This window comes from Lemur catta, chromosome 16, assembly GCF_020740605.2.
Source record: "Lemur catta isolate mLemCat1 chromosome 16, mLemCat1.pri, whole genome shotgun sequence".
In the NCBI taxonomy this organism is placed as follows: Eukaryota; Metazoa; Chordata; class Mammalia; order Primates; family Lemuridae; genus Lemur; species Lemur catta.
The window spans coordinates 21,258,682-21,402,860 of NC_059143.1; positions in this window are offsets into that span (position 1 = coordinate 21,258,682).

Genomic DNA, 144,179 nt, shown 5'->3' on the forward strand with positions numbered 1-144,179 from the left:
TAATCAATAAGCACCATGTATTTTAACCACTTAATACTTTGGTTAGCTAGCTGCTATGCTATCTTTTCATTGTCACTGCCTTACATCCATTCTTTCTTATTTTTTAATTTGGAATATAGTAAGAGTAAACTACCATTCTTCTCTCTACTGTGGTTATCATGAAACCATCTCTCATATTACTTATAAGAGAAAAAAATTTTCTTCACAGAAAAAAAATATTTTGTTGTTTTTAAAATTACATATTCGTCATAAAAATACTAAGAAAATACAAGGATAAAAGCAAAAATAGCCCCAAACCTCACAACCAAAATGGCTTCAAACTACACATGCTTTTAAAAATATGAATACTTTTTCATCTTTTTATTATTGTTTGCTCCCTGTGGCCAGTCGAGCCCTCTAAACATGCACAAAATGGAAACATATTAAAATCCTCCTATTTTTATTTTTTGACTTTCATGTATGCTCATAAAATCAATTGCATTATGTAGACACATCTATAAGGCATGTGTCATTATTTCATATCCCCATTGATTCTTTATATAGAGTCTATCAACATTTGAAACTCAAAATCAATTGATGTAAACATACCCCATTTTCTGTAATAAAGGAATACAATTCCATTGTATTCATGTTCCCAAATTTTTTTTTTTTTTTTTTGGAGACAGAGTCTTGCTCTGTTGCCCAGGCTAGAGCACAGTGGCATTAGCCTAGCTCACAGCAACCTCCAACTCCTGCGCTCAAGCAATCCTCCTGCCTCAGCCTCCCGAGTAGCTGGGACTACAGGTATGTGCCACCATGCCCAGCTAATTTTTTTCTATATATATTTTTAGTTGTCCATATAATTTCTTTCTATTTTTTTAGTAGAGAGAGGGTCTCGCTCTTGCTCAGGCTTGTCTCGAACTCCTGAGCTCAAATGATCCACCTGCCTCAGCCTCCCAGAGTGCTAGGATTACAGGCGTGAGCCACCGCACCTGGCCCCCAAATGTGTTAAACTCTTTCCTATTTATAAATATTTATGTTCTTTTTTAGGCTACTGTGCTTTTTAATAGTATTTATGAATAAAAAGTATGTGTATATATTAGTGTATATCTCCTTAAAAATCATTGTATATGCTTCAGGGAAAATTTTAAAATCCTTAGGCTTAATACAAATAAGACCCTCATAACATTGCATTTTCTGATTTCTCTATTTTCTCTCACTATTCCATATTTAATAAGTGATTTAACAAAACTGTTCTATGGGTGGTTCTGTAATTAAGAGCCTTCTCCACACAAACATAACTTTGCTGGAACTGTTTTGGCATGCATTAACTCTCAGGCTTCTACATTGATTTAGTCTTTATAGACAGACAGAGGCTCTAGATATTGTATCCCAGGCCCCAGCTTTGTGGCTAGAATCTTGTCATCATCCAACAATTTGTGAATGGATAAAAGAATAAACATTATTTGGGTACATAAATAAAATTTCCAGGGTGTATTTATATGTTTAACATTACAGAACCTTTCAAACTGGACTATCCTTAGAAAGCATACTGTCCCTGGAATATGCTACTCAAAGCATATTCTCCAACTGGTACTGGTCTTTTAAGTCTAGTGAAGACTGCAGAGATAGTTTTCTGTCTTCAAATTAGATAGTTTACTATTTCTTTTTGACTAAGATTCTGAGACTCAGAGTGATTTTTGCTAATAGCCTATGGAAGGCTACATAAGAGAGGACTTAAATAAACATACATGTACACACATGTGTGTGAGTATTCACCTATTGCATATGCCAAGATCTCCACTATCTATGTCTAAATAGAAAGGTTGATGCACCTTGGATCTCGAGTGGATTTTACTTGGAGATAATTCAGTCATGCGTGATATAACAGGATGCTGATTACATTTTATAATAGGTAACCCACACTGAGAGGCTATATACTTCAAGAAGTTAAGATTAAAATGAGAACTTTTATTATGATTATTATTATTGGTATTGTTATTATTATTTACTTGGGGAACAAGTTTCAAACCTATTTTTATTACTATTTTGAAAAATTCTTCTCTATTGGTTTTCAGCATTCAGAGTGAATAAAATTCTCCTTTATATTTTGATTTATCTAAAGCAGCTGTTTTCAAACATTTTTGTCTTGGGTCTCCCTTTATACTCTTAAAAATTATTAAGGACCCGAAGGGCTTTAGGTAATATGGATAACATCTATCAATAATTATCATATTAGAAATTCAATTGTTAAAACATTTTATTTTTAATTTCATTAAATTAATAATGATAATCCTATGATATGGTAATATACATAAAAAATGTTGTGGAATGTAATATTTTTTTTCCTGAAACTAACAAACAAACAAAAAGAAAGTGAGAAATGTGTCATTGTTTTCATGTTTATTGATCCTTTTAACAGATGGCAACTGGATTTTCATCTGCTCAATAGTTGACAGATATAATTTTAATCCTTATTTCTGCAATCAGTCTGTTGAGATATGTTGTTTTTGCCTTTTTTTTTTTAAGTACATGAAGAAAATGTAGCCTTAAACAGATATTTGGCTGGAGAAGAGTATTTTATGAGTCTTTTCAAATAATTGTGTATATTCACTGATACTACGCCAAAACTTGACAAGTAGTAGTTTCTTAATGTCGGCCTTATGGAATCTGAAACCATTTAAGTGAAATTTTTTGTGCCCTATGATATCAAAATCCATTGGCCCATCTTGCACTTTGAATGGATACTTTATCCAGGCACAATTTGGGATGATGGAGCCAGCTTTCTCAAAGTTGAAGTGGAAGTTAGAGTGAACAACCTTCCAACTTTGCTTGGTATTGTAACGTATTAGCATTGAAAGTTCCACATGCTAGAAAATCCTCCAGCCCCTGGCAAACAAGAACAGCTGGCCACCATGGAGTTACAAATATTTGGGTGCACTAGAAAGAACTGTGCCACACTGGCAGAGTTGAAAACATCAGTTTGAACTCAAATTCAGCTTAATACAGCTCCAGATGCATAGATACAGAAATATCTCTATATCTCTATTGGCGTACGTATATGTGTGTGTGAGTGTGTGTATACAAACATTTGTATATATACATACATTTACTAGCTCTATCCGCCCTGGGGGAGGGACTAGGAGTGACTCCCCAACAGCAATGAGCATGCCCAGAGCCCTGGTATGAATTTCTAAATACCATTTTCCAATAAAGAAATCAGAGTTATGATTCTATGGCTGGGACAGGAAAGATTAAATGACACTGTTCCCAGAAAGCAAGAAAGTACTCAAAAAACAAAAGGGTTGAGGCACCTCAAAGAGACATGGGAGCCAACCTGAAAAGAGTTCCAATGGCCAAAACTAGGACACTTTGAGCCACAAAGTAAGTAAAGTGTTTTGGGGTTATGATCTAAAGTGTGACATCAATAAACATAAGTCCACACCAATATAATAAATTATTAAATTAATAGGGCAGGGGGGTTCAAATAATTATTTAACTGCTTCCCTTTCCAGGAGGGGTAGCAGCACTTAGTGGCAGGTTTCCATATGAAAAAATGTAGGGAGGGAGAGAAAAGTAACTGTATAGAGTGGAGCTATTTTAACCAAGTGATCCATTTAAACATCATCAGTGATGAATCGTGTTTATTGCATATATCCCCTTTGAAATGATGTGATAAAAAGGGTACTTCAACTCTGTGTTATTCTACAAGACCCATAGCCCCATTCTAGTTATAAAAAAATCAGAAACAAACAAAATTGAGGATATCGAACAAAATATTTGACCAGTAATCCTCAAAACCATCAAGGCCATAAAAAAATAGGGAGAAACAATGATTCTGGATTGTATCTTGGAATAGTTAGAAAACTAGTGATATCCAAATAAATTCTGGAGTTTAGTTGATGATAAGGTACACTGTTGTTTGACCAATTTTGACAAATATATCATGGTAATATAAACTGTTGACATTGGGGAGAATTGGGTAAAATATATAGAAACTCTCTGCTATTGCTGCAATATTTGAAAAAATCTAAAATTATTGTAAAATAAAAAAGCTTATTAAATACAAGCGTATCTTTTATGCAAGCAAGATTCTTATTTTGCAAGGCAACTTGTTTTGTATGCATATATAATATGATATTAGGATTCACAAGTGATTGAATTTTAAGAATCACTAGTAAAATAAATTGAATAATGGCTAGGCATACAGAGCCTGTTTCTGCTATTATGTAAAATTAGGCTTTAAACTTTATCTGTAGTGGCTTCTATTTTTTTATTTGTAAAAATGTGAAAATATAAAGATTAGTGGTTTTCTAAGGCCCTTTTTAGTTTATTCATTTTATGAAACACAATAGTGATTACAAGTGTTTGGTCTTTTTATAATAAGCACTAAATCATTATTAAAATTAATTGCATACATATAGTTTAATATGTGCATAATGCACTTATTTCCAATTATGTAGGAAATAAAAACATTTACATTGTTGTCTTATAGCACATAAATAATTTTCAGTCATGGGACAATGCACTAAATATAATTATGGGACAGTGGTGGCTTATGTGTATCAGAAAATTAAAATGTGTGCCTGAGTTGATATCTCTATGTTGTTTCTTAGAAAAATATATTGTGAATATTTTAATTATTTTCTAGAGAACTGTCAGATAAGCAAGCAACTCAAACGCTATGTGACAGCTTAGAGATTTCTTTATAAGGTAAAGCTAACAAATTTTTGACTATTTTGTTTCCCCAATAAAGTTAATTTCATTCTGGACTGAATCTGGATAGTGTGTAGATGTGAGAGAGGGAGAGGGAGAGAGTAAACTAAAAATAAAAGATTCAATCTTACTGAAACAGGTAAACTTATCTGAACATTTATTCCATGTATACCTGATACTGCCTGATCATATATGATTCTTTTATATGGAAGCAGACATTTAGGTATATTTTATTAATACAGTGAACACATTTGGAGAAACAGACTCTTGTGCCACTTCTGAGTATGAAAGGAAATCTGAAGAATGCATTTTTGATATCTATCTATTAAAAATTCCCATGAAATGTTGATTGTTTATAGGGATAACAGAATATTTAAAATCAGAGCTTCCTTAGATCTCAGAATTAACAAGTTCTTTTTGCAAGCTCTTTCTCTCTTACACCTTGCAGAAATAACGATTCACTTAAGGTTCTTCTTTCAGTTTTTCATGTAAAATCACCCATTTGCAGTTGGAAAAAACTCAAAATTCCTCTTTCTGTAGGCTCTATATAAAATCAAGAATGGATTAGTAATGGAGAATACATTTATATCGACATGATATTTATGTAAAAAACAAAGAACTCAGTTGCAAATTCAGAAACAAGTTTCTCTCTAAAGAAACAGATTCTAGGATTGGATCTGGAACCATGTCCCCTACCTCTTTAGCCCTGTCTTAGCAATTTCTTTGCTGATGTCTCCTCATTTTCTTGGTTTCTGCTCAATGGAATGGTTCATGGCTCAGTCATTAAAGTGAAAATAGATGTGTGTTCATCTCCTTTCACTCCCTAAGTAATTTCAGCCAAACTCCAAAATGAACAAAAGAAGAGGATGAGACGAGGTTGTGAGGGATCAAAAATGACCTATTGGGTATAATCTTCACTATTCTGGGAAGAGTACATTAAAAGCTCTGACTTCACCACTATACAATTCATCCATGTAACAAAAAAACACTTGTACCCCCTAAATCTATTGAAATCATAATAATAAAATAACAAAAAATAAAAGTCGAATCTAAAGAAGGATAGTCTCAAATTTTTATCTCTCATTGGGTCATTTTCTTATGAACTCCATACACAAATACCCCAACTGCCTACTTGAAATCTCCATTTGGATATGTAATAGACATTTGAAGTTAATATGTCCAAAACCAAACTTCTCATTGTCCCTCCAAAACTTACTTTACCTGCAGTTTTTCCTATTCTGGTGGATGTCAGCCATCATTTAAAGTGCCCAGATAAAAAAAAAAAAATGGTGTTGTCCTTGACTCACTTCTTTCTTCCATTCCTCATACCTAATATGGCAGCAAATTCTCTTGGCTTTGCCTTCAAAATATATCCAGACTCCAATCACTTTTCTCTACCTCCAGTTTTACCACCCCATCCCAACTCACTGTCTGGGTTATTGCAATGGTTTCCACTCTCATTCTCTTTCAGTTGACACTCAATGAAGCCTCTCAGTCAGATCATGTTTCTCCTTTTCTCTAAACCTCAGAATCAAAGTGAAAGTCAGTGAAAAGGACTATAAGCCCCATAGAACCAAGCCCTTCATAGCCTCATCTTCTGCTACTTCCTTTGTTGGCTAGTGAGTTCCAGCCACATTAACCTCTTCCCTATTACTCAAAAAACACAATTCCCCCACAGATTTCCAATCTCCCAAGTTAATTTCATAAGTACAATTAATAATTTCAATTTTCACCTAACTTACTTGACTTCCCCTTTGGTAGGTCTTTCCCCATATCAAAATTAAATTTCAAATTACTTTCTAACAATTTATTGCTCAAACACATGTGACATTCTCTCACTTCCTGGCACTTACTTGTCTCTCCTCTAGAACAGTCTCCCCACAATATCTTCACAGTTTTCTTAGCTCTTCATTCATTAAACATCACTTTCTCTAAGAGGCCTTCCTTGACTGCCCTACACAAAATTGCAACACTCTCCACATTATGCTTTTCTGCTTTTTTTTTTCTATAGCAATTAATCACAGTGCAAAATAGCATACATTTTACTGATTTTGTTTGTTAATTTATCTTATTCTCGTAAGAATATAATTTTTTTCCAGCAAATAGGGATTATTATTTGTTTATTCACTGCTTTATCATCAGTATCTAAAATGGTCTCCATCACATAATAAAAATGCAGCAAATACGTAATGAATACATATGTTGACTGAATCCAAGGGTGTTGATTTTGGAGGGATGAAGGGATTAGAACATGTAAAGAGAGTATTCTATGAGATAGAATACTGGAAATATTGCTCAGTTGATTATCACAGTTAGCCTGTTACAATCATAGAGAGATCAGTAAAACAAAGTTGGGGACTGGGCTATTTCAAACCATTCAATTTTTACTTCTAAGGCCAAATTCTCAGGAAAACATTACTGGAGAATTTCTTTTCTCATTTTATGAAAACATGCATGTCTTTGAGAAACCTAGATATCCTATTTCATATTAATTGTCTAATTTAGTATTCAGGTTGGATCACAACGTTTTCTGGAAAATGGGTCAAAAAGGATAAATTAGTGTCATTACTAATAAGAATTCTTAGCTAAATAGCAGTTTTTATTTAGGCCCACTAATTAAAGCTCCTTGATGTGATATTATGTTGCCTCTTTCTCTTGCCTTGTTCCTTTGCTAATTACCCTTAATCTATTATTGATCACTGAAAATTCCTCCCTAAACTTCCTATCTCCTACTCCTAAATCAATTTCTCAAATCCAATCAATAATCATGTTTTCAGATAGTTTCCTTTATTTCTACATTGCTAAGTCTTTCCTCAAATTAAAATTAAATTTTAAATGACCTTGTAAAAACTTGCAGACAAATGAATACATCTCACTGTATCATTTCAAGGTATTGAAAATGAGTCGGGTAGATTCGTTTCCTCTGGTTAACTTTTCAAGAATATAGAGTATAAAGCATTCACTCTTGTTTAAAACAATCTTCATTTTAATATTTTGTCTTCTATAATGTATTTTATGTTGAATCTAATGGGACGAGTAAATGGCATTTTCTATCAATAGGGCTTGATGAAAAATTTACATGAAAGAAGAGCTGTTAAAAAGACAATGGAAATATATATTAATTCAATGTAATCTTGTGCAAATACTCAAATCTTTTGATTGGCATATACAGCTATCAGTTAATTTTAGAAATATTTATAGGCACATGTACAAATATGTATTATCTCTGTTAATCAAAAGAAAATCAGTACATCATGAATGAGTCACAGTTAACAGTAAACTCTACATGAAAAAATTGCTACCATTTAATACCGTATTATTAACAATATTTATATTAACACTGATGCTTTATTATTTCATTGTCTTTATTTATTTTCTCCCATTTGAATCCTTAACTAGCCATAGAAAGAGAAAATTGAAAGCTGCTTAGAAACATTTTAGCATAATGCCTTCATTTATAGTTGAAACAAAGAAATTGAGAAAAGTGATATTTACTCCCTTAGGTGAAAATTATTTTTAGTAGCAGAAATGTCTAGAAATATATGTTCTTACTGTTATCCAATATTGTGTTTTCTATGCCATACAGACCCTGTAACTTGCCTTCTAGCACACAAATGGAGAGTCTATGGGTTCACCTTCTTTCCCCTCTAATCAATATATATTCTGTAACATTTAAAATATTTTGCATAGTACATTGTCATTGTACAATCTATTGTATGTCTGCAACATTATACCAATGTCTGTCCAGCACACATCATGGCTAATGTCAAATGTAAATATTACTCATACTAAAGAATTATCAAAATTTTATACAAAAAACTTGTAGAATTGCACAGTGCTTCATATCTTGCTCACGTTAGAGGCAGAATTACAATAGCACAAGTTAAATATTAATATCAATTTTTTGCATATCCTAAAGTCATTTTGAGAAATTAGTACTTTATTTTAAAAGTAAAAAGAGTAAAATTAAAACATAATTGCTTTTTTTGAGGGGGGAATGGGGTCTCACTCTTTCTCCCAGGCTGGAGTGCAGGGGCACAATCATAGCTCATTGCAGCCTTGGACGTCGAGTCCGGAGCTATCCTCCTTCCTCAGCACCCCCAGTAGCTGGGACTACAGGTGTGAGCCACCACACCCAGCTAATTTTTAAACATTTTTAAAGCAAGCTATGTTGCCCAGAGTGATATCAAACTCCAGGCCTTAAGCAATCCTCTTGCCTCAGCCTCCCAAGTCTCTAGGATTACAGGCTTAGGCAAACATAATTACAGTAAAATAACTGAGTTGTATTTTAGTTAACAATTTAAAATGTCATTTTAGCAATATCAGAAATATTTTAAATTGCTACACTTACTCTGTAAAATAAGAAATGTGTGAAAAATGTATATCATTCTAAATAAAATTTTCAGAGATAGGTAAATGCAATAATACACAAATAAAAGATTTTAAGCAAAAAATATTTGTTGATACAAAATGTTCCATTCCAAAAATATATGGAATAGATCTTGAATTCTCTATAAACATTGTGTTTCACTATAACCTTTGCATGAACTCTGTGAGATAATTATAGTCTAAGTAGTATACAAATGGAAAAATTATATCCCTCAAGTAAATTTGCTGTCATAATAAAATGTCTTCCAAACTCAAATTTTATAATGTTTGTCTCAATTTATCTATTTTTCCATTTACCTGAAAGAAATAGTCACAGGTGATTATTCATTCTTTGAATCTTCTGCCTCAAAAATTAATGGATGCTCTGCATTTTAAAGGAATAGACTAGGTTGTGCTTCAAAACTATGGAAAAGAAATATGTCAGAGGCAACCTTGTCAAGTGTTAGCATATACAATCTTTTGTTCTTATGGGCATTGCTATACAGTAATATGTCCCAGTGCTTTCTGAAGGATGGTGTATATGTTACTATGCTATTCCTGCCTTACAGATATTTAAGCACTTATGCAAGACTATCCCTATGGTCAAGGAACTGATTAATATAATGATTATTTCTTGGGTTGGCATTATATATTTATTTTACACAAAATACTATTACATATGTAATGAATTAAAAATTACAATGCAAAACATATAAAGTCGTTAAAAAAAATCACACTTCTTCCCCCATTCTCCATCTGCAACCCCACATTGCCAGGCCACCCACTGTTACTAGCTTTCTTCCAAAATTTTTTTCTGGCAAATACTATTCTTTTCCCTTTAGTCATGTATTATATAAACTCTACTTCTCCTTTATTTGTCATGTAACAGTATTTATTGAAGTCAATTATCATTTTTAATAGGTGTGTAGAATTTCAGCTTATATAGTAGATTTACTAATTATTAGATAGTTCCCTACAGATGGGATTTTAGAGTTTAATTTTCCTCCATTTGATTCTGTGTCAGCGTTTGTGACTTGCTTCTATGGAGTAGAATGGGGGGAGGTGACTCTGTGACTCCTGAGACTAGATAAGGAGCAGCAATACAGTTTCCTTCTCTCATCTCTCTGATCTCTCTCCTCTCTCCCTTTTCCTCTCTTGTTTTCTCTTGCTTTTGCTCTCCATTTGCCTTTGGGTCCCTGGAATCACATTTAGGAAGAAAATGTACTAGAAAAATTTAAAGAAATAAGAATTTTTAGATCCAATATCTAGGGCAAGAAGAATTTATTCTTGAGCAATTTACATCAATACTTTTAGGGTGTTGTGCTTGTCAAATATTACTTATGTGTGATTTCTTCTTTCTGAAAAGTTTTATTGTGTTAAAAAGGCTAACTATAGATTTATTGCCAGAATTCATTTAGGAGAAAAGATGGAATTTTTTAAAAGAGAAAGATAAGCATAACTTCTGATTTACTTAGAAAGAACTTGAATATAATGTTTAAACAAATACTTGAAACAGAAGAGGGAGTGATCACAAACAAGGATTGGTTAGTTTAAAAAATTTGAAGTTTAAGATGAAAAGGTGAATGAAATTTGTTAACCAATAACCTTTCAGAAAAGAGATTATAGGCCAAGTAGCTCTAATTATTGTTATTTACAATGCTAGCTTTGAAACCAGGCGCACTTGAAGAACACTCAGAATTTCTTGAATATATTATACTCATTATTGTGAAAATGACAATTAAGTACTCCTTCCCATAAGCACCTAATATAGTGTAGTCCTGTTTGGTAAAACATTTTATGCTTAAAAGAAAAAGAATAGTGTTTTTTTTAGCAAACGTTATTAAACAAGTAAAAACATTAAGAAAAAGGAAAACAAATGGCCACAATATGTGGACAACTTTACTTTGAAGGATGACTTTTTATCTTCTTTGGGAGCAGAAATGCTTTTTCAGTGGCCAGTTACAATTCTCCTGCCTCCCTTGGAATTGTTCCTGCTCATTTAAACTACATGCTTGATACCTTTTTCAACTTACCTGAAGGGTACTTCTGTTGCAAAGCGATGCACTAAGGCAAAATCAATCTTCCTAATGGTGAGGTGACTGAGCCACCTCAGTTGGCGTTACAGGTTATTTAGCATAAACATATGTGTTCTCATTGAGTCATCTTTCCTGAAAACACAATGACTCACCAGTGAAATAAGTTTTGTCTATAAATCAGAAACTAATTTCTCTAGAGTACTCTCTATATGCGTTGTTGTAAGACTACACAAATGTCACTCATAAAATAAAATTATGCATAGAGAATACACACAGTAATTTATATAATTTTTTTTTCCTTAACAGCGTATTACAAAATCTTTCTTATAATCCCAAATAGCCTTGAGTATTTTTCTTCCTCATAAGACAACTTAAACAACATATAAAATTCATTCTATTGACATGAATATGACTATCTTAGAATTATGAAATAATTTATAATTCATATTTTTTATTATTAGTCTGTTGTTTAAATTTAGGTGTACCTAAAGCCAAGATTGTAGATTCTGGACAACCGCTGGCAGAAATCTATAATCTTAGCTTTATTTACTTAAAGGTCATTCTACTTAATGGTCTCCATAAACTACACAGTTAATTCCACCTACTAATTAAACTACACAGTTAATGTCTATCTAGTCTCACAAATTTATTGTAATTGACAGAGAAACAGAAAATTGGGCAAAAATGTGAATGGCTCAGTGAAAATGTGCACATAATACCGGACATTAATCCATATTCACAGTCTTGTTAACTTGATCAGTGTCATGATTTTCAATCTTGAAAAACTATAATCACAAGAATAACAGGTAACACAGTTATAATAATAAATATCACACACATTACCTTAACTAGCTTAGCTATTTCCATTAAATATCTTTTTGAATTTGACAAATTATTTTGCAATCTTAGCATAAAACTTTTTTCTGCCTATTATCTTTGCATTCCTATAGTTAATGTACAGGAAAATCTTTAAAAGAACTCCCTGGAAATGGATGTCTCTTATAAGTTTATATATAAATCAATGTACATATATACACATCTGAGATGAATCAATTTTGTAAATATAAAATTATGAAATGTTAGCATAAAATGATGAAAATATATTTAATAATGTATACTATAACAATACATTCACTTACATTAAGTTATAAAAAGAAGATAAGCTGGGCACAGTGGCTTTATCAATAGTCTTTCTCATTTAATTAATAATGATGTAATGTTTTGTTAAAATTGTGCTATCTATGTAGTATAAAATGCATGGTATTATTAGTTAAATATGTACAAATATGCTATTTTGATTTCGGGAAATATTAAGTAATAGTCATTGCTCCTAAAAAATTAAAGACAACTGACAAATCCACTAAAATTCTCTTCATTTTATGATCAAATTTTTCCTATACCTTCAATAAAAGATAAAATGTGTACTGCTAAAACTAATTGGTTCAGCAGTTAGCATGTGATTCTATTTTTAGTTAACAGTAGGTAGAAAATGTCTAACATTTATAAGATGAAAGAAAATGAGGATTAACTATAATTACAATCCATATTTTATGATATGGTTTGATCAAATACATTTTAACTGTCTTATTAACTAATGCTCAGAGATTCTTTAGGAAAGTATGCGAAAAGTTATTGGCAGGTTTTATTCATCACAAAATGAAAAAACAATGAGTTGTCCTTGATAATATTCCAGTGACAATTAACTATAGTATCATTAAAATGTTTTACTTTCTAACTAATTATGGCCCTAGGGATGAGAGTAACTAAAAAAAATATTGCTTACATTGGAATATGTGCAAAGGGCTATAGTTTGATACTCAGTATTTCTTACTAGTGTTCTTTTTGATTTATTCTCAGAATACTCTTCCACATAAAAATTCATTCTTTGACAATCACGGGACGTGGCAGACGTACACTTGGTAAATGAAAATAACAATCAGTCTCCCACACAACATATCGCATACATCTTATTTTAAATGATTCTCACATAGGTCCTAATCCATAAGGATATGCTTCACCATTCACAGAAATGTGTAAAGACAGTGAAATATAGAAACCCTACAAAGATTTTAAATACCTTCATTAATTTAAAAAATCAAAATTTCCTTTTGGTTTTTTGCTATAGAGTTTTACCTCCATAAACAATGAGCCCCTTAATTTTTAGGTGCATATATTTATATAAGGATGCATGTAACAGCCCAAATAAAATAGTAAGGAAACATATCTGTTAAGATGATCCATCTTCACTCCGCCTCACTTAACCAACTGTTCTCAGTTATTCTTAGGTATATGATTCTATTCTAGTTTTCCGTAGGAAAATATAAAAGTAGCCAACACTCAAACAATTATAATTTTCTAACTTTATTTAAGATTATATAGTGGTCCAGTTCAGTCTGTGTTCACGGAATTATTGGTCCTTGATTTAACATCTGACTTCTAGATGACACTGTTTGTCTGACTTAAATATCATTTAGGGAAAAAAAAAAAGTTTTCCTTACCATTAGAATAAATATCCTATCTTCTGCTTGCTGTTTCAGGTTCATTTACCAAATAAGAGTATTTTCTGACTTTTCTAACCTCTTTGATATAGCATATACTGTCTAACAAGGGTGATATAATAAATCGCCACGTGAAAGATAAAGAATGCAAGGTAAGGCCAAGAGTGTCACCATATTGAAGGCCTAAGGCTATATGTACATTTTCCCCAATTATTACCTATTATATTTGACCTTCTAGAATTATTGTTTTAGGTTTTCTTGAAATTATTTCCAGATCCATGTTATATACCTAAAAATTCCTAGTCGCCTCTGTGAATTTAACTATTTTTTTCATTTAACTAATATGGAATCTTAATACTAGTAATAATTCTCTTTAGTGAAATGCTATTTATATAAACACCTCTCTTCTCTGTCCTGAAGTGATTTTTCTATGGTACAATTTCCTTAAAATATTAAAATGATGTCTGCTTAGAATTCCCACATGGCAATGTTTTCTTCACTCTACAGTGTTATACTAGATTTTCTATCAAATAATATTATTTATTTTTTTCAATTCTACTAAGACAGGTAATTGATTTGTTAGTGACTTGTGCATATTTGGAAACATTCATGAATTCCTATTGGGTAGAACACTCAAAATGGTATTTAATAGTGTTTTAAGAAAATGGTAATTTATAGAGATGACCCAGACTAGATTTTATCTAGTGATAAAATTATCGCAGTTTTATCCTTGATTATTTTTGAAATCCTCAGGTGTTAGTCATTTGATTTTAGCAATTTATTTATACTACTCACAGAGATTTAGGAAAAATATCTATTTTCCAGGAAAGCTTTTAAGTGTCTTATATGATGTAAGCTTTATAGAAAATTGTGATTTGACATGAAGTGTGCAATAAATTTTCCATAAGGAAATATATTTATTCTCAGTACTTGAAAAATAATGCAAAATATTACATTGAAGGCACTTACTTAAAGTATTTAGTTATAAATATTACAATAAAATAATTTCCCAATTGTTATTTGTAGTTACTCTAAGTTTAGATTTTCAAAAGAAGCAAAATAAAATATTTGCTACTTGAATTGCCTTTTATCACAAAGACCAAAGCATTGCATAAATTAAATTAAAATTTCATTAGTCAAATCGGTGGAATTATAAGTAATAGAATATAAAAATCAGCCTAAAAAAGTATACATATCTGATTTTGTGGGTAGAATGTAACGTAAGAATAGTTCAGTCAAAGCTATTTTTTCATCTTCTGAAGATGCACAAGGGGATGTGACATAAAAAAATCTATCCTCTCATTCTATTTTTCACTCTATTTTAGGATGTAATATGACACCACATTAGATGTCAGGGAGCACAGAGTTATATTTCCCTCCTCCTCACCTCTTATTTTACAGATATGTGTATATACATGGGTTAGTATAAACACACATGTCCCCTTGCTCTGCCCACTGAAGCAATGTCTAGAAGTAATGCCACTCCAGTATCAAAAAATACCCCTAGTGCCCGGGTCATGATTTCTAAAACCATTCTCCAGTGAAAAAAAAAAAAAAATAGAGAAACTTGAATAGCTAGTTCTAGGACTGGGACAAAATATAGACAAGATGAGCCTGGAGCATCTTTTAATGACAGAGAGTAAGAAGTTCTCAACCAAAACACAACCTGAGTGTGCAATATGTGGGAACTTTCTATTTTTAAGTTATTTGAATATTTCTTACTTTTTTAATGAAGAAGAATGCAGTGGATGTAGAAAGCAGAATTTGGATTTCAGAAATAGAAGGTAAAGATCATCAGGAATTGCAGGTATATACAAGACGTAGATTAGAAAAAGTATAACTTGAGTTTTCTAGCTTGGGCTAAAATATGAATTGTGCTGCTACATTTCACATGTGACTGAGCTATCCAAATAGAGATATTGAATACAGAATTTCTGCTAGATATATGAATTTAAAACTCCTATACAATGAGATATGTAGAGAATTTAGAGTAAGACTAAGTAAATTCTACAATTTGATGCCTAAATAGATCCTGCTAAGAAAACTGAGAAGAACAGGTAAAAGGCATAATGGAAAACCCAATAGTTTACTGTCTCAGAAGGAAAGATAAAAGAATGTCATAAAGAGGAACTACTTAACAGTAGCAACTGCTAGTAAGAATTCAAGTAAATGACAGACTGAAAAAAATTGCTCACTGGATTAAGGTACAAGTTGCTGACTGGGAACATCAAAGAGCCTTTTTGGTAGAATAATAGTGGAATGGTGGGATTATCAACCAGATAGGCTAATGGTGAGAATGGTTGACCTTAACCTTCTCTTGAAGGTCTCAAACTCCCCCCACTTTTTCACATGTTATACACAAGCAATTGCACTGAAAAGACAGCAGTAAAACTGAATTGAGATAACACAGGATTAGAGGAAAGATTTACCTAAAGTTCGCTAAGCATTCTTTGTATAAAAAGGTCTAAAGAGACAGGATAATCTCTTAGGGTTATATTTACATCTATGGCCTCAATCATTATCTATATTTTAATGACACACTGATAATGTTTATAATTCATCTACTCTTTTGAGCTTTGACTCACCTATATGTCTTACTGATATGGCTAACTTAACATGTCTGAATAATGATAAAATGAAAACTATATTTACTGCTATGCATTGCTTGTTTATAGAAAACACCAAATTGGCATTAAGCTTCTATTACCTTTAAGCTTCATGAGTACTCAGTAGCGATAACATTTCCATTTTACAGATGAAAAAAAATGAGGCATGAAGAGATGAATTACCTTGCCCAAGATCCTAGAGCTAGTAAGTGTTTTAACTAGAAGTCCTACATGCCTACCTTCAAAACTCTCACTAGTTTGATGGTGCCATACCTATATTCTACAGTAGACGACATCAGTTTATTATCACCAAAGTTTTACTTTCTCCTCCATTCCATATTTCTGTTAATAACAGCTTCCTTAACCCAGTCAGTTAAGCCTGAAAAACAGCCAAGGTCATTCTTTGATATTGTAAAACTGACTGCTCAAAAATCATGGTTACTATTTCTCTCAAATATCTGACTATTCTATTTTCTTCACCTTACCCCAAGTCACTGACAAATTTGAGGTTATATTTTCTTTTTCCTGAATTATATCAATAGTCTCCCTATTGGTTTCTCTGTCTTTAATATCCCCCACATACCTGATGCATTTTCATAGAAATAAGTGAAATAGGTGTCTGTGGTTCCCCTGGTGTATCCAAGCGAAATTTCTCCATGGTTTTCAGAGAAGTAATTGATATCTCATAGCCCTACACAGAAGGTTTTCTATCATCTGGTCCCTGCATAATATCCCTGTATTATGTTTTACCATTGCTACCAGGGCATATTTTCTTTAGCCACAGGGAACTATTTTAAGTTCCACAAACATGCTGTGTTTTTCCATATGTCTAGCACATTGCTAATTCTTTTGCATTGGCCTGAAATACCTTTTTTCCCCTTTCCATTTGTCTGCCTGCATAGATTTTATTTTTCTTTAAAAACTCAAGGGTTATCCTAGAATTTTTTTTCTGCCACTCCTATGTTCATTTTATGTCAAATTGGCTGTGGCAGTTTCTCAGACTTTCCTTGTTTTTGATGATCTTGAAAGCTTTGAGAAGTGCTGGTCAGGTATTTTGTAGAAGAGCTTTCTTTTGGGATTTATCTGATACTGTAATCATGATTACACAGGGCTTATGTTTTTATTAGGGGGAATGAGGAAGACCACAGTGGTGAGTGCCATTCTCATCACATCATATCAAAAGGTGTACTCTCACCTTCAGCACTGCATTTACAAACAGTTCATAGCACAATTTTAACTTTTTATTGATATCATTATTGTCTCATTTTGTTCTTTTAATTATGAATTCCTGTGGATAGGTTCTCTTAACATATAGTAACTGCTGAACTAATAGTCACTTTCCTTAATGAAAATTATTTTAGAAAGTTTTAAAAAGTGTTCCTGATATTATGAGAAATTGGAAGTTAAATAATAAATAAATTATTAAAGACAAATTATCAGAAGTGGATGTGTTTTCCAGAAAAGTATATATAATTTGAATTTGATTACACAACACAAAGGAAATATGAAAAGAATAATAAACTAATTATCAAAAAGGAGATGATAGAGATAATTTTAGCAGCCATATCATATAGTGGTGATTGATCAAGGGTTCAAAGACTTTTACTGTTTTAATGAATTTTGAGGACATTATTATAATCTAAGTTGCCTTGTTGTCATAAAAACTTATGTTTACATTTTGTTGTATGTTTCAAACTAATTATCTAATAAGTAGTCTTGGTGTTAAAATAAACAATATATTTATTCTAAAAATACTTCTGCTTGAGTCTAGAGTAAATCAATAATCCAATTGAACTGTTTTCTATTAATATTTTAAAATCTATAATTAGTGAATTTGGGGGAAAAAAGCCAAAGGGATAGGAAACAGAAAATGAGAAGTTAGAAATGAGAACTAAAAGACAACTAGGATGAGCATAAAACCCACTTCAGTAAGGAGAATACTCAAACATATAAGTGAGATAACAATCACTAAAAGAAACTAGTTATTCAATATAAAATGGAAGTAAAGAGTAAGTATCATGAGATTGCTGGGCAGGTTAATTTTAATTTCAAGTCAGAAGTGTTTTCAGGACTACACATGCTATGATGAAAGGCTCTGGTGTTCCCATTGGCTAGGAACAAGGAAAATACCCTGACTAGCTTCGGAGTGAAAATCTAAAAAGAAACATATTCAAAATGAACCAAAAATTTATGCCACATAGTAGTATCTTACTAAGTGATATACACATGTAAAGATGATAACTGTCTTGCATTTCCCTGATGATTAGAGATTTTGAACATTTTTTCATATGTTTGTTAGCCATTTTTATATCTTCTTTTGAAAAATTTCTATTCATGTCCTTTGCCCACTTTTTGATAGGGTTGTTCAATTTTTTCTTACTGATTTTCCTGAGTTCTAAATAGATTCTTGTTATCAGTCCTTTATCTGATGTGTAGTCAAACCACAATGAGATATCACTTAACTCCAGTGAGAATGGCCTTCATCAAAAAGTCCCAAAACAATACATGTTGGCGTGGATGTGGAGAGACAGGAACACTCATACATTGCTGGTGGGACTGTAAACTAGTGCAACCCCTGTGGAAAACCATACGGAGATACCTTAAACAGATTCAAGTAGACCTACCATTCAATCCAGCAATCCCATTATTAGACATCTACCCAGAAGAACAAAAGTCATTCTATAAAAAAGACACCTGCATCCGAATGTTTATAGCAGCACAATTCATAATTGCAAAGATGTGGAAACAACCCAAATGTCCATCAATTCATGAATGGATTAGCAAAATGTGGTATATGTATACCATGGAATATTACTCAGCTATAGGAAATAACGGTGATATGGCATCTCTTTGGTTTTCCTGGAGAGAGTTGGAACCCACTCTATTAAGTGAAGTATCCCAAGAATGGAAAAATAAGCACCACATGTACTCACCAGCAAACTGGTTTCCCTGATCATCACCTAAATGCACATTTGGGAATAACACCAATTGGGTATTGGACAGAAGTGGGGGTTGGGGGGAAGGGATGGGTGTATACCTACTTGATGAGTGCGATGCGCACTGTCTGGGGAATGGACACGCTTGAAGTTGACTGGGGGTATGGGGGTGTGGGGAGGGGATGGGTGCATACCTACGTGATGAGTGCAATGTATACTGTCTAGGGAATGGACACGCTTGAAGCTCAGACTCGGGGGGAGGGAGGGACATGGGCAAAAAAAAACAGATGATAACTGTCAGTACTCACACTCTCACTCTTCATTTTATAATAAACTGCCTCACGTTTTACCAAGGTACACAACCAGTTTGTATGAAAGGAACAGAAATCTTGGTTACCTCTTGGTTCAGAGCAGCTTAGCTACCCAGACCTCCCTTTTTCCTCTCGTTAGTTTTGTGGGAGAGAAAGATAAAATTGTTTTGTCTGAGCTGTTAAGTTGCAGGTCTTTTTGTTGCAACAGTAGTTGATGCACTAATTAATACACAATGCAGCCCAGCATGGTGGCTCATGACTGCAATCCTAGCACTCTGGGAGGCCCAGGCTGGAGGGCTGCTTGAGCTCAGGAGTTTGAGACCAGCTTGAGCAAGGGGGAGACCCCATCTCTCCTAAAAATACAAAAAAAAAAAAAAAAATAGCCAGGCAACTAAAAATAGAAACAAAAAATTAGCTGGGCTCCTTGTCTCTTTCCTGTGCTGAAAAAAAGAAAGAAAGAAAAACAAACAAAACAAAAAAACAATTAGCCAGGTGTGGTGGCACATGCCTGTAGTCCCAGCTACTTGGGAGGCTGAGGCAGGAAGAGGATCGCTTCAGCCCTGGAGTTTGAGGTTGCTGTGAGCTAGGCTGATGCCAGGGCACTCTAGCCTGGGTGATAGAGTGAGACTATGTCTGAAAAAGAAAAAAAAAAAAAATGCACAACGCAAATGTTGATTTGGGTGTGGCTGTATAGACTAACAGGATAACTTTCATAATCGATGGCTGCCTGCTTAATTGAAAATGTGAAATTCTTGCCACCTAGGAATTTACAAAATAGCAGTGTGGGGATTTGTCTTTGGTTATTGTGAAAAAAAGAGAAAAAGCTTCTTAACTCTAATGGAAGTTAGTTGCAATGGTAGATATAAGGTAACTGTCATAGTCTTCTTTTAGGGAAACAAACAAACAAATAAACAAACAGAATCAGACTAGAAAATAATTCTTTTGCCCAAACCTTTCAGTGCCTGTCATCTAGTGGGAATTTGGAAGGGCACAGGCTCTGCTACCTCAATGACAACATCATTCTCCAGCTTGGGTAATGCTTCCTTTCTCTAACCTTCTATTTTGTTCATAATTTTAACAAGTTACTATATCATTTGATGGCAGGCACCTAAAGATATCAAAGAGTATCTTAAGAGATTTCTCATGAGATACATTTTATAGACTTAAAAAGATTTACTAATTCAGGAAAAACAAAGAACAAACAAGCAGCAGCAGGCTTTTGAGGTATAATGTTTCAGGTGGTAAACAATTATTTTCATGATACTATAATACTGATCAAAATATGCCTTGAAAAAATTTTAAATAGAACAATCTTGAAAGAGTAAAATTCAAAAAAAATTATCTTCTGTGCAATAGAAACTTGATGTAAGTAGATATTGAATTTATTATTATTTTTTATACTCCTTGGTGTTATCTGCCAGTTCCTTTCTTAAGTGAGATATTTAGCAAAGGACATTTGCCTTTTTGTGCCTTCAAATAATGGACCAGTGTCCTATGATAGGAATGCATTACTTTCTGATGTTATTTGATTTTGCTGAAAAAAAACAGAATGCTAAAGAAAAACTTTGCTCAATTGTGAAATTTAAATTTTAACAGAGGTTTAGTATCTTTCCTGTCAGATGAGTTAGTAATAATATCCAATGATCAAATCAATAAGGAAATTTAATATATAGAAATCTTGACATTATTTTATTTCATTAAAAAATTTTCTGTTCATGTCTTTTGCCCACTTTTTAATGGGGTGGTTTGATTTTTTTTCTTGTTGATTTTTCTGAGTTCTATACATATTCTAGTTACCAGCCTTTTATCGGATATGTAGCATATGAATATTTTCTCCCATTCTGTAGGTTGTCTATTTGCTCTAGTGATAGTTTCCTTGGCTGTGCATAAGTTTTTAATTTGAAACTTTTCAAAAGAAGACAGACTAATGGCCAAGAAACATATGAAAAAATGCTCAATATCTCTAATCATCAGGGAAATGCAAATCAAAACCACAATGAGGTATCACTTAACTACAGTGAGACTTTATCAAAAAGTCCCAAACAACAAATGGATGTCGAGAGATAGGAACATTCATATACTACTGGTGGGACTGAAAACTAGTACAACCTCTATGGAAAGTAGTATGGCGATACGTCCAAGAACTAACAGTAGAACTGCCATTTGATCCAGCAATCCTACTACTGTACATCTACCCAAAGGAACAAAAGACATTCTATAAAAAAGACATCTGCACTGGAATGTTTATAGCAGCACAATTCACAATTGCAAAGACATGGAAACAACCCAAGGGCCCATCAATCCATGAGTGGTTTAATAAAATGTGGTATATGTATCCCATGAAGTACTACTCAGCCACAAAAAACAATGGTGAACTAGTACCTCTTGTATTATCCTGGATAGAACTGGAACCCATTCTATTAAGTGAAGTATGACAAGAATGGAAAAATAAGCACTACATGTACTCACCATCAAATTGTTATTAACTGATCAACACTTATGTGCATATATGGTACTAACATTCATTGGGTGTTGGGCAGGTAGCAGGTAGGAGAAGGAGATGGGTATATTCACACCTAGTGGTAGCGGTGTGCACTGTCTGGGGGATGGGCACGCTTGTAGCTCTGACATGGGCAGGGCAAAGTTAATATATGTAACCTAAACATTTGTACCCTTGTAATATTCTGAAATAAATGATAATAATAATTTTCTTAATAATAAAATAGAGTAATATAATTGGAAAAATGGGTTGTTTTTATGAAAACTAAAATGGGTGCTTCAGAGATATTTATTCCGTAAGGGTCCCTGGCTTAAAATTGTTTTTTCTTTTGAATTAGACGTAGGTATGGCGGCTTTAAAAGATTGGGGAGACAAGGAATATAAAAATCAGGACAGATCCTCACATAAATTGCTTAGCAAAGGTCTTTAAGGATCCATTTCCCTTTGAAGGTATTATAACTAGAGATTGTAAACGATGCATTTCAGAGCATGATTTATGAAAGGAAGATAATGCAGAATCCTAATAGTCCATATCAAAGAAATCAGTGGTGCCTTGCCTCCTTCCCCTCCACAGATAAAATATTGGCAAATACATGTTCATATTTATGTATCTTACATTAAAATGACATTTTAGAATTTTAAAAAATTAAAAAATAAAAAAACAAAAGTAAAAAAGCTCTTTTAGAAATAAATAAATTTCTTCACATAGATTCACCAAAGAAACTATGGTATATTACTCATGCAACACAGAAATTGTTTATAGAATACTGAAATAAAAAGTGGAAAAAGAGTTTGGGAAATGTGTGTGAAGAAATAAAAATATGACGACAGCCCCAGTTTTTTTAAAGGATAAGATTAAAACAGTAAAATGTAATGTTTTGATGATGTATAACTTTATTTATATACATATATATACAAAAATATAATATAAAAAAGTAAATATCCCAGGTAGCACTGATACTGATGGTCAGTGGAATCTGCTTTGAGTAAGAAGATTTAAAGTTATGTTTCTCAACTCTCTACATGGTGTTAGAATCATCTCAAGAACTTCGAATAAACACTGATTCCTGGAACCACATTCAAATATTCTGATTCAGTTGATACAGGATGGATTTCACACATTGATTTATTATAAAAGCTCCTTTTGCTGATTTTAATGTGTAACTGGTTTGAGAAATAAGGCTCTTGAATAATTTGGAATAATCTATTATAAATACATTTGAGTGAGTGGGTATGTGTGTATATGTGCATGTGTGTGCCAGTTTGCAGCTGTTGTTTTTACTTTTCCATTTGGGCTGCTGGGCTGTTTGAATAAATCCTAATGGTGACAGCTGTCCAGCAATTAGGAGTCTCCATCTTACTTATAAAATAATCTTACTAGAAAACAATCTTGTTTTTTTAATCTCCCTATAATCAGCTGTTAAAATTTCCATAATTAATTCCATGCTATGCAGTTTTTAAATTGGCAGATAATTATGTGAAGGCACTACAAGAAAGAAGGCAAATCATATTTGAAAGTAGATTTTTCCCCCAGAAAACCAGATTTCAATTAAATAAATAAAACCTGTTTTCAATGTTCAGTAAATTATCTTTCATGTAAGTTATATTTCTTCTTGGACCAGTTCTGTGACCACAGTATGCATAAAAAACTTTATTCTGTAATCTTTGCCAAATAAATGTATATACTCATTGCTTTTTGGAAAGTATAAATTGAGAAATATTAAAAAAAATTGGTGTCTTTTCTCCAAACTAGATCACATATCTCTTCTTTTATTCTATGCCTATAAAAATGTTTCATTGTGCAAATTCCTTAAGATTAGTGAAGTGTTCACTTAAACACAAGGAAAAAATATTTAGTGATAATAATGTTTACAAATTAAATTTATCCAATTTAGTTAATCATCAATAACCAATTACCAGGATATTTACGAGAATTGATTTGCATAACTGCATATTATATGAAAAGGATAGGTACCTGAATAGTGGTATGTTTTTATTTCACTAGATTTCCTGTAGTTATTTTATTTTGACTGCCACTCAGAAGAAGTTATGATATCCTTATCACTGTTCCCAAGAAGGATGGCTAGTGAGGAGTGAAGGATTTTGGAAGAAAACAAGTTTTACCTGGCCTTCAAGCACAGGAGAAGTTCACTGCTTGGTAGCATAAAGCATGTTCCCTACAGAAGGGCAAGAGCGCTTTGAAAATATTCATATATTAGGGAATTCTTACAGGGTGGCTTAATATTTAATTCTTTTAAAATATTAAATAAGACATATGTCTTATTGACTGACACCAATAAAACAAATAATTATTCTCTGGCTTCTTCACTTTTTACACAGCCTAACATTGCTCAATATTTGAATTTTAGCACACTGATTTTAACCTTACATTTGTAGAACAATTCTTTTTTCATATGCCCGAACACAACTAGGCACATCATATTTATGATGAGGACCCAAATGGTTTTTCTTTTAACCAGGTATGTTGCTTCAAAGAGAAAGGTGTTCTGTGCCTCGTTGTAAGTTCTGGAGCCAATATGATTGGCAGTAATGACGTCAGTCATAATTTCATGACCTCATTTAAACAACATTAAACAGCAAGGTGGCACAATTTGTTATTACGTCTTTGCAAGTATTTCATATTTCATGCATTGTCTTATTGTAAGTTTGTTTTTGAGAAAAAGTGCATACAAATTTCAAAAGGACTTATACTTAAAAACAGTGTGTTACTTAATGACAGTAGTTAGCAATTATTTCTTATTTTCACTTTTCCTAAAAGAAAAATATCCCATGTTAAAGTCCTTCAGCTTTAAAATGATCAAAGTTCTCCTGTAACAATTATTAAAATAAATAAACAAAAATCTTAAAATAAAACTAACAAAAGTTTTCCTAAGTACAAAACCAAGCCAAAAAAAGGTCTCGATCCACTAAGAGAATTTCATAAACCATAGTTTACCTGAAAGGAGTGTCTTTCAAATTTAGTTTTACCAGATGTGGTGGATATATAGACAGACCTCAGCACAGATAGAGTTGTATGCAATTTTTTGAACTCCCTGCTTTAATTTTAACCATAGTTCACTTACTCAAATTCAAACATACATGGTGATGAAATAGAATCCACTCTATTTTTAGAAAGTAAATCATATACACATTTAAGTTTAAAATTGATAATTAGTTATTTGCAAACACCATAAACCTAAATTTAGTACACCAAATACCATGAAACTGTAGAAAAAAGACACTCTCTAGAGATGTTGTGAGGTATTCTATTCTCATTTTCCTTCTTAAAGTGGTGTTTATAAATAAACACTGAGAGCTGGGAGATGTTTGAAGACCTAGGATGCGTTCAAAGAGAGAAGGACTTAGAAAGTCATAATTAGTAGTAATTAAGATCTAAAACCTGGAGCTGCTGACAATGACTCTTAGCATTGTAAGGAGATGCATTACTAATTGAAGATTCTGAAGACATTAATATTATCGGAGTTGTTAATAAGCTTTATATGCACCTTCCCAATGGAGGCTGGCAGGAAAGTCTTACCATTGACTGGAACAGAATGAGTAGCCCTGGAAAGAGAATTTCAGTCTGTGTACCAATTCTTATTTATTGACAGAACTCCAAGAGGTTCTATGTGGAGACATACTTAAAAGTTTCATATAATCTTAGTCCAGAAATGAGTGCTCCAACTGAACTGTAATCTTTGTCGTAAGTTTGGGCCAGAGGAAAGATAAGAAATATTTCGCCAGTCCTGGATGTCTTCTTTTTCGGTGAAACTTGATCAGCAAGGCAGAATTAAATATGTAAGTTCTAAAAGTAATGAAATTAGATGTTGGTGTAATATGAATATATAAGTATAATGTCCATGTAAATATATATAAATATGTATATATCAATATTTTTAATTAGTGAGTTTCTACTGATAACTGGTAAAGTTAATGGTCAAAAAATCTGTATAGGTTGTAAAAAATTAAAAGGATCTTGAATTATAGCCATTAATTTGTGTTTAGAATCATATAAATCTGGTTGAGGAAAAGGGGTACAGTAGTAACTACAGCTTTAGGGATTTTATACAGTGGGGAAAATACATTGACAAGACTCAATCTTGCCAATTTTTTCAATAATCACTTCCACATGCTCTAATAGACCTTCAACAAGTCACTTATATTTTCTGTGTCTTAATCTCCTCATCTGTAAAATGAAGTTTCATGTGATATCTGTTGTTCCTAGGGTTAAATGAGTGATATAATGGAAAATCCTTGAACTGAGAGTCAGATAATCTTGTTTTTGTACTTGCTCTATACCCACATAGTTGAATCTTTTAGGTAATTAACTTTGCATATCTGGCTTAGCTAATCATTGTTATTATCATCCTCCTCCTCCTCATCATCAAGTTTAGGATATATTGTGTACTTTTTGTATACCAGACAATGTTTAAAGTACTTTAAGAGTATTAACTTTTTTTATCCTCATAACAGGCCTAGAGGGCATATAAATATAAAGTGAAGTATATTTAAACTATAAATATTTATAGTTCTGTGATCCTGACTTGATTATACCCAAATGGCACAAGGCTTCCCTCATAGAGACAAATCAAGCAATCAAATTAAAATACAGAGAGTGAAAAGCAAGATTATAATCACATACTACCAAAATAATTATTCAATTAAATATAAAAGCATTGGGTATTTGTCATTCCAAGTTAAATACCAATGTCTGTCTTCCTTATTTATTTTCTGCACTATATTGACCAATTGTTCTAAACTAACCTTAAATTTTGTTTCAGATATAAGTAATATTGAATCTCTGTTGGAATTCCAAATTCATTTCATATTTATCACTTCTGAGTTTCCAATACATTATTTTGCACAGAAATGATAAGATGCTGTATACTGCTGAGATGAATATAGTGCTATGCATATGAGTTTATAAAAATTAGATAGATTATAAAAATGTTAGAAGAGGATAAATAAGTTTCAAAACAGAACAACAAAATCAGTGGTGTTTAGCTAACCATTCTCTAGAACCTGGCAGCAAAACAGCTTCCTTACAGAGCACTTTAGAAAAACCAAACCAAGGAGGGATTGGGAGATGCTGGTCAAAGGGCACAAATTTCAATTAGATCAGATGAGTACATTCAAGAGAGATCTATGCACATCATGGTGACTAGAGTTAATAACAATATACTGTATACTTGAAAATTGCTAAGAGAATAGATTTGAAAGTGTTCTTACCTCAAAAAAATAAGTATGTGACATAAAACATATATTAATTAGCTTTAGTCATTCAACAATGTATACATACATCAAAACATGTTGTATACCACAAATATATATAATTTTTGTTATTAAAAAATAATAAAAAAGAAAATCCAAACCCAAAAAAAGATATTTTCAAGGTAGATTTTTAATAATAAATAAACTAGAGTTAGCTATTCAATCCTTCTTTTTCAAAAGGATTCTTTCAAGGTGACTGTTCTAAAGTTTCAAAGTTTCTGAAATGAAAAGTTCTTTAGTATATTTATCAGCCTATATACATAGATAACTTATTGGAATATATATAATTTATTGGTATATATTATATTATATTATATATAATTTATTGCATACATATGTCTGAAAATAATCACAATTTGAAATTAATGTAAGTTTTAAGTACATTTAGAAAAGTAAGAATCAAAATGTCTTAAAAGAAAACAATATTTACATATGTATAATACAATATAAGTAATATAATAATTGATTAAGAAGGAAAATGTAAAAGTGAAGATAGTTTGTTCCCTTCTTTAGTGTATTTTATATCTTGGAGATAAAACATTTTACCTTAAAGCTAGTGTACAAGGAGAGAAAAAGAAGTAGGAATCCGCAGTATTCTCACAGTGCAGTTAGTGCCACCTACTAAATTCTACCCTTGTCTCTCTAAGATTGGAGGAAAAGGAGTAGAGACAATAGTGGCTGTGGGGAGTATCGACCAACAGGCCCCCATGTTCAATCATTGCACACCATGGCCCAAGTGTCTTGAGTGGGCAGCTTTTTTTTTCTTTTCTCTTTTTTTTTGAGATGAAATCTTGCTCTGCCACCTGGGCTATGGTGTCAACCTAGCTCACAGCAACCTCAAACTCCTGGTCTCAAGCAATTCCCCTGCCTCAGCCTCCTGAGTAGCTAGGATTACAGGCCCACCACCTTGCCTGGCTAATTTTTCTATTTTTAATAGAGATGGGAGGGGTCTCTCTCTTGCTCAGGCTGGTCTCGAACTCCTGAGCTCAAGGGATCCTCCCGCCTCAGCCTCCCAGAGTGCTAGGATTATAGGCATGAGCCACCGCACCCGGCCTGCTTCTGCAGCTTCTTTAAGGACCAATGAAAATATTTGAAAGAGAAAAATATGTTGTGTCCAAAATAAAAAAAAAAAAAGCCCACAAAATTGAAAGCAATGAATGTTTATCTACAAAATAGGAACATGTGTCAATTTTTCTTCACTACAAGTCAACTCTTATGTACAAATTTTTTCAATGCGAGCCCAGGGCATGTTTAATAGGTTTAATATCATATAATAATAAAATGAAATTTCTAGGATGTATAAGAGGCTTACAATGGCTTTGACTACATGTACCAGTGACATAGAGTCCTGTGTAACTATGGAAACTTTTTGGACATTTTCTGCATCATTTGGCAAATCACCAGATAGCAAGGGGAAGCCTAACAGAGCTTACAGGTAGAAATTATTGTAGGAGCTATAGCATCTTGAGATGGTTTGTTTGAAACTTTAATTCCTTTTTATTGAATTTTGCTGTAAAGTGAGGTCAGCCTATCCAGTGCTCTACACTCTTGGAACCTGTTTTGACAGGAGGTTCTTAGTAATTACTACAATTATGGTACCCCAATTTACACCTCTCACTTCAAAGTCATTTCTACTTATTAAAGCTATACCAGAGGAAAAGTCACAGGGACTACTTTAGGGAATTAAAAATTAAAAACTTGAGAAAATTCATGAAGTTACTACTAATGCACTATGTAAATAATACCGTGAAAATATTGGACAGTATTATGTAAATTATTTTTAAGATGATAAATTTTAATATAAAGCAAATGCATATATGGTGTCCCTCATTGTCCCCAAGAGAACTATAAAAATAATATTTTAGCCAATGAAAATGGACTATCTTAAAAATGATTAGTCAATAATGTATTTATAGTAATTAATATAATAATTGAGATATAAATCTTATTTAAAATCACATATACAGGCACACATTTTATTATATGCATGTGTGGTATATATGTGAAAATCTTGCTTATTCTGTCAAATTCAAGGAATAATTTTATTTACATTTTTGTCTTTATTTTTAGAGCTGTGTTTTGACTATAACACAGTTGTCTAGACCATATCATCTTTACTTTCATTTAGTTTTTGAGCTCTTGTATTTTTAGAATCTATAAATGTTATTATCACTGAAAATTTTATCCCAAACCACTAGTATCTATTTTAATATTATGTTTAGTTTTTAATATCTATGATTATTAGTATTATCCTGAATGCCAACATGAAGTCTTGAAAGTAGGGCAGATTACTATTATCTCCCTATATTAATAAGTGTTCCAGGGCCCTTTAACTAGTAACAAATAAGTAGAACTTACAATGGGAAAATGCCATATTTTTACAAATATAAAAATATAACTTTGAGTAAATAAAAGCTGTAATTTTTCAATATATATTAGAAGAAAGCCTCTATCTTTACCAAGGGAAATAAATGACATGAGATAATAGAAAGGCATACTTGGTGGTCGAATGCTTTTAAGCTTCACATATAGTTAAATTCCAATCAAGTGAAATCCTAAAGATTTTGCTTCAGAATAGTATATAATTTGTTTCAAGAAAAAATATTACTATTGTAGAAATGTACAATAGATTAACAGTGTTCTATCAATGCAGTCCTAAGCATTGTCTGGCAAAATCTCTGAAAACTACATGCTACCATTGCAACATGCACTTTTGATTATTGTTGAATCTCTAGGGTATTTCATACAAATCTGTAGAAATAGAACTTAAGTTATAGAAAACTTTTTCCTGTTACAATAATACAAATGATTCTTGCCTGTACAATGCAAATTATTATATTTGGTAAAGATAGTTTAACATGTTATTGGATATTAACCAGTTGTGCATCTTTTACAAAATTCATTTCAGCATTCCTGATTATGTGTGTGTATATATATTTTAATTTTCATTTGAACTTGTTGTAACATCTTACTCCTTTCTTTATTAAGTAATGAGCTACATAAAATCTTTGATATATATAAACTATATTTGCATGAAGGTCATGATTTTACCTGTTTTTAAATTATAATCAAACAATTCGGGGATGTCCAGGAGGCAGACATTGACATAGTGAAAATACAAAACATTTCCATCACCAAAAAATCCTTCATGTTGTCCTTCAATACCAGCACCCAACACTCAATTTCTTTAAAAATAAATTATATTTTTTATATTTGAGGTTTACAAAATAATGGCATGGGATAACTTTAGATAGTAAAATGGCTACTATAGTGAAGCAAATTAACATATCTGTCATTTCACATAGTTATTTTTTTGTTACAGGAGCACAAAAATCCCAAATACAATTCAGTTTTATTAACTGTAGTCCTCATATGCTACATTATATGTGTTTATTTTTTAGCTATTTTAAGGCATGTAAAAGGAATGCTCATGACTTAAGCAGATGTGATATTTCAATTGGTATGGAGTTCTAGTTATGCAAGATAAAATTCTAGAGATTTGCTAAACAATATAGTGCCTATAGTTAACAATACTATAATGTGCATTTAAAACTTTAAGAATGTGTTAAAATTATCAAAGTTTTTCAGATTGGATGAGCTTCCTGATTAAGTCTCTGCCTTGTTTGTAGGCTGCCTACAAAGCAATAATTTTGTCTTACCAGAGTAATTTTCTGTATTTATATTAACTTTATCACATTCTTGCTTATCAAAAAATACGAGGATTAAAGTTTCATCACATGTAAAAGATCTAAAATTCTTTACACAGATGCTCTATTTTTCTGCGTTAAAAGATCTTATTATTACTTTGATTAAATAAGTATTGTTTCCCAGGCACCTATAATACTATTTTAAGTACACTTTTTTGACAACATTTTTAAAAATTTTACCATCTCAAAATTGTATCTTACATTTAGAAAAACTAAAATAGCATTTTCATGATATCTTTTATAGCTAAAATAGGAACCCCGGAAAATTACAAACATTTATTCTCTCATCATCTAAAAAGAGATACATGAGAAATAATTAAATTTGTTTGACATACTTCCTATTGTTTTGAATTAGTTCATCATGATTGTAAGAGACACATGGACAGGCTCTGTAAATCAGTACAGAAAATCAATTTTTTCTAAGTTAAGTTTCTATAAGTAAAATGTTATTAATATAAATATTTCAGATACTATAAACTTTATGAGAATGTTCTAGGATATTTATCAATTTCCTTCATGTCCATAACATGTTTTTACCTTCAGGGGAAAAATTGATCACCTCCTTCTGAAGTAGCTATTTTATCCTCCTACAATTTGATATTATTGCTTACTATAATAAACTGTATGTAATCAATCACTTTTGTCATCTCACGGTTGTTTTTGTTTTATTCTGATGTTTGCCTGTACAATCTGCTGTAAGCTACAGTCCAGAGTTGGTATCTTCAACAAAGTAGGACAATATCAGAATATCATGGAAAGGCATAAAAAAAGGATTTTAAACAGTTAATCTTTCAAATGCTATACTCTTGTGACTGACATCATGTAGACAAATTTTAGCCTGTGGTAGTGGATAGAATGAGTATTTTCAGAACTGCTTTAAGGTGGAAAATAGTCAGCTTCATGAAAGCAGACCGTGAACACAAGATCCATTTGGACAATAAATATTTATGCTAGGACAACATTAAAATAAGATATTTTATTGTGCTTTTTAAAAATACTGTTGGACATTATTTTAGTAATATATATATTTGTGGATATATAAAAACTTAAATGTATTAAACTCAAGATTTATAAGTGAAATATTTTGAAACTTTTACTGAATCTCATTACTTTTTGTGACATTATTATTTAGATAGGTTCAATAAGGAACTGTTTTCTCTTTTACCAAAATCTAATTAGAAAAATTGACTTTGCAACAAGGCCATATCTGGGGTATCATATTTGATAAGGATTAGTATTTAATCAGGTATGAAAAATCACTATTAAGTAAAAAGGATTGACTTTACATAGGAGCTAATACCTAGAAAACCCTCTCAGGAAAACTAGTCTAGTACATGGCTTATAGGGTGCCAGCTTCATAAGTGGTAAGAAAAACCACTTTCTGAGGACAAGAAACCTCAGCAAATTTTGAGGACCTTAAAAAAGAGGGTGAATTCACCCATATTCATAGATGCTGCTAGTAAAATTTTATGGAAACAGTTGCTTGATCTTGGTTGCCTAGCCTTAGAATAACAAGTAATAGAGGATTTTAAAAGTCCAACCAAGATGCTTTAGGCAAGCTTCCAGAGAAAAGCTAATTTTATGGCCTTAGTGTTTGTTCAAAACTGTGTGGTTCTGTATTTGCGAAGCAAACTTATGGAGGACTAATTAAAAAAAGTCTTATTGCAACTATGTAAATAATCAGGTTAATCGAGGCATTTATCAAGGCGACTTCAATTATAATCAATATCCTTAGAGAGATATTTGCTATTGCATCTAGGAAAACAATAGGATTCTATAACAAAGGAGCATTCAGAGCTGAGAAAGAACAATTTAAAATAGGTAAAGTTACTGAAGTTAAGTTTAACTTAACTGAATTTAATTGAAGTAAAGTTTTTAAACTTTACTTTTTTATTTAAAAACTATTTTTATTTTTAATTATTACAGATACATAATAGTTGTACATATGTATAAGGTGAAATTTTGATACATGCATGCATGTACAATGGTCAAATCAGGATAATTGGGGTATTGGTCACTTCAAGCACTTATCATTTCTTTGTGTTAGGAACATTCCATTTCTACTCTATCAGTTATTTTGAAATATGCAATAAAGTATTGTTAACTATAGTCACCCTATTATGCTACCCAACACTAGATCTTATTCCTTCTGTCTAACTGTATTTTTGTACCCATTAACTATGCCCTATTTATCCCATCCTTCCCACTACTCTTCCCAGGCTCTTTTAACCATAATTCTACCCTCTATCTTCATGAGTCCAGTTCTTTTTATAGCTCCTACATAATAGTGAGAATACGTGATGTTTGTTTTTCTGTGCCTGACTTATTTCACTTAGCATAATGTCTTCCAGTTCCATCCATACTGTTGTAATTGGAAAAGTTTTATTCTTTTTTTATGGCTGATATTTCATTGTGTATATGTACCAATGAAGTTAAGTTTTTAAAGATATCCTTTAATGTTTAGTAACAATTACAACAGAAATGAAATTGAAGAGTATATTTAAATGATGGGCAGTCACTCCAGAAAATGAATAAAAATAATACCTCCAAAATCCACACCTATGTAATATTTTATCACTCCTGGGATAATGAGAGAAACCTAAATATTTCCAGAAAAAAAGGTAAATAAACATTAAAACATGTCACCTAAAAAAGATTGAAAATTAGAAAGCCATCAAACTTCATAAAAGAAACACTGAAAGTTAGAAGTGAATGGATCAAAAGTCTGAAGGGGAAAAAAAGTTCTAAAATAGAATTCTAAATATAAAGTAACAATTAAGTGTGTGGGCTGAATAAAGAATTTTTTCATGTGTATGTTCACAAAACTTTTACTTCCCATGAATTATTTTCAGAGGCTATTGGAGGAAGTGTTTCATCAAAAATAAGAAGGTATTTAAATAATATGAAATAAAAGATAGGAAGATATGAGTTACAGTAAACAGACTAACAACAAAAAAGAGACAAATAGAAATTCCAGGATGATGGTGTGTTTTGTTTGGAGGAACAGGCATAGGCAATAAGACAGTAACAGTTTTATTATTTCTAAGAGGAAACCAAAAGATGAGATATAAGACAGGAAAACCAAGAAGTCACATACACACAAGCTTTAGATTTTCACATGGTAATAAAAAAGAACAAGAACCTACCAATTTTCTGAAAATGGTTGCCTTGAGAGAATGGAAAACAGCCTTTCAGAAGGGTTGAGCAGAGAGCTAGTAGTATCATACGGTATTTAAAACATTATACAAGTATTATTGTGCTAAACAAGATAAAATTGAAAAAATAACCAGGCCTCAAAATTCTTGCAATAACAGAAAACTCTTAGAAAGCATAATGAGAAAAGAGCAATGAAGTATCCAAAAGAGTAATGAGAAAAGAATATAATCTAGAGAAAAATAAGAAATAGATGAGAACTATACAAAAAGACACTGAATTTCATTAGCAATAAAGATAGATGAGTAATAGATTTTGAATTTTCTGAAGCGCTTATCATTTGGGAAGGCATATAAATTGATAGAGCTACTGCAGAAGTCAGAAATGACATTTCACTTCCTATAACTGTATTCACGGTCATAATCAGAAAAGTGTTCAAAGAGTATATAGAAGAATATTAATCTCTACTTGATTTTTATATTATAAGGGGGGAACAGCCTAAATATCTATCATTTAAATGAGTGAAAACACTGGAAAAGCCTTTAGAAAATGATCTGGAAGCTAGAAGCAGTCAACAGATGCAGGCTACTGTCATTACTGTCATTACAATTAAAGAACTATATTATAATCTAATAATGAAATAAATTACAGTAATATGAATGGATAATGTTTATTTATACTTATCAAAATGGAGGTCTATCCATAACCTATTGAGTGACTACAGTTTAAAAAGATCATCTATGATTCCATACTATATAGCTTATTTGTATGTGCATGTCTATGTGTGTGTTTACAAACATATTGGTGAAAATTGTTACAATAGGAGATATTTGGTTACTTTTACATTCCCTCTTGATTGTTTTTCAAATTCCTCAAAGTTTTCCATGGATGATATTTTAGCATCTTAAGGAAGATAATCAAAGTGGGTGGAGGAGTGGCCATGCAAAAATTAAAAAGGTAGTGAATAATTTCCAAAACCAAAAAGATTTACAAGAAATTGCAACTGACTTAATAATTTTCCTCAACCAAGAAAGTTCAAGTCAATTTAAGAAGACTATTCTAATTTTAGGGAGATTCAGCCCACATCGATTGAAGCAAGAGAGAAAGAGTTACTGACATGTAAATGAATAGTTTGAGTAGATCACTGGATAATTTTTTTTTTCCAATTTCATGTTGCTTTTAACTATTTTATGTGTATTTGAATGATTTGCATTTTACTCTTAAATTATTTGTTTTCCTTTACCTAAATTTCAAAAATTGTGATGTGGCATATGTTTTAACTTCCTTTCTAAAAGGATAAGGACTTAGTATTTTATACTAATTGTGTTCTTTTTACTTTTCTTGGCCTAGAAGTTGACATAAGGAGAAAACAGGTAGTATATCATTTGCTAATATGTTGCCTGAATAATTTCTAGGCATGGGGTTCATGTATATCACAGTTTTCTAGCAAAAGGAGAGAACAGTTAGTGCAGATTAAAACAAAAACAGCCTTGACTCCAGGAGGGAAAAACAAAAGGGGAATCTGAGTAAATAAATAAAATACACAAATAAATAAATTAAAGTGACATCCTTGAACAACTTGGGACCACATTACACAACACAATATGAAGAAAAAATGAATTTGAAATTCAATGAAAACCAAGAATGTACCAAAAAGGTGCAGTGCAAAATTGTTTCAACTTTACCCTTTGCTATTTTTTTCTTTTTTTTTCCTTTTTATTTATTTATTTGTATAAATTTAAGAAGTATAAGTGCACTTTTGTTGCATGGATGTATTACGTAATAGTGAATTCTTGGCTTTTAAGGTAACTATTACCTGAATATCTGAATAGTATACATTGTATCCATTAGTAATTTCTCATCCTCCTCCTTCAACCCTTATGGGAATCCAATGGCTGTTACTCCACATTCTATGTCCGTATGTACACATTATTTAATGGTTATTATATTTTGTTAGCTGTAAACTTATAATTTTCAATTATAAGTGAGATGAATTAAGATTGTTTCACTTAAGATAATGCAGTTCCATCCATGTTGCCGCAAAAGACAAGATTTCATTCTTTTTTATATCTGTGTGTATACATACCACATTTTCTAAGTGATAGAATGTTTTTTAAAATTTGAAGAATTCATTTGATTGAATCCAGAATTACACATGTGCATGTATAGTGCTTATGTGCAAATCAATTTTAATGATGGTTGGTTATTTTTCAGAGATATAAATACATTAAAATCAATTTTAATTAATAATATTTAGTATTTGGGGTTTCCAAATATTTTCTTTTGTATAGCTTAATCTTGCTTGTTTCTAATTTTTTAAAAATTTACTGGTAATAACAAATGCAAAATTCTTAGAATAATTGTAAAGAGACAAATTTTACAGAACAAAGTAAAATTACTTTTATCTACATTATTCCTCATATGATAACATTTAACTCCCATTGTTGATCTCAGCAGGATTCCTTATCATACCAAAAATAAGAAACACTTGAATTACCAATGGAGGATGACAGACAAAATTAATTCTCGTACATCTACAAAAGAGACAATAGGGATATTTTGCTGTCATTTGAAATACTATGTGGAAGTATGTTTATACACATGATATTTTAGAATTGTGTTTCTATAGAATACATTCACAATATACAGGATAAAATAGCAGGTTTTAAAACACATGGTACACCCTTCGCAATTATATATATAATTATATAATATATATGTACAAATACACATTTTAATTAATGTACACATTAAATAATGTCATGTTTTGAAAAGACTAAGTCTACAAATCAATGTGCTTAAAACTGGTGTATCTGGGTTTTAGCATGAATAATAGCTATTTTTTACTCATTTTTAATTACATAATGTTAAAATAATAAGCACAAATAATCTTGTAAATTTTTCAGAAACAAGAAAAATCATGTAACTGACTGATATTTGTAGAACACAAAACACAAATAAGTAATCAATTCAAAGTTAAGTAGCATTGGTGATGTTTTTGATTGTATCAATTGAGTCTCCATGACTCTATTGCAATTTGATGATTTCAGTTTCTCCTGTAATGTAATGACTATTACTTTTGGCAGTTTGATAATGCTCAACCCTTTCATTCCATGTCCGCTGAAAACTCCCATCACATTATATGTCTTCTACTACAATCTTGAGACCATCTGGTACTATTACCAAATATCTAATCAAAGTCTAATTGCTAAATTACTCTTTTATCATTTAAGCAGACCTTAAATTTTCAGTGGCTGGGAAAAAAGGGGATGAAAGGCAAGTAATGGAAGGAGTATTTAGAAACAGAATAGAAGTTATACAGAGTATAATAATAATTTTAACATAACTCAATTTGTCATTGCTACTGTCAATTCACAGTCTTCAGAAATTTAGAAGAATTGCTTTTCCACATTGTACATTTCTCTGAAAATCCAAAAACTAAAGATTTTGAAAGTTTCACTATGTATATAAAGCACTTGGACTCCTTGTTAAAAATAAAAATGGGCTGGGCACGGTGGCTCACGCCTGTAATCCTAGCACTCTGGGAGGCCAAGGCGTGTGGATCGCTCGACGTCAGGAGTTCAAGACCAGCCTGAGCAACAGTGAGACCCCGTCTCTACTAAAAATAGAAAGAAATCATATGAACAGCTAAAAATATATATAGAAAAATTAGCCAAGCATGGTGGCGCATGCCTGTAGTCCCAGCTACTCGGGAGGCTGAGGCAGTAGGATCACTTGAGCCCAGGAGCCTGAGGTTGCTGTGAGCTAGGCTGATGCCACGACACTCTAGCCCGGGCAACACAGTGAGACTCTGTCTCAAAAAAAAAAAATTAGCCGGGCATGGTGGCACATGCCTGTAGTCCCAGCTACTCAGGAGGCTGAGGCAGTAGGATCGCTTAAGCCTAGGAGTTTGAGTTTGCTGTGAGCTAGGCTGATGCCACAGCACTCACTCTAGCCAGGCAACAGAGTGAGACTCTGTCTCAAAAATAAATAAATAAATAAATAAAAATAAAAATGAAGCATCTTTACCCTGGACATTGTGTTTATTTATATCTGCAGTACCTGAATTTTTAAAAACAATTAATTAAAGTAATTTTGATGTGGCTGACTACATTAAGGATACAGTGCTTCACCATTGTGTTGTCAATGATAGGCAGAATAAAGAATGGTGAGAGAGCCTGATGTGGCATGTTGTGCCTGTCCTCCCAAATACTCTGAAGGTTGAGGGAAGAGGATTATGTGAGGCCAGGAGTTTGAGAACAACTGGGCAACATAGCAAGACCCCTCTTTTAAAAAGTGTGAGAAAAGTGAACTGTTTCCCTAAAATGTTTGTTTGGAAACAAGCTTTCTTTCTCCTTTCTTTCTCCTGTTTGCATGGTTTGCAAAATACTACTGATACTTACTATTATTTTTAAGTGAGTTGAAAAATTACAAGTCACTAAAATGAGTAATTTTTTTCACAAGATTTTTATCCAGTAAGTTAGCTTTGATTATACTCCCAAATTGTTTTCCATGATTTATACTTTCATGATCATTTTCTTCTTTAAAATAATCCATTTATGAACAGTTGTTTTCAAGTTTGAGAATGCAAGAAGCACATTAATTTTATGCCAGGAAGATTTCATAGGAAGAATATGGAAAATGTAATATTTTCCCATCAGCCTTGATTGTCAAAATAAGTTTAGTAAGGCTGAATATTTGTTCTTCAGTGTCATTTAAATGTGGGTACTTAAGTCACACAAAAAAGTGGTTATAATGTTGGCAATGAACATAGCAATTATTCAGAGTTTAAAAAAAGCCTGAGAGTGATTTGCCACGAAAGTATTTCAAAACTTTATGGGCGAAAAAAATCCCTGCAATTTAAGAGTACTCTTTTAACAGAAAGGTGTATTTATTTAGATTTAAAAAAATCATAACCTTTGACTAATGATTTGTTAGTGACTGTCTTAGCACAGGTGTTCAGGTTTTCTGTATAAACGATTTGTCAAGGGTAATTGGTGGGTTACGTTACTTTTAAAAAAGGTAGTTATTTCATCTGTGAATGAAAGAAGAGGTATGTGTGGGTAGTTTTATAGTCCTCTAAGTATGTTAGGTAAAAAAAAAAAAAAAAAGATGCCATCCATAGATTCCACAATTGTCTTGTATATTTATAACTGTAATTTTAAATAAAACAGGTGATATTGTTTTATTTTGCAGTTGTTTTATGAGAAAATTGCCTTAGGATTTTAAGGGTATGAGGGAGCCCTTAAATGAAATCCAGACAGATATAAAATAAAAGAGAAATTTCTCATAGTGACTGCAATTTCTATGAGTGTATTTTATTCAGTAAATCTCATTTGCAACCAAAAATATCTAAAACAAAGATGTCTTTTGTGTGTTTATCAGACTGGTATATTCTTGTGTCATGTCTCTGTAATTTGTTTTATGTGCAATGCATGGACATTATGAACTGGCCTCGTGATTTAGACTCAGAATACTTCTAAGTCCTGTGATAACTTTTTTCTTCTCTAATTGCACTTATATTATTTCAATCTACAATAAAAATGTGATGTAACATAGCAACAAATATATTTGTTAGAGGAAAGAAAATTAAAATTATAATTTTATACTTTCATAGATACACAAATTGACTCTAATATAAAAGTGATACTAGGAGTTCATATTAATTTTTTTTATAAAATGAAGCAAATTATTGAGATCTACAAAAAAAATAAAAGACATGAGCTGAACAAGTAAGAGGCCTACAGATGAAGAAATATTGTAGCACCATTTTATTTGCGGATAATGTAAGCTGTATCCTTGTCAGTATTTTTTCTTCCTTGTGAATTTCTTCAGCACAAATTCTAAACTACTCATTTGTATTCACATTCTTATCTGTATTCTGCTTTCTTCAAATGCTCAGATCATCCACTAAATTACATCATCAATATCCTGATTTATTAATCCAGTTACAATATTTTTTTTGTATTTTTTAAAATTAATTTATCATCATTTCACATATATTTGGGGTATATGTGATATTTTGATAAATGTATACAATGTGTAATTATCAGGTCAGGGTAACTGGGATATCTATCACTTCAAATAGTTATCTTCTGTAAGTGTTTGTTGAGAATGTTAAAATCCTTTTCCGTTAGCTATTTTAAAATCTAAAATAAATTATTTTAACTATAATTTCTCTTAAATTGGAAATTTTGTTCAAATAATTCTTTTTCTTTTTTTTTTAATTTCAGAATATTATGGGGGTACAAACATTTAGGTTACAAATATTGCCTTTGCATCGCCTGAGTCAGAGCTATACATGTGCCAATCCCCAGATAGTAGACACCTTAGCCATTAGGTGTGAATAAACCCATCTCCTCCTCCCCCCTTCCACATGCCCGACACCGGAAGAATATTACTTCCATATGTGCACGTAAGTGTTGATCAATTAGTATCAATTGGATGGTAAGTATATGTGGTGCTTGTTTTTCCATTCTTGTGATACTTCACTTAGGAGAATAGGGTCCATCTCCATCCAGGGTAATAGATGAGGTATTAGTTCCCCATTGGTTTTTGTGGCTGAGTAGTACCCCATGGTATACATATGCCACATTTTATTAATCCACTCATGGATTGATGGGCATTTGGGTTGTTTCCACATCTTTGCAATTGTGAATTGTGCTGCTATAAACATTAGAGTGCAGGTGTGTTTTTTTTATAGAATGTCTTGTTTCCCTTAGGGTAGATGCCCAGTAGTGGGATTGCTGGATCAAATGGGAGTTCTACTTGTAGCTCTTTGAGGTATCTCCATATTACTTTTCATAGAGGTTGTACTAATTTTCAGTCCCACCAGCAGTGTATTAGTGTTCCTATCTCTCTACTTCCACATCAACATTTGTTGTTTTGGGACTTTTTTTTTTTTTTTTTTTGAGACAGAGTGTCTCTTTGTTGCCCTGGCTAGAGTGAGTGCCGTGGCGTCAGCCTAGCTCACAGCAACCTCAAACTCCTGGGCTTAAGTGATCCTACTGCCTCAGCCTCCCGAGTAGCTGGGAATATAGGCATGCACCACCATGCCCAGCTAATTTTTTTTCTATATATATTTTAGTTGGCCAGATAATTTCTTTCTATTTTTAGTAGAGACGGGGGTCTCGCTGTTGCTCAGGCTGGTCTCGAACTCCTGACCTCGAGCGATCCACCCGCCTCGGCCTCCCAGAGTGCTAGGATTACAGATGTGAGCCACCGCACCCTGCCTGTTTTGGGACTTTTTAATAAAAGCCATTCTCATTGGAGTTAAGTGCTCTCTCCACGCAATTGGAAACCAAAAAATGGTCGTGTAGCAGTTTTTATAGCAGATAACTTAGTCTTCAAATTAACAAAAGTAATGGCAACAATTCAACAAGAAGTCCTAACAATTCTAAATATTTATGCACCCAACACAGGTGTGCCCAGATTCATAAAGCAAATCCTACTTGATCTAAACAAAATGATAAACAACAGCACAGTAATAGCCCAGGACTTCAACATCCCACTGACAGAAGAGGACAGATCTTCCAAACAGAAAATAAGCAAAGAAACAATGGACTTAAACAGAACTCTACATCAAATGGGTCTAACAGACATTTACAGAACTTTCTACCCTAAAATTTCTAAATATACATTCTTCTCATCAGCTCATGGGTCATTCTCTAAGATTGACCACATCCTATTCCACAAAACAAATTTAAAAAAATAGAAATTTTACCATGCATCTTCTCAGACCACATTGTTCAAATATTTCTTACATCCAGTCATATTCATTAACTCTAGTCTTGCTGATTCACATCACATTAATATTAACTCTTCAATTATCCAAATAATAGATAAATCTCTTTACTTATAAATTCATTTAACAGAAATGATTTCCCTTTCTCTCTCTCTCTTTCTCTTTCTGTTTCTCTTTCTCTTTCTCCATCCCCTTCCCCCATCTCTCATTTTCTTTCAATCTGAGACCCTTTATTAAAATGTAAGCTTTATTTTAAAAACTACATGAAAAATATCAAAAAGGAACTCAGATGATGGAAACAGGCATAGAAGTCAAATCCTGTCTTCTTTTTCTCAACACCTTCTAGACTGCAAAGGGAATTTTCTTGGAAACTTATTGAATTCAAATTCACTGTTATAAAGATGTACAAAAAAATAAGCAAGAGAAAAGAGTTAACATGTTTGTTTCATATTTTATTTTCCTTTTAGAATTTTGAAGCCAGCAGTGATCTGGATATATGATAATTTAAAAACATCTTTTTAGTTTAAAATCTATACCTGCTAAGGGTTTGATGTTTTAAAATATTATTAGGGTAAACATAAATTAGTTAAGCTCATTACACAAATAATTACAGAAATTAATGAATTTTTTCTATAGGCAATCACATTCAGTGCTCTTTTTGCTACCAAAAGGGGGCATTGTTTGACTATTTGGAATACATCAGTTTCCTACACACAGATGATGGACTTAAAATGGTTCAATTTAGGATTTTGGGACTTTAGGATGATGTAAAACAATATATTACATTCAGTAAGCTCTTCTATTCATGATGAGGTTATATCTGGATAATCTCATTGCAAATTGAAAATATTGTAAATCAATAATGCACCCCTAGACTTACAATATTTTCAATATACCATTGTTTTTTCGGGACGTAGCCCCATCATAAGTCCAGGAGCATCTGTACAAATACATATATATTTACATATGCACATATGCATATTCACATACATACACATATATAATATTTAAATGAAAATATTTCAATCAAATTTTTACTGTTGTTTTTACACAAATATAATTTAGAGAAAAATGACTTACATTTTAACATTCTAAATTATTTGTCAAAAATGTTGATTTTCTGAAAATGAGGATGTGAAGGAGTCTTTATGGTTAATATCCTAAAAAATAATCATGGAAGAGAAGCACAAGCTTATTTTATAATAATTTTTTTTTTTTTTGAGACAGAGTCTTACTGTGTTGAGCAGGCTAGAGAGTGTCATGGCATCAGCATAGCTCACAGCAACCTTAAACTCCTGGGCTCAAGTAATTCTCCTGCCTCAGCCTTCCAAGTAGTTGGAACTACAGGTGCACACCACAAAACTCGGTTATTTTTTTCTATTTTTTTTTTCTTTTTTTTTTAGTAGAGACGGGGTCTCACTCTTGCTCAGGCTGGTCTCAAACTCCTGAGCTCAAGCAATCCTCCCATCTCGGCCTCCCAGAGTGCTAGGATTATACGCATGAGCCACTGTGTCTGGCAAATTTTATAATATATTTAAGTAAGTACTCTAAAATTCACCTCTGATATTTTGTGTCAACATATAGTTTCACCAAAAGTAAAGATACTGTACATAAAATTTTTCTCACTTTCTTGTAGTCATTGATTTTAGTGGTTCATCAGAGTTCTCCATATTTTCTGGATTCAGAAATGTTGCAGATGTTTTATCACATACTTTGTGTCTGGTATATTTTATCACATATGTGATTTTTAAAATAATTTGGATAAATTTATTAATGTTTTAATTTTTGTTTTTATATATTGTTTCATATTTTAAAAATACTTATACTTTCTGAAAGCTGTGAATGTATCATTGTACCGCACATTTTTAAAGGAGTAATCCTATATTCTCTTCTGATAGTTTATAGTTTGGCTTTTACAGTTATTTATTTGATATTTGGATTTTATTTTGGTAATGATGTAGGTAAGCACTGAAATTAGCTTTTACTTTTTCTAACTGTTTTTCCAATTTTCCTATCACATTAAAAGTTTATTAAATTTCACACAGAATTAAATGCCACATTTGCCATATATTATAATCAAACATAGATTTGATTCCGATCTTGCGGTCTCTATTTTTATCAATTTATTATCACTGTCTCAATACCATACTTTTACAACATATTTTACCATCTGGTAGAGTATGTCCCCTACATTATTTTAATAAATTTTAATGCCATGTATAGACCCCAAAGAATTAAAACAGATTCAAACAGATACCTATATATTCTATTTCATGTTCATATTCAAAATCACTACAAGGTAAAAACAACCCAAAAGTCCATCAATACATGAAATAAATAAACAAATTGTGATATATAATAGAATACTATCCAGCCATGAAAAGAAATGAAATAATGACATATACTATAATGTGGATGGACCTCAAAAACATGCTAGATGAAAGAAATTAGACACAAAAAATCATATATAGTATGGTTCCATTTACATGAAATATTTAGAATATGTAAATCCATAGGAACAGAAAGCAGATTGGTGGTTGCCAGGGGCTTGGAAAGGGAGGAGTGACTATTTACTGAACATGAGTTTATATTTTAGAGTGATGGAAATGTTCTGGAACTACACAGAAGTGGTCACTGCACACATTATAAAAGCAGTAAATGCTGCGGAATTGTTCACTTATGTGGTTAATTTTATCTTATGTGAATTTCAACTAGATTTAAAAAATTTATAGTGTCAAAATCTCTACATAATCTTTCCCAGATTATTTCACATTTCTGTGTTGATTTACATTCAAAATCCTATTGAGATTTTGACTATCACATTATATTTGTAGTTTGAGATGTATAGATTAATTGCAACATTGAATTTTTTCATATAGCAACATAGGATGACATATTGATTAGTTAATTTTTTGTATCTCAGAAAAGTTTTGTGAATACACATCTTATTTTTAGATTCACTGCAGACAACTTTATGTTAGTTTTGCTATTGTGAATGTTATTTTTTCTATTTTATTTTCTACATAGTTATTTCCAGTATGCAGGAAAATTACTGATTTTAATTATTTATCTTGTACCTGGCCAACTTGCTGATTTTGCTCATTATATCCAATAGTATTTCCTTTGATCCTAAAGAGTTTTCTGTATACATACACGTGTGCATACACACAGATCATCTGCAACTGATTATAGCTTTTTTTCTTATTTTTCACACACATAACTTTTGTTTCCAATTTGTGTTTTCTTCTTTATCAGATGAAACAACTGGTACCATGTTGACTATGATTGTGGTTAATGGACCTCTTATTTCTGTTTTGACTTTGACAGGTTGCTTCTAATGCTTTACTTGATGTGTGATGGTTGGTCTAGGTTTCTTAGACAGCAAGTGGTTATTTTTGTGAAGCTAATGAAGTTTAAGCTTTAGAACTCTGTAGTTAACAGTCTGTTTCCCAAGCTTTAGTCCTACTTTTGTGTTCATACTTCTGTTCGTTTGCTTAAAGAAATTCTGCCCTCCTGATCATATATCTTCTGGCTTTAAGAACTTTGGATTCACCACTGCTGAGTGATGCCTTTGATTTTCAAAAGGAAGCTTGTATGCAATATTATTCATCAATTTTATTCATCAAAGAGTTTAGAACAACAGTGTCTTTTCTTCTGTAATGAATTTCTGCTTTTTGTTTCAGATTTTAAGTCAACTTCTTCCTTTCCAATTTGGGTGCCCTTTATTTCTTTCTCTTTTCTGATTATCATATCTAGAACTTCCAGTACTATGCTGAATAACAGTGGTGAAAGTGGGCATCCTTGTCTTATTCCAGGTCTTAGTGGAAAGGCTTTTAGTTTTCCCTGGTCAGTATAATACTAGCTGTGAGCCTGTCATATATGGCTTCTTTTGTTTTGAGGTATGTTACTTCTATACCCAGTTTTTTGAGAATTTTTTATCATGATGGGACATTGAATTTTATGGAATGCTTTTTCAGTGTCAACTGAAATGCCCCCTAGAGTGCAGTGACCTAGACCAAAGACCTAGATCACAACACTCGATTCTCTTTGCATACTTGGAAAGCCTTCTCAAGAAGGAAGGGAAGTCTCTTTTAAAAGGGCCTTAATTCCATTAAGGAGGGAATAGCCCTCATGGCCTAATCATCTCTCAAATGGCCCACCTCTTAGTACTATCACATTAACTATACCAGAGTTTTGCAGGGAACACATTCAAACCATAAGAGAAAAGGAACTTCTAAATTGTTGAAGATATGTGCAACCACCACCCCTGTTAATATTGCCTTTTTTGTACCTAAGTATAGTGACCAAGCCCTATGATGTTAGGGATGGAATCTGAATGACAGCCAAACACTAAGTCTTTATATCTTCCTGATTATTCATAGCCTACTTTGTAGCACCTTGTAGCATTCCTGTTATATATGTAAATATTTACACACTCTGCATGCATTTCAGGAAGTCAACTGACATTACTTTGTCCAGATCTCCTTATCATCAATCTTCTGATTTTGCTAAAGTTCCTGATCACTGGATCAAAGTGTTGGTCACCACCCATAAATTAGTGCAAGATCTTTGTCCATAACCCCGTTCATTCAGAGTAGAAAAAAAATGTACCCTGTGAACATTTGCCCATTGGGAATATTTCTCCTCTCGATTGTCTTTTAGGGACATTCCTGAGTAGAACTGTGATGCTATAGCAGTCATACTTCCAGATGATGCCAACAGAGCATGAAGAGCCATCAATATACCAGATATACCTTTTTTCTTTTGTTTGGTTATTTGTTTCCTCAGACAACCAGTCATAATAAGCAATTAATAAAGCTGTAGATGTGGGATATGTATTAAACTAATCTTGAAAAATGGTTTTACATACAAGTTGAGATTTCAAAACTGGTGATCTTATGCAATAGTAAAAGAAATATTCAGAATTTAGCTCTTCAAGTCCCTAGAAACTCTTATTATCCAGATTGCTGAGACAGAAGAATCTAAGAATGTATTACATTTTTGAATGGTAAGAAAATACGAATCAAAGAATAAAAAACACACAAGCAAACTACAGTATAAATAGAAGTCTCAGATAACAAGGGAGGAAACTCAGCAACAAACTATAATGTCATAGGTTGGAAGATAAATCCCATTTGTTGTTCAAAACATGAAAGGCACAGCTGAATCTCAGTATAGAAAAAAAGTATTTTATAAGCGTATGGCGGTAATTTTACATTTAATTTGGTAAAAAATTTCTTTCTTAAATTCAGTTTTCTTCTACTGACTTTCAAAGGAATGATAATTAAGAAAAAAGGCCTGCTCCCTGTTGTGTTTGTTATTGTGTGCGTGCTAGTTTCCCTTAACTGTTAAATTGGAGCTTCATTAAAACATCAAATTGCACTATAATCTCTTCAGTCAAAATAGTAGTATGACAGGCAGAATTTTTAAAAATTATTTTAAGAATATTTATGGCATTTCTGATAGGGAAAATTATATGTTTTAAATGGACTCTATTATTTTTCATAAAAATGCTTTAAAACCAGTGTAGACTTTTCGCAGGATTGGGAGATGGTCCTCCTTGTCATTTTGTTGTTTACTGGCTCTGTGTCTTTGCTAAGTGACATTACTTTTCTATGACTCAGTTTCTTCATTTGAAAATATAGATGTAATAATAAGACCTTGCTTTATAAATGAAAATAATTATATTCATTCTTAATAAGTCAACATATAGAGTATCATTGATTTTTTTCATGAGAAGTTTCATGGATTAGGTTTATGGCATAGGATCTATCAGCAATATTTAGTGAATACAACAGACAATTATTTTATTCCATACCATTGTACTTGCTGGAAAAAGAAACTGTTAACTGGTATCTTACACTGTTCTTAGCTCTTCCATGGACCAAAATATAACCCACATATTCTTCATGGTCAAGATGCAAGATAAATTATCACATAAGTATATTTTAGTTTGCATTGGCTTCGATAAAAGGAATTTTCAGTAGATAGCCATTATTGAGCTTTTAGCAATTCTCTTCTATTTGTTGATATATAAAACAATATAGACCAGGAAAAATATTGCAGTAAGATTATCCATTACTTATTAAGGCATTTTACTGTGCTTAATAGGGTAAAGAACTATGTAACAAGTGAACAGCTAGATCTCAAATTAATGTTAAGAACCTAAGTCATGCTGGATCGAATTATACAATCTTTCTATAGGTAAGTTGCATTTTTTAATTATCTCAATTGCAAATAAAAATGGTTGTTTTATTTAGGTTTGTCATTAGAACAATAAAAAGAAAATACTGCCTAAGATTAACACATATTTTACATTTCATTAATTATTTGAAGAGCATTTATATACTCAGTGTGTCCAGGGAATCCCAGGCAATATTTCCTAAGTGTCCAAATGCATAAATAAGTCCTTTGCCACCTATTTTGAAAATGATATTTGAAGGCAGCTATTTTACTGAATTAAAAAATAATTTTGTTTTCTATAAAATATATGCAAGTCTTTGTTATCATCAGCATTAACATTTCCTGTCTCATGTTCACCAATAAAGGAAAGTCTGGTTAATGGGATAATAATCTGTGTTTATACATTGTGGACTTCAGATTTTATGATATTATAATCAAAGATGATTTGTATCAGGTTTCCAATTTCAAGTACATAATTGCTTCCTCCATTCATCCTTAGCAGGCAATTTTTTCAAAGTATTTTGTTATGAGAAGGTATTTCAGTTGACATAATTATTTTGACTCAGTGCAGAATTCTTCAAATGTAGTTGTGATTAACACACTCTAGGTTGGCCCCTACTGGGGCACAATTCATATCTCAAATTGTCTCTCTCCTATAATACTTTCATCTTTATACCAAAAACATTGACTGTCAACTTAATTTGACATGAAGGGCCAAATTTTTCATGAGATTTAGCTGTGGCATTATATTTTGCACCTGCATTTTTACAGGCATGGAATTTAATTGCTCCTTTATTTGGCTGATTATTTTTATATTTGACCATTCTTGCCATTACACTGAAATTGAATTGTGCACTTATTGATGCCCTTGGGAAATTTTGCCCTACACTGACAATTTATAGTCATAATTTAATTGCCGAAACTGTGTGTGGAAAAAAAAGGTGTCTATTAAATCTGTTGAGAAGGGTGAAGAGATACAGTTGGACCTAGGCATAAATTTTCAGAATGGGAACTATTATTGGCAAGTACTTTCAAACCATTGCACAATTACATTTTTAGAGAGACATACCTAATTATGGTCTATTTTTATTTTGTACAGGCTTTTGCTTTCAGCAAGAAATACACATTGTGCATAACTTTTTATGCACTATTGTTTTACATTACTTTGTAACTTCTCTGCTTCTTCACAGACTGAATATTTTGTCCAAAATTAGCTGAGTAAATTTTAATTTGCCTTTCCAATGTGCAAAGAGGTATGTTAATACAACTGTATTTTTTTTAGAATTCTGTTTTACTCTAAGAGCTCCTCCATAGGTATTGCATTTTGTCCCATTTGTTAAAACAGGTCAGAATGAAGACTTTAGGAATTATCAACTATAGTAAAAAATAGCAAAATAGTGGAGGGCAAGGATAAATGGTATTAATTTTAAAATAAAAGAATTTGCTTTAATGTAAGGAATGGCTAGGCTAGGATCCATATAGGTACTTGAAGTCCTCAAACTAAGCATAAGAATTAAGCTACCAAGTGTTTTCACATGCTTCTATGCTAACATTTATTTTAAATTTTTTATCAATTTAATGTATATATGTGACAAAACATTAACATTTACAGTGTTGGCCAGGCATGGTGGCTCATACCTGTAATCCTAGCACTCTGAGAAGCTGAGGCAGGAGAATAGTTTGAGCTTAGCAGTTCAACACCAGCCTGAGCAAGAGCAAGACCTCGTCTCTACTAAAATTAGAAAAAAATTAGCTAAGCATGTGCACCTGTAGTCCCAGCTACTCTGGAGGCTGAGGCAGGAGGATTGCTTGATCACAGGTGTTTGAGGTTGCAGTGAGCTATGATGATGCCACTGCACTGCACTTTAGCTGGGGAGACAGCAAGATTGTCTCAAAAAAAAATTACAGTTTTATGAAAAGCAGCAGCTCTTCATTCTCCCCTCATTCTCTCACTTCTTCCTGGAGATGTATCTTTTAATTTGTCCTCATTTTAGTCCAATGACAGTTTCTCCTTTAATTGTAAAACAAATCTTATTATATTATTATTTTCTTTAAATTCAGATATGGACGTTCAGTTTGGAAGAGTAAAGATTTAATTCATATTCCTCAACCTCCAATTCCACTCAATCCCACCTAAAATTTTTTTCTTCTAAAACTGATTTTAATTTTTGTACTTCTTTTACATGTAACTTTAGATAATATGCTTAAATCATATTTTCCATCAGCTTTGACTCCCACACATAAAGTGAAAAATTTAATGTTAAAAGCCTTTGCTTGGTATCTGCTCTGCCACCTCCTGGTTCTTTCATCTGTCCCTTCAACTTTTTATTGTCAAGGTTGATTGCATTTGCCTTCTGCTGATTATCTTAAATTGCCCATGATTTACCTGAAGTTTGAGTCTAAAAGTTGAAAGCAAAGAACATCATTATGTCTTTATGAATATGAACAGTACTCTTCAGAACAAAGTCATATAGTTTTGTAGGACATTTTTTCTTTACAGGTCAAAGATTAAGGTTTCTATTCCATTTAGGGTTTCATTTGAACCTCCAGGCTTACATTTCAAAAGTTGCTTATATTTATGCCACATTTTAGTTGAGTTCATATTTTATTTTTTATTTATATAAATTTAAGGGGTACAAGTGCAATTTTGTTTCATGGATAAAATGCACAATGGTAAAGTCTGGGCTTTCATTGTATTAATATCCATCACCTGAATAATGTACATTGTGGTCTTTATATAATTTCTTATCACCCACCATTCTGAGTCTTCTAGTGGCTATCACTTCATAGTCTATGTTCATATGTACACACTATTTAGCTTACATTTATAAGCGAGAACAAGCAGTATTTGTCTTTCTGTCTTTGAGTTGTTTCATTTATGATAATGGCCTCCAGTTCCATCATGCTGCTGCAAACAACATGATTTCATTCTTGTTTATGGCTCAATTGTATTCTGATATATATATATGTGTGTGTGTGTGTGTGTGTGTGTGTGTGTGTATAGAGAGAGAGAGAGAGAGAGAGAGACACACACACACACACACCACATTTTCATCCAATCATCTGTTGATGGATACTTGGTTGATTCTGTATCTTTGCTATTGTGAATAAACATGTAAGTACAGGTATCTTTTTGATATGATTTCATATGATGATTTTTTTCCCTTTGAGTAAACATGCAGTAGTGTGATTACTGGATCAAAAGATAGTTCTGCTTTTAGTTTTTTGAGAAATTTCCATTCTCTTTTGTTTACAGGTTGTACTAATATCCATTCCCTTTCTTGCTAACTTCTATTTATTATTATTATTATTATTATTATTACTTTACTTTTTAATCATAGCCATTCTGACTGGTGCAAGAGGATGTCTCATTGTGGTTTTAATTTGCCTTTTTCTGATGATTAGTGATGTTGAGCATTTTTTCATATGCTTGTTAGCCATTTGTATATCTTCTTTGGAAAAAATGTCTATTTGTGTCTTTTGCCCACTTTTTAATGGAGTTGTTTGTTTTGTTTTGTTTTGTTTTTTTCCATGTTGAGTTGCTTGAATTTCTTGTAAATTCTAGATATTGGTTCCCTGCCATATTCATACTTTGCAAATATTTCTCCTATTCTACAGGTTTTCTGTTCACTTGGTTGATTATTTCTTTTTCTGTACAGAAACTTTTTAGTTAATTAAGTCCCATTTGTCTATTTTTGTTTTTGCTGCTTGTGCTTTTGAGGTCTTAGGAATGAATTCTTTGCCTAAATGTCCAGAAGAGTTTTCCCCAGGTTTTCTTCTAGTATTTTTATAGTTTCAGGTCTTATATTTAAGTCTTTAATTCACCTTGTGTTAATTTTTGTGTACATGAGAGGCAGGGAATCTATTCTTCCACATATGGCAAATCCAAATTTCCGAGCACAATTTGTTAAAAAAGGTGTTCTTTCCCCAGTGTATTTTGTTGACTTTGTCAAAGAATCAATTGGCTGTACACATATGGTTTTATTTCTGTGTTCTCTATTCTGGGCCATTGATCTATATATCTATTTTTATATTAGGCTTTATTTCTGGGTTCTCTATTCTGTTCCATTGATCTATATATCTATTTTTATATTAGCCTTTATTTCTTGGTTCTCTATGCTGTGCTATTGATCTATACCTCTATTTTTATATTAGTACCATGATGTGTTAGTTACTATAGCTTTGTAGTATAAAGTCAGGTTATGTGAAGCCTCCAGTTTTGTTCTCTTTGCTTAGGATTATTTTGGCTGGGTTCTGTTTCTGGTTTCATATGAATTTTAGGATTTTTTTTTTATAATTCTGTGAAAAATAGTATTGGTATTTTGATAGGGATTGTATTGAACTATAGATTGCTTTGGGCAGTGTGGTAATTTGAAAAATATGAATTTTTATGATCCATGAGCATAGGATGTTTTTTCATTTGTTTAAGTTATCTACAATTTCTTTCATCAGTGTTTTGTAGTTTTCCTTGTAGAGATCTTTCATCTCCTTTGTTAAATATATTCCCAGGTATTTAATTTTTTTAGTTATTATAAATAGTGTTTCCTTCTCGATTTGGTTATCAGCTGGATTGTTAGTCATGGCTCTATTATATGTTTCTTTCTCCTGAAATTTCAAATTTCAAGTTATTATATTTCTCTCTTCCTTCCTTTTACTCTCCCTCCTGCCCTCCTTCCCTTCTTTCCTTCTTTTTTGTTTCTTTTTGTCTTTGAAAGAATATATGTCTTCTTTACTATAATGCTAATATATCCCAAAATTTTAGCTCTTTTTTGAATAATTGCATCCATTTTTCTTGCATACAGCATTTTGTGGAGCTGAACATCTGTTCAGATTAGGAAGACTTGATGTCTCATTAATATTTATCTTCATTGAACTCTTGGTTGCTTCCACCATTTCTTGTATTTCACATCTTCCTCTTCATTGTTTTTTTTAAATATTTCTTTATTAAAATGGATTCTCGAAAGTTTATTTTCCCAGAAAGAATTTAGGGATTTAATCTTTCCTAATTATAGCAACACTGAAATAGCTTTATTTTCTTATATTTAATAGTTTAGCTAGGTGTAGAATTCTGTTTCAAAGTAAGTTTTCCTTGTAATTTGAAGGCATTGTCTTACTGCATTTTTTACCTTTTGTTGCCAACAAAAAGACTTCTATTAGCTTATTATCCTTTGTTTATTTGGTTTTGTATTTTCTTTCTGATATATGTTGCCTCCTTTCATCATTCTTGCTTTTTTAGTAAATTTTCATCTTTATTTACTTTATAATTAATTTTTAGTATTTTCTTATTTTTACTCTCCCTCTCCAAAGCTCATTTTAGTTGGGTTTCCTAAAATGGACCTTTTGATTTTTTAATACATTTTTTTATCTCAACTTCTATTTTATCTCTATCAAAATTTTACCTTTTGTCATTATTCTAAGCAGATTAAACATATCTCCCTCCTTCAGGGGTACTATCAATAAACTCATGTATCGTCCCTTGTACTTTTTCACTTGATAAAATTGTTTGCTTTTTTCTTCTGATAGTGAAAGGTATAATGTTTACATTATATGTATACATTGTATACAATGTATAGATTGTTTACATTATATGTATACATTGTTCACATTATATGTATACAATGTATACATTGTTCACATTATATGTATACAATGTATACATTGTTCACATTATATACATTGTATGCATTATATGTATACATTGTATACATTGTATGCATGGCATGCATTGTATACATTACATGTATACATTGTATACATTATTTGTATACATTGTACACATTCTATGTATGCATTGTACACATTATATGTATACATTGTATACATTATATACATTGTACATTGCTGATTTATATTCAGGAGTCATAGCATTGCAGTACTAGTATGGGTTTATAGCAAAACTCATTCTGTTTGGTGTTATTATTGATATGATTGGTCTGTCCCAGTGCTATATTTGCTAAATGTTTTCAATAATTCTCTACACATACACATATTATAGTACTTGCAGAATACGGAATAGTACAAAACTAAAACCAGAAAATAAAAACTATCCTTAAAACAATAGATCAATTATCAGTATCATGTACATATTCTTTTAGCATTACTATGTATTTGTTTACAAAATAAAGATCAAATTACAGTTGACTCTTGAGCAATGTGGAGATTAAAGGCATCAACTCCTCACACAGTTGAAAAATCTGCATATAACTTTGACTCTCCCAAAACTTAGCTACTAACAGCCTATTGTTGACCAGAAGACTGATAATATAAGAAGTCCATTAATACATATTTTATATGTTGCATATATTATATAGTGTATTCCTGCAATATAGTAAGCTAGAGAAAAAATGTTATTAAGAAAATTATAAGGAACAGAAATATATTTACAATTCATTAAGTGGAAGTGAATCATTGTAAAGGTATTCATCCTCATCACCTTCATGTTGAGTAGACTGAAGAGAGGGCATTGATCTTGCTGTCTTGGGGTGGCAGAGGCATAAGAGGTGAGGAGATAGAAGGAGAGGCAGGCATACTTAGTGTAACATTTATTGAAAAAAATCTATGTATAAGTGGATCCCTGCAGTTCAAACTTGTGTTGTTCAAGTGTGAATTGTATTTACAAAGATGTATACCCATCACATTCTTCAATGCGATTTTTAATGGGTAAACAGTAAGTAATGTTTCTGAAAATACAATCATTTATTTATCTAAACTTAATTTTTAGATATCTAAAACCTCTATAACTTCATTGGAAAAACTTTCTTTTTGTTTTTCCACAGGCAACAACAAGAGCAAAGTGAAGATGTGGATTTATAGTGTTAAACTGCTTTCAAGAAATGTATACCATTTTAATCTCCCACCAGCTTTGTTCTTATATCGATGTTTTTCCTTCTCATGCTAGTCCTGGACATTCAAAGATCTTCTGTACTTTTCCAAAATTCCAGCCTAAATTTGAGATTTAATTTTATTTTGTATTCTTTTGATTTCTAGTGAGGGTAAACATTTCCTAACATAACCACTTGAGTAAAATCACTAATATTTTCATTTTAGGTAGAACCAATCCCAATTGGCTTTATGCTTAAGAAAGTTTTTTTTCCCATTTTGAAGCCTAAAAGATATTTCCCTATATTTCCTTCTACTCATTTAAAACATTAATCTATTTGAAATTAATTTGCATATATCTTATTATATATAAATATACCTTATATTTAAAAAACAGTTAAAATTGTGCTTAGACAAATTATTTAACATTATACAATAATTATTTCTTTCTACACTCTTCCAACACCTACCTTAATTATGTATGGGTTTCTTATATTTAGGAGAATTTACTTCTAGGCTTTCTTTTTATTCCTCTGATCAATCTGCCTGCCTTTGTAAAGGTACTAAATTCATTTCATTACTGCAGCATTTTGTTACATTTTATTATTTGTAGGGCAAGTTTTACTGAATAATTGTTTTTATTTAAAACGTTTCTGAGATTGTTTCATGGGTCAGTCTCTGGTAAAATACAGATTAACTTCCCATTCAAAAGAAAATATATGTGAATAAATAAAATCCTACTAAGAATTTTAAATTTCAATAAACCCATTAAGATATTTTATGACTACAGCATAGTGTTTAGCAGCACAACCTTGAATCAAAGAGATTTAGGTTTGAAGTATCGTTTCTTTGTTTACTAACTATGAAATAATCAGAAGTAGAATGTATACCAATTTTCAGGTCTGATGTTTTACAACTGCAAAGGGAGGATAATAATACAGACCTCCTAGGGATGCTGTAAATTTTAAAGAGGTAATTATTTTAAGTGCTTACCTGAGAACCTGGCACCAAATAATCATTGAGTAAATGGTTGCAATATTAATCTAATTTTGTCAGAGGACTGATTTAGGAATGACATGGAGTGATTTACTGATCACCCTTAGACACTTTCTTGTTGATATTAGGGGATGATTTCATCTCTGGAGAATTTCTGAAAATTAAAACCATAAACTCCTCCTTTGTCATAACAAGAAGATTGCTAAATCCAGAAAAACTAATATGATATATTAATAATATAAAAGTCATAATTATGTTTGATGATGATGAAGACTGTTAGGAAAAATTCTGGCTTTGCCTTATGTTATATTAATGACTTCCAATGTTTCATGCCTCTCTGAGAGTCCATGTCCCTTCACACTGTGACATTGCCATTATTCTCAATAAAAGGTAAACTTTATTTATCCACCTTCCTTGACTTTGAGCTTTACTTATAACTTGCTCTGACCAATAATATGTGGCAGAAATGGCAAGCAAAGTCTAAAGTCAGGAAGCCATATAATTTTCACTTTTGCCATCTGATGGTGCCATGTTAGGAAAGCCCGGTCTAGTCTACTGAAGGATAAGAAGCCACCAGGAGGAGAATCAAGATGTTCAGCTGACAGCTTACAGTAACGTGCAGGAGCCTACTTTGAACCCTGCAGTCCTGATGGATGACTGCAGTCATATGCGTGAATCCAGAAAGATTAGCAGAGTAACTACCTAGATTGCTGAACACAGAGTTTTAATCAGTAAATTTTATGGTGGTTTCTTTCACAGTAATAACGAACATAACAAAATAAAACAAACTTGCTGCATGTGGTGAATACTGTTTCCCTACACTCAGCCATTTCGGACACCAACCACCTTTTCTGAGGGTGTAGGCAGAATGTAAAGGAGGTAGAGCTTTCTGTCTTTACAAGATAAACCAAGAAGCAAAACTTCTCATAGCTTAATACAAAAGGAAGTTCTTCCAAGTTCATTTTGTGTAGGTCCAACTGGTCTTTGAAAAAGTTTACTCTTGTAGACATTTGGATAAATATAATATAGTGAAAACTCTATGTCCTTCTCTTCTCTGTGACCATATCAAAAATTAAAGAAAATAAAAAGAAAATTCTGTGTGCAATATACTTGGAAACAAACCAAATTTCAAGCAATAGTTTTTGCAAAATATGTATCAAATGCAATGACGTTTGAAACAAATCTGGGGAATGTGTGGGTAGTGGACACATTTAGTCAAAGATCGTAAACAATATCCCAACCAAATCTACACATAAAACAGTAAATTTTAAAGAAGCAAAAATAAATATAGTAGATAATGTTTTCATCTCAGGGGAAAAGTCCTTTCCTATGCATAATAACAAGAAAACCAATATACTGTCATTTAGTTTCAAAAACTTCTAATACTAACATATAGTGAAAAGAAAAGCATAGCAATTAAAGGCAAATGATAAATTGGGAAATATTCATAATATTTATGACAGATTGATACACAAAGGATGCATGGAAATTTCAAACAAATAGATATTAATAAAATAAAGGGTCAAGAAAACTAATGATTATAACAGGAAAGAGAAATATAAACACCCAATAAAAGCATGAACAAATATATAACCATATTAGTTAAGCAAAGAAATACAAATAAAACAAGAAAGAAATTTTAACTCTGCATTTCTATAAAAATGATGGAAAGTTAGAGAAGATGGGGATGAATGAGATCCCACAGACGTATCACACTCTTTTAAAAGAGTCATTTGTTGCATGAGGCATTGGTGGGGAGAAAGGGAGCCTGGGGCTGGCAATTACATTAAGTGGGTGCTGATCTAGGGAGGGGAAGGGATATGGACATTGTCATAAATGAATAGTTTATAGTCCACATGACTCCATGCAAAGTTATCAAAGTTTCTTTATCACTCAGGAGTAAAAAATCCAGACTATCAAGAACACACTATCTATATTGAGAGAAAGTATCTCAGAATAGAACATCTACATCTAAGCTGTTATTTCTTTTCCCCATTCTCTAACCATTCCCATCTTATAATTTTTATTAAATAGTCAGCATATATAATTATACTTACAAAGTGACAATGATTATTATAAATGAACCAGTGTGGGGCCAACGTATAGATACTTAACTTCTATTTTTAATAGGAAAGGACCATTATATAAACACATACACATATATAGAGACACATACTCACACTGTGCAAGCAAAGAAACTGATACCTTGGTTAAGGGAAATTCAAAGAAAAAAATGGAAGGTAAGAGGAGACTAAGAAGGGTCTGATAAATCCTCAAAAATGAAATAAAAGATAACATACTGTACTTTAAGTAGCAGAAATAAGAATAATAAACACTGTATAAAGAATACATACAAATAGCCAACAATATATGAAAAGATGCTCAGCATCATTGTCAGGGAAATGCCAATCAAAAGTACAATTAGATTATTATTTTGAACCTATTAGAATGGCTGTTATCAAAAATTCCAAAGATAAGTGTTGGCAACGAAGTGGAGAAATTGGAACTTTTGTGCCTGTAGGAATGTAAAATGGTGAAGCAACTAAGGAAAATGGTACAGAATGCCTCAAAAACTCAAAATAAAACTACCATGTAATTCATCTATCCCTCTTCTGAGAATTTACCCAAAAGAATTGAAATTAGAATCTTGAAGAGATGTCTCCACTCCCATGTTCATTGCAAATATAATTCACAATAGCCAAGATATGGAAACACCTTACATGCCCATGGGCCAATGAATGTATAAATAAAACACTGACAATAGATACAGCGGGATATTACTCAGCTTTAAAAGAGAATGAAATCCACTCATTTGTGACAACTTAGGTAAAACTGAAGGACATTATGTTAAGTAAAATAAATCAGTCACAAAAGGGCAAATACTTCATGATTCCATTTACATGAGGTATTCAAAATAGCCAAAGTCATAGAAGCTGGAAATACAATAGTGATTGTCATAGACTGGGAGTGGTGAGGGAAATGGGGGATTATTGTGCAGTGGGCTTTAATGGAACTTTATAGTTTCAATTATGCTAGATAAATAAGTTCTAGAGACCTGCCATAGAACATAGTGCCTGTAGTTAACAATACGGAATTGTGCACTTCAAATTTTAAGAGGGTAAATTCATATTAAGTGTTCTTAGGACAAACAAACAAAAACAAAGGAACACAAGGAAACTTTGGGAGCTGTCAGTATTTCTATTGTCTTCATTGTGGTAATGGCATCATGGGTGTAAACATATGTCCAAACTCATCAAATAGGGCGTATCAAATATATGCAATTCTTTGTATATCAATTATAACTCACTCAAACTTAGAAAATTCAGAAGATAAAAATTAGACAATGATGTGTAGAGAATGTATACATAAGAAAAAGAACCACAAGACAAGGGAAAAGGACAGAGTTCTAATAACAAAATGAAAACTAATAGGACTAAGATGGCTATAAACCTAAATGATAGAAGTAACTAAGACAAAATAAGACAAAATATTTTGTTATTATTTTATATTTGAAGTAAAAGGAGACTATTTTAGCCTGTGCCAAATACAGTATCTTATAATGGGGGTTTCCTTTTACCTCTTAATGATGTGACAAAAAATAACAAGGGCACATTTTCTGGAGCTTTATGTCTTTGCTCTTCTCTTATACCATTACTTGTACATTACTTCACTATGGTTTGGTTTCCTTTCCAAATTTAGCACATTTTTTTGCTGTGCATAGACAGTTAACACATCATCTTATTGACTTTACTTTAAAATATAATTCAACTCCTTTGTAATAATTTCATGATAGAAACTACCTTATTCTCTTTCTTCCCTAATTAGAGATTTTGCTTATTGGTGTATCTTTTTCTTTGTACTACACCTATTTCTCAATGTGACCAGTCACAGATTAGGTGATTCTTACTTCTTTGGTTTCCTTCTCAGATAGCTCTAAATTCGAATTCCAATTCTGCTAGTTGTTAGTGTATTAGATAATTAATATCCCTTACTCTCAGATTTCTTGTTCACATAAAAAAATAATTCTTATACTACCAGACTGATATAAGAATGAAAATCACTATCAACATCCAATGGCATAAAATAAGCACTTGAAATAAATTTGCTATCATTTGTATTAATAATAAATACAGAATTTAAAGAAAAGTATATTTGCAATACAGAATTTACATCATCAAAGTTGGCCAATTTCTACTTTCTGCATCAGATGGCACAGCAATTAAAGGGTCATGTATCTGTCACTCCTTAAACCAGAAACTCAGAAATCCAGAACTGAATTGTAAGTAGAATATTTCTGGGTAGAGACAGAAGCTGGGCCTGCCTAAAAGGAGTTTATTTTGTAGATTTGACTTGGAAACTAAAATATATTTTAAATAAGGTAAAACAAAATTATATAAAAATTTTGAAAAGCAAGGTCTAAAAATGTACATCAAATGAAACAAAATAGCCTAAATGTTAACACCACACACACACACACACACACACACACACACACACACATGGGATGAGGGGAGGGAAGAGAGAGGGGAAACAAGTGAGATGAAACAATGTCTAGGAATTATTTCGAACTTTCAAAATAATATGGGAGTTATAGGGAGGGAGTAATGTGAGAGTCAATGAGAAACCAGATTGGCCTGAGTTAATGATTGCCATATGCATGCAGTTGCACAATCATGTAAATGGTATCTCTGCAATGAAAGCACAATCATAGTTGTTCCTTTTTAATCCTTTCAAAAATGGTGGCACTCATATGACTTTCCTATATTCTATACAGTCTTCTTTGCCATGTTACGTCAAATTAAAAGAATTTTAAATTTATTTTTTAATGGATCAGCATTTATGGTCAGTCTTTCTTGCTGTCTTCCCTTGATTTTTGGTTTTACTGTATCTCCCACAAATACTCTATGTAAGTATGAAGCTTTATGTTATTACTCATGGCTAATCTATTTCCTGCATCTCCATTTCTGGGTGACAGTTTTGTTACTAGCTCCTATGTGTAACAAGTCTTTTCTTTCAGTTTATAATTGGCTCCCTGGCCAAATAGTTTTTCTATGGAGTATTTTCCTAAGTGTTGTGAATTTCTTAGCTTTTTTCTTGAGCTTTTTACTAGACGCTCTTACTTTTTTACCCTTTTTATTTGCTGTCTCTATGAAATAAAGTTATGAAAGAAAGATATCTGTGCAGGCATCATTATGTTTTATCCTGAGTAGAATACTTATCTAGGCTGTTATTTTATTTTATTTTTTTAAAGCAGAAAAAGGGTCTCCTGGGCAATCTGAATTCATGATGGTTTTTCATTTGCTTCATGAAAAATTTGACTTAAACTATACTTCTATAATACATACATTTATTGATCAGAGCTGTTTTGTTTGTTTGTGTTTTGTTTTGTTTTTGAGACAGAGTCTCTCTCTGTTGCCCGGGCTAGAGCACAGTGGTGTCAGCCTAGCTCACAGCAACCTCAAACTCCTGGGCGCAAACAATCCTCCTGCCTCAGCCTTCAGAGTAGCTGGGACTACAGGCCTTTGCCACCATCCCCAGCTAATTTTTTCTGGTTTTAGTAGAGACTGATCTCACTCTTGCTCAGGCTGGTCTCAAACCACTGACCTCCAGTGATCCTCTGTCCTCAGCCTCCCAGAGTGCTTAGGATTACAGGTGTGAGCCACCACGCCTGGCCTCTGATCAGAGTTTTGACATGTATATTTTGCTTTGAAATATATTGCTTTGTTTTATGATATATACAATTCAAGAGAAATCACAGAAGGGTCATGGTTTATTTTCACAAGCACCGATAAATAGTGTAGACATATCTTTTGTTTCATTCTGATACTCAGAATTTACTGGGCTATAGAAAATGCTTCACTTTTAAGAACATCTTTTTAACAATATTTTTCTCATTTGACAAGTGTTTTCACCAGTCACAAAGTACTTGGTAACCTACTTAAATGGTAAAACATAGTTTGTAATATGAGAAATTTGAACCACTTGCTATTTGAAGATAAACACAAACATCCTCATGGTACCCATTTCAACCTTGATAGTGTGTAAATACATTCGTAACATGTTAGCTTCCAGGAAAAAAAAAAAATATATATATATATATAAAATATATTAATAGTGTGAAAGCCAGTGTGAAATGTGATCTGGGTACCTGTACCATGCCCAGCCGTGAGCCCCATGCAATTGACAAAAGATCTGCAGGGAATGGAGAGCAGGGGTCTGCATCTTAGTAAGTGCTTTTAGGGAATCCCATAAAAACCAACTGTGAACAACAGGCACTTTCAGTATCAAAACCATTGTTCCCAACATTTACAAACTGAAGAAATTTCTTGCATTAATTTTCTTAAGTGAAGAAAAATTTTCCACCAGTTATGTCTTTGTATTTTTGGCCCTGATTGGATTTTGTGAAATATTAAAAATACTACATTCTCTTAACTATCTCTGTCAAAGGAGTTTAGGACCCTCCAGTCTATAACTATGTAACTCCTGCAATATATATTTTGTCCTATTTATTAAATTTAATCCCTTGGAATATTTAGATAATAGAGCACAGTATATATGAAACTAAAAATGACCAAAATAAATGTGCAGTATATGTTTTTTTCCTTGACTCTTCATTCTACTTATCCATTCTATGTATTTTTATCTACATAGCATTTATAATACAATGTACACCATACATTGTAATTTTTTTCTTTTTCACATTCTAAAATTTATTAATATTTTAATAGAAAATATTTTCATATGGTTTATAAGTAAAGTTATAAAATTTAATAAAGTGAATATTCTCCCTGTTATGATTGCTTCCTGTCTTCATTGACACCTATAATACCTACAAAGAGTAGGTTGTTACTGCTGCTAGTTTCTTATATATCTTTCCAAAAATTTCACGTGAGTAGAAGAATATAAATACATATTATTTGCAGACTTTTTTTAAACACAAATATTTGCTTACTGCATATACTAGTCAGAACTTCACCAGTGAGGTGAGTGTGTGTGTATGCGTTTTCTTCTCTATAAACTTATTGCTATCTAGAATATTAGGATTTTGTATTTTGAGGTGGATTTAAGAAAAAGAATAGGGTCCTATATATTTAGTGAATGTTTTGTTTCCTTTATATTGATGCTGCACATTTCTTCTCTTTGGCTCTCTTGTTTATTTCCTGTACTAGGATTTTTATTAGAGTGCTAACCTAATGATTTATATGAGTTATTTACCATATAAAAATAATAAACTTGTATTTGTTGTTTTATTTATGTAGTCTGATATATCAGGGCCCTATTTGTGCTTTCATTTGTGCACTTAATTTTCAAAATAGTTTTCCAGATATCAATTCACTTCCAGTTATTGCATTTGTTTCCTCATCTGTAGCACGTAACTGATTAATTATTAGGCTTACAGTAAGCAGTTATCTACACACAGTGGTATGCTAGTAAATGTTTAACAAATAGTTCCTCTGAGAAATAAGAAAGCCCTGGCTTGTGCATTTGCCAATTTTTATAGTGTAAAGTGACCCATGGTCTGTGTGAAGCCTGTGTCAAACTAACAGCGTGATTTTTAGCAGCTCACAAAATTCTGAATTCTTTTCACTCAGCTCTCACCTAACAGTATGCTCTAAATACCTCATTCTTCTTATAATTGTTGTTTATGCTTTATAACAATTTCGTGGTTATATTTTTCAGTTAAGATTCTTATCTATTTGAAATTTATTTTTATTTGAGTGATGAAACTGTAAACTGTTTTTATGATTCCTAGAAATGTAATAAACTGTTTCAGTTCATTTTAGTGAATAATCCACTCATTCTCCTTTGGTTTATGATCATGGATACTGTTTTACTTATTAGCATCCACACACGCCCATTGTAAGCAGCAAGAACCATGAATATTCATGGAAGTCATTTATGTAGATTATCAACTAGGGTAGAGCCTAAAGACTGATCAACATTTAGAACTCGGAAGGAAAAATTCCTAGTGATTCTTTATTATATATGCTCATTTACTAATGAGGACATTGAGGATAACATACTTTAACTATTTTGAACAAGGATCTACAACTAATTATACAGTTATATATTGAGTTATTTGGTTCCCAGTATAGTGCTTTCTACTTATACCTTTGTTGCCTCTGTGAATTTGGTGCTAAATCATGTTTAACAATATTTTTAATGACTTTTATAGATATGCAACTGATGAAAATAAAGTTATACAGAATAAGAAAAAACAGTCTGTCTCTGATGCATACTAATAGGTTTCAATGAATTTATTAAAAGCATTCAATTTATCTTTATATTACATCAACCTTCTAGTGAAGAAGATATGACTACCAAGTATTAAAAATGCTACAGATGTAAGAAATGTAGAAACTTCATGACAACAGATTATCAGGCCAAAATTTGAACTTCACTGATTTTTTAGAACTAATGTTTCTTCTGTCATCTATTTTATTATGCTTACTATACAGTCATTAGGTCCAGATGGTGTTACATAAAAATTCAGGTTGGTAATTATTTGGAAATATGAGCAATATAATAAAATCAATATAAAGATGCTAAAATTAAAAGTTCACTTTAAAAAAATTTCCATTGAGGACTTGAAATTCAGGTAGAATGAATTGTATGATTGTTGGTGATATAGGCATTCTGTCAGAATATAGTATGGTGTAACTAACTTTTAAAAAGGATTCTGTTGTCACTGTATACATTCTTTGTATTATGGACATGATTCTTAAGTAATGCTTGGTAGTTATTAACCAGGGCTTGTTATGAAGCCATTACGTTGGCTTCATGCATAGACATTATTTGTGAATCATTCTAAACTTCTTACAGGTGCTGTCATTTAACATAAAATTGTGATTATAAATGAGTTTAACAAAATATCGTCCTACTGGTTAAAGTGATTATCATTTAAGAGAATATTTACAGTGAATGGATTAAGCTTTTGCATATCCATTACCCAACAGACCAGGTCTTTCTGAGAGATATTAATAGTATAATCATCTCTTGGAAAACATTCTTAGATAAAGTCTGAAAACTTTTATTTTGCCTCAAGATATCTGTGGGATTGATATGCTTTAAGAAATGTCTACATTAGTATTGAATAAATGATTATTGTACTACAGACAAAGCCAAACTCTTAAGTGAGATCTGAGTGCATGATATCACACATAATGCTATTTCAAAGTTATTCGGCATCATAATTTTATTTACTTATGGTATTTATAATATGTTTATATTTAAGCATGTAATTATATTACTAAATATAAAATCATAATTTATATATTTATATAATATATAAAATTTCATATGCATAAGCATTATATAAAATAATTTATATTATTCAAAATTTATTAGTATTCTATTTTAATACAAGCACAGAAAGAAATTAAAAATTATAGTTATGTTCTATACCTAGGGTAGATAGAGATGCCACAAGTATATTCAAGAAAAGAGAAAACCTGGATACACACAAATCAGGGAAGAAGTCAATTAAATTATAAGGAATTACCCCTCCTGAATCACATGATAGTGTTGTTGAGCTATTTTACACATAGATTTCCTTTACTACATGAAATGCCCAAAAACACAAAAAGAAAGATACAGATCCTCATATTTTATCATATGAAGCTACTGTAAACCTAAAGCAAAAGTAAGACAAATAAGTAGCCAAAAAACAACCTACTATGAATATGAAAAAATTAATGAATGAAATATAGGAAATATGTAAAAGAAGATAGACCATGAGAAAATACCTTTTTTAAAGGATACAAAAATGATTTTGTATTGTAAAATAAATGATGTATTTCATCACTTGATGAGGTCAAAGAAATTAACTATTTGAACATTTTAAAAAAATGTCCAAATGTTAACCCTGTCTAAACAAGAATTTTTAATAAAAAATAAATTTTTAAAAATACCTCCTTTACAGTGGTTAGCTATATTAGTTTGGAGCTATAGACACATACACACACACACACACACACACACACACTCTTCTAGGTTTACATAATATATGTCTTATGAATCCATAAATGTATATTATATATGTGTATATATACATATACACACATGTGTATTCATGTATATTTATATGTATTTTGACTGAAGATGCAGACAATGTAGGCCATTGTCTTTACTATTCCTTAACAGTGTTTGAGATGTTCATATCACTGCAATAAAAATTGAAGTATAAATATGAAACATAAACATTCAACAGGAAAAAAAATACTTGTTTACATAAATACATACTAAACTGAAATACCATCAGAACAAATAAGAATTCAAGTAACATGACTGAATGCAGAATGATTATGCAAAAATATTATGTAGTAATTCTTACCAATTTGTTTATAAATTTTCATAAGTTTCACATTCAAAATTATTGCTAAATTAATAAACAAATATAGAAACACTAGTAAGACATGCATGACCTATGTTAACACTAAAATCTTTATTAATGCCTTTTGTCTTTAAGTTGACGTTTTCCCCTTTTAATAAATGGAGAGATGTTATATGATTCTGGATGGGAGAATCAAATTCTGGTCCACAATAGCACATCTGATATAGAAAATTACTGATTTTTTTTAACTTACCAATCTTTTAAAAATATTAATTTTTGTGGAAATTTTTTGTGATAAATTTTATGTAGATTGGCATGATGATGAATAGCTTTTTCCTCTCCACTTAGAACAAAAATAGTGTGCTTGATTACAAGGTTATACTAGAGTCGTTGGAGAAGCTTTATTTTGTATAGGCCCCATATTAACTTCCCAAAATGTAAAAAAAAAAATTTTGAATTTCAAAACACATTTAGTCCAGAAAGTTTTGGATAAGAGATTTTAAAGATATATTTCTTTTGTGAATTTGTTTACAAATTTAAATTCAGTGAAAATCCCTGTCTCAAGAGAGATTTTCTTTTTTGGAGTTTGTGTCAGTATACAAAGGTTCTTCACTCTCAAGAATCCATGGAAGAGAATAATATAAGTATTTTAGAGAAGGATGATTATTAAAGAGAACTTATTCTACCAGATGCTAAAAACATTCAGACACTGTTTCCTAATAGAAGGAAGAGGGGCCACCCGCAGGGAAGAAGAATAATGCAATGAACTCACATTTCAAGTTGGTTTCTAAGTGTTTTAAAAAATCTTGGCTTTTGTCTCTGACAGGTAAACATAGCTATTTGTAGGGTCAAAGACTCCAGGTGCCAAGTTTACTTTACATTGCTTTCCCAATCTCTGAGCTATTTTAATCTTTTCTGGTCAAAAACACTTTCTTGCAGCCTGAGAAAAAAAATTCAGTTGGAACAGAAACTTTAAAGTTGTAAGAATGACAGTTATGATGATGCTAACAGTATAAACAAGTGTAATGTGTGGGCACCCCAATCAAAAGCCAGTTAATAGCAAGTGAAACTGAGAAAAACGATAGACATTTGGCGAAAACGAAAATTCTATCTTGAAAATTCCCCAAAGTATAACTCTGAGGAAGCTTTCCTGATTGTCCCTGAGCAGAAATTTTCTTTCCATAGCATCTATTTATTCTTAAGACATCTTAGGCCAACTCAGTTGCACTCTCAGGACTGAGACACGGTGTTACTGCAAAATGGTATGATGCTCCTAAATCTAGTTTGGCTTGGTTTCAGGGCCAGATTACTTGTATATATTAGGATTATGTGGGGAAAAACTACCAATGAGATAAACTGTGAGTTTCAACTTTGTTATTGGCAGACTGGGGAATTTTCCTGGCTGCTTAGATGGATAATATCTGATTAAAAGTACTATACAAATGTATATGCAAATCTCATTTCCCTGGCTGGAAATATTAATTTCACTAGATCAGTAGGTATTATTGCCTTTGGCCAACTGCCTTCATGGCTCCTTTACCTTAGCTTCTGGGAGGGTCTCAATGCTGCTGCCAAGAGGAGGTATGGCTAGACCAGCATATTTGCCCCGAACTTTGTATATGTCAGATGATCCCATGATGCTTGCAGCCTAGAACAGTTCATCATAAATCTAACCTCATGAAACTGTCCTTCTACTGAGTCCAGAATGAAGGATCATCCAAGTGCAACCCTGAGGTAGCTTACAGAATTCTGGGATATATTAGATGACCATATTAAATAATTAAAAGGGACTTTCAACAATAATGAATATTAACCTTGGAGGAAGCCACATGATTGTACTGTTCAATATTCTCTAACTGTTGGAGTACTTAAAGCGTGACCTTTTTGATTTTTCCTTAGGTAGGAAACCACTAATGATGTGTACATAAGTAAAGAAAGAGGATACATTTTGCAGGGTTTAATGAATGCTCCCTGATTTTCTCTGTAAGGGGAAGTGAGAACAAAGCTACTTATGCTGAAGCAAATTTAGGTGATACAACAGAAATTTCAAGGTTAGCAACTACAAACTTGTTTCTGATGCTTTGGACAGAGAAGTAGTTAACTACTCTCAATCCTGCTTATCTTCTGCTGCTTTATATTCCCAAGATCAGTGGTCTGCAGATTAATGTGGACTTCATACTTCTTGCCAAGATAATAAAAGAGGGACATCTGGAACAGCAGGGTCAGATCTCTATCTCTATCTCTAATCTCTATCTCACCTCTATCATCATTTCTTGCTCTATTTCTAGCTGTGTGTGTGTGTGTGTGTGTGTGTGTGTGTGTGTGTGTGTGTGTGTATCGACCTCCCCATTACTGTTGTGTTAGGCAAGGATGCCTAAGGTCTCACTGGGTCTGTAGCATTAGAAGCTACAGACAAACAGGAATGAATATTGAAGGCTGAAAACCATGAGACTATCGGGTTAGTTCAATACATGAATACTGATAAGCATTTAATGATATAAAATATTATTATGTCCCAAATTTTCATATCAACCTAGCATGGAGATCAGAATATGACAAGGCCATGTGGAAAATGCTTCCTTGAAAAATCCACAGAGAATCTGTATCTCACCTTTCTCATGAGTTTGGGTAAACCAGGCTGGTTTCAAGGTCAAGGGACAGAAGATGGAACAGTATGCATGACTTTCATCCAGAATCATCCCTGTTTCTCATGAGCACATCAATCCATCATCTTTGCTCTGAGTTGCCCTCTCCATTTATCAGGCAGACTAAGTTCTGCTACAGATCTTCCAGCTTTGGCATTTCTGTTGACCTAAATTTCTAGCTCTTGAACTCTGCTCATTCTTTGCTTTATAACTTGTGTTCCCCTGGGTATGATATTTTTAGACTGTCTTCCTACTAACTGACCTTCTGGCCTAGACCTAGAAATATCCCTTCCACTACTGCTGGAGAGAGACACTCATCAAATGTTTAACAGTGTAATGAGATATTCTTGACTACAACATTAGACTACATTTAAAACTATAGATGGCCCAACCATGAGTGTTTAGAGAAAAAAAACTGTGAAAAGTTAAGGGGCAAGTATTAACTTGTAGTTTATAAAGGCAACCCTGTTGGTGCCTGAGTGTTACGGAACAGGTGTATAGTTTTATATTAATATAAAAATATAAATGCTAGGATAATATAAAAATATAATACTAGTACAAGAATAAACCTGGAAGAGTCTTGATGAATATGTTCTTAGGGTCACATTTCCTTCAGAATATCCTTATCTAATACCAATTCCCACAGCTGTTCTTCTGTAGAAGCAGTATACCAAACAATTAAAGATTAAGTTTGATATTAAGTATCTTAAATGTACTTCCTTTTTATTGAGAAAAAAATCTATATGCTTTCAAAATCAGAGAAGTAGATGAAAACAAATCACTTTTAACTATTAAAATAGGCAGAAATCAAGTAACTATAGTTGAACAGAGACAAATATATGGACACAGGGAAAATGGAAAATTGTTACAACTGAAATTTTCTTCGAACACTACCATTGAAACATCACCACAGCTTAAATACTTAAATGCCTACATGTATATTTAAGTATGTATGTTATATATATACACACATGTGTTTGTGTCTCATATATTTATATATATATACATATTTGTGTGTGTGTATATGTGTTCATCCTTTGTTATTGTACATGGATAAGGGAACTTATATAATTAATAAGTATAATCTTAATCGTTCAGTTTTTTATTATGTAGAAACATACAGATATATATTTTTCCCAAATATATAAGTGTTTAAAAAAATCCTACACCTTCTCCACCATAGACCACTGTCTTCATATGCACTAGTATTTTATACTCTAAAGTTATTTCTAGTTTCCTTGTAGCTTACATTTCTAAATTTCTCTTCCTAAGATTATTTTGGTGCAACCACTTACTTTGATTTGTTTCCTCTGTTTTTGTGTGACTTATTTAGTTTTTTTTATGCTTCATACGAAACTTTGAAGGTAGTATGAGACACATTCTCTATTGTTTACTTCTGCATTTTTGTTCATCTCTGGTTTCTTTATCTGTATTCCTTCTTGTTTCATTGCCACAGCCTGAAATCCACTTTCCGTTGTCATTCTTTTCTAAATTTTCCTGAAGTCCCATGTTTATATTTTTCTGTTTATGCTTTTATGACATAAAACTATCCTGTATTCACTTGAGTGCATATGTGTGTTCTATTTTACTCTAGAGTAAGCAACCAAAATACTTTTACTAAAAAGGCATGTGTTAAACTAGAAATTAAAAGAAACAATTGAATAAGGATATGTCCCCTAATTTGGACTCTGAATTCATTTCTATTTTGAGATTTCTTTTATGTTTATCATTATCACATTTTTTAACTGTTGAGCTTACTACTTCACATCTTCACCTTTCCTCAAATCTCTAACACCTTTACCTCCCTACTATCCTCAAGCAATGATCAACATTGCTATTTTATTGAAAAATAAAAGCAATTAAAAAATAAAATCTATATGCTTCCCACAATGCCTCTCAACTCACCTGCACTCTATCCCCTGCCTTCATGTCAGTGAGTGACATTTAGCAGTCCTGTTCAAAGCCAATCTCTCCCTATGTTCACTGGATACCATTATCGCTTTTTTACTCACAGATCTTACTTATGGAAGCTTTCTTTCTCTATCCTAAATCAGTAGTTTTCAACTGGACACTAGATCAGTTCTATGGCATTATAGTTCTCATCTTTAATAAGTAGTTTTTCTTCATTCCACATAGCCTTTCATTTCTGCCTATTTCTCTGCTACTCATTAGTGCAAAATGCTCAAGTCACATTTGATGACATTATTTTTCTCCTCTCATACTTCCTGGAACCCACCATGCTACTGGGACAGCTCTTGACAGGGTTGTCAGTGACTTCCATGCTGTTAAAGCCAATGTTCAATTCTCATTCTTCATTTTATGTGAGTATCAGCAACTTCTTATTCAATAATTTCTTGAAACACTTTTCCGTCCTTTGCCTTGAGGGAAACTATGGCTTCTGTTCTCCTCTTTCCTCAGTGGTAAATCTTTTTCAGTCTCCTTTGATGGCTTCTCCTCCTCCTCCTGGTCTCAGTGTTGGAATGCCCCAGGGGCTCAATGTTCTGACCTCATTTCTCCCTTTAATTTAGTTGATCTCATCCATCAAATAGATGATAAAAAAATAAGCAGAAAACCAATACCTGTCCTTTATGCTGATAATTCCCAAATGTGTGTTTCTTGCCTTGTTGTTTCCCTTCAAATTCGAACTGCTATATCCAACGCTGACTTGATATTTCTTCTTTCATGTATAAAAAAAATCTACAGTTTGACATGAACTAAACTGAACTTTGGATATATACACACGCAGCTTCATACACATACACACACATATACCCCCACTTTCCTTATAATCTCCATCTTAATATAAATAGTTACAATTTTATCTTTCTGGTTGCTCAGATTGCATGCCTTGGAGTCAACCTCATATATCTCTTTCTCCCAACACTGAGACTAAATATCAGCAAATTCTGTAAGCTATGACTTCAAGATCTAGAACCAGAACTAACCCAGGTCTTATGGCTCCTACCACTACATTCTGGTCCAAGATAAAACATCTCTGGCCTAGATTATTAAAATAGATCTCTAGTTGATTTCTACCTCCAGAACTTTCTCCTCTGTATTTTATCCTCCACAAACATTAAAATAACCTATCCCATCTTACCCTCTGCTACCCTGTACTATCCTAAAATATCCCTATTCTTTTTTATGCTCCAAAGAACTGTTTATCATCTGACATAAAAGATAATGGATTTGGGGGGAGCGGCCAAGATGGCAAACTAGAAGCAGCCTGCACTCACCGATCTCAAGGATGGAAAGTTGCAGGCAGAAGTTCTATGTATTTCATTATATTTTTTTCAATTCCAAAACTAATCGCCACCATCCCTTTGGTCAACATAATTTATTCAAACAGAAAGAAGTAATTAGTACCTCTTACACATCAGGCATATGTGTTTCTGACCACTTAAGACCTTTTAACTGTATTTTTACTCTGAACAGACATTATGTTTACACTCATATAACACAAAAAAGGATGTCACTATTTAAAAACTTTCCACAAAATACATTCAAAAGGATGATACATCTTTTTTGAATTCTTCCTCAATATACAAGTATTGTATTAAAAATCAACCATAAGATTCTTGCAACAAGACATAAGCAATATCAGAGAATTTCCTTCTAGATTTCCTGCCTTTTATCACAAGAAATTTAAGTAGGTCCATATGTACTTTCCTGCATCTTTTCAGTTTATGCCTTTAAACTTTTCTTTCAACTATTTCTTATGTAATGTTGAAATCTAGGCTGCTTTTGGGAAGGAAGAACAGGAGGAAAAGACCTTCAAGTTAAGTTCTATTCCATCTCATTTAGAAAGAAGTGTGTATCTTCCCAGTTGAAACCATAATGCTATTTCTATGTGGAATGATCTAGACAATGACTTTTTGCTTGTTTTGCAGGTAAAATGACAAAAATAATGTATGTGAAATGTTAGAGGCAGGTAATACCTACCCCCAAAGATTTTGATTTTCTAATCTCAAGAACCTAGGGATATGACAAAGTTAGTTAAGATTTCAGTGTGAGTCAAGATTGCTGACATTAAAATAGGGAGACTATACTGGAACATCTGGGTGGGCCCAACATAATCACAGGCATCCCTAAAAGTGGAAGAGGGAAGCAGCAGAGAGTTACAGGGAGATGTGGCTACAGAGGAATGTTACAGAGATGCAATATTGCTGGTTTTAAAGATGGAGGAAGGGGCCCTAAGCCAAGGAATATAGATAGCCTCTAGTAACTAGAGAAGACAAAGAAACAAAATTTCTTTGCATCCCTATCTACAACTTATTTTTATTCTAACGAGATTCATGTTGGACTTCTAAAGAACTTTAAGATAATAAGTTTGTATTTTTTAAGCCATTAAATTTGTTGTAATATTACAGCAGCAATAGGAAACTAATATACAACACACTGAGATCCTTTTGTGACTTGATTAATGTATATGAATGATTTCTTATTTCCTATGGAAAATATAACAGAGATTCTGAAATCTTCAATAATGATCTAACAGAGTGTCTCAATCTTTTTTAAAATGTGCCTATGTTGGCTTTTGATATACGTAAGCTATATACATTTAGTTCTATGTGAGATTGCAGAATGAAATAAATACATTGATCTAAATCAGAGCAAAGAGTGAAGGTGCTGTTTTGCACTCAAACCTTTTTTATATCTAGAATTTAACTGGATCACACTGTAAGGGACTTCCTGGCTGTGATATTCTATTCCCCATTATCATTTAAATATCAATTTGGAAAAATATGGGAGGTGATTATGTTAAGTAAATACTTAACATCATTGTTGCTTATTCTCATCGATTTTTCTATTAGATGTGATAAATTTATGGACGTGAGGAAGTGAGTCTTTCAATAGCTCTTGAGCTATCTTTGGAGAGAGGTTTATTATTCACTTAAGGGAGAATTTTAAACAGAATTTCTGTTGAATTCTAAACACAATGATTTTTAAGTGTGGGTGTTTGTCAATCTTTCCAAGAGGAAAAGACTACATCAGGTGGACCAGAATTTTGTAGAGAGAAAATCTGAGTACCAAAATGGCCTCCAAAGGGAGAAGGAGTGCATTCTTATGTTGATGTTTACTAATCACCATAGTAAATAAATATAGCAAAAATATTTTTGTACATATGGACAAATAAATAAATATTTGTGTTGTATATATAAGAAAAGCAAAATTATACACACACACACACATGTGCACACATACCTATACACATATGCACACATTAATATTCTTATATAGTAGTATGGATCACTGAAGCCTAAACAAGGTTGAATGTTTAGGATAAAAGAAGCTAAATTTTTTTTAAAAAATCAACTTTTTGAGTCATACTGAATAACTTCCCAAAAATAGTTGTTTTAATAACTTCATTCAAGTTGCGTACCTAACCCATATTAGAATGAGATTGGTGTGGGCAGAAAGTTAGTGAGTTTTTGGCACTTGGTAACAAGAAAGGATATGTATTTTAGACCAGATTAGCATATTCTTCATTTTATAACTAGGAAACAGAGAGGACACATGCTACAGTTAATCACAGTAATCACAGGTTCTAGTTAAACATCAACATTAACTGCAGACAAAAATAAAATAGTGCCAAGTTTACTCTTGGTGACACCTTATTCACCACCATCATCAAACACATGCCACTTTTTGTTTCGACAACACTTGGTAGCTCTAGTTCAATTTAACTTCTGTAAATAACCATTTATTATGCTCTTTTTGTTCAAATGATTGAGTTATCTGTCTAATCAAAGTTGATTATTACCATCACTGCTCTTCTGTGAGCAATCTAAATTTCAGATAAGTCTCATAATGCACTATTTTTTCAAAATCTTTTTTCTCCCTAGGGAAGTCAGAAAATGTATCAGAGGAAAGCTGGCATATAAAGTGGGTCTTACATTTAGAAATAGTAGTTAATATTGTAGAGGGAGTTAGGAATGTACACTAACCAGAATGAACAATGGGAACTAAAGTACAGACCTTGGGAAAATGTAGTTAGACATTTGTTTAAATGACTTTATCTAAGTGAATATGGAATACAATTAGTTTCTTTTTCCATATATCTCTTTCCGAGTGTGTGTGTGTGTGTGTGTGTGTGTGTGTGTGTATGCATGTGCTGGTGATGAGGGAGAGAAAGATGTAGAGATGGAAGAGGAGAGGGGAAGGTAGTCAAACTGGAACAAAAGCTGTCATTGTTAATATACCATTTGAAAAATGCAGTCATCTATTTATCCATTCATTTAATAAATATTTAATGAGCACCTAATATGTTACTCACAGTAGTTTAGGAGCTGGTAAATCAATGGTAAACTGTAGATATTCCAAATATAACTGGTGTATTTGTGAAATTGCACAGAGTAAACAGATTTGCCCAAGTCAATTTATATGAGACAGTTTATTTCCAATAAACGTTTTGGAGACAAATTGAGTGGAGGTATGTTTGGAATGATGGGATAAGAGAAGGTTGCATGTTGTCTGCTTTAGACATTAGTCACTTGATCCAGCTTCCTAGAAACTGGCCTGGGACTTACAGAGAGAGGAACTGTTTTCACACTGGAACTTACACACAGTGCTGATTTAGGGCTAGATAACAAAATGTGACACAGTGTCAGGAAGAGTTGCATTTTACTACTTTTGCATGGAAGAACCATGGCTTTTGCACTTTGAATTCTTTATATAATGCAGTGATACCTTAGTCACTTGAAGGTTTGTAGCTTTGAAATGTTAGAAGATAAATGTCTTAACACAAACATTGGTTCCATTAGGGATGACAACAAAAGGTTATCTTAAATGATGAAATAAGTAGTAGAAACCCATAAAGACTTCCTGGAAGAGCTGGGTGAGATTTCATGGAGAATTTAAATTTATAGTTGCTAAGAGATGGACTTTGTTTTCAGAGAGAGCTGGTTTTGAGCTCTTGCACTAACTCTGAGTTCTGAAACTTTTAAAAAAACTCTTTTAACCTAACTTTCACTTTTATGATCTCTAAATTGGAGATAGCAATAGCCACTTTAAGGGATCATTGCAAGAATTACGTTACATAAAGCAAGTAAAGTGGGGTTTAAAAAATATATATACATATTTTATTGATAGCTACTAGTTATACATATTTTTAAGGTATATGTGATTTTTTGATACATTCATACAATGTGTAATGATCAAATCAGGGTCGAACTACTGTATACAAAAATCAGTGAATGGAAATATAGGTTTGTGTTTCATTTATAATAAGAAAGTAAATATTAGGGAAAAAATTAAATAGTCATTTTTCCACAGGCAAATTTAAATGCTTTGAGATTGAAAAACTTTTGGAGACAAATAATTTTAGGTTTAAATCTGACTATAAAACTATATACGCCCTCTCCCCCTCAATGGGACACCTAGTAATTGTTCACATCAGCAAAATAATTTGCTTCTAAAGGATGACCTTTTGAAGTCAATTATGAGATATAAGTAGTTCAGTTCTCTCATTAGGATAACATTTTGGGAGGAACAAGAGAATGGTCTGAAACCTGGCACCAGGAAGCTTAACATAACTTAAGTAACCTACAATGATTTTTCTTAATCCTGAGAATTTTGCTCACAAACCAGGGAAATTACCTGAGTAGCAGAGGCTGGTTTTTAAGTTCTAGCAATCCACACAGAAAAGAACACGTAGCTGATTTTAAAGTGAATAATAAAGCAGAATTTAACATTCTCTCTCACTGCCCTGCCATGTTCAGAGCTTCAGAAAAAGTAATTAACATGGTGATAGAAATAGTGTCAATGCTTCCCACACTAGAATTTTTAATTCTTATAGAACATTATTAAAATATATATGCATTACAATATTAGGACCAATCATTGCATTTATAGATTCATATCAAACAAAGCAATGAAGAAACATAAGGCACTAAAAGATTATATTGAGTGTAATTTGCCCATTCATTTATTTATTCAATAAATTAATGTATTGCAGATACAACCACGAACCCTTCTCTTCCTTTTAGAAAGTTTAATAGGAGTAACAGATAAAGAATATTTATAATGCATTGTAATTAATTACATTGTAGGAGTTTAAACAGAATGATAAAATATTATACTAGAGAATCAACAAATTCTTATAAATGTCACAGATTCTGCTGAGTACTGAAGGCAAAATATGACTTAACCAGATAAAAAGTGTTATAGTAAGAGTGGTCCAGGAAGAGGGAACACCACATGGGGAAGAAGGGGGTATAAATATGAACGTGCATTCAAGGCCCTGCAAGTAGGCTGACTCTCTTGGGGTAGGAGATGGGGCAAGGACCCCACTTTGCTCTGAATCCATCATGGCTCATCAGTACAAAGGACTATGAGGAGTAGAGTTTTGTCTTACAGTGATAGTTTGCCATTTAAAATATCTTTATTACAGCACATGCTTATTACACTTATAGTAGTATTCAGGGTTCCCTAATTCCTATTTAGGACACATAAATGGCATTGATGATATATGCTGGGAGTCCTATAAAATGAGACTTAAAGTCTCTAAGTAACCGTAGTATGTACTTTCAGCTTGACAGTTAGGCAAATGTATATTTATGTGCTGAAATTTAGGAAATTGTTAAATATTTGTCCTCACTTTTATTGTGGCATTTGGCCAGTTTGTCTTTTTCGTTAGCCCAGCAAGTTCATGATCCAGTGACAACCAAGGTTTTATTTCCTGACCAGATTTCTCATAGATTCTCTCTGGCTTTGTCAAACGTATATAAACTAGAATGGCCATTACTTGACAAATTTGATCAATGTAGATAGTAAATATGAATAATTTATAAATACAAAATAACTCCTTCCAACAATAGCAACCTCTTTGCCTTATAAATCTTCATATATTTTTCAATTTCTCAGTTAAGAGTGCTATTGATATAATTTTATATTAATTTTATTTATAGATCCCAAGTTATGGATCTCCATATTTAAACTTATCCTATTGGAAATTCAATAGCTCACATATCTGGCAAACATCTTCCCAAGAACAGTCAGATAGACACTATTTAATAGTTTTTAAAAATGAAAATATTTCTTACATAGTATAAGGGCTAAATATAAAGTTTTCAGAATGATACTTAATGTCAATGGATTTATCATAATAATAGTATTCATTTGATCTACTTTATTAAAAAATCACCCTTATTATTGAGTGATTATATGAGTTACAAACATTGTCACCAGGAGTTAGATAAACATAAAATCCACAACAGGGAATTAGCTATGGGTGCATGACACAACTTATTGCCCAGTTTTCCTGTTAAAGGCAAAGTTCTTGAAATAGTTTTCACATTTACAAAAAACAACTGGTTGTGAGACGCCTTATAAAAGAATACAACACCAAATTACATATACTGTACAGCAAATATTTTATCATATTTTAGTGACAGTACTACTGCTATTTATTTGTTGTTTTTGTTTCAATTCGGAGACTGAAGGAAAAGACAGGGATTCTACAAAATAATTTAATAGGGTTAAAATAATTTTCAACCAATAAACCTTTCTTTAATAGTATCATATGACCTTACTGGTGAATAATATTTTGATTGACAGAGAAATGTTCAGAGGTTGCAGTATCTTTCTTAAGCAGATATGATCTTAGTTTACAGCCTGCCACATTCTCTCTCTCTCTCTTTTTCTGTCTATTTACTCAAAGACAGTGCCAGAGACAGAGAAGACAGAGAAAGATAGGGAAAGAGAAAGGGAAAAGGAAGGAAATGGGAGTGACAAAGGGTGGTAGTGATGGCTAACAATAATTCTAATGTGAGATACTTTCTACTTATTTATTCTGATAAAAGAGGAGATATCATAATGGACTATATCTGACAGAATCCTTATATAAGGACAATTTTTGAATTTCTGTCTTATCGATAAAGACAAATTGTATGATAATTTATCCTAGAAAGAAAGGTTAGCATAAAACTTTAAATTTTATGGCTGTGGTTTATTTTTAAGCCTCCCTTAAAAATTGAAATGGAAAGTTTAAAAGATCCTGTGTTTAGAATATGACCTTGGGAATTGTCTTGGAAGGTTTCCTTTAGATAAAACTCCCTAATTCTCTATGCATGTCATGGACTACTCAGGAATTGCTTTCTTAATTAGAATATATATTTTAACATAGTTTCTAATTAACCAATATTCTTAAAAAATTAAATAATCCTGGAAGCCTCAGAGTAAGGTAGTCTTCAAATATACTCTGGCTTATGTATATGAAAATATTTGTTATTTTCATTGAGAGGTAATATGGCCTATAGATCTTTTGAATTACAAACATCGGTCATTTATACCTCAGTTCACATGTATTTTGAATTAAGGAATACATTAACACTAATGTATAGTATCCGCTTTGAGTTTTCAAGTAGGGTCTGATACTAACAAAAACTGCTGATTTTCTCCATTTTGGGTACATTGTATTCATGAAACCTCCTGTTCATTGCCATTTTCTAATATCCATGTGAAGTAACTAATATTTGATAGATAAATCACTAAAAATAAAATGTTAATATATTAAAAGGAATAAAAGCATTGAGAAAGAAACTGTTATTTGAATGGAAATAGTTAATAGACTTTATAGGATCCAAAATTTATAAGTAGGTTTCAAATGAAGTACATTTATGAATAAATATATAATTATTTTATAACACTTTTTACATGTAAAGTAATATTTATAATATTTATGTAACATGAACTAAAGGAGTATACTCATAAACAAACACAAAAAAACAAGTTGTTAGAATGGTCTAATTGTAAGGCATAATATTCTGAAACACAGATCAGCTAGGCTGGGATTTGGTATAGGTTACTGGGTTTCTGAGGGATTCTATATTTTCAGAATGATATTTGTTATTCTGAGACAGATGCTGAAGGCACAAACATTTCCCATATCTTCAGGATGCAAAGGTATCTTCAAGTTTGTAAAATCTCTGCAACCTCTCTAGACAGGCAAGGAAATGCCCAGCTAACCATGAGAAACATGTCCTTATACTGTAGCCCTGATAGGGCATGTGGGAATACAGATGTGTAGCACATTGAGGAAGTACAAATATCTACAGGCAATATGAGATGATCTGCTCTTATTTCTAACTGAAGCTCTTATTTAGATATTCTAGGACAATAAAATTCTGGGAGGTATGTTTAGAAGTTTGATTATTCTTACCCTTGTTCATATTTGCTGAAGGCAATATTCTGCATGAGGGATAGGAGAGATAAAAAGTGGGTTGATATATATGGAATGGATTATTTTCTATCATCACTCAAACAATTTTACATTTCTTCAGGTGGAAAAGCGTCATCAAATGAAAGTCAAGACTGTTAATAGCATTATATAGTCACGGGCCATATTTATATACATAGTCTCTATAACTATGTTATTTAAATTGTTTAAATAATGGGTTTAAAGGAACTACGCTAGATGTGAATTTTAATATTATCAATAATAGAAAACATAAAATATATGTCATGCCATAATGATATATACAAGTTCTGTGAAAAAGTTAAATAAAATTAGATTAAAATTATATAAATTTCAACTGAAATAGCTATTTCTTATCTCAGGATAACTTTGAAGTTTTTCTAAGAGCTTTTTTTCTTTAGTTATTTTGCTGCAGGAAAGCTAAGACACAGTTTTTAATATTCATCCATAGAAAAGGAAACAGTTTCTGATTTAAAGTCCTATATGGAAGCACTAATATATTGAAGTAAAGAGGATTCAGGTATCATCCATCTGGGCAGCTAGACATCTATTACATGTACTCAGAGGTTTTTGTGACAGGTATCATTAGAAAGCTGATCAATAAAGAACTACATAAGATTTCAGTTATTCTTAATAAAATCCTTGACATCATCAAAGACTTTCATTTGATTTCACTTACATGTTTGATTATAGTTAAATCCTGCCAGATTTACATCTCTTGCAATTTTATTCTCCTTTTAATCCTTGCTGAGTACTAGCCCTTGGCTTTACTTGATGTATATTGGTGAACTGTCCTCCTGACCAATTTCTCATTTGCTTCTCTTTGTTATCTGTCATCGTTTTTCCACTATAATCTACCATTTATCCACACACATCTTGTGACAGATTCAAGCTAAATGACTCATTTTATGAGCGATTTCTGATTTGCCTCCTATATTTTTTTTCATAGTCATGCCTCCCACTTGGAAGATCTACTCTCTCTCAGGTCTGCCCATAATAGTTCCTCTCATTCATCAAGACAGAGCACTAAATATACCTTTTAAATACACTCAAAATACCTTTTTTGAGTAGCCCTTTCTTTTCCTCCTGGGTCTAAGTAATCTTTTCCTCCTACACATAGCCATAACACTTCATAGCTCATTTATGTCATTTTACCTATGACCATGTATTTACACTTGTGTTTTACTTCTTTAGGCCTTTCATCTCCCTCTATGGAAAAATCATAATTTATTTCCCACTGTACTTTGCACATTGCCTGGCATAAACAAAGGAGGAATGGAGAGCATCATCTTCTGGTACCTCAAAAAAAATGAGAAAATATCACATATACAAACAGACTAACTACTATCTGCTGGGAGGGAGCTGTCAAAGATTGACAAAGTATTCTGCATATGATCTGGACATAATTCTATATAATTATCACCTGATAGATGACCCGTGGATCTTATTCTTAGAAATAAGGTTTTACTCAAGGGATAAATGATAGAAAAAAATGATAATCATTCCTTTACCTCATTCTCCCCAAAATCTAAAAATCCAGCTGCATTTATAACAGAATTTTTGAATAAATCTCTCAGAAATTTTAATTTTTATGTGTGTGCCAAGTCTTAATGATTTCTTATTCATAAAAATTGAAAGGAAAAATAAATCATTTTTATGCTTTATGTTGTGTCTACTGAACACTTTAAAGAAAAAGGCTTATGAAAGAATGTATTTGGTATGCTCATCAATTCCACTAAATTTCTATCATTTTAAATAAGGTATTTAATAGGCTATACCACTAGGAAGGCATATAAAAATGGCAGAACTATGTATCATAAGAAAAATATAAAAGAAAGAAAAAAAGACTGAAAGTGAGTTTTGAATACCTACCTGTTCCCTTTTGAGTAAAAAAGGGAATAGCAGAGGTTGTAAACAACTAGAAAAATATAGAATGTTCATGGGTCAGCAGAATCAACATTGTAAAAATGTCTATACTACCCAAAGTGATCTACAGATTCGATGCAATCCTGATTAAAATACCAACATCATTTTTCACAGATTTAGAAAAACCAACCCTACACTTTAAATGGAACCAGAGAAGACCCTGTATAGCCAAAGCATCTTTAAGCAAAAAGAACAAAGTAGGAGGCATCAGTTTACCAGACTTCAAGCTATACTAAAAGGCTATCGTAGCTATAGTAACTAAAACAGCAATGGTACCGGCACAAGAACAGAGCCATAGACCAATGGAACAGAACTGAGAACCCAGATACAAAACCGCCCTCATATAGCCATCTAATCTTTAACAAAGCAGACAAAAACAAAAACTGGGGAAAAGAATCCTTATTTGATAAATGGTGTTGGGAAAATTGGATAGGCACAGGTAGAAGTCTGAAACACGATCTGCGCCTCTTACCTCTCACAAAAATCAACTCAGGGTGGATAATAGACTTAAACCTAAGGCATGAAACTATAAGAATTCTAGAAGAAAATGCTGGAAAAACTCTTATGGACATTGGCTTAGAGAATGAATTTATGAAGAAAACCTCAAAGGCAATCAAAACAATAACAAAAATAAATAAATGGGACCTGATCAAATTAAAAAGCTTCTGCACAGCCAGGGAAACTATCAGAAGAGGAAACAGACAACCTACAGAATGGGAGAAAATATTCACATGCTAAGTATCCAACAAAGGGCTGATAACTAGAATTTACATAGAACTCAGGAAAATTAGGAAGAAAAAAAATCAAACTACCCCATTCAAAAGTGGGCAAAGTATATGAACAGAAACTTTTCAAAAGAAGACAGACTAATGGCCAAGAAACATAGGAAAAAATGCTCAACATCTCTAATCATCAGAGAAATGCAAATCAAAACCGCAGTGAGATAGATATCACTTAAATCCAGTGAGAATGGCTTTTATTATGAAGTTCCAAAACAAAAAATGTTGGCATGGAATACTCATACTTTGCTGGTGGGACTGCAAACTAGTACAATCTCTGTGGAAAGTAATATGGAGATGCCTCAGAGGTAAAAGTAGAACTACCATTTGATCCAGGAATCCCATTACGAGGCATCTACCCACAGGAAAAAAAGACATTGTATAAAAAAGACATTTGCACTAGAATTTTTATAGCAGCACAACTCACAATTGCAAAGACGTGGCAGTTGATGCGTTAAATCATCCAATCAATATAAGAAAGTGTTAATTTAGTAATATTACTTTACCCATTTAGATATAAATAATCTTAGAAAGGATTGGTCCTTGTTTAAGCTTCCACAACTAGCAAATAGCAAAGGAAATACAGGAACTTGCCTTGATGTAACTATTTCTTTTATGCTTCTAGTGATGTATACTTGACCCTTAAACAATATGGTTTGAGCAACACAGGTCCACTCATATACAGATTTTTCCAGGAAGTATATTGGAAAAATTGAGGAGATCTGTGACAATTAAAAAAAAAAATTCAGATGAACTGCATAGCCTAGAAATATCAAAATAATTAAGATACAGTTAAGTATGGCATAAATGCACAAAATATGTGTAGATAATAGTCAACTTTACTATTTACTACCATAACACATATATAAATCTATTATAAAAAGTTCAAATTTATCAAAACCTATGCACATAAACACATACAGATTGAAAATGCCAACATTCACAGTTGAGAGAAATGTAAACAAATGTAAAGACACAGTATTAAATCATAAATACATAAAATTAAGTGTAGTACATAGTGTACTGCTGTAATAATTTTATAGCCACCTTCTGTTGCTATTGTGGTGAGCTCAAGTGTTGTGAGTATTCACTTAAAGCATTGCATGATACTAATCATCTCCTCAAGAACCCTTTTCTTGGACTGGTCTTATGAATGCTTTGTCCCTGAAGTTAGGAAGAACCTTACCAGTAAGAGACTACCTTTTAAAGTTTATTTGATATTGTACAGTGCCTCTGGTCACCCAGAGCCCTATGAGTTCTGTAACAAAGGCTTTGGGATGGTCTATTTGCCCCCAAATACAATGTATCTAATTCAGGCTATAAATCAGGGAGTCATAAGGGCCTTCAAAGCTCATTAGGCATTGCATTCTATGGAAAGGATTATCAAATCTAAAGAACACAATCTCAATAGAGAGAACATCATGAAAGTCAGGAAGAATTACACCATTGAAGATGCCATTGTTGTTATAAAAAAAAAAAGCCATGTAAGCCATTAAGCCTGAAACAATAAATTACTGCTAGAGAAAACTGTTCCAATGTTGTGTTAATATATGAGTTCATAGGATCTAGAAAAGAGTCAATCAAGGACAGTATGATAGAAATTGTGGAAACAAGATGGAGGATAAAGGATTTCAAGGTGTGGATCTTGGAGAAATTCAAGAGCTAATAGACACCATACCAGAGGAATTAACAGAAGATGACTTGATGAGGATGAGTGCTTATTAACTAGTTCCAGGTGATAAGAAGAAGACTTAGAAGAAGCAGTGTTAGAAAATAAATTGACATTAGACAATCTTGCAGAAGGTTCTGATTATGCAAGACTGCTTTTGACTTCCTTTATGACATGAATCCTTCTATGATATAAGCACTGAAACTAAAACAAATGGTAGAAGGAGGATTGGTACCATATAAAAACATGTTTAGGGAAATGGAAAAAGCAAAAAGTCAAAAATTACAATGTATTTCTGTAAAGTTACACTGAGTATCCCCACCTCTCCTGCCTCCTTTTCTACCTCCTCCACCTCTTCCGCTTCTGCCATCACTGGAGCAACAAAACCAACCTCTCCTCTTTCTTCTTTTCCTCAGTCTACCCAACATGAAGAGACAACAAATAAGACCTTTACAATGATCCACTTTCTCTTAGTGAATTGTAAACATATCTTCTCTTCAGTTTAATTTTCTTAATGACATTTTCTTTTCTCTACATACTTTATTCTAAGAATATGATATATAATACATGTATTAATAACATAACAACTATGTGATAATCAACTGTTTATGTTATCCATAAAGCTTCTGGTCAATAAGTAGGCTATTAGTTAAACTTTTGGAGAGTTGAAAGTTATATTCACAAGGAGTTGGTGCCCCTAATCCCCGTGTTCAGGGGTCAAGTGTAATTTTAAAATCCCACTCTTTAATTAAACATGGTGCTGAAGCCTGTTGCCCTTTATTGTTCTCCCAATCCCCTTGAGAATAAGTATTTTTTTTTTTCCCATCTACCATTAACTTCACATTCATTTGTCCTAAGAAGAATTCATTGGTGTTACCGATTGCTTTGCTATTACTCGGACTCCACTTGGCAGCTGTTTCTAGCCCTTTGGCAGGTACATGGTCCCCTGTGGTTTTTGTACAGGTCTTGTTGCACATTCACATACTTTCTATTTTTGGGTGTTTGTTTTTCCATAGGGCTCTTTGTGCTTTGTTGGGTCTGTTTGGAGATAATTGAAATCACTTAGAAAAGCAGGGGCAGCAAAAAGTCTAATTCGCTCATTCATAGCTGAGAAAATTTCCGGGGAATTTATGATAATCTGTATCTTCTGACTTCTAGTCAACTCAATATGCAGAGTTTGAAAGAAATAAGCATTTTTAGGATACTCCCTGACTAGTAGCAGCTAAACAAAAGAAGAGCAGTAATTTAATTTCCATTAAAGTTAAATTTTCTATACCAAATTCATGTGTAAATTGAATAATGACATTCTAATAATGTTAATTACATCTTTTTGTACAAAGTGATCTTTATGTTATAAAGATTGTTCTTTAGTCATGTAAGATACATACAGGGTATGCAGGATGAAAATTATTTTGGAGTAAACATTCCCTTGCCTAGTTCAAACCCTTAAATTTGAACAAAGCTCTATGGGTTTCTATTGTTCAGCATTACAATAGGTTTTATAGCATTGCCGAAAGCATTTTTGTAGTTCAGTAATAGCAGTGGAGTCAATCTCCTCATTTGAAACATAAGACATAACTCTGAAAGAGGCAGCAGCATTATCAAAATGCCCAGGATGTGAGCAGAATATCACAAAATTGCTTCCAGAGCTTGTTTGACTCTTAGGTTTATATTCGAGTCCTCTAAGATTGCTCAAGTCCTTACATTGCTCTAAGCCACTGCCAAGGAGTTTTATACGAATACAAAACCACTAAATGGAGCAAGATATTACAGTGAGAAAGCCACCTTGAATGCTGTTACAGAAGATCTGAATATCATTCTCGGTGTGTTTGAGGGGCACGCTAAAGTCATTGACTTTGAAAGCAACTCACTTTGAGGTTTCTGATTAGCAAAATATTATAATAAATGAAGATTCTTTTATAAAACATTCTAGCTTAAAGTCCTTCTGCAACAAAAATGAAAGTAATTCATTCTGCTCCATATAAATTCATACATTCATTCATTTATTTATATCACATATTCTAGGCAGTATTCTAGGAACTGGGGATATGTGGTGAACAACACAGAGAAGATAACTAATCCTATAAAGTTTACTTTCTATCTAGAGACTTAGAAGCAATCTCTAAGAACTTCTAAAGACCAGAATAAGGTACATTAGTTTAGTTTATTCCTGAAGTCATAAGGGAAAAAAATATATTTGTGGAAAATTAAAATAAAGCACAGAACAATTAGATATTATAAAGAAAAAAATGTTTATGAGTATGTTTATTGAGATGGGGATTAAAATCAGCATATACCAGAGAAGTCCTGTGTAAGATATTGAAAAATTCTCTTATCTTGACTTGTTACTTAACTCCAAGAACAACTTGTGTCATAAAATATGTTGTTATGGGAGATGGCTGCCTGTTAACACAAATACTTTGATCACTACTAGTAAAAGCCAAGGGAAACTATGAAAAAATAAAAGTTGTATGGACCATAAAAAGGCTAACTTTTTTTCTAATTTGAAATCACCACTTCTTTGAAAATACAGTGAGTTTTAATACTTTTATATCAGTATTTTGGTATTAATCTTTCTCTTTGTGAAGAATAATGTGTGCCTTCCTTTGCATCCATATAAATACATAATTACAATTCTGGCAAAATAATCATTTGAAATAACCTTTTATCAGCTGGTAGATGTGTGATGCTTGACAAAAACATGAAATAGATATCTGCTAAGACTTTAAAGAATTCAGCATAAGGCTTTTTGATGCAGTGTCAAGAAAACTTTATATTGTTTTCTCTACTTTAAAAAAATGTCGATATTACAAGATCAACATTATTTCTTGTCTTTGGATCAACTAGAGTTTCTTTTAAGTTGAAACTTTTATTGAGCAATAAGATACACAACTTTGGGTGAGAAATATGCTAAAATACCCATTGCTGCCAAGAAATATTATTTTGTATTTGTTCTTTTCATATTGACAATTCATCATTCAAATTGTAATTTTTACCTTTTTTTGTTCTCTTTTTAACCAATAATAACTTTTTAATCTCCCATATATTCTATCAAAAATAATGCCTTTTGCACATAGTTACTCAGCCCATTTTGCTCTCTCTGTCTTCTGTGAGAGAACTGTCCAGGTTTAAGCGCTATCACAATTATGTGAGAATTTATATTCATACAACTAATGCTTTCACTCAGTTGTCCCCACCCACCTAAATCTCCCTACATATATCTTATATTTAGGTGGTATTTTTTTCATACTCTGATTCTAAAAGTATCAAAGTTCTTTTAACAAGAAAGAGTGAGAAGGATTTTGTGATAAATATAATGTATTGAGAGTTTATTGCTAAGTAAAATAAGGGCTCAAAAATTGCAAACCTTTGCTTTACTTTACTATCTTTTGTGACTTCAATAGATTTTCATGAATTTTAAATTTGATTTACATATTGTCAACCAAGAAGAGGCAAAAATCCAGGCTGCAAAGCAGTAAGACAAGGCATTTATTGGGGTATTAAGAACTGCAATTTGGGAGACACAGATTTTGCTACAAGTCAAATTGTATTCTGAAGAGAGGAAGAGGGGTAAGAGTTTCTAAAAGGAAGTTAAAGGTGATGACACAAGTTGTTTTGAGAGAATTATTGTTAGTGGAGATAGCTAGCTTAGTACATGAGTCTATAGTTTATTGGTTGTTGCTGTTCTGGATTGCAGCACTGGTAAAAGTCAACTGTTTTCCAAGGATGTCGTGGTACTTGCAGTTTGGACCAGTTCAAAGATTTAAAGAAAGTTCCTGCTTTTTGTGTGTGTTTTTTTTTATTTTTATTTTTTTATTTTTTGTCAGGGTTGTAAGTCATGCAGGACAACCTTCTTAGAATGGCTTTCTGACTTCATTTTAGAGCTCTGAACTATACTGACACCATTTTGTGTATGATATTTCCCATTAGTAAAAAAAAAAACATTATGGAAAAGTGGCTCAAGAATTAGTGGCAATTAGTTGTATAGCCATAGAACTATTGCAGTCCATTTGTTCAGCGAGTATTTATATGGTTAAGGCAATATATAATGTAAACACTAAGAACACAAAGATCAATAAGATATAACTCTTAATTTCCAGGAACACAGAGGCTAGCATGTAATACAAATTAATCAAAATATTATGTAAGATTGCTACTAATATATGAAGGATGTAAGGGTATGATATTTTCCCCCATGCTTCAGATGGAGACTATGGCATGTAATTTGGATATTGAAGACAAGCTTCAGTTTACTGTGAAGAGAGAAAAGTATGACCAACCCAAGCATCAGGGTGACATTTACATAGGCACTGAAGTAGAATATGGAATCTTAAGTGTTTGTTGAGTAATTGAACCTGATTTTTGGATGGGTGATTTGGAGAGATTGATATTGCTGAATAGATAGTCTTCATACAAGTGTTGAACTGCTTTGTATACCACGTTAATTTATTTGGATTTTGGAAATAAAACGTGGTCTTGGTAGATATGGAGAAAAAATTGGGACATTTAAAAACAAAGTGCAATGCAGATTGATATTTTCAAGATATAAACCTGTAATAAATTTGCCATTCAGTCTTCAGAATTAAAATATAAATGTACTTACATGTTTAAAAATAATACAAACCATCATAGCCAAAATAGTAACTTTAAATTTGTTTGTTAAGTAAAATTAAATATACAGATTTTTGTGTTTTCCAATTTGTTTTTTTACTATCAGAGAAGTAACACATGGCAGCTTATTTATCAATTAGAAAAAAAATATATTGGGATTTTCCAGGAATTTTTTTAAAAAGTAAAATTTCCTCTTCTCAAGTAAAAAAGAAAAATACAAAAATAAGTAGAAGGAGCAAAACACGCCCTAACACTTCCCTAACATTCCAGGTGAGAGGCACAATCTGCAACATAAACTTTCAAAGTTATTGTGCATAGATAGAATATTTTACTGTGAACCCTTTGCTCTCCCTCATTTCCATATGCACAAACAATAAAGAAAAACGTGTGAACTTTTCAGGCTCTTGAATTTTTAGCAAATAAATTTCTGTTCATTATAAATCTCCCAGCCTTAGGTATTCTGTTATAGCAGCACAAAATGGACCAAGACACAGTTCATCAGTCTATCAGGAAAAAAGAGAATAAAGACCAAAACGAAACACCATCTCACACTCACCAGAATGGCTCAAATAAAAAGACTGACAACACCAACTACTGGCATGAATACAGAATGACCGGAACTTTCACATTGCTGATGTGAGTGTAAAATTACACAACTACATTGGAGAAAAGGAAGGCAGTTACTTTTAAAGTTCTATATACATCTAAATATACTCTAAGTATAGTTCTTCTAAATTAAAAAAAATGTGTCTATCACAAAAAAGTATACAGAATATTAGGATGTTTACAGTAGCTTTATTCATGTATTAGTCTGCTAGGCCTGCCATAACAAAATAACACAATCTGGATGACTTAAACAAGAGAAATTTATTTTCTTCATAATTCTGGAGGCTGGAAGGCCAAGATCAAGGTGTTGGCATGTTTGATTTCTTGTGAGGCTTGGCATGTTTGATTTCTTGTGAGGCTTCCCTCCCTGGCTAGCAGATCGTTGCCTTCTTGCTGTTTCATCACATCTGCCCATGGTGCCTCTTTCATCCTCAACTTTTTTTTATGAGCACACAAGTCAGATTGGGTCAAAGCCCACCACAATCTTCATTTTAATTTAAAATGGCTTTCTTTTAACTTAATCACATCTTCAAAGGCCCTATCTTCAAATAAAGTCATATTCTGATCTACTAGGAGTTAGGGTTTCATTTGGGGGGGGCACAAAATTTAGCCATAGCACTTTATAATAGTTCCAAACTGGAACAAAATAAATGTTCTTCAACAGGAGAATGGACATATTTAGGTATATTTATATAGCGTAATGTGACTCAACAATTAAAAGAAACAAGCTATGGAGATATATAGATATATATTATAATATATAAAATATTATAACAACATAGATGAATCTCAAAAATGTGTAAACAGAAATGCATGATGAATGCTTCCATTTTTGAATGAATAAAACTAATCTTTGACATTAGAAGTTAAAATGTGGTTGCTTCTGCAGGTTTGGTAACTTGACTAGAGAAGGGTATGAAAGAAATAGCTATATCTTCTTTTGAGTTGTGGTACATGGATGTATAAAATTTTCAAAACTCATTGAAGTGAGAAATTAGGTTTATTGTTATTTCATTGAATGTAAATTATATTCAATAAAATTTTATTATTAAAAATTCAAAAAAGGCAAATTTTAGATCAAACGTTGTAATAATAACTGTTACTATATTTAAAAGGGTTGAACTCAAGTATCTTAAAAACAAAGGACATTCAGATAGGTTTAGAAACAAAATATTAACATAATTGATATGCCTTTAGAATAAATTGACTCAAATCTTTCAAGTAAAAAATACAAACACAGCTAATGCAGACAAGAGATAAAGATGAAGATGAGAAATATTTTTTTATTGTATCTTGTTTTACCATGTGTTTTTTATACTAAAAACAACCATAGTGGAGGTTAAAAAGGAAATAATGCATTGTTTAAAAGCAGAAGTTAATGAACTGGTAAGAAAAAAACACTAGAATTAAGAAATAATTATAAAGTGATAGATTAAACATTTAAGCAAGGAAATAGAAATATTCAATGATAAAGAAGGAGATTAATTTGCCTTTGAGACATAATTTCACACAAAGGAAGACAAATATATTTGAAAAGAAATGGAAATTTTTTAGGAATATGCAAGTTATTAAATTGATGAAAAAAGAGTTATAAAACCTTAAATAGATGAATTATCATTAAAGACAAATAAAGAATGTGATGAAGAATGTTCTTCTTCAAGATGTCATACCCACATGATTTCTCAAGTGAACTATTTCAAATTAATTGAAAAAATAATTCTGGTGTAATTTACAGCAGAAAGAAAATGAAAGATCCCAAATTCCCCTTACAAAGTCAACATAATTATTATAAGAAAACTCTATCAGAAACAAACGATATGTACACCTCCTCAGATTCCAAACTGCACTGCTTTAATAGTGTTTTCAATATTCTTGGTTGGCCCAGAATATGAGCTGGAGCCCACAGTCTGCAGACTGGCAGGTGCCACTCTCTGAGCCTATTTATATGACTGTCCTTCTTGAGCTATTCTGTGAAATACTACAATTTGAGAGAAGTAGGTTCCTATGGGATGAATTCCCATCAATGAAAAATGAGGGAGGTTTAACACAAATGGATCCTCTCACCATTTTCCCTCTGTGAGCTGCTGAGAAATGAAGTTTCTTTTGCATAGTGCCACGGATTGAATTGTGTCTGTTAAAATATGAGGAAATCCTAACATACCTCAGTATCTCAGAATGTGACTATTTGGAGTTAGGGTCTTTAAAGAGGTGATCAGGTTAAAATGGGGTTGTTAAGGTAATGCAATCTGATTGGTTTCCTTATAGAAGAGGAAATTTGAATACACAAAGGGACACTAGTGACACACACAGAGGAAAGACCACATGAAGACACAGCAAGAATGTGAACATCTACAAACTAAGGAGAAAAGCTTCAGAAGAAAACAAACCTGCCAGTATCTTGATCTTGGACTTATATCTTCTAGAACTGTGAGAAAATATATTTCTGTTTTTCAAGCCAACCACTTCCTGGTATTTTGTTATGACAACCCCAACAAAGTGATTTACATGGAAAGATAACACACTTTCTGAGCTACCTGTCATGTTTCTTCTTGGCTTGGCATCAAGTAATGGCCAAGAATAACCCATCATCATGTTACTTTCCTCTTCCCTTCCCTTGTTTATCCTTGTTTCCTTACATTTACTGGACTTGTATATCCTGATTAATGTATCAGCACTTTAATCCTTGCTTCACACTCTTCTTTCTAGAGATTCTGGGCTAATATATCAACCTGGCAAATGTAAGTTTTAAAAACACCACTAAGACAAAGATCAAATATGAATAGTGATATAAAATATCAAAAATAATAAAACATAATCCCTGAACATTAAAATGTTATTAAACAAATAAAATATAGCTTAACATTAAATAATTTATTTAAAACCATGAAATATTTATATAGAGAAAAATTAAATAATTCATTCTGGACCTCAGATCAAAGCTGAAATACACCATGAATATAATACATACATATATATAAATACATACACACATGGAAGCAAAAGCCTTTATCTTGTATAATAGTGAAGTACTTAAAATATTTCTATCATAATCAACAAGGTAAAGAAGGAGTCATAAGAGGAGGAGGAAAAGAAAAATGATATGTTATGGAAATGATATTGTTTACATTGCTGTGGAAGACATCACCAATTAATTGGAAATAATCCCTCCATTATAAATACTAAAAAGCAAAAGGCAAAGTTATCACTATTTCCTAAATATTTAATTTTCTCATTTGGAAGACCCAAGACACTCAACTGAAAAAGTGTTAAATATAAGGTATTTTGACAACTTTGCAGGTAGCAATAGTAAGGCAGAGGGCAATTTTATAAATACACAATAACAACTTAGAAAATATAATGGAAGGAAATAAGCACAGAATGAGAGCAATAGCAAAAAAACCATAAAATATTTCATAGAAAACAACATTCTTTTTTTTTAAACCATATTCACACAATATTTCTGATAGCAAATATTTGGTGGTCTTTCTAATACCAACTTATTCTCTGACACCAGCTAGGTTTACTACAATTCAATTATGACACTAACTACCTGAAGTTAGTGCAGTACTCATAGGTTAAGGGCTTAGTCCCCCAAGAGTACACCCCACTTCAATGCCAATTGCAAATAGTAGGTTTCCAGGTTACTCTGCTATCTTGGCTATAAACTGGGGATTTCCAAGACCTCCTTCTCAGGTTGAAATATTTGCAATGACAGTTCACAGAACTCAGGGAAATTCTTACTTACATTTACTAGTTTATTATAAAGGGTATGGTCAAGGATACAGATGACCAGCTAGATAAAGAGGTACATAGGTAAGGTCCAGAAGCACAGCGCCTTCTGTGTCCACGGAGTTGAGATACACTACCCTCCTAGCAGGTGGATGTGTTCACCTGCCTAGAAGCTGTCTGAGCATCATCTATTAAGGGATTTTTTAATGGAGACTTTATCACATAGGCATGGTTGATTACTAACTCAATCTCCAGCCCCTCTCCCTTTCCTGCAAGATGGAGGTTGGGTGGGGTGGGAAGTTCCAAGCTTCTAATCATGGCTTGGTCTTTCTGGTATCAGCCACCATCCTGAAGCTGTCCAGGAGTTCATTAAAAGTTGCCTCATTAGGGAAAAAAAACAAAAAGGCTCCTATCACCCAGGAAATCCCAAGGGATTTAGGAGCTCTGTGTCAGGAACCAGGGTCAAAGACCAAATATTCTAACAAAAGATGTTTCTAGCATCTCTAACACTCAGGAAATTACAAAGGTTTTAGCAACTCTGTTTCAGGAACTGAGGTGCAGAGACCAAACTTATAAATCCTATTATGTCACAAATATCTAGAAATAAACTCATGAAACTTACCTAAGGGAAATATTAAACATCTATGAAGGGACATATAAGAAGACAAATAATTACAAAGGTTGTCCATGTTATTGGACTAATTAAAAATATTATTTTCAACAAACACAAAACTGTAGGAAAAAACATAGTTCTTAGAAAATGAACAAGTGATCAGTAGTTTAGAAGTAGAATTCCAAAAAAGTGACATGATATTTAATATATACTAAAGTATTCATTATAATCAGTGGAGAAAATGCAAATTATTAAATAAATTATATTGGGAAAAATTAGGTAGCTATTTAACAAATAAAATAGTACCATGTTCCTTATAATACAATAAATTTCAAATGGATCAACTATCTATATACACAAATACATTTTTATGAGTGCCAATAAGTGGATAAAATTGTAATCTTCCAGAGAGAAAGGACCTTCAAGGTATAACAAAATTCAGAATCATAAAAAATATACATTTTACTATATAAAAATTGAAACTTTATGTTCAGCAAAATATGGTAAGAAGTTTCAAGGGGTAATTTACAGAATAGAGAAATATTTGTCACACATAGGACCTAAAAGGACTGATTTTTTTTTTTTTTTGGAGACAGAGTCTTACTCTGTTGCCCGGGCTAGAGTAAGTGCCGTGGCGTCAGCCTAGCTCACAGCAACCTCAAACTCCTGGGCTAAGCGATCCTCCTGCCTCAGCCTCCCGAGTAGCTGGGACTACAGGCATGCGCCACCATGCCCGGCTAATTTTTTCTATATATATTTTTAGTTGTCCAGATAATTTTTTTTTATTTCTATTTTTAGTAGAGACGGGGTCTCGCTCAGGCTGGTCTCGAACTCCTGACCTCAAGCGATCCACCCGCCTCGGCCTCCCAGAGGGCTAGGATTACAGGCGTGAGCCACCGCGCCCGGCCTAAAAGGACTGATTTTCCTGCATACTGTGAATATATCTCTTTTGACACAATATGAAAAGTAGATGAACAAATGATACTGAAGGCAGGTCTGTGTAGAATTAATTCAAATGTCAAAGAAACATGTAGGAAGCTGTTCATTCTCCTCACTGCTTAAGGAACAGTTTTGCGGATCTGCCATTGTGACGAACTCAGCAGATGACCAGTGGATTGAAGAAAAATGTCAGGAGAGAAAGCAGGCAGCAGGGAAGTATCCTCCTTCCCACTCTTTGGCATGACGTTTATGCTGTGCATGCACCCGTGTGGATGAAATTAACGGTACAGAATGTAGCTAGGCTTGAAGTACAGTATTTTCTTGTATCTCAAGAAAAATGGCTCCCTGCCAAGCAAGTGTATCTCAGCAAGAACAGTTTAAAAGATGCACCTAAGTTGGCAGGAGCTGAAAGAAGTCAGGTTGAAGCTTGATAACGCATATAACACGCATCAGCAGACTATGCAGTAGGAATAACTCGCAGTACCTGTCCACCCCCACCCCCAAAGAGTAAAACAAAGGGAAAACAACTTTACCCCTGAGCCCCAAGATGCCTACCATATAGACACATCAAGGGCGTGTCAGTATTAACAGAAGGTAGCCGCAGTTGAAAGAGAAATGCAATTGCTTCCAAGAAGAGAGCATATGTCCTACTTCCCTTAGTCTCAGAAAAATTAGAAACAGATGAGTGAGGGGAGTAGGAAAAGAAAATAACAATCTGCAGACCATATCTTCTTCCCCAGTGCATATCCCAATCAAGGGTTAGATCTGAAGCAAGATTAGGGAAGAGATGTGTTTAGAGTTGATTTTTGTCTTTTCTAATGATCAAAAGTGACCGAAAATCTATTGGATTTGTCCAATCTGTCATTAAGAGAAGGAAAGGGAGGTGTCTTATATTTCCTCTCCCTAGAGTTACTCTTGTAATATCTTCTACCCTCTCATGCCATCTCCACATAATTAATATAACTTTGGAGTTAGATTTTGAATTGGTTTGGTAGTGCTATGAACTGAATGTGTCCTTCCAAAATTCATACTTTAAAATCCTAATTCCCAATGTGATGATGTGAAGGTATTTGGAATGGGGCCTTTGGAAGGTAATTAGGTCATGAGGGTGAAGGTCTTATGGTGGGATTAGTGCCCTTACAAGAAAAGAAAGGAAGAGTGTGTGCTCACTTGCATCCCCCCTCACCATGGGAGACTTAACAAGAAGATAGTCATCAGAAAACCAGAATCCTACTATGCTGGCACCCTGATCATGGAATTCCCAGCTTTCAGAACTGGGAGAAATAATTTTTTGTTTTTAAGCCACTCAGTCTATGGTATTTTGTTACAGTAGCTGAGCAGACTAAGACAGGTGTCACGTGGCCTGAGGTACATCCGTCAGACTCTCTTGGGAGTTCTGCAGGGACAGATGCAAATGGAAGACAACACAAACATTTAACAGCAGTCACCACACAGACATCTATAAGCTCCTCCCACTGAGAGTCCCTTAAATCTGATAGAAGTCTAAATGACTAAGACATCAGGTCTAGATATTGCTTTGTTGGGAATATCCTCTGCCAGAGATACGGGGATTAGAAAATGATTATTAAACAAGATTTGGTGAAAGTCAGTGTAATTTACATCCCACTTAATTAAGTGGAAGCCATACACAGTGAGGAAGGAACTCATCCAGATGCCACATCAGCCAGCAATGTGCTCATGTTAGAGTTGGAGACTAGGAGACAAGGCTGAGACTGGATACAGAGGCTTGCAAAGCGGGTGCAGGTGTGAAAAGCTAACTAGGCTACTACTGGGCCAGGAGCCAGATGCAGGGGCTTGCAGAGTGGGTGCAGGTGTTGATGCAAAAAACTCTTGGACAGAAGCTAACTAGGGGGCGTTGATAACCACAGACAAGAATAGGCTGGAATGGTCTTGTCAGCTATCTAGGTCACCATACATGAAATTTGGCTAATTACGATAGCATTTTCACTGTAGTTTTAAAATTTCTCCACTCATGAAATCGCAATGACAGTTCTGAAACAACTATATAAAATACAAAAATGAGATGGAACCAAATTCTTGGAATTACTACCCAAATTCTTAATAAGAGCCAACCCTTAGCTTTGAATATTCCACCTCTCAATTAGTAAAACTTCATAAGACTGAAAATCCCTTTCTTTCAGGGCAGCTGCTCTTTTTGAGTATGCCCATTATCTCTTTCCTGAGAATATACTTTCACTTTCAACCTTTCAATAAAAAACTGCTTGCTTGGCTTACACGATGTGTCCTGAAATTCTTTTCTTCCAACAATCACCAAGAACCTGAAAACACCTCCAATGGGAGGCCATTAACACCTAAAGATGGTGAAACTCAGGTGGTTGGGGAAAATTTGCCCTATGCTTCTTTAATAACATGTAAATAATGAGGAAACTACAGAAGACTTTTCTTAAAGACAATAAAATATTAATTAATCAAGAGAAAAATTATATAGAGGCAATTGTGTGATTATATTAGACACTATTACTGCATATTTTTCTTTCTTGTCTTAACCTATATGAAGAATAATTGTATAAACTACCATCATATATGGTGTTACTGGAACTATAACATATATAAATGTAATATATATGTGCCAATAACAGCACAAAGAAGTGAACTGAAGCCAAGTTTTAATGGGCTAAGGAAATAATGGCAGATGGAAAAGTAATGATTATAATGATGTATTGGTGAGTTTTTAATATTAACAAATATGATGTGTATAACAAACATACCAAAAAAGTGGCATTAATTTAGAAATAAACCACAAAACTGGAACAATAATCCCCGAGACTTGGAAACCTTAAGGACATTAAGGCAACATACACTCATTATGATGCCTATTGCATCTCTCTATCCTGGAGAAGCTGTGACTCTCTGGTAACCATTATTCAAAATCACCCTCGCTGAGAGTTCAGAAAGAGGCAGAGTGTGGAGAGAATGTAAAATCAGAAGAATGCAATTTTGAGAATGTTTGGAAGGTGCATTGTTTCAAGCTGAATTAATCAGGAATGGTATATCCATGGAACATGCATTCAAGTTTCTCACTGAAGGGGCTAGCCATTCTGGTATTTCATCAACTAATTTAATGTTAAATTACACTACATAACACATAAAAGGGTGATGATTCTTGGCGTAATATAGATAAAAGAATGGACAGAATTATTGATGTCTGGACTGAAACACTGAGTAAAGATGTGTACAGCACATCTAATTGCTCCCTATGTTGTTTTTAAGGATGAGGATATTCTGTGATCCTTGGCAAAGAATAACTGTTCTCTTTACATCAGAAATACTGAAGAGAAATTTTCACTTTCTGATTTTATTGACATTGAAAGAAACTCAGTATGGCCATGTTCACAGGACCCTGCTCCTCTAACCACAGGGGTGGTAACAGGTATCAAACTAGGCCAACATGACTCTCTGAAATGGACATTTAAATATTGAGTTGAACCATAGAAAGAGAAAGACATTGGAGGAGAGGAATTGGACGAGGTTGTCCCAGGAAAGACCATGAGATCATGTCCCAGATAACGAGTTCTTATTCTTTTCTAATCCTGGTAATTCTGATTTTCCTTTGATTATATGGGCTAATAAATTCCTTTTGGTGAAGTTTAACAGAGTCAGTTCCTTTTGATTTCTTTTAGAAAGTACTTTAATAAACTAATTTAAATATAATCATCATATTTTATGTAATTGCTGTGCTCTTTTTCCCAGTACAATTCAATAAGAAAAAGAAACTTTTAAACCCATACTGATAAATATGTAATATCTGCCTTTCTGTCATCATAACAATTAACACTTCATCAAAGTTAGTCAAACTGTATGCAGTCAGTGTTTGCCTGAATTAGCTTTGTCCTTGAATTATACGGTAGCTTTGAGTGGTAGTGCCCCATTTACCCTCTGCATAGGAGTTTCAATGAGAAAAGAGAAAAATGCTTGAATTATTTAGACACATAAGTGGTATTTTAATTGCTCTTGGGTAGTCTCTTCAACAAATGAATTCTTGTAATTTAGTATCTTGGAAAAACTGACAGGGCTTACATTCATCTTAGTTTAAGTCAAACCCCAAATCCAGTATAAACATATGATAACAACAAAACTGATGTGTCAGAAAAGTGTAACATGGCTGTAATCACTCACGAAGACTGTGATGAGTTACATGAGTGTAAAATAATGTCCAATCACAAGAACAGTGATTCAAATTTTCACGTCCAAATGATTGGTATATATGTGAATACTTATTTGATCACCTATTTATGAAGTAGCATATTCAAGGAAGTCAGTAAAGTATTAGGAGTTTTAACATTAAATGATGACAAACTTATGCTATAATTTTACACAATTCTGGGTAAAACTGAAGGGAATTGAGTTACGTAGATTTTAGTCCTATCTTTGGCATTGCCTGTTTGAGAAATGTGTCAAGAATATTATTTTATTCTCAGATCCTTTATAAAGTGGTGAGATTAATACTTTTTTGTTTATTTTACATTTTGTAATTATATATAAAAGTGTTTTAAAAAAGAAATAACAGAAAAACACTTCTGAAAAGGTGGACTAAGAACCACAAAAATTATCTCTCCATATAAGCAATCAGAACACTGACAAAATTTATCCAAATCAACTTTTTCAAGACTCTGAAATTTAACTAAAGACTTTTAAAAATTAAGGAAGCATTTTTTCAAGAAAAATAGCCAAATGTCAATAAAAGCAATACATTTTAGGGGGCTTTGACCAATAAAACCCAAAGAAAGCAGAAAAAAAAATTAATAAAAATCAGGTGGAAATAAAATAGAGAATAGTGAAATACTAGAGGAAAACAAATTAAAACAAAATTGTTTCTTTGTAAAGATTAATAAAATTAGCAAACCTAAAGATTATGCTACACTGACAAAGAAAAGGAAAGAGAGGACTGAAATTACTAAAATCAGAAATAAAGGAGGAGACATCATTACTGACTTCACAGAAATAAAAGGGATTATAAAGTAATGCTATGAATATCTGTGTTCCAACAAGAGTTAACTAAGAAGAAGTTGGCAAACTAAAAAAAAAAAAAAAAAAAAAAAAAGAAACACTATCAACTAAATTTCAAGAAAAAATTTAAAAAAAGATAATCAGGCCTATAATAAGTAAATTGACTGCACTGGTAATCAAAAATTATTCTGCAAAGAAAATTCCAGGTATAGAATGCTTCACTGGTGAATTCTACCAAATATTTAAAGAAGAATTAACATAAATCTACTCAAACTTTTCTAAAAAACAGAAGAGGGGAGAATACTGCCCAATGCATTCAGAGTTCACTATTACTCTGATAACAAAAGCAAACATCATAAAAACAAATCTATACCCCTTATGAATGTAGATACAAGAATCTATCCTTTCAAAAAATATTAATCATTACAACCTAGTAATACTTATTTTAAGTATGCAAAGTTGAATTAACAAATAAAGAAAATCAATAAAATATGCTCTACTGATAGAATAAAGGACAAAATACCATAGATTATCTTACTAGTGAAGACAAAAATTACAAATGCCAATAACCTTTCATGATAAAGACATTCAACAAAATATGAAGAACTGTTAACTTCATCAATTGTTTTAGTGGCCATTTCCAAAAATTCATATCTAACATGCTATGTAATCATAAAGGAATGATTGTTTTTTCCTTAAAATCAGAAAGATGAAGGTGTCTGCTCTCACTACTTCTATTCAACATGATACTGGAGATTCTAGGAAGGCAATCAGGCAAGAAAAATAAATAAAGGGTATCCATTTGGAGAGTGAAGAATAAACCTATCTCTGTAGTTTTTAAGCTTAAAAATTAATAAATATGTTATCATGGTTGCAAGATACAAAATCAATATACAAAAATCCATTTATATACTATTAATGAACATCCTGAAAGTGAATTTAGGAAAATGATTCCATTTTTAATGACATCATGAAGTACAAAATAGGGATAAATTTAACAAAAGAATTGTAAGACTTGTATACTGACAACTGAGAAGAATCATTAGAAATATTAAAGATACAAATAATAGAAAGACATCCTATGTTCATAGGTAGGAAAACAGTATTAACTTGGAAATACTTCCCACATTTATCTACAGATTTAATGCAAACCATGTCAAAATCCTAGCTCCATATTTGTGGGAAATGGCTAAGCTTAACCTAAAATTCAAATGGAAATGAAATGGACCCAGCATAACCAAAATAATATTGAAAAAGAAGAACAAGTTTAGAGGACTCACACTTCTTGATTTCAAATTCTATTACAAAGCCAAACTAATTAAGATGTTATAGCAGTAAGGCATAAGAATAAACGCAGAAAACAAAGAAATAAAATTCAAAGTTGAGAAATCAACCTTGACATTTACAGTAAATTGATTTTGAACAGGGAGGCAAGGAAATTCGATGGAGAAATAATCATTTCCTCAGCAAATGGTGGTAGAAAAACTGTATATCTAGATGCCAAAGAATATATTTTGAGCCCTTCCTCACAACATACACAAAAACTAACTTAAAATGATTTTTTACCTAATTGCATAGCTGATATTATAAAATTCTTATAAGAAAATATGAGAGTAAAATGTCGTGTCTGGATTTGGCATGGATTCTTAGATATGACACCTAAAGCACAACCGGCAAAAGAAAAAGAGAGAAATTTGACTTCGTCAAAATTATAACCTCTTTTGCTTTGAAGGACACTATGAAGAAAGATAAAAGTCAAATGAAAAATTGGAGAAAACATTTTCAAATAATATTTCTATTGAGAGACTTGTATTGGGAATATATAGCTACACAAATATGCAGAATGTATAAATATATACAACTCAACAATAACACAAAAAATCAAAAATATGCTAAAGATGTTATACACATTTTCTAAAGAAATTATACTAATTGTCAAAAAGCATATGAAAATATACTCCTTAGGAAAATTTAGACAAAAACACAAGATATGACTTCACACCCACTGGGATGGCCAAAGTAAAGAAATATAGGTGATTAAAATGTTTGGCAATGATGTGGAGGATCCAAACTGACTGTACATTGCTTGTGGGATTGTAAATGGTGCAACTATTTTGGAAAACAGTCTGGAAGCTCCTAAAATGCTTAAACATGGAGTTACCACCACATGATTCAGCAATTTTACTCTTAGATATGTACACAAGAGAATTGAAAACATCTGTCCAAAATTTGTAATTTATAGCACCATTATTCATACTAGCCATAAAAATAGAAAAAAATCAAATTCCCATCAACTGAGAAATGAATTAAACAAAATGTCATGTATCTATACAATGAAATATTATGTGACCATAAAAAGAATAAAATGCTGATACATGCTCCAGTATGGATGAACTTTGGAAACATTACTCTATGGGAAAGAACACAGACACAGACATACATTTTATGTTTCCATTTAAATGAAATGTTCAGAAGAGGCAAATCCACGGAAGCAGGTTAGTGGTTGCCCGGGGCTAGGGAGAGAGGGGAATAGGTAGCAGACATATAGTTTCTTTTGGGGTTGATGAGATGAAAATCTTCTAAAATGAGATAGTCATGATGGTTCCACCATGAATATAGTAAAACAAAGTTAATTGTTCAATTTCAAAGGGTGAATATTATAGTTTGTATGTTATATTATAATAAAGTTGTTCAAAATGGAATAATAATAGTTCTTGTTTTTAAACTAATGCCACTTTATTAACCTATTTTTTGGTTTGGAAGATATAGTTATTTTTCATAAAATATGTCATTTAAGTTAATATATAAGAAATTTGTTATTATTTTCAAAAGAATAAAGATTTAATTTTTTTCTGTTTTATGCATAATTTTTAATTTAATTTTTTTACTTTAAAAAATTCAGAATATTACAGTGATACAAGTGTTTTTGTTACATGGATTGCTTTTCTACTGCTTGAGTAAAAGTTAAAAGTCTGCCCATCACTTGGATAGCATACATTGTACCTGTTAGGTGTTATTTCACTCATCCCCTCTTCTCCCTCCCACCTGAATGATTTACATTGAGTTTTACTTCTATCTGTGCTCTGTGCTCAATTTAATAGTGAGTACATGTGGTGTTTGTTTATCCATTCTTGTGATACTTCACTTAGAAGGATAGTCTCCAGACCCATCCAGATTGTTGCAAAAGGTATTAATTCATTTTTTATGGCTGGGTAGTACTTCATGGTATACAAATACCATATTTTATTAATCCACTCATGAACTGATGGGCATTTGAGTTGATTCTACATCTTTGACATTGTGAATTGTGTGCAATAAACATTCTAGTGCAAGTTTCTTTTTGATAAAATGACTTTCATTCCTTTGGGTAAATACTCAACAATGGCATTGTTGGATCAAATGGTACGTCTCCTTTTAGTTCTTTGAGGGATCTTCATATTATTTTCCATAGAGGTCGTACTAGTTTGCAGTCTCACCAACAGTGTATAAGAGTTTCTTTTTCTCCACATCCATGTCAGCATCTGTTGTATTGAGAATTTTTGATGAAAGCCATTTTCACTGGAGTTAGGTGATATCACATTGAGGTTTTGATTTGAATTTCCCTGATGATTAGAGATGTTGAGCATTTTTTCATATGTTTATTTCTCCATTAGTCTATCTTCTTTAGGAAAGCTCCTGTTCATGTCTTTTGCCCACTTTTTAATGGATGGAATATACCTCAAAATTATAAAAGCCATACATGACAAACCTACAGGCTACATCACACTAAATGGGGAGAAGTTGAAACCATTCCCACTCAGAACTGGAATAAGACAAGGATGCCCACTATCACCACTTCTATTCAACATAGTGCTGGAAGTCCTAGCCAGAACATTTAGGCAAGAGAAGGAAATTAAGAGTATCCAAATGGGAAAGAGGAGGTCAAATTATCACTCTTTGCTGATGATATTATCTTATATCTAGAAAACCCCAAAATTCTCCCAAGAGACTCCTGGAATTGATACATAAATTCAGCAAAGTCCCAGGCTGCAACATCAATGTACACAAATCAGTAGCATTCCCATAATACTTTTATCAAGTTCTTTTTGAGAATGAATGCTTAATTTTAAGGAATTGAAATAAATGAATATTGAATGATGGCATTTACTGCAAGTAAAGAAACAATTAGAGTATAGAAGTTTCCAGCAGTAATGATTAACCATCTGCATATAAAAATCCTCCCTCAAATTAATATTTAATATTAATTTATATTAGCCAACATTGATTACCTTTTTAAGTTCTAGGCAGTATGCTTAGCACTTTGCTCAATTTTTCTCCATTAATTGTCAAAATATTTTGAAATATGTTCTCTCCATTTCATAGCTTGGGCTTCTTAGTGAAGTTAAACATTTCAGTTGAAGTCTCATAGTTCATAAATGGCATCACCAAGACAGGAACTCAAATCAATTAATTGTAAAGCAAATACTCCTATTCATTAACCTATGTTGTATTCCTTTTATTCAAGATTAAATAAATAAGAAACATTTATTTTCATCAATAATACTTTTACAACTGTCTTACAAGTGTTATATGAGATTTATTGCTTGAAGTAGGGTTTAGTAAAATATATATTCCTATATCAAAGAAATGTAGTGGAAGTAGATTTTCAGGATTATTACCATGAGCTCCCATCAACTCATCACTCCTATACAAACTGACTGATGTCACCTATCTTGAAAAGTTGTTGCATTTTAATATGTGTCTATTTATTTTGGAAATCACTTTCAGGCCACAACAATAAGCATTATTCAGATGACAAATAGAAAGAAAATCCTCAAGTAAACTTTCAGTGGAGAATAACTAAACAAATAAATGCAATCGTAAATGGGAAAATGGCATTTTCACAATAAGTTAAAGATTAGGTAAAGAGTTCATCTGGGACCTAAATTGTTTACAGTGGCTTTCCCTAAAGCTAGTGATTAAGATCATGGTTTTGATGTTCTGTTTAAGATCCTTTTACCTGAACTTTTGATGTATTCTCTTTGATCTGCCTCTGTATTTCCCTTAGAATAATTTATTCAATGTCCCCCTTAGTAAAGTCCCTTTTACTGGGAATCATAACATCTCCAGAATTTTAAATCTAAATCTGAGAGGCCAGCTAGTCCAATCTCACAATTTCAGAGGAATAGAATTTGAAGTGAAGAGGGGTCATGACCAACTTAAATATTTATCCTCCAAAATATGAGAGGCTTTCTTATGTGTGCTTTTTTATGGAAGAATATACCTGTTTGATTAGCAATCTATTTCAGTAATATGCTTTAGTTGTCTAAATTAAATTTCATTTACTATCATTGTCTAAGATTTTCCTTCTATTCTTACATTTAAAAATTTTTTTTAGTCTGAGATATTTAATGCTATTTTATTCCCATTCTTAAATGACAAGTATATACACAAACCAGGCATCTGTTAGAACATACGGTACAGGACTCCTTTTAATATATTTTTCAGTGATGAAAGATTCTCACTTTTTAGTCTAAAGAAACCTTTGAAATATCAGAAATAAAGAGTTTTTTAGTGTTGTTCTGCTGGAATAAGAATGAATATCCTCTCTTGCCTTTTTGCCTGACCATTTATATACAAAGTGCATAATTTATTTCTAGCAATTTGAAGCATCCGGGGTTCTCCTAATGTCAGAGAAACTGCATGCAAGGCTACCCCTACAACTTATAATTTATGTTGCTAAAATTTCTCAATACCCTATAACTTTGCTATTAGTATTTGCCATAAATTTGACTCATAACTATTTCTAGGTAGGGCTGTCATTGATATGAATTGTGCATAAATAAGATATCTGGCTTCTCATCCACACATTTTATAGTGTGTAAGGTAAAATCATGTATTTATAACCCACATATTAAGGGTTTAAAAAAGTTAAAAGACCAATTTTTACCAAGGTACAGCTCAGACACCTCAATAGCAAGGGTGACAGGCAGGAATGTGTTGCAAGCATTTCATAAACACTTGTTGAACTGAATCACAGAAGCTTTAGTCACTCTTGGAGATACATTTTCTTGTTTCCCCTGTCTGAACTAGTGAGATCTACTCTAGAATAAGCTTGTCTCCAAACATTCTACATTCTGAAGTTTTTGAATTGAAGAGGTTTAGATAGTAACAATTAGCTATACCTTCGCAGTTTGCTAAAAGCACCACCCAAAGCATCTTGAAGTCATTATAACCATAGTGGAGGGCTCTCACAGAGATTGAGCTTTATTTTGATGAAAGAATCAAAGGCTAAAAACAGAAATAATATGAATCAAAAACACACTTTTGCATTGGTGGTATAGTGGTGAGCATAGCTGCTTTCCAAAAACACACTCTAGGCCAGGTGCAGTGGCTCACGCCTAATTCCAGCACTTTGGGAGGCCAAAGAGGGAGGATCCCTTGAGGCCAGGAGTTTGAGATCCACCTGGAGAACACAGCAAGACTGTCTCTGCCAAAATATTAGCCAGGTATAATGGCACCTGTAGTTCCAGCTACTCAGGAAGCTGAGGTGGGAGGATCAGATGAGCCCAGGAGTTAGAGGCTGCAGTGAGCTATGATTGAGCCAATGCACTCTAGCCTGGGCGACAAGGTGAGACTCTTGTCTCTAAACACACAAACACACATCCACACACCCTAGAAGAGAAGGAGCTTCTCTGTGGAGCCAGAGAGAAGTAATCTCCTCTTAAGATCTTTGCTAGCACTCTAGTTAGTGGAGAGTGGTAGTTAATAATAGACACATATATACATACACAATGAAATCATACATGACTTAAATGTAGTGAATATATGTATTATTTATAATTTACTAATTATATTTTATGTATCACAAGGAATTGTTATTAAACTTATATCAAGTGCTGGTGCAGGTATCATTAAAAACAAATTCACTTAAAAAGACAGAATCTGATAAAAAAAAAGAGGCTATTGAAGTGAATTATTTGAATGATATAATTATGTACTTCATTTCTGTGAATTCTTGGCTAAATTCTTTAGTTTGTTTCTTGTTCTGCACTGCATCTTTAGTATTTTAACCTTTCTCCTCATAGCACTTATCTCTCTGATGTGTTGTATCCTAGGGTGAATACAATGTGCACCCAATATTGTATATATTGATTTTTACCAAGGCTCTGAATGCAGCCCTGACAACCTGCAAGCAAGAAATGTACAGATTTTTTCATAATATGTACTTAGTCTTTTTCCAATCAGACACTTCTGTCCTAACAAAATGGCATATTGAAATACCCTCTTGAAGTACTGGTAGGAAGAGAGATTATTAACTATCCATTTGCCTAAGTTTTCCTAAAATTGCTTTGCATAAACCAGATGAGCAAGCTTTTAAAAAATTTTAGGTCACACATAACTCTGGTTGCACCAAGTTATTCTATAAATCTTTACTTCAACTGCTTGGACATACATTTTGAGGAAGAATAGTTCCAAATTTCATTTTTTATTGTAATATCCATCATCTAATTCTTTTGGAATCATATAAATATATTATCAATGGGTTATTATTTGCTTATTAAATGTTTAATTATATTTATAATGAAGGTTCTACTTTCCCCCTCTTTCTAGAGTTTAAATGACTCTATGAATCCAGCTCACATACAGCAGAAGACAACAGGTAACAACAGCAGCTTTTCTCCAGTATTCACACTTTATCCCATTATGGTCTGAAATTTTGTTCATTCTCATACGTGGTGGTTTCTTAATTCTTTGAATTTTGGGCTGTCATGCCCAACACAAGCCTTTCTTAGTTTGAGCAACTATTTGGACTTTTATGTCTCCTTTAAATATCTTTGTACAATCCACTATGCCTAAATAAACTGTCATTTTGTGGTTATAAAAACTGTTATCAGCCACAGACTCAAGGCTTCATACCAGAAGCACCAGTTTGTCACTATGCTAGGCTTTGAGGAAACAATGAATAAAACTTTATATTATTAAAATACTTCCTTGACAACTTTTACTTTGGAGAGATATATTAACAGAAATTATATAAAAATTTAATTCTTAATTAGTAGAGATTCAACTTTTTATAATTGCCATGAATGGGTACATTCAGTGTAATATAATTAAAATTAACAAATAAATATTACAAAATATCACCAAGAATATGATGTTATGTAGCAGATTATCCAAATACATAGTGAGATTTTAATATCAGTAACTGATATTTCTGTACACTTACCTGTGCTAGACAGTGTCCTAATACCTTTACATCTATTAACTAATTTGATGCTCACAACAACCCTACATGATAAGAACTACTATTATTTCAATTTTAGCATGAAGAGACTGAAGCAGAGCAGCTTGCTCAATATTATATCCAAATGCAGATAATGAGTGACTGAGATGGGTTTAAAACTCTAGTGATATGACTACAGACCTCAGAAGATTTAACCATAATGCAGGGCTTTGGACTATATTTAAAGAAATCCTGGCATAGTCCTTATTGAATTGTTTTGCTTCATAATTAGGTTAGTATTGTGGATTAAGTACAATCTGCCAAGTATTTTACTAGACACTGGAACAAGAATGAAAATAAAACAGACTTGTTCATTTTATGTAACAAAGTTTAGTGGAGAAAGAGATGTTAAAATTAATTTCACAAATATTGAATAATTTGGTATCTACTGCCAAAAGGATGTAGAGTGAGTTAAACAAGCATATGAAAGGTAATTTAAGACAGTTGAAAATGAGCAATCAGAGAAAAAACCCTAAAGAATTGACTAAGGTAGCGGTCCCTAGCCTTTTTGGCACCAGGACTGTTCTCACAGAAGATAATTTTTCCATGGACCAGGGAAGGGAAGTGACAGTTTTGGGATGACTCAAGTGCATTACATTTATTATGCACTTTATTTCTATTATTATTGCATTGTAATATATAATGAAATAATTATACAACTCGCCATAGGTTGGGGACCCCTGGGCTAAGGCATTATAAAGAGTGGTGTTAGTTTGGTGAGAGGGGAAGCAGGAGGCTGAAAGTGAGGGAGAGGAGGTTGGAAACTTTTCAGGCAGAAAGAATAGCAAGTAGGAAATACCTGAGACAAGAAGGAGTGTCCTGGTTTTGTCCGAACTGCAGAGGAAGGCTGGACTCAATCATGGGAAACCCTATAGACGTGGTAAAGACCTTGGGATGTTCTTTAGGAGCAATGGGAAGCTACTAAATGGCCTGTAGTTGTAAGTCATTTATTCACTCTAACAGCACTACGGAGGATGGAATGAAAGGGTAGACTCGTAGAATCCAAAAAAGTTGTTGATTATAATCATAATGATTTAGACATGTTTTTTTGTTTGTTCATAGTGCATTTATAGTAAAGGAAAATATGTTTGTTTTATCTGTTTTTAAAAACTTTAGTTATAATGGTGTATACAACACTCTAGAGTAACATATAGAAAGCTTAATTTTCCTTGGCCTCTGGGATGGAGCATTTTTTAAAGTGTGGGTTTTGGAATCTAATGCCAACTCCTGAACTCTACTATTTACTAGTTATATAAGCTTGGGCAAGCTATTCTCATGGGGTGGGGAGAAGTTGGGGTAAAAGGAGGAAAAGATTGAAAAAAATCTTTATTGCACAAAGGAGACAAATTTTGTCCAAAAAAAGAAATTCAATATGAGGTAATACGCTGGTTGTTTTAAAGAACAATAATGTTTTTACTTCAGTAAAAAACATTAAATTCTATTTAATCTCTTACTTAAATGGGTATATTTGGAAAATATCATCAAGTAAGATTAAAATAAACACACAGAAAAGTAAACATCAATTTACAGGAAATTTCCTTCTGTGGAATATCTCATTCCTTAAGGAATGAAGCATTAAACCATTTCTGTGCTATGAAAACATTCCAGGAGTCAACACCTACTTATTGATCTTCTATTTCTTGTGGTTCAGTAGATCTGATGCTTTATTAGCATGCATATTCTTGGCTGATGAGATAAAAATTCTCTAGTTCTATATGCCAGCTCAGTCATTTCAGATGCTATGTTTAATTATATTTGAATTTACAGATTAAGCATTTCCTAATGTGTTTATGAAGAAGATACATTTTTTTCTTAGAAGCATAAATTTGTGTCCTTAAAAATAACCATGATAAAAACATCTTGATAGGCATGTAGGTTTAAAAGTAAAAAACAAAAACAAAGCAACCTCTCTGCTTACCTCAACTCCATCTGATCTAATTATTTTATTAAAAAAATGTTATAAGTCTAGTATATTGCCACATTTTTATCAGTAGAGAATGTTACTGTGGCTGATATATGATTGAAAAGGATGTTGCAGCTGTTTGGGGGAAAAAAGAAAAGAGAAAGGGACACTAGATGCTTGTTCCTCAGGCTAATTGGCTGCCTCTAACCTTGTATTTGTTGACCCTCACCTTTTGTCCACATTTTCCTCACACCACAAATACGCACTCATAAATTTCAGTTCCCAAGCTTATTACATTTGAGATTGTAAAATGCCAGGAGCTATGGTGCTAAAAGTGCTGCCTCTCAAACAATTTTCTCCAATGATGCTAACCTTGAATGCAAGAGTATAAGTGATGGAAAGTTTACAATACCAAATAAGTTATAGTCTATTTAGGCTAAAACCCTTCATTTAAAGGAAAATGAGTAGACTTGGAGGTCAGGAGAACTGTATAATTACACTGATATTCTTGGCCTGTTAATGGCTGTACTTAACCACCACAACAAAAACAAGAAAACCACCATGATTTTAAGTGTTCTCATTGAAGAAGTGACTCTTAAAAATAAAAAAAAAAAGAAGGAAACTCCATGCAATAATAGTACTTTATTCCAGCAGTGTGAAATATACTTTTGGTCTACAAACATCAATTATTTCAAGTTCAGTTCAGCTGAATCCTATTGTTTTAATTATTGTGAATAGTATTTAAAACAATCTAAACATTTTACATTCTTAATGCCTTCATGAAAGGTGTGAATTTTAATATTATGCTATCATATCCAAAAAAGATACACAAGGTAGCCAGTTTTCATCAAAGATATTTACAAAACCAAAATGATAATTTTATAAACCTATAAACCACTCAACTTGAAAACGATGAAACTTATGAAATTTGTTTTATATTAAAATTTAGGAGGTATTAAAAAAACACTACAGATCATCTTGCTTAGCTTTTCCCCTTCTCTAGCAGCTCGCAGTCCTCAGCTGCCGGGAGTGTTGCCTGCTCGTGGGTCACAGCTGAGCTTTTGCTTGGGACTTGGCCTCAACCTAAAGAGAACTAAATGCCTTGCTCAAGGTTATGTGCCCTCCTAAGAGAAGCTCACATCCAAAGACTGCGTGACTTGGGAATAAAAAGGATCAGGACTTTTGCTACAATTCAGGACAACCAAAGGCCATCCCATCTTCAGAGCTTCCTGTGGGATTGGCAGAGATCTTTATTCACTGCACAGCAGTTCAACTCCGTCTACCCGATCCTGTTTCTTTGACATTCTCAGAGTGTTGTGCCCTAGAGTGCTTCCCAATAAACTTCCTACTAACCAATCTCCATCTCAGAGTCTGCCTCCTTAAGGAATCCATCTTAAGAGAGCTGGAACTAAGAGCAGTCCAGGGAAGTAAGCTTAAAAATTGAATTTTGGAGGAAGATCATGCCCTGGACAGTGGCAATGAGGACCCCATGGATAATGTTAGCCCCTGGTGTGCCAAAAAATATAATTTTTAAATTAAAACTTTCACTGTTAATGGAATGGGATGAGATATCGCAAAAAGGCCATGAACTGCCATTGACTGCTATAGTATCCCAGGCATTTGAGAGGTTTTCAGAAAGTATGAATTATGAAAATGATAAGGTTGGATGGTGTTGTTAAGTGCAATAATAAATGTAAGGACAGTGAATGACACTGGAAAATGATAAAGGCAGAAGAGCAGAAGATTGTTAACAAAAAATTAATGCAAAGTGTGAAATATACAGGGTTTCCTTGGCGACATGTAAAGAGACTCACTTCTTTAGCCACAGAACAGAAAAGCTCAAGATCAGTCCCAGGACTTAATTTAAAGGATTTCAGAGGCAAAGGAAAGTCAATGACAAGGGTGAGGGCCTTAATTGGGCAGTATGGGGATCCCGAGAATTAGGACTGGTGAAATCTGGGCTGAAACTCTAGATGCTGGAAATCTTAGAGCACCCTGAACTCTATTAGCCCGCAGAAGTGGCACACTCCTTCTGCTCAATGGCCAGTGTTCACTCACTATTTGAAGGTGAAGCAAAGACATTTTTTTGTGAAATACTATGTCTCTCCCTTAAGGATACACCCCCACCTCTTTTCCTAGTCACCAACCAGTAACTAATGTCAAGTCACAACATAGCTCAGATAGAGAAGTGCTGGCCTGCTAAGGAAAGAGAGGAACTAGGACTGTATCCCAGAAAGCTATAGAATCTACTAACATGAACAGACAGGAGATGAGAGAGTATGTATGAAACTGGATTTGGAAGGTGCTGGAAGAAGGAGGAGAATGGAATATAAAGTTGAATAAGAATGTTTATCAATATGGTCATACTGTTTCAACCTGACATGGACTTTAGGAGGTGGTACCAGCATACTAGTAGCTCAGCTTGGTAGCTGCTCTATAGCTTCCTTTATAGGTGGCCTGAAAGGCACTGGGTGAGGGAAAATACTCTCAGTTAGTAGAATTTTTAGATAGTGCATGTGAGCATCTACTTGTGGATACTCCTGAGAGTATCCACAATGGTGGTGGCACTAAAAATTAAGCACTCATAATAGTTTGGCCATTTGATCTCAGCCTTTTGTTGCCCAGTATTGATACAATGGGAACATGAACAGAGTAGCTTTGGGAGCAGTAGTGAAGTATATGCATTACCAGCACCTGCCACCATCATGGGTACCACTCAATCAGTTGTTACATGGTTTGCTTCCCCAGAATATCAAATACACTAGTGTGAAAACTTAGAGGTAGAAATTGAAGCAGCCCTGTGCATTAGTTATCTATTGTTATGACCAATTACTACAAACTTAGCAGCTTAAAACAACACAAATATTTTATCTTACATTTTTGTGGACCAGAAGCCCAGTATGGGTCTCATCAAGCCAAAATCAAGGTGTGGACAGACTGTGCTCTATTTTTAGTGGCTCTAGGGGAGATGCTATTAACATTTCATTGCTCATTTAGGGAATTAGCAGAATTTAGTTTCTCATGGTTGTAGGAATTAAGTTCCTGTTTGTTTAGTGGCTATTAGTTTATGGAGTCTACAGATTATCCCACTAGCTTTCCTTTTGTAGATTTATCCACAAAAAGAAATCAATCAGAATCCCAGAAGAGACAAATTTATAATGTGTGACAAATAGATCTAAGTGGTGCAACATAGTGGAATTTAGTGTTTCTGGGGAACACCAACCAGAGACACTCACTCGTCTGCAATGTATTAACAGATAGTATTATTTCAAGAGAATTGCTCTTACAGGAAGGGAGCTGCCTCACCTAAGGTTATCTTCCTGCTCTGGGGGCAGTCCACATGCAGTGATGGTTCAATTGAGGATATCAACGCCCAGCCATTGCTTCATTTTGGAACACATCTGCAGAGCATCTCAGCTCCTGTGCTCCTCATAGGATCAGCCAAGGTTTTCATTCTGAATGGATCATTCTTCAGCTCTGCCCAATTCTACTTCCTCTATTCCTTTACAGGTTTAAGTTCTTGACCAGTCCCTGATAAACTTCCTGCAAGCAAATCTGCAACTCAGAATGTGGTTTCTGAGAAACCTGACCTAAGACATTTTGTTTGCTCATTGAAATGCTTTCTTTGTAGATTTTCCGTCAAACATGAAACTTTGAAAAAAAAAATTGATTTTATTTTCTTTGGGATGATACTTTAAAAAATGATCAAAGTGAGTTAACACTAATAAACTATGTGAGTCAAATGGCAAGGGAATGCATTGAATATCAAAACATCATGTTTTAAAAAATGTTTCTATTGGCCACAAGTTTTGGCAATGTATGTTTCATAGTTGTGCTAAAAATAATTTTCATACCAATTCCCCTCTGAAATGGATAGGGTTTTCTTATAGTAGCAGAATCTTTTTTACTGAATTCTCATTCTTATTCCGTTGGTTAATATGATTCCTAAAGAAACAGAGAGAGCAGCCATCTTAACTATGCTGAAAACATGCTGGATAATACTAACAAACATTAGAAAGTGGAAAATATGTTATAATAAAAGTGGAACCACACTGGGAAATGAGGCAAAAGGCATCCCTCTTGTTATAAATGTAATAATTAGTGAACATGGCAGTCAGATAATTAAGTCAAACACAGAGATAGGCAATTGAGTATGAGTGTGTTGCAAAAAGATATTTTTATTAAGTTCATAGAATATTACTGATATATTTGCATGTCCAGCAAGCCCTATTACAATATCATGCAGGGATATAGCTGCTTTGACCATTTGAATCTGTGTGACCTTGGAAAATTCATCTAATATTTGTGCTGAATTTGACTAAATATAGTTAATAGAGTTGTTGAGAGTATAAAATATAACTTGTTAAATGTTTATTATAGTTCATTATAAATTCTAACTAATAAATAATTATTACTATTTTAAGTTTAAATATTTCTCCAATCAGTAGGTCACTGCATGAGTCTTTAACTCCAATTCCACACACTCTTCCTTTCCTTCCCAAAGTTTTTCATTTAATTTTCTGTAATTTCCAGTCACCTATGAAGAAGGTGGTGTCTTTAGGATTATAAGAAGGTTTGAGGATATGCTAAAAAAAAATGCTCTACCCAGTAGGAAAAGAACAGCACAAATCATAAAATAAAGATACTTTGTGTGGTATAAGGTAACTAGTTTTTCCACTATATAATGCCTCTGTGAGTTTGAGCCATGTGATAGTTTTAAAATATGTCCAAAAATTCTTTGACATCCTCCCCTCTGAAAGTGGAGCTCAATCCTCCCTTCTCTGAGCATGGACTGAACTTAATGATTCACTTGTAATGAATAAAATTTGGCAGAAATGAAAACATGATCTCTCAGGAGAAGCCATAAAAGACATTCAGATTCATCCTTTTGTGCTTATTCTATCACTCTCTTCCCCCTCCACCTTTTCTGCCTTCTTCTCCTCTTCCTCCTCTTTCTCCTTCTTCTCTTTCTCTCTGTCATGACATGCTCTGGAGGAAGCCAGCTGCCATGTTGTGAAGACACTCAAGTAGACATATTGAGAGGTTCCCATAGTGGGAACTATGGCCTCCTTCAGCAGCCATGTGAAAGAGACATCTTGGAAGCAGATCCTCTAGCGCCACTCTACTCATGACTTTGACACAGAATCTACCCAGATGAGCCACTTACAAATTCCTAAACCACAGAATCTGAGATAATAAACATTGTTTAAGTTGCTAGTTATGGAAATAATTTGCTATGCAGCAATAAATAAAAAATACAGTCTCTGAGTCATGCAATAAAATTGGCTAGCTAAAAGATTGTAAGAGGATTATTTTCCAAGTGATATGCAAAAGTTAAAAAAAAAAAGATAAGTTTTTTTTAGTAGCTTCATCTCAGTTATCTATATTTTCCTTTCTATATTAAAATTAAAGTTCTGAATATCTTCCAAAGAACACATTTCTAATTTCCCTTCTTCTATTCTCACTTTCTCTCTATATATTATATTTATTATCTGTCTAGTTGATCTAAGTCCTAGAATATGTAGATAATTAAACTCAAAACATGGATACAGTCACCTTATAGCCCCACATATACTAAGCAAATAAGACTACATTTTTAGAACTGGTAATTTAGAAAAATATTTTATCATAGACAATAATGTGTGGAATCTTCCTCTTATCTCAGAACATTTTTAGAAAAAAATGCATGGCATTGCAATAATTACATCAACAACACGGGGTGAAAAGCACAAAAGTTCAGGTCCTACTTGTGTTGTGAATGTCAATATTTTCACATAGAGATGAAAATGTGCATAATGAAATATCTCTAATTTAAACCTACCATGAAATTGGAAAATATTATGAATGAGAACATGTTATTTACTTTTTTAAGTTATCCTTTCATAAGCAGGGCTTCAAAATACAATTTAAATTATTAGGAGAAATTTTAGGTATATTGAGTAGTTTATATACAGTATACATTAAAATATAATTCATTTACTTTTAAATAGTTATTAGTTTTAAACAATTGTTTGATATGCATTTGTAACAAATGTCCAAGAAAATCAGATGAAATAAATAAGCCATTTTCCCCAATCTTTGATAGGAATGAGCCCTGGCCTTCTGTAAGAGGAACCACTATAGATGCATTTGAGCCCATTTAAAGACAAAGATGGAGATGTACATAAAAAGGGCAAGAAAATAAGTGAGAAGCACCCTGTGTTTTATTTTGGCTCTGTCAACAACCAGACTTACTTAGACCTTCAGTTACTATTATGTTTGAGTTACAATAAAATAATAGGAGACAAGGAAATGGTATTCCTCCATTAGCATAAAAATTATGAACTAATCCCTTTCTTGTTGTTTCATTTTTAAGCAATTATATACAAAAACTCAATACACTTTAATAACAGAATCAAAGGGAATAAGAAAAATAAACTTAAATTATAACATCTGATGGCATGCAAAAGGAAATAATGGAGGAAGGATGGAGAAAGGAAGGAAATAGAAAAAAAAAAGAAAAAAAAAGCTTTCTGATTGCTCAGTGAGCAACAAATATCATAAAAATTTATTATGAAGAGTATTAAAATGGGCCAGACATTTTTTCAGTGTTGAGCATTCAAAGATTAATGATACATGGTCCATGTATGCTTGTCTAATTCCTCTTCTATATGGAAGTATAAGTGTGTAAATAAATTGCATAACAATGCAATAAAATATAAAATTGAACTACATCATAGGAAAAATAAGAGAAATAAAATCTTTGATTGGGATGAGTCAGAAAATATTTCACAAAAGCAAAGATACTTAATTTGTCCCTTGAAGAAGCAGCAAAAAATATACACAAGTAAAAAAGATGGAAAGTGAGTCACTTTGGAAAGAAGGCATATGCAAAGATATGAACATGTGGAAAAGAATGAGGTATTTGGAGAATTGCAAGTTTGACACAGTGTATATTAGAGAATCTGTATGGAGGTATATAGATAGAAGAGGGGATTATTATGTGTAGCTTAAATAAATAAGAATATTGTTTGGTTTTTTAAAAAACAACAACAAAAAACAAAAACAGCAGGCCAGACTGGGAATACAGTGCAGTAGAGATCACTTGCTCCTTCTAAAAGGTAACTAGCTGTATGCTGTCAAGCTTCAGTGACAGATGGCTGTCAATCAGTAATGTAGGCTTATTTTTATCAGATTTTCTGGTTCACCAAAAGATAAAAAAAAACATATTTCTTATACTTTTTTTAAAATTTTGAGCAAGTTAGTTTTATCAGGCACTGTTCTAAAAATTTTTACCTATGGTTTTATTATTAATATTATTTTTTTCTAAAGTGTACTGTTAATATGTATAGATCTCATTTATGTAATAATCCTCTCAATTTATATTTTTAAATTTAGAAAACGCAACTTAAATATTTGATAATAGTTAACCACTTCTACAGAAAGTACTTTTGAAAAGTTTCCTGGTTTCCTAATATTTATATTTGCTTTTCAATATGGTTTCCTTCAAGCACAGAAATATCATTTCCATGTTTAATACTATTAAGAATGAGTGACATAATCAAGATGGTGGAGTCTTCACAACAAATAACAATTCGATAGCTATATTTGAAGGAAAAGAGCCCTGGGAAGGTTCAAGAATTCAGTTGATAACATGTAACACAGTGGAGTAAAAAACAAAGAATATCCACACAAAGTATTGCTGGGTAGATGAGGATAACTGAGACATCTGGAGACAGCTAGGAGAAAAGAAAAGCGTGGAGGCTATAAGTATCTGCCACTTGGTGGGTGCCAGCATGGTGCCCAGTGGCCTGCTCTGCAAAGGACCCTGGCAGCCTTTGCTACTAAGGAGCTCAAGAGGCCCCTTAGCTGAGGTGGACTTGCTGCAGCTTTCACAGTGCAGGTCCCATTAGTGTTCTTTGGCATAATCTCCAGAGTTCTGCTTTGCAGAGGTAACTAGAAGATTTTTTCCACTGAAATAACCAATAGCCATCATAACTGCAGTTCCTCCAGAGAGAGGGAGACATTGCTGTGTCCTTTCCACCAACCACCAAGAAGCAGCTGCATTGTCCTACCCAGAATCAGGGCAATAGGCACGGGAGGCTCGAGCAGTGGCCACTCCCCATACTGTCATGATCTGGACTCTGGATCCTCTGCTGCTCCACATGCAGCACTCCTCAGACACCAGAGCAACTGTTGCTGTGGGCTAGCTCATATCCCACAGTACAAAGTCAATGTAGCTCTGTGGATGCCCACTCTCTGGACCCTGGCTCCCTGTCTGCTCACAGGCACCTATGCCTTGTACACTATTATCAACATTGCAATAGCAGTGCTTGTGCCCCAGGCATTGATGTCACCATGGTCCAAGACCCCCAAGCCACCAGTCCCTCCATGTGTGCTCACACTCCAAACATTGTCTCCATGGCTACTTCAAGGGTGCCATGTAACAGATGTAGGTGCTGTCACCACTGCAAATGTGCCTATGAACTGTGCCCAGAACCAAGAGAGATCCCCTTAGCCATGGCATCTGCCACAGGAGGAAAAAAATATCAGGAAGACCTCAGTTGTCTTCAGCACTAAAACCAGCCCCTGTTGCCACTATGATACCCACAGCCTTGATGGCTGAGGACCCCTGAAATCTTAGCTGATGCTGACTTCAGCTGACAAACCTACACAGAGAATACACCACTGTACCCTCACTGGAGCTGGAACTGTCACATAAACTACAAATAGAAAAAAAAAAAAATTACAACAATTGTTTTAGGGAAACTTAACAAATTACAAGAGCATACATATAGAAAAGTCAACAAAATTAGAAAACAATGCATGAACAATATGAGAAGAGATAGAAATCATAAAAAGGAGCAGATAGAAATTCTAGAGAAGAAGAATGCAATGAATGAAATGAAAAATACAATAGAGAATACCAATGGCAGATTTAATCAAGCATAAGAAAAATTTGTGAAAAAGAGGATAGGTCACTTGAAATTATCCACTTAGAATAACAAAAAGAAAAACAAAGAATACAAAAAGAGCAAAGAAAGCCTGAAGAATTTATAGAACACCATGAAGCAGCCAAATATATGCACTGAGAGAATATTCAAAGGAGGAGAGAGAGAGAAAGGGATAAAGGTTATCTAAAGAAATAATGGCTAAGAACTTCTCAGATCTGGGGAGAGATGTAGACATCAGGTACATGAAGCTCTCAGACCCCAAAGAAGTTCAACCAAAGGAAATATTCACTGGTACACATTATATTAAATAATCCAACTGGCAAAAATCAAAGACAAAAAGAAAATTTTGAAAGCTGCAAGAGAAAAGAGACTCATCATATTAATATAAAAAAAACCTTCCCTCCATGAGGCTATCAGCCAATTTCTCAGCAGAAATGATGCAGCTCAGGAAAGAGTGGGATGACATATTTAAAGCACTGGAACAAACTTCCAGCCAAACATAGCTGGGAAACCTGTCCTCCAGAAATGAAAGAGAGATAAACATTTTCCAACACACACGAAAGCTGAGAGAGTTTATCACCACTAAACCTATCTTTATAAGAAATGCTAAAAGGAGTTCTGTAAGTTGAAAAATAAAATATGCTAATTAGTAATATGGAAATATAAAAAAGGTATAAAACTCTGTTGTAGCTAAGCACAGAATCAAATTTATAATAAGCTAATATTGTAGATCAGTTGTATATAAAGAATAAAAGTAAAGAGTATAAAAATAGCTATAACTATCTAATATTTTAATGGATACATAACAAAAACAGATATAAACTGTGACATCAAAAGGCATAAAATATGTGGAAGGAAAGGAAAATGTTAAATTTTTCATATGCAGTCAAAGTGAAGTTATCAGCTTAAAGTAGATTATATAACTATAAAATATTTTATGTAAGCCTTATGGTAACCCCATAGAAAAAAACCTCTAGTATATATACAAACAACATACAGAAAGGAATCGAAGTATAGACCATTGCAGAAAATTTTCAAATAAATAAGTAAGACAGAGAAAAGGAAAAAAACACAAGAACTGCAGAACAGAAAAAAAACAGTTAACAAAATGGCAACAGTAAGTTCCTACACATCAAAAATCACTTTAAATGGATTAAATTCTCCAGTTAAGAGACATAGAGTGGTTGAATGCATTTAAAAAAAAGAGCAAACATATGCTGCCTACAAGAGACTCACTACAGCTATAAAGGCATACTTAGGTTGCAAGTAAAGGTATGGGAAAAGTATTCCATAAAAGTAGAAATCAAAAGAGAGCAGCAGTACCTATACTTAGACAAAATAGACTTGAAGTTAAAAAAAAGTATTAAGAGACAAAAAAGTTCATTATATAATGATTTAGTAGCCAATTAATTCATCATGAGGATATAAACTTTGTAAATATATGTGCATCTAACATCAGAACACCAAAATATATACACCAAATACTAACAAATCTAAAGGAAAAAATTGACATAATACAATAATCCTATAGGAATTCAATAACCAACTTTAAACAATGGATAAATCATCTAGAGAGAAAATCAGTAAAGAATATTACACATCAATTATTCTATAGAACAATTGAACCTGACAAACATACATAGAACATTCATCCTATAGTAGCGGAATGCAAATTTTCTTAAGGGTACACAAAATATTCTCTAGGATAGATTATATGTTAGGCCACAATACCCATCTTAACAATTTAAAAGATAGAAATTGTACCTTGTATCTTCTTTTATAAAACAATTTATTTATTTTTAATTATTATGGGTACATAATATATGTTTATCTTTATAGGGTACATGTGATGTTTTGATACAGGCATACAGTGTATATTAATTAAGTCAGGATAATTGGTGTATCCATAACCTCAAGCATTTATCATTTCTTTGTGTTAGAAACACTCTAATTCCACCCTTTTAGTTATTTTAAAGTATACCCTAACTTACCATTGATTATAGTCACCTTGTTGTGCTATCAAATATTATTCATTCTATCTAGCTATCTAACTATATTTTTGCACCTAGTAACCATCCCAACTTTATGCTCCCCTTTCTGAAACCCTTACCAGTCTCTGGAAACCAGCATTGTACTGTCTCCATAAGAGCAATTGTTTTAATATTTAGTGCTCTCACATGAGTGAGAACATGTGAGATTTGTCTTTCTGTGCTTGGCTTATTTCACACATAATGTTCTCCAGTTCCATCCATTTTGTTGCATATGACAGGATTTCATTCTCTTTATTGGCTGAACAATATTGCATTGTGTATATGTACCACATTGTCTTCATTTATCCATTGATGATGGACAATTAGGTTGATTCTAAATCTTCACTATTGTGCTGCAATAAACATGGGAGTGCAGATATCTTTTAGATATCTAATTTTCCTTCTTTTGGATATATTCCTAGCAGCAGGATTGCTGGGTTATATGGTAGTTCTATTCTCAGTTTTTTAAGAAACCTCTATACTATTCTCCATAGTGGCTGTACTAATTTACATTCCCACCAACAGTGGACAAGGGTTCTCCTTACTTCACATCCTTGCCAGGATTTGTTATGGCTGTCTTTTTGAAAAACACCATTTAAACTGCCTGGGGTGAGATAACAACTCATTGTAGTTTTGATTTGCCTTTCTCTGATGACTAGTTGAGCATTTTTGCATATACCTGTTGTCCATTTGTATATCTTCTTTTGAGAAATGTCCATTGAGATCCTTTGCCCATTTGTTAATTAGATTATTTGATTTTTTTTCCTATTGAGTAGTTGGACTAGGTGTCCAGTTTATTTCATTTCTATTGTTTTAATTTGCAATTCTATTAACAAAAATGTTGACGATCTTTGCAAATGCCTATTTTCAATCTATATATACCTTCTTTGATGAAATGTCTGCTAAGAATTTTTCCTATTCTTGTTATGTTTGAATTAATTGGGTTATGATTAAACTTTAAAAGATATTTGTATAAATTGTATACAAGTCTTATATCAGATTATGTGTTGTCAAATATTTTCTTCCATTCTGGGGCTTTTCATTTCATTTTTTAACATTGCCTTTTGAAGAGCAAAAGTTTTTTATTTTAATGAAGTCTAACTTAATTTTTTTCATGGATTAAGCTTTTGCTGTATCTAAAACCTCTTCAACCAAGTCAATTTCACATAGATTACCTCCTATGTTTTATTCTAATTGTTTTATAATTTTGCATTTTATATTCACATCTGTAATTCATTTTGTGTAAGGTGAAGCATTTATGTTTAGTGTCATTTTGTTGTTCAGTCAAGAGTAGGGGCTTTGCATGCTTTGAACTGCCCACTACAGAAGCCACAGAACAGAGCACATAGCCTTTGTTTTCCAGTGACCAGATACGGGGAAGGGGAAGGGATGAGGCTTGAAAGCTGTGAGAAGTCAAACATCAAAAATGGAGTCAGATTATTGAGTACAACTTAATTCTGAAAAAAGATGAGAAAAGAGATTGGCAAGGGGATAGATGAATTGCATACATTAAGTTCTGCAGATCTAAACTATACCTAATAATAATGCATTTATAGTTGAAATTTGCTAAGAAAGTAAATCTTAAGTGTTTTCATCTTGAAAACTTATCTAGGTGAGGTGATAGATATTTTAGTTAGCTTGATTGTGCTAATCATTTAACATTGTATATTACATCACAATGTCACATTATATACCTTCAATATATACAATGTTTTGCCAAACATACATAACTAAAGCTGTAAATAATGACCATGTCCATAAATTGAGTTTTATTATAAAAAATCATTAGGAATTATCCAGGTAATGTACTTTAGAAATGTAGCTCAATCTGAGTAATAAAACTACTATAATGGCAAATTCAAAATATTATTTTTATTATTGTCATTTAATAATGTCAAGGTAGATTCATAAAATCTAAAAGTACAGAAATAAATGGTTATTTATTTTAAAATAAATAGCATCTTAATTATGTAATGAACATGATTAATGATTCACAAATAGGACAATGAGGAAGTTTTCTATTCTGTAGAAAAAGACAGACATCTTCATGCAGATGTAACCAGGCTCATAACATTCTTGAATACAGTTTCAAGAAGCCTAGAGAAAACTGAGATGTGAAAAGAAAGGAGACATGCATCAAAATATTAAACAAGTACTAATTTTAGAGTTGTGGAAGAGGGTGGGGCTAAAATTTCTGTAATGTACAGGTGGCAGTTCATGTTTAGTTTAATTACTAGCAATATTGTTATTTGAAATAGCTCCAACTGTGAAGTCTTAATAAAAGCCTTAAGCAAACAAGTTCATATCTGTGGTTTTTCTTTTAAAAAGAAACAATAGTTTTATAGGCCTGAGAGAAGATAATTAAAGTCAGTGAAGAAATTAAAAATGAGAAAATATTAGGCTAGGAAAAATCCTTTCACAAGAAGCCAAAGGCCTGGAAAACTTGAAGAACAAAAGTTTTAATTACACTGCAAACTTTATCAATAATGGATTTTTTGGGGTCCAATCTATACTGAATAAAACAACTGCCATGTTGTCTACTATGGTGGGTGGGTGTGTGTGCTTTTGTGTGGGGGTGGGGGTGAGGGGTGGGTGTGAGAGAGAGAGGGGGAGAGAGAGAGAGAGAGAGAGAGAGAGAGGGAAAGAAAGCGCCTGCATACAGATGGATCAGTACAGCTCTATAGCTGTTTGCCCGTATCTGACAAATGGCTATCTGAATCTCCATTTTCTACTTTCTACATAGTCAAAATTTTGGGGAATCATCCCATTTATATGTAGGAGATATTTTACAAGATTGTTTGGTAAAAAGTGGTCATTACTTTCTACTCCTTAACAGATTTAACACATTGAAAACTGGTGCTTTTAATCTACTCTTAAATATGAGCCCTCATTCACCAAAATGTAAGGATCTTAGCCCAATCTAAAGAAAGGTACCCTATCTCTGTCCAATTGTGAGTAGATTTATGTCTGCTTTATTATAGATAAAAGTAAGTTGAACTTTTGTTAAGTCAGTTACCAGGATGGCTTCAGTTCTTTCCTCATTATGCTTCTGTATTTTACTCTGGTCCATTCAAAACCCTCACTTAAGTCACTGATTCTTCTGATTTCATTATAAAATTTATTTGTACAAAAGTCTCTTTTTCAGTTTTCATCTTCTACATAACTACAAAAACTAAATTCTCTACATTTTTCAAATCATCCTCTCCTATATTTTCTCATTTTACAATTGCTCCTTATAGCTTTGAGATTTTCACAAAACAGATATGGTTTAAGCTCACTTTTTAAATGAGAAAGTTGTGATTCAGAGATGTTAAGTGATATCACCCCCTTCACCCAGATAAAAAGTGGAATATTTTATTTAACATTGAGTATGAATAAAATGCAGTGCTTCTAATCTTAGGAAACTCTCTCTATTAAAGTTTCCAAATTTTACTCCTTGCTTTAAATTCCATCCTCATTTTGCTGCATCTCTATTCAGTAATGTTAACGTACCATTCCTACAATTGTCATTCCCTCTCCCTCCTTTTTTACTTTTTATATATGCTATCTTATTTTTACTGTCTTATTTTGTCACTATTGTCTCAATAATAAATTTGTCATGAAGTTATTGATGACAATGAATACTCCTTTAAATCTACAAATGGAAGAGGCATACTTTTTTCAGAAAACAAAATCAAAGGAAATGATAAAAATAAGCTAGCATGTTGGTCTTCCAAGAATTCATTTTAGAGTCTGGTTTATTATTTACACTAATCAGGTTGACAGGAAATTGGTGCACAGAAACTTTTGGAAAGATAGCCACTGACCAAAGATGATGGATTATGCTCCTTAAGAATTAAAAACTCTGCAGTCATACACATTAGTAGACATTGTTAACCCAGGTAAGGAATGAAAGGGAATTTTTAAAAATAATTACTAGTATAGCACCTATGTGTTATTGTCATATTTTAAAGGACCTAATTTTTTGTCAGGTCTGAATTCATAAATAGTTCTGTTAAGGGATCACATTTAACTTATAGATCTGAGTTTATTGAATTGGGTTATGTTAAGAATTCATGCTCCAAAAAATCAGTATTTTAAAAGAATTCTGTGAATTTTAGGTTTATTACCAACTTCAGGTACTGGCCTCTCACTTCTATTGCTTACTCATGGCATTAACCAGTTCTTAGGAAACATATTGTGTTTTTATAATTTAAAGCATTATTTCAAAGATTCTTAATTTAGGAATTCAGGATCAAACAGCTGGGATTATGGTAAATTATGTCTTAAATCATATTGTATTTTATTTCAATGAGTGATACAAATGTCAGCATAAAATTATTGGATTTTTCTATATTGAATATATTCCACAGCCAATATTCTATATTGTTATTTCAAACATTAACTTATTTCTAGATTCTTGGGTTGAATATAAAAATATGATTCTATTTGGGATTAGATTACTTCAGGTCAAATTTTAGCTCTATCCTGTACTAGACACATGAACTTGTGTATCTATTCAACTTCCCTATGAATAAATTTCTTCATCTTCTGTAAAATATGGATACTAATAGTACCTGCTTTCATAAAGTGAGGATTAAATTAGGTGAATGTAAGTTGTACAAAACTGTGCCTGCTATATAGCAGGCACATAACAGACGTTAAAGATGAATTATTTTTATTAAGAATTATTTATTTTAAAACAGATCCATTTATATTTGTTGAGGTTAGTATTGGCAAACTTTTTCTTAAAGCATCATAATTGGGGATAGAAGATGATAGACTAGAAGCAGCTGGTGATCATGTGGTTCCCAAGGTGAGAAATTGCAGACGAGACAAATAAATGAAAAAACATATCATGCTTGTGGGTCAGTAGAATCAACATTGTTAAAATGTCCATACTACCCAACGTGATTTACAGATTGAATGCAATCCCCATAAAAGTACCAACATCATATTTCACAGATCTAGAAAAAATAATTCTATGTCTCGTTTGGAAACAGAAAAGAGCTCAAATAGCCAAAGCAATCTTAAGCAAAAAGAACAAATCTGGCAGCATCACATTACCAGACTTCAAACTATAGTGCAAGGATATAGTAACTAAAACAGCATGGTACTGGTACAAAAATAGAGACATAGACCAATGGAACAGAATGGAGAACCCAGATTAAAACCATCTACCTACAGCCAACTGAACTTTGACAAAGCAGACAACAATGTGTACTGGTGAAAAAAACAAAACCCATTCAATAAATGATGTTGGGAAAACTGGATAGCCACATGCTGAAGAATGAAAGAGAACCTCTATCTCTCACTACTCACAACAATTAATTCAAGATGAAAAAAAGACTTAAATGTAAGGCATGAAACCATAAGAACTGTAGAAGAAAATGTAGGGAAAAGTCTTATAGATACCAGCCTAGATAAAGAATTTATGACTAATATCCCAATGGCAATTATAGCAACAACAAAAATAAATAAATAGGGCTTGATTAAATTAAAAGCTTCTGTACAGCTAAGGAAATAATTAATAGAGGAAATAGACAACCTATAGAATGGGAGTAATATTCACAAACTATACATCCAATAAAAGGCTAATATCTAGAATCCACAAATACCTGAAACAAATCAGCAAGAAAAAAAACAAACAATTCCATTAAAAAGTGGTCAAAACACATAAACAGAAGCCTTTCAAAAGAATAGAGACAAATGGCCAACACACATGAAAAAATGCTCGACATCACTAATCATCAGGGAAATGCAAATTAAAACCACAATGAGATATCACTTTACCCCTCTTATAATGGCTTTTATTAAAAAGTTCAAAAACAATAGATGCTGGTGTGGATGCAGACAGAAAGGAATGCTTATACACTGTTGGTGGGACTGCAAATTAATACAACCTCTATGGAAAACAGTATGCAGATTCCTCAAAGAAATAAAAGTGGACCTACCATTCAATCTAGCAATCCCACTATTGGGTATTTATCCAAAGGAAAAGAAGTCATTTCATCAAAAAGACACCTGCACTTGACTGTTTATTGCAGCATAATTCATAATTGTAAAGATGTGGAGTCAACCTAGGACCCCATTAATTCATGAATGGATTAATAAAATGTAGTATATGTATACCATGGATTAATACTCACCCACAAAAAGGATGAATTAATGCCTTTTGCAGCAAGTTGGAAGGAATTGGAGACCATTATATTATCCTAAGTGAAGTATTACAAGAATGGAAAAAGAAACACCACATGTACTTTCTAATAAATTGGAAATAACCAATGAGTACATATGTGCACAGAGGGAAGTATAAATCATTGCAAATCAAACAGAGGGGGAGGACGGAAGGGCAAAAACCTACCTATTGGGTACAAGGAACACTATTGAGATGATGGACACACTTATCAGTGGTCAGATTTGGACTGCAGGCTGTGGTTTGCCAACCCTGGTTCTATGCTTCAAAACAACACACAATGACTAATAAGTTAACAGGCATTGCTCTGTGCAACCTTAAAATTTGTACTTTTTAGGTGAACGTTTAAGATACCCAAGAAGATATTTTTTACCCATAATCTCCATGTAGTTCATCTGAGCCTTAGATTTCATGTCAAGCATTTATAGTTTTCTCAGTAAAGGAGAGAGGTCAGCACAAGGAGAAAATAAAATTTATTAAAAAGTTAAACAATGTCACATAGCAGTTCGCCCATTATATATTAATTGCATATTAATAGCATTCATAATATCCCTTAGGATTACTAAACATGTGAAAAATTAGCATAGAAAACAATAAAAATGTAAATTTTCCTACTTTGGTGACTCATTTTTATCATTCCCTTTGTGTACAAATAGAACATTCCCCTCCCTGCCTTAGGTCAGAGGAAAGTGAAGTTATAAAACAAAACAGTTGCAGAGAAGCAGGATGTTTATTACTTCTAATGCACACAGATACTAAGAAATTTTACTGAAAAACTTGTTTAGGTACAATAACTATATGCCTTTAACCTGGGCCAGATGCTGCATAACTTATTGAAATACAAAAACCATGACAAAGTACCAAGTAATGATTTATCAACACACTTGAGAATTTATGATGGAAGGTCTGTAGGATAAATTGAACAGAGAATTTTGCTAGGACATGAAAACTGATAGTTCTTAATGGGAAATATGAATGTTTCAAATATGAATCGCAATATTGTAGTAGCTGCTAGCAAATATGAATAAATTTGTTATGAGTTTATTTGAAAAAAAAAAGATTATGTATTCTAAGTATTTGAACCAATGGACTTTAATTTTACTTTCATTTCTATTGCACAATTTTCTACTTGTTATTTCTATTCCATATTATGTAGTCTAGGAGTAAAAGTTCCATACATACCAAATGAATCTTAACTGCCTGACATTCATTCCAGCCACATGCACATACAAAGTCTCTATGCCTCTCTCCATCTCTGTCTGCCCCTCTTTCTCACTCTCCTCTCATCTCTCTCTCTCTCTCTCTCTCTCACACACACACATACATACTTGTTCATACCCACACACACATACACCCTGGTGTGGAATGAAGTGACTTTATTACATGAAAACTATATCTCTAGGTATTAAAGTATCACACAAAACGACCTACCTAAAATAATTTAAATAAAGTGGAAAATTCCTATTTTCCCCAAAAAGTAGTGTTTTCCTTCTCTTACAAGTTTGTCTCTGTGAATAAATCTATTTAGTGTTAGTATTTATGAAGCCAGCCAGGTGCAACAAGTATGAAGCAGGTACAAGGTATATTAGCCTTTCTGAACATGCTTCCTTCTCTGACTATTTAGAACATTAAACTTTTATTAAGGAGTTGGAGGTGTGCTCAATCCATTTATTATTCATCCCTGATATACACGATCGATTTTGAAGTGAAAAATTTCAGCTCAAAATGGCTTTTGCAATATTCACTTTAGATGTGGTGATATTATGTCTGCTAAAATGCCTTGAATATTATCCAGGAAATTAACATACGATGCATTGTTCATCAGCATTATAAAAAATCAAAGCAAAATTTTTGAGTATATCACCTAATTGAATTGAAATTTAATGAGATAATGCATTGGAATGTGTTTTGTTAAAAGTCATCATTATCATTATTATGCCTCATTTCTCCAACATTATGTTGTACATGGTATAGAAGTAAATTTTCCAAACCTTATTTTCTTTAATGTTGAGCACAATTCCAATAAGAGATGCACAGATTCAGGCATTACAAATTCTTTTACATTAAGGAATATTCCCTCTTATGCTATCCACTCTCTTCCACCTACCCAAACTTTGGTCTTAGTGCCCCATTTTTTGTAGCTTTAATTGATCTATTACCCTTTCTCAGCCATTTAAGGACATTGTTACTGTTTTCCTGTGTAAAGAGATCATACATAGAAAGTCAATGTAGAATAGTGGTAGGACATAAAGATGAAAGCTTATGGAGCCAGGTGCAACCAGATTTTAATTAAAAAACCTGTCCATCAATCGCTGTATGTTCTTGTAAAAGTAACTTTCCTGAATCTGCGTTTCTACATCTGGTATAAAGAGGAAAATGATACTTACCAATATGACCTTTGTGAAAATTAAATTAATGTAGCTAAATGCATTGTCTGAAGTATAAACAAATATTCAGTAAGTGTTTGACACTAATTTTTATTATTGTTATCATCATCATTTATCACAAAATCTAGTCAGAATGTAGAATGGAGGATGGAGAAGGCAAAGGGTGGATGTTACTTAGAGGAGTTACATCTGAAGGAATGTACAGCCACTGCTACTAGTAGGTATCTGAAGGTAGGAAAGGCACTCAATGCTATTCTAAAGGGTTTAGATGTCAACTAAGTTAATGGGGAGTCAATAAATACTTTAAAATGATGAATGGCCAGATAAGATAGAATGTTACAGTGATTACTCCGGCAGAATTGAGAAGAAGATAGGCCAGACCAGTGTGCACTAGGGAAGGGACTGTGTTAGCAATCTGAGTGAAAAATTAAGTTTGAAAGGAATTACAATAATGGGTTATGTGTAATGGTAATAAGAAGTTGAATTCACCACAAGGGAATTTGATAAGAAATAGGGTTGCAGGCACCAGGTTAGGGTGAGGTGGGGAGGCAGCTGCAGACGGTAGATTAGGATTTAAGGCAAAACCTCTGCCTATATTAGGATGAGGGATAGCAAATGTGGAGCTCCAGCTAGAGTTACTTGAGTGTGTGCAAAAAACCCAAGAGGGTAGTCAGGCACAGTGGTATAAGAGAGGAGGGACACAATTACAAGACATAGGGTCTAGTGTGGACATTCTAGCACTATATTAAGACCATCCACCACTTATAACATCCCAAGCTTGAAGTCATATATGTGGTAGCAGCAAGGTTGATTCAACTAATATAGTCATATGCTTTTTAAAAAAAATTATTGAGAATCTATTATGTGTCTGCTTCTGAGTTAGGCAATGATATATGAGAAAGAGTCTAAATATTCTAAAATATGGAGGCATGGTTGAGGTTTGGAGTATTATAACAATAGCTGAGGAGGCTCTAGTGAGAGGATATCCAGAAGGATAATAATAGCCCCAAGTTTTATAATTGTATTTTGCTTAGTGTTTATATATGCATGTGTGTATGTATAAAAATATAAAAATAGGGTCTCACTCTGTCACCCAGGCTGGAGTGCAGTGGCACAATCATAGCTTATTATAGCCTCGAACTCCTGGGTTCAAGTGATCCTCCCACCTCAGTATCCCAAGTAGCTGGCACTACAGGCATATGCCACTATACCCAGCTATTTTTTTTTTTTAATTTTTTTGTAGAGACTGGGTCTCCCTATGTCGCCTAGGCTTATCTTGAACTCCTGGCCTCAAGTCATCCTCCCATCTGAGCCCCCTAAAGTGCTGGGATTATAGGCATGAGCCACCATGTCTGGCCTTCAATTAATTTCATTAACTAAACTATTTTAAAAATTAATTTTCTTATTTATTTTCTTTCAATAATGTTCACATTGAACCAATGTCCTTTTGTTCCCACCAACATTATAATTTGACTAGGTCTTTTTATACATTCTTAACACTTAAGACTTTTGAAATTTTTTATAAACCTTTTTAGAGCAGTTTTAGGTTTCTAGAAAATTCCATCTCTACCCATTCATTATTGGCCTCCCCTATTGTCAACATCCCCCACCAGAGTTGTACATTTAGTACAGTTGATGAGCCTACACTACCACATCATTTTCACCCAGAATCCACAGTTTTCATTAGGGATCATTCCTGGTGCTGTACATTCTATGAGTTTGAACAAATGCAAAATGATATATATACATGCATGTATCCACAACTATAGTATCATACAGAGTACTTTCACTGCCCTGAATAGCCCATGAGCTCTTCCAGTTTATCTCTCCCTCCTCCCACAACCCTAGAAATCACTGATCCTTTTACTATCTCCAGTTTTGGCTTTTACAGAGTGCTACAGAGTTGGAATCAGATATCATGTGACTTTTTCACGTTAGCTTCTTTCACTTAGTAATATATGCATTTAAGTTTCCTTTATGTCTTTTAAAGGAGGAATTGTTTATTTCCTTTTAGTTCTAAATAATGTTCCATTGTCTGGGTGTACCACATTTTATTTATTCACCCATTTGCTGAAGAACATGTCATTTCTTTTAATATTTGGCAATTATGAAGAAAGCTGCTATAAAGATTCATGTGCAGGTTTTTTGTGTGAACATACCAACTTCCTCCTAATGCATGCAATTAATTTAGCTTTATGCCAATCTCTTTTCTCACATTTTTTCAGAATTAAGTTATACTCAATAGTCTGACTCCAGTTTTGATGTTTGACTTGTCACAGCTTTCAAACCTCATCCTTTCCTCTTCCCCACAACTGGGTCATTGGATAAGAAAGGCTGTGCACTCTGTTCTGTAGCTTCTGCAGTGGAAAGTTCAAAGCACGCAAGCCCTTACCCCTGACTGAACAATAAAATGACACTAGACATAAATGTTTCACCTTACACAAAATGAATTATAGACGTGAATATAAGATGCAAAATTATAAAACAACTAGAATAAAACGTAGGAGGCAATCTATGTGAAATTGAGTTGGTTGAAGTGGTTTTAGATACATCAAAAGCTTAACCCATGCAAAAAGAGATGTTAGACTTCATTAAAATCAAAAACTTTTGTTCTTCATAAGCACTTCATAAGCACTTCATAAGCGTATTTCCACACAAAACCTTGTGCCCAAATAGTCGTAGCAACATTAGTCATAAAAGCCAAAACATGGAAAAAACCTAAATGACTACTATCAGCTGATAAATTGATACATAAAATACAATCTATTCAAGCAATGGACTACTAGTAAGCAATAAAAAGGAATGAGCTACTTCTATTTTTTACAATAAAGATGAACCTTGAAATTATCACACAAAATTAAAGAAGCTGTTTATAAAAGAACACATAGTTTATGATTTCATTTATACGCAATGTTCAGAATACAGGGACAGAAAGTAGATGCACAATTTTCTAGGAATGGGTTGGGGGTATTGAAGGAAGTGGAGAGTGACTACTAGCGGTCACAGAGTTTCTTTTCAGAGTCTTGCAATGGTGCTAAAATTGATCACAGTAGTAGTTATACAACTCTGAATACACTAAAATATCCATTGAATTGTACATTACAATCAGTGAAATTTTATAGTATATGAATTATATCTCAATAAAGTTGGTAGAAATAGCCTATAGTAACCTATATACTACTGTATTCTGTTTGACATGGATATTAAATCTGCACAAAATAGATTTCAATGATATGAATAATTCTCCAATTTGCTTCAAAAAGTGTTACTTCTGGTGACATGTCTGCTCAAGTACCCTTTATACTGAAATTATCCTAATAAAATATTTTTCCCTGGGACACATGTATACTGATAAGCTGAAAACAAAAGAAAGTTATGACTGGAAATCAACATAAAAAAGAGGGAGAGAAAACAGAGCTTGAATAATCACCTTTCTCCCCAGATTTCTTATAGTCAAAATTATCAAAAACATTAGCTCTAAGGATAGAAACTGGCTCTGGAGCGCCATCAGAAAGCGAATACATTATGAAACACACCGAACTACATAGAAAAGCAAAGCCAGGAGCAGCAGTATGCCTAGCTGGATCCCAGTGACAACGACAATAGTGATAATTAATTACATGTGTGATGTTCAGTGTTTTCCTTCACGACAAGAAAGCAACACTATTATACCTTGCAAAGAAAAATTAAAGCCAAGAGAGCTCATCCTTGATCTACCTCTTTAATGTGTCATGTGTAGCCTCTGCTCTTTGTCATAAGCACAACCAGAAGAGGGCAGGTCTTTAGCATGAACAAAATACAGCATATAAACAATATGCAGAAAACATGCCAATATATTTGAAAAGATGGCCTCAATCTCAGAATTTTTGACAGTTAATTTTTTTTCTAGTGAGATTATGTTGTGTTATTTGGCTATGTATTTTCACCTTGAGTTGTTTGAGAAGATTTTTTTGGTAGAAATGGCATTATTGCATATTCCCAGCTCATTGCAGTATCATGTTTAGCAGATAAAAGAAAACTGAAATAATTTTATAGCAGAATACTTGGAATCAAATTCCTTAGATCTGCAGTCTTTTGAATAGAAAAATGATTCCAATATTACTTAAAACATAGCAGGAAATAAAATTTATAAATTGTGGCCTTTCTAATTGTCATTATTATTAACATAGACTTTTTCTTGTTACTGACATGATATAGTTCTAAATGTGAGTACAATAGGTAAAAGTCAATAATTTTGGATTTGTATCCTTTTTCTACCATTTATTACATTTTAAACCTCAAATATAGCATTTCTGTGCCTTGGTTATTAATTTGGATATCATGTAGTGACATCTAATTTGCAGTGTTATCCTGAGGTTCAAGAGGGATATAAGTTTTCAAAATTGTGATTTTTTTTCCATAAAGTAGAAGGTATTATTTTGTTGTTCATGTATAAGCATTCTTGGGAGCAACATTGATGAAATAAGATATTAATGATACACTGTCTAACTCAAATATAAGTATTTTTAAAAATATTTTATTGATAAAAACAGTACCGCTGTCCTGTTAGATGCTGATTATGATATTTACTATGGGATCTGGCAAGGACCAATATGCTAATAATTAATATATATCAAGTTGCCTATTTTTGGCTCCCACATTTCTCTCTTATTACTTTCTATCCCTGAGACTGTGCTACTGAAGGAAATCATTCGAGGATGTCAGCTGTACTCTTATTGCTCACCTAGGCCAGATGTTATTCTGGTCCATCTGTTCACACGTTCTCTGCCACAATATGAAGAACAACTGGGGGCTGTGAGGTGACACAGTAATTAACCTTGTAAATGGCATTAGTATCACAAATGGAACCAACACTTGGTTTTGTGACTTTAGTCAATTAGCAGCAATTAATCTCATTGCTTTGCATAACCTCCCCTTAATATTTTACAATTTGTTTAATGGTGGATGCTGTAAAATTACCGTGTTTTGTTCCACTTTTATTGATGTTTAGATTTCCCTCCCTGTTACAATGACCTTTGCAAATATCATTCTTTATGTTTGAGACAATTCTCTTTATTCCCCTAAAATTATTAATTTGTTTAGAAAAATACAATAGTTGTTCAGTATTCATTGCATACTAGTTAGAAATACTTGGCTATATGTTTTTCTTTTATTAATTTAATTCCTTTTTAATAAGCCTAATGAAGAAGTCTCTTTAGTGAGCTCCTAGAACAACATTTAAGAAAAAAAGACTTTTACTTAGAAGCAAAAATTTTTATAACTAAAATGGAGATTGATAACTTTTAGAGCAAAAACAGAAGAGAGAATTAACAAATAAGAATTAGTGAATTTGAATGCAAATCAGAGAATTTGTATATACTTGAATATTTACACAATAAAATATAAATAAGAAATGTAAAGAATCATTTAAAATAAACTATGCCAACAACCAGAACAAAAGAATGAATAAAAATGAAAATAATAAAAAAAAATACCCTACTGGAAAACTTTCTGAACAGATTGATATTAAGAGAAATATTAAAAGGTATTTTTCATGCTGAATGAGGTGTGTTTCAGATATATAAAGGGAAGGAATTAAAATATACATATTTTTGAAGAAATAAATGCAAAATTTTGAAATTATAGTGAAAAATGAAAAACATTTACTGACAGGTACAAGAAGCTCAAGCAGTTTAAATACAAAGAAAATGCTACTTAGGCACACCAAAGTCAAACTGCAGAATGAGAAAAATATTGAGAAAATCTTAAAAGCAGTCAGAGGAAAAAAAATTACATACAAGAAACAAATCTACAAATGTTTGCTAACTTTTCACTAGAAACAAGAGAGGACTACATGCAGTGAATTGTCAATATTAAGAACTAAAAGAAAAATCAGATATCTATAAATCCACTATTCATACTAAACTATTTACAACATGTTGATATTATTTAGCTGAAGATACTCTTCAAAAATCAAAGTAAAATAAAGACATTCCCAGTAAAATGATGAGAGAATTTATTTTCAACAGACCTGCACTGGAAAAATTGCTAGAAGAAATTACTGAGTTTGAAAATAATTTTTTAAAAGGAATATTGATGGTTTGAAGGAAGATTTATGACAATATTATAAAAATTATAATATACATAAAAGTAAATATAAGATTGTTGATGGTTTTAAAAAGAAAGCATTAATATTGATTATTCAAAACAAAACTAAAGAACATATAGTAGAGGATTATATTATATAAAAAAGTAAAATATATGCAGACAAAAGAGCAAGATATGAGAAGGAAGAAATGTAATACACTGTGGTGAGATATTTACATTCTTCGTGACACAGCATACTATTTGAAGGTAGAATGAGATAAGCTAAAGATGCACATAGTAATCCTCAGAAAAATCACTAAAAATGACAAAATAGGTATAGCTGAAAAAAGAAATGCAGGGGATAACATGGATTGTTAACTCTATAAACTTCACAAAATTGGTGTTAGCAAAGGCAGTATAGAGGAATAAAAAAGTACCAAACAGCAATTTTTTAACCCAAACATATCAACAAATGTATTAAAACTAAATTGAAATAAAACTTCATTTAAAAGCTAGATCATTCCATTTGTATAGAAAACAAGCCCCAATTTCATGCTCTTAATAAAAAACAAACTTTAAATAGAATGACAAATAGTATAAAAATAAATGTGTAGAAAAAGATATAACTGCAAATACTAAAAATAGCTAGATTGCCTATATTAATATCAGGAAAAGTAGATTTCTATAAAAGAGTTTTGGAGACATAATGGGAAATATTTTATGATAGTATTTTAATTTAAAATTATTTATTTATTTATTTTTTTATTCTATTTTCCCATTTCTTGGTAGTGTTATATAAATAATTATGGCACTTAAATGCTAGAAAGAGACAGTGGATGCAGAATATCATCTCTTCTGTTATTTCAAAAAGAACAGAAATGAGCATACATGTTCATTTCCTTTCATTATACATCAAGAGAATAATAACGGATTTTATAAACATGTAAAAACAAGGATTTTCAACACTGATACACACGGAAAATTTGGTCATTACCTTATTTCATTCCTGTGTAGTTATCCTATTTTTTCTTTGTCAACTTTTTCTTATTATCGTTTCAAATAAATTAGGAGGCACAAGTTTTTTTTTTTTTTTTTTTTTTTTAACATGGACAATATATATCACGCTGAAGTCAGGGCTTTCAGTGTAGAGTGAGAAGACAGCAGTAGATAAGGGAGCGGACCCTCAGGAGATATTGAATCTGAGGGTAACTTGATGCCTTCCCAGCCTGCAGAGCTAACAGAAAATAAATTTCTGTTGTTTCTAAGCCATATACTCCATGGAATTTTTGTTATAGCAGCCTAAATGCACTCAGACAAGGGGATAAATCTATAAGGAAATACATGGGAGAATAGTGGTTATCTCCGTGGGAGGGGGCGAGTGACTAAGGATGGCACATGACTGACTGACAATGTGCTATTGTTGTTTTGGCTTGTGCTTATATGGGTAATTTTTTGTAAAAAAATCACTGAGATGTACATTTAAAAATGTTTTTATCTATATTTATCATATTTCATAATAAGAGATATTTAAAACAAAGTTAATGGTTCTTATTGAATAAATACAAGTGGTCTTGCCAAGTAAATACCCCTAAACAGACCCTACATTTGGAAAAACAATAACAAGTATATATACATTGACTCCAAATCATTAACCTCTTCTGATATAGCCACATTTAAAATAACACCTTCAGTCCTAAAGTCAACAAACATAAGGCATTTGATGAAAATTAAGACACGTGTGCATATATGTTCAGTATTGAGAACACATTCCTGGTTTAATGCTATTTTCTAAACTAATGACTAAACTAATTACTATAAAGCAATTGGTCACTTGGAGAATGCTTTAATAAATGAATTTGAACCCAAACTATAATTATGTAGATGTATTAACTGCAGTACCGTGTGTGTATGTGTGTGTGTGTGTGTGTGTGTGTGTGTGTGTGTGCCCGCGCGTGCGCAAGTGAATAAATCATCTGTCAAAACCCCAACAAAGTCTAGAGAGCCACAGTCTGCTTCTTAATACTTTAGAGTTATAGGAGGACAATTTAAAACAAATGAATAAAAAACCTATTTACATTAAAGGATAAATATGATTGATATTGCTGGAAATGCCTGAACATTAGCCGAGTGCATGACCTTTTAGATCAGTATGGAAAGAAAACCAGATTAAGTGAAGATTAAGTGAATGAATAAACCCTGAAATTCCCACACATGTTAATGTCTTTAGAGCTTCCAAAATATTGTATGTCAGATACTATTATTGGCTTTTTACACTCATTCTTCCTCAAACTTAAAATTTCACAAGAGAGGGCCAGGGGCAGTGACTCACGTGTGTAGTCCCAGCTTCTCAGGAGGCTAAGATGGGAGGATCCCTTGAGCCCAGGAGTTTGAGGTTGCAGTGAGTATGATGACACTGCTGCACTCTAGTCCAGGCAACAGAGCAGGACCCTGTCTTAAAATAAATAAATAAATAAAAAATCACAAGAGAATATATAATCTTCCTTTAGAACTAAATAAATAAAGCCTCATAGGGGAAAATTACCAAACCTGAGATTCAGATATGTAAACTGGCAGGACACAGCTTTGAATCTTTGAATCTAAGTCTGTCTACTTCCAAAGGCTTTCGACTATCTATACCATTTTTATTATCATTTTCAATAGTAATTTTTCATATATCTAGATAAATAAAAACATATATAATTATAGATTAGATATAGATATAGCTATATTTGAGGCACCTTTACCATTTTAATTGAATACAATTTTATAATATTATAGAAAATACAAATCCCCATCAATCTACAAGATTCCAAATGTGTGCTCAAGTTCTTCTCCATCCACAAATAATTTGAATAAGGAAGTATTTACATTTCTCTCCCTCTTGATTATCCAATGGAGCAAATTTGCTTTTTCAGGTACATCAGAACAGTTTGATGTTATTTTTTTGTAGTAGTATCTTTACCATACTTCACTTGTATACTCAAAATCAACAGAGATTTGTGAGGCTCTATATCCATTCTAGTACCTCTACTGTAATGATTAAATTGTCACTTGGGTAAATTACTCTTAGTCCTCACAAAGACAAAAGAAAAGAGTATTTGCTCAAAAAGCTCACAGCCTCCCTTGTGTTTTATGTAGATGCTGTGCAAAATTTAATGCCTGCAATGGAGAAAATTGCAACTTATTTCTCAATGAGCCACCTCCTTGTGAAAGAAGATTTCGACAGAAATGATCCATTCAATGTCACTTTTCATAAAATCTAAGAGCTATACATCCAGATAGATACCACAAGTCTTATGGTTCAATTACCTGAAAAATATAATGACTATCATGATAGAAAATTCTCCAACTCACTTATTTCTCACTTTGGTAAAGACTCAAACTCTTGCTCAAGAGTGCAGTAAGGGATAGAGTAGTTATGATCTTCACTTGATTATGCTCTTCACTGGTTATCTTTCAGCATATATTGCAACTTGTTTGCTATAGTAGGGGCAGTTTTCCTTTGTTTTAGTTGCTTGCCTAAATACCCTTCTCTGCTAAAGGTGACTCTGTCCTACATAGCTCTTAGCTGAGGTGCAGTCCTGGGAAGTTTTATACTTTGCTCCCTAACGTGGCCCCGGTTATTTTCATCAAAAAAAAAAAAAAAAAGACATTTGACTCAGGGCACCCAATCATAAACTCCATTGTGCACCAAAGAAAAGGCTGATGTGAGAGCTTTTCCAGACAATTCTGATTCGCTATCTTGACGAGTCTGAATGAAAGATAAACTACATGACATTAGGAATAAAAACAGAAAGTCACTCAAAAAGAGAAAATAAATGGAATTGACAGCTGAGCCACATTAATAGGCAGATTAAAAAATTCGGACAATTCTACAACTAGAATATTGGTTAAATCATCAATTACTGTTAAGCTACCTGATCCAAAAGATGTGCTGGACTTCATGAGGTCTCTTCCCATGAATACATATGATCATATCAGATAATGTTCAGTGTGTGTGATGAAAGAATTATCAAGGGTCCAGAGTTAGTAACTAGAAGGCTGGGGAGTGGGCTACTTTTGATACAATGGCCAGGAAAGCCTCTCTCAGGAATAAGCACAAAGGATTTGCGATTTGAAAGGGCTTGGCATACATAAGGAAGGATACACGAAAACAATTCATCTGGAGAGTGGTGATCAATGGGGAGAGTAATATCAATAACAAAAGAGTTTGAAGAGGTAGTCAGAGGCTGAATAATTCTGAGTCCTGAAGGCTATGCTGATAGGTTTTTATTTTATTTTAAGAACAGTGGGAAGCCACGGAAGGATTTTACAGAGGAAAATGTAGTGAAAGCCTGTCTAGCTTCTATTTACATGCTTAAAGCATATTTCATATTTATGTAGCTTCATTTCTATACCTAAAATTGGCAACATTTATAAATAATCCATGTGTAAAATAACAGTGTGGTATTATTCTCTAATTTATTGGTATATTAGTACAATTATTAGCTGGAAGAGGCTGAGAAATATCTCTGTTCAGGTTCTGGGAAGGATTGTTATTGTATTCAAAACAGCTTTTTGTTATGTTTATTTTTAATTATTGTAAGCACACATTAGTTATACATATTTGTGGTACACACATGATATTTTGATACAAGTCTACAATGTGTAATAATCAAATCAGAGTAATTGGGGTATCTATTACCTCAAGTGTTTATCATTTCTTTGTGTTAGGAACATTTCAATTCCATGCTTTTACTTATTTTGAAATATATAATAAATTATTGTTAAATATAGTAGCACTATTGTGTTACTAAACACTAACTCTTATTCCAACTATAATTTAAGTGACCTAAGTAAGGCATAGGAAGACAAATATCACATCCTCTCACCTGTATGTGGGAGCTAAAAAAGAAAAATTGAACTCATGGAGATAGAAAGTAGAATGACGGTTACCAGAGGCTGGGAGGGGTAGTAAGAAGAGAGATTAAAAGGGGATGGCTAATGCGTACAAAACAGTTTCTAACTTTCATTATTATGTGCTCAATCCTGGTGCTACCATGCCCACATTATTTTACTGGTCTTATTCTTGCAAAGATTCTGCTGGTGAAGAATTATCAACGTGCCTGTACATTTTCAAAGTTTGGTTAAGTTTTAATCAATTTATTTATAATGCTTAAGTATTTATTTTTCTATTTTCCTTTTTATAAAATTGTGAAATCATGAAAATTTAGATATGAAATTATAGTCTAACTCAAGTGCTTTGTTCTACTATCCTCTGCAAAATTTTGGTATTGAAAACTTTACATATAAAATAAATTAAAATTATTCCATCAACTCCAATCAAAACTTCTAGGAATTTTTGTAATAACATGGAAAAATCATCTTTAAAGTTTACCTAGATGAACAAGCAAACAAAGCTTGCAAGAATAAGTTAAAAATTATATCAGTCTAATGGAAATGAAAGAATATGTGCTCACAATAATTAATAATTAAAATATAGTTGAATATTTGTCAGATTCATAGATAGGTGGGATGAAATGTTCTATTAACACAAGTAGCAAAAGTATTTACAGTACAGAAGAATTGAAACAAACAAAATTTAATAACCATCCAACAAATACTTATTATCAACATTTACATGTTGTTCTGAATGCTTGAGATTCATCAACAAATAAACTAGACAGTGATCATTGCCCTTAAGTAACTTATATTTTGGTAGAGGTGAAGAGAGATAATATTTAATGTACATATAATTATGTAAATTATTTAGTATTTTAGATAATGATAAGTGCTATAGAGAAAAAAGAAGAGAATGGTAAAAGGGTAAATTATATCACAATAGAGAGTAATAATGGCAGTTAAACTTCACTGAATAAAAATGAGATTTGAGTTTGAAATGGACAAAATGTATATTTAAAATGCATAATATTAAAAGTCAAATGAGCCTCTAGGAAAATTGTCACAAATGAGGAAGATATTTGGTTAATATAAAATAACATAATTCAAGAAGATGGAAGTTCTCAAAATATTTTCATAAATGTATACTAAAATGATAATTCTTTTAACCTACAAATTTGGCAAAGATTTAAAGCTTGACAGAATGGACATTTAACACTGTGATATATTTTCTCCCTCAGTTGAAGGAAATGCACATTGTAACATCTTTTCTGGCAAATAAGTAGTCAGAACATGACAACATATTAAAAATATCAATACTCTTACCAATAAAATAACTGACAGAAGTTTAATCCTAAGAAAATATCAGAGGGATTGTCAAAGACTTATTTATATAGAGAATTGATTCAGTTTTAAGATAATAATAGGAGAAATCTGAAAATATTCCAAACATTTAAGAGCAAAGAAGTAATAAAATGCTTTTTGGAATACCGTTTCATTCTGACTCTGTAATTAATCATTATTTCAGGAATTCACTGCCACCATCGCCCTACTCCATTGCCATCATTGGATGACAGACCATAATCTCCTAAGTTTTTTCTTTCCATGTGTTGTGCAACAAACTCTTTGACCAATACATTCTCAACAGGGGGCCAGAGAGAGCCTCACAAAATTAAATCCAACATACTCACATCCTTGCTTAAAATACTAGTAAGGGTTTTGTGTTGCTGTAGAATAAAGAACAAAGTCATTAATACATCCTAGAGAATCCTTAACGTATCCTACAATTCCTTGAAGTGTTGGGCCCTGACCAACCATGCAAACTTAATTTCACAACCATGCTCCCTTCTCCTAGTCTGAATCTGGTCACCTTCACTTTATTTCAGCTTCTTTAAATACTATACATATTCCTGTAACATGGCCTTTGCACGTGCTGTTCAGTCTGGCATGTAACAGGCACTCAAATACTTGGTGGTTGAAGAATGAACAAACTGATGAATGAATGACTGAAAAACGAATGAAAAATTTAGTGCCTGATTATAGTAGAATGCAATACAGAGAATGTAATCTCATATGTTAAACCATACTGTTTGGGATAATATAACTGACTGCTCAAAAGAATATACCCAGTAATAAGAAGTAAATATCATGAGGAGTTGCAGACATGTTGAAATGAATGATACAATATGATATTCAGTATACACCAATTTACCAGGTAATTGGAATAAAATAATCAAGGTTCAGGTATGGGCCTGCATATGGAGATGTCAGGGTCCTCTGCTCCTATGGGACTATTTAAACTATCAGCATTTAGCTCAAAAAGTCTGTTTTATTTATTGATTAAATTGAAGGCATTTTATTCAGTTATGGGGAAATAAAGTTGAAGAAGGCACATTTCTTTCCCTAATATATTTTAGTCTAATAAGGAGGTTGTATCATAAAAACAATTTTAGAATACAGAAAATGAATGCAGTACATGAATACAGCAACAAGGTTTCTGAAAAGAGAAACTGTTATAAAAAGAGACATATAGAAATATGGATTTACTTTCCTGATTTAGGTATACTCATTTCACAGAAATCCTGCTGAATATAAGCAATTTCTACCATATGGTAAAAGCAAATTATAAAGACTGAATATATAGCTAGCCCTTAACTTGCTATGAAATGTCAAAAAGAAGTGATGTGATTTGATCATAGAATATATACATATATATAATTTTTTGCTTCCTCCACATACCTAGTCATTGGGGAGACTTTATTAAATGTGGAATACAAAGGCAAATTGAAAGCTAAGAAGTACCAAAGAAATTCTCTCTGCTTTATGTCAGAAAACTTACTGATCCTTCTCCTGCAATGAATATTTTGACACATTTCAGGTGAGACTCTTAAAGTCTAGGACTGCAAATGAAGAAGAATGTGAAAATACCTTTAAGGCAAGATCAATCTATCATACATTTGACACCATTTTGTAACTGTGCATCATTATCTGAAGCAATGATCTCAGGAAAAGCCCACGGATCACTAAACTAGTCAGTAAATGTGAACAGATTCACAGAGACATGCTGAGTGACCTTGAATGAACTGCTAGGCCTCTCTGTGCCTCTGTCAGCCAGCTGTGAAAAGCCATTTCTACTAAATGACTCTGGAAATTCCTCCCAGCTCTAGTATAGAATATTAAAGAAAAAAAGCATGGGAGCAATAATTCAGCAATCTAGAATAGCATTAAAAAAAAAACATCTAAGTAATAATTAAGATGGGTGGGAACCTGCAGCCTTAAGGCCACATGTGGCCTTCTAGGTCCTTAAGTGTGGCCTTTTGACTGAATCCAAATTTTACAGAACAAATCCTTTTATTTTTATAAATACATTATTGTTCGTCTTTTGTATTTTTGTTTTATTTTTAAAATGAGTGTATTTAAAATACCAAAGAATAAAATAAGTATCAACATAATCCTCCCAGACTGACCAGCACAATTAACACATTAGTAGGCCATAGGGGCTAAGTTGATGGCTGCTATACTCATGATTTAGTTCTAACTTCCCCTGCCCGACTGGCGCCACTACCCCATGAGGCTGGGTAGCAAGTGTTTATGGGGGTTGAGTCCCCAGTCTGCTGTGAGCTTTTGACGAGTGTGCACTGTGTTTCTGTTTGAAGTGTAATTTGTGAATAGTGGCACAGCTT